Source organism: Chionomys nivalis, chromosome 17, assembly GCF_950005125.1.
Source record: "Chionomys nivalis chromosome 17, mChiNiv1.1, whole genome shotgun sequence".
Classification (NCBI taxonomy): domain Eukaryota; kingdom Metazoa; phylum Chordata; class Mammalia; order Rodentia; family Cricetidae; genus Chionomys; species Chionomys nivalis.
Genome location: NC_080102.1, coordinates 41,625,030 through 41,740,577, shown reverse-complemented (window position 1 = coordinate 41,740,577; position 115,548 = coordinate 41,625,030). Strand labels below are relative to the sequence as shown.

Below are 115,548 nucleotides of genomic sequence, written 5' to 3'. Positions count from 1 at the left end.
ACAGACCACCAAGCATGTTCACTATAGCCATGGATATAGTGCGATGCCTCTGCAGGGAGCACACGGTTTGGGGAGGGGCAGAGTTTAGTTTGCCTGTCCTGTCTCCACACTCCCCACCCTTCTGCCTCCTGAGCAACCTTCACACCCTTCTTCCCAGTCCCCAGATCTCTCCTATTCTCTAGCCCACCCCTCCCCCATACCAATGCTCCCCTAGGACAATCTCCATAGTCAGTAGGGACTTTGGAACAGATCCAGTGGGTGCCCTGCTCATGCAGCCCACGGGACTTACTAATGATGGTCCACGTTGAAACAGCTCACATGGCTCCTCTGGAATGGCTGTCCAGTGTTTACTCCAGGCTGCTCCCGCCTACCTGGCACCCCCATATGCTGGAGACCCCCCATCTACATCAGCCTCTGCTCTCTGCAGAGCTCCTTGGACAGCTGTCCCCTCAGTTCCTGTGTCTACACGGGAAGCCACCCCGAACTGACGTCACTAGAGGACGTCTTAGCTTCGGCATAGGCTCCTTCCCCAGCAGTTCACCAGGAGTCACCCCTGATCCCGGGACTTCCACACCCATCTCTGGTAAATCCATCAGTTGTGTCATAGAGACGAGTGGAATGGGACCTATCTCCCTTCTGCTCCAAGATCTCTGTCGCTTGGCCCTCAGCCCCCTGTCTTGTCCCCTAGATTGAGACCTCTGCTGCCACCATCTACCTGCTGCTTCCTACTCTGTAGTAACAGGTGTGCGTGGGGCAACCACTAACAAGTCTGTGCCCTGTGTGCTCAGCTAAAGTTCAAGTCCTTTAAAGTTAACCAGCCTTCCTTGCGGCATCCGCGGCCACAGGGCTCTCAGCCCCTGCTGGTCTCTTTCTGCTGCTCCCCACCATCTCCACCTCCTGCTCTGCCTCAGTTCACAAAGCGAGCTCCCACTGCAGACCCCTTGCACACACAGGGCCTCTGTTCTGCACACTCTTGCTCACTGCCTCCCCAGGTTGCTTCGAAACTTAACCTTGGCCATTGTCCTCCTCTCCCAGCAGCCCCGCTACCTGGCAGCAGCTTCAGCATGGCCTGCCCACCTCCACCTCTTCCTGTTAGTTCTTTAGACTTCACAGCCCATTTTATACTTCTCTGTCGGGAAGATGAGACTTTTATCGGTGTGTTAGGCAAAATGCTTGAACGAAACATGGATCATAGACTCTAGGGTTTGAGTCCATTCATGGTGGGTGGTGGGAGGCCTGGCTGGGCAAAGCAGTTCCCACCATAGTTGTCCAGGAAGAAGGGATATAGGGAGAAAAGATGCATGGAGAGAGAAACTAATACTATCTCTCCGGTCCCACCCTGTTTTAAAATTGTTTGGTTAATACTTGTTCATGCATTTATTAATTTACTTATTTTAAATTTAGTTATTTTATTGAGTGTGTATGTATGTGCTTAAGTGTATATATGTGCACCACATGCATTTTGGAGCCCTTGGAGATCGAAAGAGGTATCAGATCCCCTGGAAATGAAGTCACAGGCAGTTATGGGCCAACTTGTGGGTGCTGGGAACTGAATTTACCCCTATGATTTCCGCCCCTTCTTTTTCTTCATGAGACAGGGTCTTCTGTAGCCCAGACTGGCCTCTAAGTCACTATGTAGTTAAGGAGTCTGTTCTGTTTCGCCACTACTCCTGGTTTGTTTGGTGCTGTGATAAAACCTGTGGTTTTGTAAATGCTGGTCAAGCACTCTACCAACTGAGCTATAGACCCAACCATCATGAATTAAAAATATTTATTGCTGGGCCCTTTAATTCCAGTATGCAGGAAGCATAAGTGGATGGAACTGTCAGTTTGAGGCTAGCCTGGTCTACATCGTGTGTTCCAGGCCGACTAGAGCTGTATAATGGCACTCTTGTCTCAAGAATTAAAAATAAATACATATATATAACCCAAATCCTGTCTGCCAACTCTCTCCTCCTCCCTGCCTTGGCTATCTGTAACTGACAGTAACCAGGGACCATCTCTGACCAACATTACCTCCTGCCTATTGTAACAACTAACAGTTTTCCACCTCAGCACAAAAACAAATGGTATCCGGGCGGTGGTGGCGCACGCCTTTAATCCCAGCACTTGGGAGGCAGAGGCAGGCGGATCTCTGTGAGTTCGAGACCAGCCTGGTCTACAAGAGCTAGTTCCAGGACAGGCTCCAAAACCACAGAGAAACCCTGTCTCGAAAAAAAAAAAAAAATCAAAAAAAAAAAAACCACACACACACACAAAAAATGGTATCCGCAAGCTGCTTCTACCTTCCTCCTCTTCTTCCTTCCTTTCCTCCCTCCCTCCCTCCCTCCCTTCCTCCCTCCCTCCTTCCTTCCTTGCTTTCTGTCTGTCTGTCTGTCTGTCTGTCTGTCTGTCTGTCTGCCTGCCTGTGTTTCTATCTGTTTTGGTTTGGGGGACAAGACTCTCACTGTGTAGCTCTGGCTGGCTGGAACTCACTATTCAGTCAACCCACCTCTGCCTCCCAAGTGCTGCAAGATGCAAGGTGTGTGCCACCACCTCCTGCGGACCTCCCTCCTCATCTTTGTAGCCCTCACTTCTCTTGCCTCCTATAGCAATTGGATGTCTAATCCAACACGGAAAGAAAGAGGTGAGACCCGGCATCTTTTGTTTTGTTTCTCATTTAAGTGATAATATATATTTCTATAACTTCACCATAAGTGTTGTGGTAGTCAGGGTTCTCTAGAGGAATAGAATGCTCAGAACAGATGCATATTTAAAGGGGGTTTATTACATTAGCTTACACAGTACAGGCTGGGTAGTCACACAATGGCTGTCTCACACGGGACAGGTTAGGAACCGCCAGCAGTCTCAGTTCAGGGCCAAAGGCCTGGAGGATTCCCAGGGAGACACTGGTGTTCAATCTGGCCTGGAAGGCTGATGAAGCTGGCTTCAGATATCAGTAGAAGACAACATCAGCCCTCACCAGCAAGAGACCAAGACAGGCAAGAAACAAATGTCTTTCCCTTGTACATCCTTGCATCTGAGCCCCAGCCACTGGAAGGTGCCATCCATCCAGGAAGGGTCTTTCTACCTCCATTAATGTAAGAAGTCCCTCACAGGCATGCCCAGCCGATTCTAGATCACATCAAGTTGATAATATTATGATAGACGGAAAGTCTCTGCTAGTCTCGGTTTCCTTTGAGTTTTATATGTGTGTGTGTGTGTGTGTGTGTGTGTGTGTGCGCGTGTGTTCAGGATACATGTAGAGGCCAGAAGAAAGTGCCAGATTCAATGGCTGGAGTTATACGTAGTTATGAGCTGCCCAAGTGGGTTCTGGGGACCAAACTCCCATCTTCTGCAAGGGCCTCAAGCCCTCTCGCCAGCCCGAAGGTTTTTTTTTTTTTGTTTTTTTTTTTGGTTTTTCGAGACAGGGTTTCTCTGTAGCTTTGGTGCCGGTCCCGGAACTAGCTCTTGTAGACCAGGCTGGCCTCGAACTCCCAGAGATCCGCCTGCCTCTGCCTCCCGAGTGCTGGGATTAAAGGCGTGCCCGGCTGTTTGTTTGTTTTAAAATTGTGGTTGTTTTTTAAATTTTTTCCAAATGCATATACCATGATTTTAAAACCACGTGAGTATCCCCTGATTCAGTGAATGTGATATTTATATCAATTTTCTAACACTAAACCAAGTTTAAACTCTTGGAATAAACCCTCCTCGCTCATGGCTCAGCACCCCTTCCATGCTGCTCCATTTGACTTGCTGATAGGAGGTGTTCTGTTCCGATACTTCCGTGGGACGTTAAATTTCTGCTAGTCTTTTTGATGCCTCAGACACCTTTATACTAAATAAGTCAGAAACATGTCTGCTTGTTTCCCGGAAGTCTTTCTGTTCAAACGCACTAGCGGAGCCATCTGAAGCTAGAGCAGGAAGGTGGTACATTTCCACTTAACAGTTCGGTATCTTTCATACACGGGAGTGTTGGGATATTCTCTCCTGCTGTCAGTTTCAATCCGTTGAGTTATTCAAGGAATTATCACTTAGGCTGATGTTGGCATAAAATTGTTCTCGACGTTTTGATGATCATTTTGCTCTCCTCATGCTCTAAAGTGATAAGCACATTTTCTTTCTTAATTTGTGCTTCCTCTCAGCTTGATTTGTTGTCTACCAAGGGGTTCATGAATGCATGTATTTATGCGAAGAACTGACTTTTGGGTTTGTTTATATTCTCTGTCATCTGTTATTGATTTATTGGTTTTGTTTGCTTCGAGTATTGATGATAGAACCCAAGTCAAGGCAAAGGCACCCCAGCCCCAATTTCTTTTTTCTTTTTCCTTGTAGGGTTGAGACAAGTTCTCATTATATAGCCCGTGGTGACCCAGAACTCACAATCCTCCTGCCTCAGCCTGCTGAGGACTAAAATTACAAGTGTGTGCCACCATTATCCAGCTTTTGCTGGTTACTTTTTTTTTTTTAAAGATTTATTTATTTATTATGTATACAGTATTCTCAGTATTTGTCTGCATGTATGCCTGCAGGCCAGAAGAGGGCGCCAGATCTCATTACAGATGGCTATGAGCCACCATGTGGTTGCTGGGAATTGAACTCAGGACCTCTGGAAGAGCAGCCAGTGCTCTTAACCTCTGAGCCATCTCTCCAGCCCCCTGGTTACTTTTTTCTATTGGTCAACTGGAGTCGTCTGAAAAAGGGAACCTGGGTTGAGAAAACACCTGCAGATTGTTTGCAGGAAGTCTGTGGGGCATTTTCTTGACTAATGACTGATGTGGGAGGGCTCATCTCCCATTGGGCGGGGCCAGCCCTCCGCAGCTGGTCCTGAGTTCTACCAGAAAGCAAGCTGAAAGAGCCATGACAAACAAGTCAGTTAGCAGTGTTGTTCTCTGGTCTCTGCCGCCACGTTCGTGTCTTTTGACTTTCCTCGGTGATCAACTGTGACTGCGATGTGTAAGCCAAATAAACCCTTTCTTCCTCAAGGTGTTTTCTAGTCATGGGGTTTATCAGAGCAATAGAAAGCAAACCAAGGGCCAGGTGTGGTGGCTCGCACCTTTAATCCTAATATTGGAAGGCAGGGGCAGGCAGATCTCTGAGTCTGACGCCAGTCTGGTCTACATAGTGAGTTCCAGGACAGTCAAGGTTACTTATAGTAAGACTCTATGTCAAAAGAAAAATGAAAGAAAGAAAAGAAAGGGAAAAGAAAGGAAAGAAGGACGAGAGAGAGAGAGAGAGAGAGAGAGAGAGAGAGAGAGAGAAAATCTCTGTTACTTTTTATTTCCTTCCCTTGTCTCTTACGGCGAAGCACCAGCCACTGTTTTTAGATCATTTCTTTTGTTTTTTTTTCCCTACAAGCTTTATTTCTCCCTCGAGATCCTACTTTAATGCTTCATGAATGTTGATATGTTGTGACATTAGCATGTCTTTAGATTATTTTCAGTGTGAATTCAAATTATTTTCTTGGGAGCTGGGGGGGGATGGCTCAGTCAGCAAAGTATAAGCCTCAGAACTTGAACCCCAGAACACAAGCAAAAAAAAAAAAAAAAAAAAAAAAAGCCTTGTGGCACTTGCTTGTAATCCCATTAACGAGGAGGCAAACAGGCAGGACTCGGGCTTGCTGGCCAACCAGTGCAGCCTAATTGGCCAGTGAGAAACTGTCTTTAATAAAAAGGTGCGGCTGGAGATATGGCTCAGCAGCTGAGAGCACTTGCTTACTCCTCTTGCAGAGGATCCACATTCAGTTCCCAGCACCCATGTCAGGTGCTTCACAGAGCACCTACCTGAAACTTCATCTCTAGGTCGCCCAACACCCTTGCAGGCCTCTTCAGACACCTACACTCAGGCCCACACCCTGACACAGATCACGTGTGTACACATAATTCACAGCAAAAGATTTAAAACAACAACAAGCAAACAAAAGCCATGGGACTGGAGAGATGGCTCACAGTTAAAAGCACTGGCTGCTCTTGCAAATGGACCCAGGGTCAGTTCCCAGTCCCTATGTGTTGTCTCGCTACTATCTCTAACTCCAGGGGATCTGATGCCCTCTCCTGGCTGTCATGGTCACTGCATGCACATTATATACAGGCATGCGTGTTGCAAAACTCTCATACACGTAAAATAAAAATAAAATCATCCAGGCTTGGTGGCACATGCCTCTAGTCCTAGTACTCAGGATCTCTGTGAGTTTGAGGCCATCCTGATCTACATAACAAGTTTCAGGCCAGCCAAAAAAAAAAAAAATAAGTGAACCTGAGAAATAACACCCAAGGTTGTCCTCCAGCCTCCACATACACAGGGCACACTGAACCCCTCATGCATACATGTATTAGAAATTAATTTCTTGCCTACATCCTGACTTCTTCTTTAACACACTGACTTGTGTATTTCTTCTTTTTAAAGACATGTTTATATACTTGAAATTTTCCCCTCTAGATATCACTGATTTTTTTTTCAAGATTAATTTTATTCCATTGTATTCTTCATTTGATTTTAATTCCTTTAATTTACCCAGGCTTGTTTTAGGACCCTGACTCTGGTCTACATTGGTCTACATCAGTAGTTGAGTATGATGTTCTCTGTAAACACTGCATAGATCCAGGTGTTCAGCTTGCTTATGTCTTCACGCTTTGTGGCCCCCTCCCACCCCATCCCTTTCTCCCTCCATCTCAAACACTGAGGGGTGGGACACACGCTAGGCAAGTGCTCTACCACTAAGCCCCATTCTCTGCACCCCTCATTCAGTTTTTTTTCTGTTTAGTGTGTGTGTGCACATATGCGTGTATATGTGTGCACATGTGTGTGGGAACACGCATGCCATGGCGCGCATGTGGAGAAGTAGTTCTTTCCTTCCACCATGTTCCAGGAAGTGGACTCCAGTCACCAGGCTTGTATACAGGTAAGCACCTTTACCCACTGAGCCATCCCACGGCATCCAACATTCAGTCTTTTTTTAAATTTTTTTTTATTTTATGTGCATTAGTGTTTTGCTCGCATGTATGTCTGTGTGAGAGTGTCAGAACCCCTGCAACTGGAGTTACGAACAGTTGTGAGATACCATGTGGGTGCTGGGAATTGAACCGGGATCCTCTGGAAGAGTAGCCAATACTCTTAACCACTGAGCCATCTCTCCAGCCCCCCCCACCAGTTTTCAATAACTGCTTCAGCTTGTATATCATTCAACGTGCGTGAAATCATTCAGTGATGAGCATTTGTGGGCTTGCAGAGACTTCCTGCCAGTTTTGGGGTCACAGAGGTGTGACAAGCACAGATGGTCATCAGGAGAAACTCAGATGCAAATCGACACATCCGTCAGTTCTGGTCATGTTGGCTGTAGGACACTCTGCAGTCCCCGCACCTCAACTTACTGCTCTTCCTGCTGATGAAGGACAGGCTGACTGCATCGCCCTGCAGCAATGCTCTGGTCCCCCTCCCGGGTCATTCCTAGACACAGTCTGATTTCCCCAGCTCACTGAGTTGCTCTCCCAGCGTCTGCATCAGTCTGTGCCTCAGCCATCGATGAGTGACTTCTCTTTTCTGACTTCCATTTTTCCTGACATTTCCTGCCATGGTGAACCCCGGTGCATGTGGGTCTGGCTGGTGCCTGTGGTTCACTGTGAATGTCAGCCACAAGTTCTGGGCAGCCTGCTGAACCTCTGGAGTCATTGGAAATCTCTGTCGTTTCTGCAAAAGTGAATGTTTGACTAATTTATCCGGGGTGTCCTGGCGATGCTGACACCCTGGAGTCCTTGTCCAGGCATTGTTGGCATTGTTTTAAGCCGGGACATTTTGTGTGCTTCCCACATGTGATCGCAATAATCACTTTCTTTTGCTGTGGGAATGATCGGGAAATTGTGCCGAGACACAGGAAGGTGATGGGTCCACGCAGCGCTGGGCTGGGATTCTACAATTACCATTTGTGAAGAGAAACTGTTATCAAAGGACCCGCAGGAGACCATCTTGGGGCACCTCTCCAAGTCAGGAAATTTGAAACATATATTTCACAGACACGCATTTCCCTGTAAACCCCGCTGCATAATGCATGAGGCTTGATTTAATGTCATTGTTAATTCGGGACTCACAATGGCAGGCTCTTAAGGGAGCCATCATTTTTCTTTCTTTCTTTCTCCCTGGCAGCAGAACTCTGAGACCCTTCGGGGTTATTCAGCATTCTGTGAGCACAGACATCATGATGATGGGGGGGAGGGCCGGGTGCATGTGCGCATTCATGGTGGCCTTTCCAGAGGCTGTGGCGGGGACATGGTGGGTCGGCTGCCTCAGGTGCCATACTGAGCCTTGCTGGGAGCCCACTTTGTTTGACTGTTTGGGGTCAGAGAGGAAGGGTTGTTAGAAAGTAGAAAGGAAGGAGAGAGGGGGAGGAGGAAAGGGTGGGAGAGATGGGAGGGAAATATGAAGAAAGAAAAAGAGAAAGAAAGATATGCAGAAAGAAAGGAAGAATGAATAATAGAGGAGAAAGAACAAAGAGGGAGGAAAGAAAGGAAGGAAAGCAAAGAGGAAAAAAAGAAATGAAGAAACCAAGGTGAAAGAACAAAGGGAGAAAAAAAGGCTCTTAGGATAACAGAAAGAAAGAAGGAGAAGGGGAAGAAGAAACCACAATGAGTTTCATGAAGCCGAGGGGAATCCATGTGCCTCTGGGACTGGGAACGACAGAGCAGCAGAAAACACATGCCAGATCATGGTGGGCGGTCACCGGGTGGCCAACACATGTGACTGGAGCTTGGCTGGGGGCGACAGGAGGGGCTGTGGAGAAGAGAATCCAGGAGGTACGCACGAACGCCACCAGGGCTCCTCTCAACACCGGGGTCAGGCCGGGCTTCGGAGGCAGTGCAGGCCGGGCCGGAGCCCTCAGCAGCAGGCAGGGCATTTGGTGAAGGGTATGTCAGCTGAGGGCCACTTCAGGTGTGACATCTGTGTGACAGTGCTGACCAGCGGAGATGGACACCAGGAAGACAAAGCCATTTTAGTCTCAGCTATCTCTCAGGGTCCAGCCTTTCTGCGATGTGACAAGGTATCATCTACCACTCACCCTCAAGAACTGCGTGGTTGAGTTACCCCCGCCCCATCTCAATCCCCAGCAACTCTCAGGGTTTTAGCAGCTTATCCATTTTGGGTTGTGCTGTGTCCATAGCTAGGGCAGATCGTGTCTGAGACTCGGGTTAGACATGCTGAGCATTTTTGATACAGCCAGGGAATAATGTCGACATGATTGTTCAGTGGCAGATACAAATAAACAAACATCCACATTCGGGGGAGCATTTTGCTTTCTCAGTGCTCTGTGCCCAGACAGGAATCAGGCAGAGGAGATCAAGCATGCTGAGGCTAACAGACCAGGGCTGGGAACTGCAATTCTAGCTCAAGCCACCACAGAGCTAAACTTTCCAGAGACAGACGGGTGCATGTGGTATAAGCCCCCACTGTCCAGTAGGGAAGAGAAAGCCCAGAGCCTCCCTCAGCCTCACTTCTCCGTGAAAACCACAGAGCAGAAGCCCTCACAGGTTTGGGTACAGCTATACTGGTTAATTTCTGACACAAACTACGGTCATCTGGAAAGACAAATCTTAGTTGAGAATATTCTCCGTCAGATTGCCTGTAGGCAAGTCTATTTCATGACTGGTGATTGATGTATGATTGCCCAGCTCTCTAGAGACAGTGGCATCCATGGGCTGGTGCTCCCAGCCCAGAAAGCAGGCTGAGTGATCCATGAGGAGCAAGCCAGTAAGCAGTCTTCCATGGCCTCTGCCTCAGTTGCTTCCTCTACGTTCCTGCCTTGGGTTCCTGCCCTGCCCTCCCTTCATGGGCCCCTGTAACCTGTAAGATGAGGTTTTGGGCACCGTGTTTTCAACTCAATCTCTCTGTGTCTTCTGCATCTCTGGGGCAGAAGAGGGAACATTTCAATGACTGCTTATAAGAGAGAGAACTGCCCTGTAGGATCAGTCAAGTGGGTCCCCAGGAATCAGGTGTTTGCAGATCCACTCACCAGGTTAGCAGATCAGAATGATGTGTAGCAGGGTCCCGGTTCTCAGGCAGGTCTCCGTTCTCTGTGTCCTGTAGTGTTAGCCACCGAGTAAAGTCTGTGCCTTCAGGGATGTGGAATGTTCTCCACAGGGTCCTGTGTTTAAAACTCGGCCTTTAAACCATTTGTTTAAACAAATTGTTGTGACAATGTTCTGGAAGTTTCTGTAAACTTTAGGAGAGGAGGAAGTGGGTCACTCAGGGGTGAACTGTGAGGCTCATAGCCTGACCTAACTTCCTGCCTCGATTCTACTTCCTAGTCTCCCGTGAGAAGAAGGTCCCACAATGCAGCTCTTCCTTTAACACCATGTTGGACAGGCACTGGGGTCACCACACAGTTTGGGACAGCCCCCATGCAGGCCTGGAGGGACTGACGGCAGGTATCTGAGGTGTCCCCAGCATCCATCCCCTTCTGTCTGCAGCAGGAGCGTGAAGGAAGCTGACATACAGCTCTCCCTGTGGTGATTGTTAATTGTGGATGGTCTGGATCCCAGCGGGAAGCCTGTGACCCAGGCCTAGCCCTTCAGTGCATCTTCTGGCCACAGGGATTGGTCCCGGGTGAGCACGTGACCTAAGCTTGTGCAATACGGATAACGTATCGAACGCTTTGCTGGTGACTTTGCTGCACTGCATTTGATAACGCACAGGGTCCCTTCTACAACCCCGAGGGTACAGGTTGTCTGGAGACCACAGATGTGGAACCCTCTGGCAGACTGGCTGCCCAGCAGCAGCTCTTCTTGTGTGGAGTGCCTACCATGCTCCTCTCCCCACTGTGGCCAACCAGCTTGGCAGTGGACATGCTTCTCCATGGGGCCCTGAGCATTGCTGCCCTTGATGTCGAAGACCATCTTTCTACAGTGCCTCTGCCCAAGGCACCACGTGCCCCGTGTCACCTGCTGGAGGATAGGAGTAATGGTCAGACAGCTAAGTCTCCCAGCTGATAACCAACCCAGAAGGGGCATGCGAGAGTCCCCCATGAACCTTTGAACTGTCAGGTAACCCATAGATTGTGGCCAACCTACAGTGTGAGTCACTAGGTCGGATGGCCTGTCACATAGAGACTGCCCTGGGCCCTTGCCCACACATTCACATCCCCTTTAGGTCACATTGCACTATGGTTCAAAACAGCCACCCACCCTCACACATGTATTTCATTTCAGCCATAGGCCAGAACCATGATGGACCCAGCAATCAAAACCACAAAATTCTCACTAAAAAGTTCTGGGTTCATTTAATTCCTGTGTCTTCTTACAGACAATAAGTTCATAGGACAAACGGGGACACAGATGCAACACAGGTTGCAAGGCGGCATCTCCAACTTGAGGTGTCTCCCGCCAGTCAGGGGACGCGGAGGCGCGGCAAGTATGGTGAGGCCCGGGGCGTGCCTGTCGGCGTGAATCCTCTGGTGACAGGACCAGCCTGTTCTACTTCCACAGTGTTCTGCGTGTGCTCCCTGGGGGCCTCCTGGGCGCTGAAGACTTTGTCATAGTACTCAATCAGCAGCTCCGTGAAGAGGTTCAGAGGCACCAGGGCACTCAGGGAAGCCACCCCCTGAGACGGCCAGATCAAATTCAACCCGAACACACATGCCAGGTTTGAGCTGGTCATCTTGTTTGAAATGCTCTCCTGAGATACCTGAAAGAGGCCACAGAGGGAACCAAGAAATGAGTCCCCAGGCATCAGCAGCCTAGATTCTGTCCTCACCCCCAAAGAAGACTGGTGTGGTAGGGAGAGGTCTATATGATTCCGTCCTCACCCCGAGGGGCTAGTGTGGTGGAAAGAGCTCTGGAGGCAGAGGGAGTGGGCTGGAGAGATGGCTCAATTCGTCTCGCCACACCAGCCAGTTTGGTCCCCCCCACATAAACTAGTGCACGCCTGTAATCCCAGCACCAGGGAGGCAGTGACAGGTGGATCCCTGGGGCTCACTGGCCAGCCAGCCCAGCCTACTTGGTGAAGTCCAGGCCAGGGAGAGACCCTGCGTGTCTCAAGAAACAACAATAGAGCCAGTGAGATGGCTCAGTGGGTAACAATAGTCTGCAGAGCCTGGCAATATGAGTTCAATCCCTGGGGCCGACAGAGTTGTCTGAGAGAACCCGCTGCTCCCTGCAGACTGTCTTCCAACCCCCATGTGGTATGCATGCTGTAGCCTATGTACACATGTGTGTGCATGAACACACACACACATCATACACACACATAAATAAATAAATAATAAACATACAAAAGAGTTCTGGAATGGAGGGCCACAGGTAATATCAAAATCCAGTGGCCACTTCCCCCCTTGAGGCCTCAGTTTCTCAGTTTTTCCATCTGAAAGGTTCTGGCCTTGGTGCTGTGATGACCCTCTGACCTCCCCCCGGCCCACATTCTGACTTTCAGGATCTCATGAATGCCCTATCAACTCCCCTTCCACTTTGCATACTCAGGGAGGGGAGACCCAGCACTATAGATCTCAGCCAGGTACACTCTGACTTCTGTGATATGTTTTGATGAATTGAACTCAGACTTGTGGGTACGGTGGTGAAAACCAAGTGCTTTCTACCTGGGGGAAGGGCCTCCCATCCTTCTGACATGGCCACCTGGATAAGTAGGATTCAGTACTCCCCATTTTGTAGATGAGGAAACTGAGCCCAGAAGGCACAGAAGTCCTGCTTCTGAGCCCTTATGTAGGAACGACAGAACAAAGGCCAGCCCACACCAGTGCCCGAAGAAGAAGCCTAAGAAATCTGCTTTCCACTGAGAGGGTCTGAGCACATCCTCGCTTGAGTGAAAAGTCACCAGGCAACAGCGACAGAATTGCTTGTAGTGGATGTGGGGTAGGGTAGAGGGCAGGTAGGGAGGTGGCTCGGCAGCTGAAGTACTTGCCACGGGACCTGAGTTCAACTCCCAGCACCCACAAAAAAAAAAAAAAAAAAAAAGTGTGGTAGCCTATGCTTCCAATTCATGCCCTGGGGTATGGGAGTATAAGACAGGACATTCCCTGGATCGCACTGGCCAGCTAATAACTGGCTGAATAAATGTGCTCTAGGTAAGAGTCTGTCTCAAAACACAAGAGTGACCAACGAAGACCTCTAACATTGACATTTGTCTTCTGCACGTACATTCACACATATTCCTGCATGCGCACAGGCATGAACATGTACATGAATATATATCATACACGCAAAGCCAAGAATGTGACATCATATGACAGACTGTCCCCTCTGTCCCTCCTGGCTCCCATTCCTGGGCATCACATCAGAGTGTCAAGCTTCTCAGCGGAGCTTTGCTGGACCTTGAGTGACATCCTTTGGTGGTTAGAGTGGAGTGGGCAGGACTTTGAACCTGGGAAAAACAGCCTGGGTCTGTGCTGATGAGAAGCCCCAGGGCCAGTCCTGGGGCTGGGCTTCCTCATCCTGGGAGGCAGCTAACTCCACTTACCTCATGCAGGAAGCCCATGAGGTAGCGGAGGACGGTGTAGTTGTGCTCCGGCAGGCTCTGCAGGATCAGGCGACAGTGGGTCACACGCAGGCTGCTCTCCACACCTGCAATGGCATGAGGCTGCTAGCCTGGACAGTACAGTCCTAAGGCCAGTCTGGCCATGTAACTCGCTAACACCCTACTACTACTGCCAGGTTCCTTCCTCCTCTGTGTAATTGCCTCAGAAACGACTGATCGCTGGCAAGCAGAGCAGTGTGTCACTCTGCAAACAGGAAAAGGCTAGACCAGGGCCAGCAATTAACACAGAGACTGCAGCCCACATCTGGCCCAGCATGTTTCTTTGTCAATAAAGGTTTTATTTGTTCTCTCTTACCTCCCAAGTGTTGGCATGAGAGGCGTGTACCACCATGCCAGCGATCAGCAATGTTTTACTTGAACACAATGTAGCCGTGTGTTGACACATTGCCTGCGGCTTCTTGAGGCTTACAGCGAAGGGGCCAGCAGCTGCCATGGAGGCTGTGTGGCTGGGAAGGCTGAAACATTTACTCTCTGGCCTCCTCTAGAATAAATGCACCTTCCCATGAGTCTTAGTACACAGATCACCATGCTGTGCTGTTCTTCGGGAAAGCCCCACATTTGGGGGTGGAGACAGGGGGCTGGATCTATTTTCACACATAGACCCTCAGTTCCCACCATTGCCATTTGAGTTTTGTTTTGAGACAAAGCCAGGCTGGCTTCAAACTTGTCATATAGCTGAGGATACCCTTGAACTCCCGGTCCTCCTGCCTCCATTTCCCAGGTGCTAGGATTACAGGCGTATGCCACTATTCCTGGTTTATCTAGTGCTAGGGATGGAAGCCAGGTGCTCTACCAACCAATCTACACCATCAGACCCTCCACCCATAGACGTGTGCACAACCCTGTTCCTGAGACCCCAGCCTCTGACACACCACTGTCTCCCCTGCTAAACCTGTGCAGTGACTAGGAGACCCTGGAGCTGTATGAATGCTCCTGCCGGGACCCAGGATTCTCACCTATGAAAAGCCTGAAGGCTTTCTAATAAAAAAGGGAACCGAGCTGTGGTTGCTTAGTCATCTCGGTGGACAGTGGACAAGGAGTGTCCTTGCCATTCCCATTTCTAGGGAAACGAGTGGCCACCAGCTCCAAGCTGTGGATGACACTGTCTCAAGCCCCTCTTCAGAGAACGATGGCCTCATAGAGGACACGGGAGGCACACAAGCCACCGTGGCTATTATGGTGGTCCCCTTTACCCTTCCCAGGGAAGCAGGCAGAGCGGCAGAATGTCACAACAATGACTCAGTGACAGCGTCAGCTGAGCATATTCCTACTTGTTCTGAGCCAAGGGTGACCTTGAGGTCCTGATCTTCCTGCCTTTGCCTTCCAGGAGAGGAGTTACATCTACACAGCACCGTGCCTACTTTATTTGGCACTGGGGTGGGATCTGGGGCTTCCTGTACGCCAGGTGAGAGCTCTGTTCACTGAACTGCAACCCTACCACTTGCTGTGCTGTCAATCCTCAGAAGAGCCCCAGTGAACGCAGAGGGGCTGCATGGCTTCCCCAGGTCACACAACTGGTGACAGTCAGCTCTGGACAGGGGCGATGACTCTCCTGACTCCTGGGCCACCAGTGTTCTCCTTGTCTCTGGAGACTACGGCCGTCAGGAAGCTTCCACAGGGCTCCCAGGAAGGGCCTGCATACTTCACTTGAAGGAGAATTGTTGCTACCTGAGTAGGGCCATCAGGCAAGCTAGGGTCACTCTCCCCAACCCTAAGGACAATTTGACCCACTCGATGTCAGCAGCAGCCTACAGCCTCACTGAATAGAGGGGTGGCCCCAAGTTCCCCTCTGCTGATCCGCAGGGCGGGGCAGAAATGAGGCCAGGGTTGGGCAAACACTGCCTCAGCCGAGACAGAGGCCGGAGTTGGCTCAGGTACATACTGGTGATCCCGAGAATCTGCTCGTAAGCTTGGAAGGTCAGCAGTGGCTGGGGCAGCTCGCGCAGGAAGGTCTTCAGGATCACAGCTGGGACATGCATGTCTCCGTAGTCATCAAAGTTCACCGGCTTCCCTGAACACAGGAGGGCACAGCTGAGCAGCTCACTCAGCCCACGGCTTGCGAGCTGGAGGGGGAGGTCACAGCCGTGTGTCCCAGGGAGGCCTCCATCCCCACCTGGATATGGGGTTGCTGTTCCCACCAGCTTCCCCCTTCCTGCTCCTGCCTCCCTCTTCTAGAGTGCCCATCGGGCCAGCCATTGGTTCCCTCCAGGTAAGGTTTGGCTCTGCATGGAGACTGAAGCTCCAAGGTCAGGGCCATGGCTCTGGGGCTCTACACAGGACCAGGCCTGTGTGGAGCTAGTGTTTGATGACTGAATGTACAATTACAGGAACATGGTGGGCTCAAAGCAGGGCTAGGGGGCAAGTGTTCCTGGGAGCAAGATAGCTACTTGCTTAGTGATATTTTGGGGGTACCCCCAGCTCAGATGCCAGTTCTCTGCTTGCAGGGTCGGGGCTGCCTATGGAAAGTCATAATTTGATTTCCCTACCTTGAAGTGTTAGTTCAAACCATGTGACCACGTGGTATCAGTGGAGAAGGTACACAGGCCATAGGGGCTGGGGCAGCACCTTGCCTAGCAGGCTGGTGTCTGGACACAGGATCCCCTTGCTCTACAATGGGATGGTGGTTGGAATTGCCAGGCAGCGCCTTGCCCAGACCTGTCTCTAGGGTTAGGTGGGGTATGGAATTACCGAGAACTGGGGAGTGGCAGTCGAGAATCAGGCAGGAGGGAGGGGTCTGGGGCATCACCTTGATCGTACAGTCGCTGCACCTGGCGGACAGTCTGGGCGCTGGCTGATCTCCGGAACAGACCCTCCGTCCGCAGCCCTGCAGGAAGAAGAGACTGAGCACCTCAGTTCCCAGAACTCTGGCCTGACTGAGATTCTGTGAATCCCCTGTCTGCGGCATCAACCTCCCATGGCCACAGGTCAGGCTTTTCCAGCCACCGGATGTCCCACCTAAAGGTCCCCTCACCCTAAGAGAAAGGAGTGCAGAAACACATAAGCCTGAGCTCCAGTCGCCTCTGCCACCTAGCAGCTTGTGACCCTGATTCTTCACCACCAGGCTTCGGCTGGCTTCACAACCAGGAGAGAAAGTCAGGCCCGAGCCTGCTCTACATGGAGAGCAGCACCCTAGAACACACGAGAACACTACGCAGCAGCCTGGAGGCTAAAGTCCTTCTGGCCTCTCCTTCATCTCCTTCCTAGCTTTTCTACAGACCCACAGTGATGCACACATACCCAAGGTGGCCTCGCTGTACATGCAACGCTTCTTTCTGCCTTCAAGCCATGATCTCAGAAAGCTGTGAGGCCCAAGCTTTCCAAGTCAAAGGGTATACCCACCCATGGGCCATGGAGCCTGCAGACCCAGGCTCAGCCCAGTCAGTGAACCTACTGTTCACAGGGATGCACACACCCAAAACTCTGTGAGTCAGGCATTGGTATTAACCCTGCTGGACAGACCAGGGGATGGTGGCCCAGATAAGGTAAGCAGCTAGCTCAAGGTCACATAGCAAGCACACAAAAGACACACACACGCACACATATACACACAGGTATTTAAAGTCAGATCATTTAAGGCCACACCTGGGGCCACTGTGCCTCTAATGCTTGCTCAGGTCTCAGCTCCAGCAGCTTGTAGGGTATTCAGGATCTGAAACAAAGTCCTTCTAGAAAGGTGCTGTTGAGTGACCCGGCCAGAGCTAGCTCCTTACCTTTCTCCCTCAGGTACGTCACTGTCCACCGCAGCACAGGGGGGATGAGTTCACCTTGATTTTTGTCTTTGAGGCTGAGGAGGAAAAGGGTACTGGCTTATTCCAGACCTTGACGGCAGGCACGGCCAGCAGAAGGCCCTTGGATTCCCCTTTCTTTATTTTATTTATTTATTTATTTATTTATTTATTTTGGTTTTTCGAGACAGGGTTTCTCTGTGGTTTTGGAGCCTGTCCTGGAACTAGCTCTTGTAGACCAGGCTGGTCTCGAACTCACAGAGATCCACCTGCCTCTGCCTCCCAAGTGCTGGGATTAAAGGCGTGCGCCACTACCGCCCGGCATGGATTCCCCTTTCTGAGAAAATACAACATCAAGGAGTGTCCAGGGATAGACACAAGCTCAGACCCCACAAACAGACATGAGAGTCCAAACATTTGGAAGGACAACACAATGCTGTAACTCAACCCAGAATATACTGTGGAGAACCCTGGGGACTGGAGGCTTCCCGGGGGCTACTTCAAGGTGGAGGTTTTGAGAGATGAGTAGGAGCTTGCCAGGGGACAAAAGAGTGAAAGAAAAAAAAAGCATTACAGACAAGAAGACACACAGAGAGATACAAGAAAGTCTGACTGTGACTGTGAGCATGGACCTAGGAGACCATCAGGGAAGGCTTCCTGGTGGAGGAGATAGCGAAGGGACCATATTCGGCATGCTGTGTGGCAAGGCCCATGGTTACGAGGAGAGCAAAGGTTCATCTCTGGACTTGTCCTCTTTCCCAGACTCATGGCTACCCAGAGGGAACTCACATCTCTCTCCTCGGGAATGACAAGCCAGACTTTATATTTCTGCAGTGTCGGGGATGGAACCCACAGCTTTGCATGCTAGACAAGCCGCTCTGAGCCCTGGCTCAGCCTGAGTGAGACCTCTGACTCCCCGACTCTGCCTTCCTCTGTTGGCTTAAGCGGCTCATTCCAAGTGATGACTTTCTGTTGTGAACTTAAATCAGTAAATTAACATTGGCGAATAGGCTTTGGTTATGAATTTTAATGTCTTCCATTCATTCGCAGTCCAAACAAATTAGATATCTGGTACTTTATTTAATACGTTTATTGCCATTTTATTATAGTCATTGGCAATGAGACAACATAAAATATTAATTTAAAGGAGCAATCACACAGATTATCTCTTAAAGTGGCGTGCATGGAATGTATTCAAAGGCATCTGACGCTGCTTGCTGTTCCCTAAAGAGATAACGAAGTGGGCTTTTCTGCATGGTATTGGAGCAGATCGTGGTGGTAACACAGACTAGGCAAGCGCTCCACCACCAAGCTGCACCCCAGCTGTCTGTCTGATGGACCGATTGTCAAGAGCAGTAACTGGCCCTGGGACAGGAGAAGCTAGCAGTGTGACAGTCCTAGCTGTGTCCTGTGCACTGACTATGTGGGGACACCCTGCAGGTGCTCAGGGCGCAAGACCAAAGGTATCCCTGGTGACCTGGTTATGTAGTTGTTTGCTTAGGAATGAAACACCTCCTCCTGGAGAGGGGAGGAAGTGGGAAGAAGGAGGAAGGTTCCCAAGGCTCATGACATTCACCAGAAACTTACAAGTTTCTGTGGCTTGTATGAGGTTATGTAAACAGTGAACACGGCTGGGAAGGGGACACTCTTGAAGATTTCTACAAAATCCCCAGGCCCTCTAGGGATGTGGCCTGGGCCATCACCCATGCTGGCTGTAGGGCTTCTCAGGGATGCAGTCGTCTGAGTCACCTATGCTCCCATGAGTGATCCCATGGTCTGCAGACTAGACTTGGACAGAACCTCCCCTTTAGACTGTCAACATCTCCCATCTGAGATGAACAAAAACAGCCTCCTCCAGAGGTGGAGGGACGGCTCAGCAGTTATGGGCACTGCCCACTCTTCTAGAGCACCCAGCTTTAATTCCCATCACCCGTCTGCCATCTCGCAACCATCTGTAACCCTGGCTCCAGGGGAACCGATGCACTCTGCTGGTCTCCATGGAGACCAGGCACATACATGGTGCACACACACAGGCAAAACACACATACATGGTGTGCAAACACATGCTTACGGGAAAAACACCCCCCCCCACGCAACAAAACAAAAACCAAGTCTTCCCCCAGGAAGTGAGTCACACAGGAGAGCTGAGAGGCCGATGACAGCCACCAGCGGTTTCCTGTCCACGTCCTCAGATGCACATTGTACAAACCTGGCCATGATGCTTGTTTTTTTCAAGCGGTTGTGTGTGCACGTGTGTGCTTATGAGTGAGTGTGAGGTGCCGCTAAGGACAACCTGGGGTGTCATTTTTCACTGTACACACCAATTAGACTGGGCCAGCTGGCCAGTGAACTCCAGGTATGTCTCTGCCTCCACAGTGTTGGGATCACAAGCGCACAGCCCACCATGGTATATGGTGAAGTACAGTGTGCTCTGGCAACGGGGCAAGCGCTCCAGGCCCCAGTTTTTGTTTTTGTAGATGAGGTGACAGAGGTGGCTCTGCTGGAGCCTCTACACTACACTAAGGAACTCTGAGTGGCAGAGCCACTGGGGACAGCAGCAGCAGAACCACGGAGGAAGGATGGGAACAGAGAGGCCCCAGAAACAGATAGCCTGGGTCTCCCGGGATACGCTCTCACTAGCGACACCTAGAGGGACTCATGTTTGCTGCAAGTACCTGCCCTGCCCTGCCACTGGGATGGCAGCCAGAGGCGTCTGTAATGTGTGGACCACCAGGGAGCCGCAGCAGCATGCATTCACAATCCATGAACAGGAAAGCACTCTTCAGTGGTGAGTCTGTGCTCCAGTTTGAGGGCCAACTATTTCACCATTTTCTCTCTAAGAGCGTGTGTCTGTGTAGGGAGGCACTGTATGGTCCAGTAGGAGCCGTCACGGATGCTGTGTCTGTGTGAGGCACTGTATGGTCCAGTAGGAGCAGTCACGAATGCTATTTATACAGGATGTAGCCATGCATTCATTCAATTTGGAGTGGGTTCAGCAGATTGTGCCATCATGGCAGAAAGCCCCATCGGACAAAGCTGATCAGGGACACACACATAGGGAGTCACAATCCCTTGATAATATCCCAAGTCTTCTCCCCTGCAGGCTCGCCCTCTTCCATCCACTAGGGTCACCAGTGGCACCTCTGACTTGCTCAGGGAACACTGCTTCATCCTTGCTGACAGGTACAGAACCACGTTGACAGCCGCCCCCACCACCTCCTACTGCTTCCCAGTGGCTGTGAGGACTAATTACCTTAAAACGACCCTCTGAATTGCCTTACAGTTCAAGTCTAGAATAGGTGTGGGGCTGGTACCTGGAGTCTCCAGGGACACACTCTGCTTTTCCATAGCCTCTTGCTTATAGAATCCAAGGGCTATTCTAGGCTCACCAAGGTGGCCCAGAGAGCCCCCATCTCAAGTCTTTAATCACATCTGCAAAGCCCTTCTCAGAAGCCATGTACAGCCACTGGTTCTAGTGGTTAGGACGTGACATGCACTGGGCATACTTTGCCTTCCATGCATGCCCTCTGCATCATAGGCCAGGAGAGCATGCAGATGGGTCTTACCCCAGAGCCCATAGGAGGACATGAGGAACTCCATCCTGATGATTCAGGAAGGGTAGGGGCAAATTTAAACCCCACCAGACTTCCTTTCAACTCTTCCTAGGTTCCCAAGTCTGCATGGACCTTAAAGACAGCCAGTTTTAAGTAAAAAACCAAATCTCATGCGAGTTTCTGATGCAAAGCGATTGACCAAGTAGAACACACAGCAGGTCTCAGGCACCTGCAGTGCAGCAGGCCCAGTTCTTCCTGAGAGCACAGTGTGGGTGATCTGATCACCTGTAGGGGCTGGAGAGATGGCTCAGCGGTTAAGAGCACTGGCTGCTTTTCCAAAGGACATGGGTTCAATTCCCAGCACCCACACGGCAGCTCACAACTGTCTGTAACTCCAGTTCCAGGGGATCTGACACCTTCACAGACATACATGCAGGCAAAACCCCAATGTACAATAAATAAATACATTTTTTTAAAAAAAAAATTGCCTTAGGTTTTCATTGGCCAGGTCTACTAACAGGACAGGAGACCCAGAGTAGGACAAACTTCCAACCCAGAGGGTGAGGAACCTGGACTGGAGCTAGGCTAAGATGCCTGTGTGGTTGGGCACCAGGGAAAGCTTCTGGAGGAGGGGCCCCAGGTGAGTGGGAATGAAGCTGGCCTGGTAAACAGGTAAGGTAAGATGGTAGACTCACTAACAGTCAAAGTCCAGGAGCACATCTCACTTGGGAAGTGAGAGGAGGGGTCCTAGCCAGAGGCCTGAAGGGCAGGGAACCAGAACCGAAGGGTGACCAGAAAGCTCTGTCTTCTGCCTACACACACAGAGCAGTGGGCAGTCGGCCTCAGTGGGCACTTGGTTCAATCCATCCTGGAGAGTTAAGCTTAGCCACTGCAGGCAGAGGCCTGGGGCAACCTCCCAGGACACAGAGGGGTGCTAGTGTTCAAGGAAGCAGAGCAGCCTCCACCCTCCACCACTTACTATTGTAGGCTGACTCCAAACTGTTGGGTGGGCAGAGGTGGCCGAGGGGGCGGAGTCTTGGTGGGAGGGGGCAAATGGCCTTTGTGCAGGTTTTGCAGCTTCTCATCATACCTGTGGACACAACATAAGAATGTCACCTCACAAGGGGACAGCCTTTTGGCCATGGAAGCCATCTCCAAGTGCCATGTGTGGATCGGGCTTTGATCGATATTAAAGGGAAACCCACATATCCTATGTCTCTTATCTAAATTCAGACATCCTGGGCAGGGTGCCGCACCCTCCGAGAAGAGAAGGGCTCAGAGCCAGACCAAGCTCAGGAGCCCCGCTGGAGCGGCATGCCTGGCACAGGCCTGAAGCCAGGTCTGCTCTATCATTGAAACCCTGCTTGCCACAGACACTCAGTGAGACTTTCAGCACTAGCTGTCTTCCAGAGTCCCTACGCTTGCCACTCCTGGATCATTTCATTCTACACACGGCTCACCGGCTCACCAGGGAATCCCTTTCATATCCGGCTCAGAGGCAGAACTGCAAACCTGTGCCTTGACGTGTTTTTAATCAGTTTTGCAACGGCAGTGAGAAGAGCCTCCCACCCACATGAACCCCTCACGGCTTGGTCTCCTGCGCATGTGCGTGGATAGTAGACCCCAGAGCTGCGCCTGGGGATGGCAAGGCACTCACCGTACTACTTCTGGGGGGATGAGCAGTTGGTCGCACTGAAGGTGCTCTCGGAGCTCACGCAGGCTGCTGCAGTAGGTGACCTTTTTCCCAAACTTGTGACTAAGGAAAGAGAAACAATAAAAAAACAATAAAATAATGAGGTGAAGGAGAAAAGGCTGCAGGGGTTGGGGTGCCGCACAGGAGACAGGAGACAGGCCATGCGCCGAGACCCGGGAGGGGCCAAAGGTACCGGGGCCTCGCCTGTATAAAATGATTATGGGTCCTCATTTTGAACTGGCTGCGAATTTACATAGAGCACACAGCACAGGAGACCCTTTCTGTGTGGAGTGGATGGACACGTCTTAGTTTCTTTCCCTGTCATGTGATAAATACTCAGAAGCAGCTAAAGGGGAAGTTTCTGTTAGCTCAAAGTTCAAGGTCCAGCCCATCGCGGCAGTGAAGTCAACGCAGCAGGAGCTGGAGCAGCCGCTCACAGCACGTCCGGGCCAGAAGAGAATGCCACGCTTTTGTGTTACTGCCCAGTTCCCCCTCTCTCAGGATCCCCTGCCCAGGGAATGGTCCCATCCACAGGGGGCAGGTCATCCACATCAGTTAATAAGATAATCCCTCACAGGTGTGCCCAGAGGATGGATACCTTGCTCAGCCTAGATATAGTAGGGAGGGCCAAAGCAATGTGCCTTACTCTCTCTGAGGAGTGGATGGGAGCAGGTAGGGAGGGTAGGTGGAGGAAATGGGAGGAGGAGAGGGAGTGGGAACTGGGATTGGTATGTGAAATGAGAAAAGGTAGCTTTTAAAAATAAATAAAAGAAATTATTTTTTTTTTTAAAAAAAGGTTCTCCAACTTTCCACTGCCCAAACAAAACAAGACCTCAGGGATCGTAATTGATGGTCACCCTTGTGAGCAGAGTACAATTCTGGGTCCTGTGCCAACTCTAGCTTAAACCAGTTCCCACACCCCAAGGGAGGCCAAGGCCTGTGCACTGGCTCCCTCTCGTGGTGAAGAGTGGATTGGACCTGGAGGTCAGATTTCAGTCACAAGCAAGGTAGTTAGTTTCCCAGACTGCAAGGGTGCTATCAGGGACCCTTACCGTAGAAGAGAGCAGGCTCTGCACCCTGGGGAAGGGATTGGGGCAGGCCTGTGGGATGTCCTGACCTGTGCATCCAGATAGCAGACAACTCAGGGACAACCTGGCCTCTGCTCCGAGGACATTACAGGTTCCTCTGGGGTATGAAGTGTTGTAAATGCTTGCTGTGTGGACAAGAGGAGCCACTGATCTGACTATGGGCCTGGCTATCGTGTGGAATTGTCCAAACAGTGATGTCTGCTTCAGCACTGTGGGGTCCTCCCATGCCACTCCTGCCCACTTGGGAGCCGCACGCCACCTTTCTCTGTGTCATTGCCCAATGACTCCTACAAGGGAGTCACCCACTGGGCAAGTAGACACAACCCATCTGGCCTTCCACAGTGGTGGAAGGGCCTTGGGCAGCTCGGTCAGGAATCCCAGCACAGACACGGGCCAGGTTCCCATGAGAGACTTCAGCTTCCAGGAGAGACTAGTCAGGATGACTCTCAGGATCTAGCCTAAGCCTGTGTGGGTCCACCCCTCATCCTGTGTTACGGCTTCCCTCTGTTGTTGGATCCCAGTCCTGAGCCCTTTACTGGCTGTGTGACCCAGGGAAGCTGTATCACCTCTTCAGGCACTAACCTCCCGTTTCAAAGTAGAGAAGGCATGGCTGACAACGTAAGATGGTTTTGGTGTGTTACATAAGGTGAACAGATGATTCAACCCCAAAAGGATAGCTTAAACCGTTCTAGAATAAATCAGGCAGGGTAGTGCATGCCACATCCTGTAGAATACCAGGGCTGTGGAGAAGGAAGGCTGAGCTGCAGGGCAGCTGGAAGTGAGGGATGAGGCTTGAGGTAGGAAGTGCTACAGCTCTACCCAGGAGCCATTGGTGATGATGATGTGTGTATGTGTATGTGTGTATGTGTGTGTATGTGTGCGCATTTGTGTGTGCACAAATGGGCATGCACATGGGAGTGAGAATGCATGACATAAATATGTGTGTGCACACGCACACATAAGTGCAGGCAGACATTCAATAGCACATAGTAGTGGGCCCTGGGGCCCTCACATATAGGTGGGTGGTCCACAGACAGCTTTCAGGGACCCAGGGCAAATGAAGCAGCTTAAAATGGCTCCAGTGTACCCCCAACAGGTCCAGTCAGTGTGGAAGTCCAGCAGGGGTCGAAGCTGCAGCCCCTTGATTCTTCCAGTTCCTAGAGGTGTCTGAACTTCTTTCCCGACATTGCTGGGAAAGGCTGTCCGTTAAGGAGCCCAGAGACCACCCGGAGCCCAGGGGAACATCCCGAGTTGTTTTCTGTTTGCATCCCTTGCCTTAATCTCATCTACATAGCTCCTGTACCATGGAACGTGACATAGTTGACATGCTGGGACCCAAGTGCAGAGACCTCTAGGGTCATACATCAACCATGGAAAAGGGTCTGCAGGCCGCAAAGACTGATGCCAACCATGTCCTGAAGGCTGCCTGTGGTGACAGAGGCTCGAGGACACAGCAAGGTGAGATACACAGCTTGGGCCTCAAGGAGGTAGATAGGAGACGGGAATGCAGGAGAAATAGAACTTTCCATGTAGTCGGTGGGTTGGGCTGCCGTCCTGAAGTCAGAGGGGAAACGGGAACATAGAGAATGGATGCAATGCCTGACTCTCTCTGTCCTGCTCTCTCTCCTATACATGAGGCACAACGTGAACCTCCTGTGTGGCCGTGGACTTGAGAGAGTGAAGTGCGTTATTAGTAACAGGCCTCTGAGGCACTGTAGGGAGAACAGGTAGAAGGAGGTGACGGGGACATGATGGAGGAGGAGGAGGCTGCAAAGGATTTTGAGGGCTGTGTCCAGCAAAGGGTGACAATCCCTCATGTGTGTGCCCTCCCTGCACTAAAATGCTCCTTCTAAAACCCTCCTGAATCCTCCTGACTGACCAGGAAGGACACTGCCACCCCCATTCTGGATGTGCTACCTCACCTGAGTGTCCCAATCTGCCCCATGCAAATACTGAGCCCTCATAAATGAAGCTCACCCACTCACCATGCGACTGAGTGCAGCTTGTGCCTGATGCTTGCGACTAAATGGAGAAGGTGCCCATGGAGTCCTGTCAGAGCCAAGTCTTATGATCCCCTGGAACTCTTCCTAATACTGCCCAGAGAAATCATTGTCCAGAGAGAAAGAGTCCAGACATCCTGGAAAGAGCTAACAGAAGTTCCCAAATTTCTGGGCTGTTTGCCCAGGTACAGGCAGTAAAAAGCAAGCCTGTGGGCTTGGGGCACCTATCCTGAGCTTCCAGGAAAGTCTGTGCCTTCACCTGCTCCAGAGAGGAAGCCTGGAACATAGCCATGAGCCAAATCACAGAGTTCGTACCAGCAGACAATTGAGGCAGAACCTCATTGGGTGGTCTGTCTGTACCCAGAGGGAGTGGCAAGCGAGTCGCTGAGGCAAGTCATACCCAGAGCAAACGGAGACCGTCACTGAGGCCAGCTGTGGAGTGTCCACACCTACAGGACCAACCCTAAGAAAACATCTGGGCTTGGAACCCTAAGAAAACATCTGGGCACAGAACATGGCCATGATTCCTCTCCTGCTGCAGGGGACTGTCTATCCCAGATCATGTCCAAAAAACACAAGATGGAAGCCCTGTGCCTGTGTCCTAGGCTCTGCATCTACACAGTTACCCTGCTGTACACTGGAGCCCTTCCTGGACTTTGTGAACTTGATGGTGATCTTGGGGACCAAGATATAGAGGCAAAATGAGGGCATTCGGGTCATGGGGTATTTAATGTCATCATTAAGTGTGATATCAATGTCATGGGCCAGTGTTCCTGTCCGCAGCCTCAGAGAGTCCCAGTGCATGGCCTGGGTGGTCATGTGACCCCATGAGAACCCATGTATGCCTCAGAGACAGACCTGCATGGAGCCCTCCTCAGAGGTGTGCCTCAGAGATGGTGGCCCGAGAGTCTACCGGGAGCATGCTCACCTGATGAGGGGCTTGAAGATGTTCCACAGGGCTTTGATGAAGTTGGTGGGGTGCACGACATAGAGCGCCTTCAGGTTCTTCTTGTACCTGAGGAGGAAAAGGTGAGGTGACGTCAGTGTTCCCAACTCCAGCACATTCCACACTGAGTACCTGCATAGCAGGCCCAAACCTCAAAAACTCCATTCATCAACAGGCTCAGCTAAAGGATGTGGATTAAAACCCAGAAAGAACTGTGTGGGGGTGGGGTGGGGGTGGGTGCACGCCTTTAATTCCAGCACTTGAGAGGCAGAGGCAGGTGGAGCTCTGTGAGTTTGAGGCCAGCCTGGTCTATGTAGAGAGTTCCAGGCCATCCAGGGCTACACAGTGAGGCTGTCTCAAAAACAAAACAAAATCAGAGACCGGAAGAGGAAGGGACTGGAGAGATGGTTGGTTCAGTTGGTCAAATGCCTGGGAACCCCAGAACCCATGTAAGAAAAGTTGGGTGTGGTGGTAGGTGCTTTTAATCTCAGTGCTGGGGAGGCAGAGGCAGGAGGATCCTAGCCAGCCAGCCCAGCTACGGGGCAAGTTCTAAGCCAATGAGAGACCCCATCTCAACAACCAGGGTGGATGGTGCCTAAGAAAGAATGACAGCTGAGGTCAACCTCTGGCTTGCACACATGCACACACACATGTGCACGCACACATGTGCATGCACACACACACACACACACACACACACACATACCGTAGAAGGTATTTAAATTCAGAACACTGATCCCTCGGTCCAGGCCCACCCACTGCATAGTTAATCCTGCCTGTGTATGAAGGGATGTGTGTGGAGTAGAGGGGCCATGAATGCTCTCGCAGATGCTGGGTGGAGGGCATGGAGCATAGTCTTAACCAAGGATGACCTGGCTGCAGCGGTCAGAATTAAATCTGCCCAGAGGGCTCGCCAACAGTGACATCTTGTGGGTAGTATGCATAAGGTCATAGTGGGCGGGGGAGGATTTACTCCAGAGATCATTATGAGGGGTTGTTAAACTGCAACACCTCAGGAAGCCGGGACTGGCTGAGAGGTTGGGGGTGAGTGTGACTTAGGTCATTTGGAGTGGGGATCAAAGTTCAGACAAAGAAAGAATCTAAGCGGAGGGCTGAGGTGGCCTGGTACGGGATACCAGAACAGAGTGGGTAAGGACATCTGGAGGTAAGGGAGCCAGGTTTGAAGAGAGGCTGGACCAGGGAGAAGTAAGATGGAGAGAGTGTGCAGAGGAGAGGGTGCAGGGCTCCTGTGAACCCACACTGTCAACTCATGAGGCTGACCAGCAATGTGACAGCCCAAAGGAGCAAAGGCAACAGGGTCTCTAAAAACACAGACCTCAGAAAGGAGGCAGCATCCTGGGAGGAATACCAGGTTCCAGGGCTGAGGTCAAAGGGGGAAGGAAGCCTGGAAAATGTGAAGGGTGAGTCGGGACCCTTAGCTGAGGGGCAACAGTAAAGGCAAAATCGGTGTCGCGTGAGCAATAAATCCTAAAAGGAAGTCCCCACTCCAAACTGCGGTCATGAGACAGGCTTCAAGAAATCTGCTGTGGTGGAGTTCCAGAATGTGCTTCACCCCCTCTATGTGCCCTGGAGCTCAGAGGTCACAGAAACAGGTCACTTGACTCATCTTTCCCTGCAGCCAGGAGGGTCAGAAGGTCACAAAAACAGGCAATCCAACTGATCTCCTACCTCACAGTTTCGAGAAACAGCTTATCAGGAAAAAAAAAAAACAAAAAACAAAACCTGCAGTTTCTGGGACTTGAAAAGTCAGCCCCTACCCCCCACTCTCTACAAAAACTGATTTTCGAGAAACCCCGTCTCAAAACAAAACAAAACAAAAAGCAACTAATTCTCGGATCCCTTACAGTGCTGTCTCCTGTACTCTTGGAGACTAAGCCACAGGCCTGAGGACGCCGGCCTCTCAGACCAGCAAATCTGCTCTTGTCATTTCGAGGTCCAAGTGAGTCTGTTCTGTCATTTTCATCCCGCTGATGTTTTCTTACATGTACCCCACTAAATGACCCAAGTCGCATGTCCTGTTGACGTGAGAGGAGAGGAGGGAGCACATCCTGCACGTCAATGCAGACCGATGCTGCATCACCACCCAGTCCCTCGGCACAGAGGAGTGAAGGCAGCACAAAGATTTGATGCTACAGCCAATGGCCTCAGGGGATCAGCAAGGGCCTCTCATGGATCCTGTCTCAAAACTTCTGGCCGCAAGGTAGGGGAGCCTGGAGCTACCCCACACCCACTAAGGAGGCAGCTGCTCTTACTAGAAGCCTTGAACAGGACAAGCGGTCCAGGAATCAGGTTTGTAAGGAATGGACAGGTAGCAGGTGTGGCCTGGCCTGAGGGTGATACCCAAGAGGGGAAACAGGTAGGATTCCTCTAGGGTATAACAGAGGCGGCGTGAAGTCTCTCCCAGCACAAATCAGAGCTGGAGTCGCAGATGCAGGACAGAGGGCTCGCTACCCTCCACAAATCACTTTGTTTTATAGTTTTGGTGCCTCTTGTTTTGCCTCTATGGAGCCAACATAGACAATCCTATCCCTGCCCCCACCACCTTTTCCTAAAGAGTGGGAAAATCTTTGTCAATTTGTTTTGTTTGGGTCTTATTCTTAAAACATGGTCAAATGTAGCCCAGCTGGGCCTCAAACTCACATAGCCCAGGACAACCTTGAACTCTGGTCCTCCTACGGCTACCTCTAAGGGGTGGGATTACAAGCACACCCCGTATCCAGCTGAGAGTGGAAAAGAAAACACTAGAGTTCAGCTCCCCCAGTCGGAAGACCACAGCCGTATCTTCCATCCACCCCTACCTAGCGCTACTAACCCAGGCTAAAAGAGCAGGAAATGGGCAGTCGGCAAGGACTTTGTCCCTGCTGGTGCACAGTTATACTGTCTCTTGCCCTTCAGTGTGAGTGTGAATGTTTGTTCACATTGGACATTGGTGGCCTCCAGGCTCTATCTGCAGACGTCACCATTCCAAAACCACTGGCCTGCTAGGCATGGTGGCACATTCCTTTAATCCCAGCACTTGGGACACAGAGGCTTAGTCTACATAGAGCATTCCAGGCGGGGCTATCCAGTGAGAAGCCGCTTCGAAAAACAAACATAAATCACCACCGTTGGCTCAGATGCCAACCTCCCAGCTACATTATACACTTCTGCCTCGGGCAACAGGCCAGAAGTATTGCGATTCTGTAGCCTTCTCCCAGATGGGCTCTCTCCATGACTAAATGAGACACCAGCATCTGTCCCTGCCCACTGCAGAGCCCATGACCCTTCCACCATTCAGTCTCGTGTGCAGCCCACTCTGTGCCCCCTTCCCCTTCAAAGGTGCCTTGTACGCACTTGCGGTCAAACTCCTTGTAGGCGTTCTGGAGCCAGCCCAGGGATGGTTTGTTCTGGCTGCTGAGGCCGTAGTGAAAGTAGACAATGGTATAGTCATTCTCCACATGCTGGTCCAGCGTGTACTTCAGATATCTGAGGGGCACAAGATACAGGGTTCCTTTAGGACAGTCACTTGCTCTATACTGAGTTACTGAAGCCACGGTCAGTCAGCAGGTGCCAGGAGCAGGCCACACTCAGGTCACATCCAGAACCACATGGAAACTCTCTGTTTTTGTTCTTTGGGTGACACCTGAGGTTCAGAGGCGTGATCTCACTGACCCAAGATCATACAGCAAGGAGACAGGACATCGCCCCAAAGAAATCCACAGGAAAGCCTCAGAAACTGTGACCACCCCACATTTGGAAGAAAGGTACTTGTGGATGAATCTGGGGTGTTAAGAGATGGGTGGATGTTGGACCTGCTAGGAGGATGGCTTTCAGGAAAACTCTTAGAGGCAAATTCAGGCCTAGGTCTCTACATGGGTCCGTAGTGAAGGTCCTTGGAGAGACAACGCATGTGAAGATAGAGACAGAGCAGATGTGATGCAGCCCTCGCAGGAGGTTCAGGGATTTGCCTAGTGTTTGGAGCTAAAGGAGACTAACTGCCTGCTCTTCCCTGGGAGCACTAAGGGAGCATGCCCGGCACACACACCTCAGTTCTGGATAAAATGTCGTACTGTTGTTTGATGTCTCTAAATTCATGGTCATTTGTTAAGGAAGCCACGGCAAACTGTTCAAGGAGGGGCTGAGATTCGAACTCAGGGTCTTGTGACTTCTGACCTTGCCCTCGCCCCAGCACTATGGTTCTATCCACCTCAGATGTCTTGCTGTTGCTGATCTGTTGTTACCAGAAACATGCGTTCCTGCTCTCTAGACAGCCCACGTCCATCACGGATGAAAGACAAACCTCCATGCACCCATGACGGGGGACCATCCCCAGTCTCAGAGGTCAGTGCCCACAGCTCAGGTGGCTAAGCGTTGGAATCAAGCCAATGTCCACCATTCTACCGCTGCTGGTGAAGCCATGGTCATTGTGGTTGGGGGAAACCTCCCCAAATGGCTCTTGAGTGGATTCAGAAGACCCTGAGCTTAGCGTGTTTCCAAATCCACACAGGGAATTGAGACCAAGATGGCCACCCTGGAAGGCAGCCGCATGGGGCAGAGTGTAGGGAGCACTTACTCCAGCAGGCGCTGGTGGTTGAGCTGGTGCGAGGGTGGCAAGCAGCAGCAGCTGAACGTGAAGATGCGCCTCCCCTGGCGGTCATCCCCTGGAGGGACAGAGAGAGGTGTGAGCTAGGTGTTAGGATGCTTGAGGCTGGGGCTTGGCAGCTGACATCCAAGGGAGGTATGTGATGTGCCCATTTTCTGAGAAAACCTTCTGACCGTCCATCACTCCATTTATCAGATGGAGCACTGGGGTTGCCAGGTTACCTCATCAGTGCCAGGTCCCATCAGCTGGCAGCTTGTGGGTTTAACTTTAGCTTCATTTGACTCCAAGTACAGGATCTAGCTGCCTCCCCACTGTGCCCCTCAGTGTTTTCCTGGAACTCTGAGTCTTGGAGAAGGTCAGAGAGTACAGGGGACAGTTGCCTCTGGACAGGACAGGACCACACATCAGTACAGGGGCCCATGCTTGCTATTTCTTGCATCGTGAGGCCAAGTCACCCAGTGCTGTGGTCAGTTCTCCATACACAAGACAGCCATGAGGCCTCAAGGACAAATGCATTCTGAGAACTGGCAACGGCCACTGGATCTAGAGCTCCGGCCTCCTTGTACCCAGGACAGGGAACAGCCTTCAGCTTCAGAGAGATAGTACACACAGCTCTGTTTGCTAGGGAGGAAGAAAGCTGGTCCCAGCACACAAATGGTGCTGGTGGCAGTCATGGTAGCCTTGGTGACAGGAGCCTTCTCAGATGACTCTCAAGTGGACTTGAAGGCCAGTCCCTGAGCCCAGGCACAGGCCAGGCACATGGTAGCACTTGGTGATCACACAGGACAGGTAGCTGCTGGGGTCCCAAATTCTGTATCTGCTACTCCTCAGGCCACGGCTGGACCTTCCTTCTCTCTATATGGAACCCGGAGTGCACAGTAGAAGGCAGGATCGGGACTAGCAATATATTATACTGGGGAACAGCAGCCTGGAGCCACAGCCCCTGCCCACTGGATCCTCGAGGCTTTATCTACAGCTCTGCCTTAGAGACATAGGAAGAAAAGGATGGGCTGAGCCAGCTCTGGCCTGCACACTGTGTTCCAGGTAAGCACAGGACACAGGGTACAGGTGAGCACAACTGGGGCATGTGCCGAGGACAACATGCAACAGTTGGTTCTTTCCTTCCACTAATGTGAGACCCACAAACTCAGTCTTGATGCTAGGCATCTTGCCCCACTGAGCCATCTCAACAGTACCCACCCTCCCCTTGAAACGAGGCCTGAATATGTAGCCCAGGCTGGCCTGGAATGGGAGATCCTCCTGAGTGAGGATAAAAAGAAAAAAATAAAGGGGGACAGAGGAAGGGACAGATGACCTCAGCCTGGAATCCTGCTTGTTCTTCTTGATGACTCTTGGCTCAACACAGACACAAGGGCTGATCGTGCAAAGATGTGTTTTCTAAAGGCTTCTTAAAACACAGACTAGAAACCAATGGGCTGTGCTTGCTTAGGAAAGAAATGCTGTGGCCTTGAGTTTCGCTGAGTCAGCATTCCTCTCTCATCCCTAAACTTAAGCCATGCAACCCATAAATCTACCTCACAACAGCATTCACAAAAGAAATGAAAAGAAATAAGGTAACAAGGTTATTAAAACAAACCAAATTAGTTTATGTTATGTGTATGGGTGTTTGTCTGCATGTATGTCTGTATGTCATGTGTCACACAGGCCAGAAGAGGGCATCAGATGCCCTGGAACTGGAGTTACAAATGGTTGTGAGCTGCCATGTGTGTGCTGAGAATCAGACTCCCAACCTCTGCAGGAGTAGACAGTGCTCTTAACCACTGAGTGAGTCATCTTTCCAGGTCCTAAAATTTTACGTTTTAAAACTTCAATAGTTAAGCTTCCCATATCTTTGTGTGTGTTGTAGAGCGTGCACACAGTCTTGTGTGTATTGAAGAGTGCATACATATTCCTGTGTGTGTTGTAGAGTGTACATATTCTTCTCTGTGTGTGTTGTAGAGTGTATACATATTCCTGTGTGTGTGATGTAGAGTGTACATATTCTTCTCTGTGTGTGTGTGTGTGTGTGTGTGCGCGCACGCGTGTTGTAGAGCGGGTACATATTCCTGTGTGTGCAGTTAGAGGCTGAGTTGATGTCAGCATCTTCCTCAGTCTCCACCTTGTTTCTTGAGATGGGCTGTGTCACTAAGCCTGGAGCTCATTGATTCCACAGGAGCAGCTGGTCAGGAAGCCCCGGGGATCATTGTCTGCACCTGCCCAGTGCTGGGATTACAGAAGCGTGTCCTTCTGCCCGGCTTTTTACAGGGGCTCTGGGGGAAAGACCTCGGGTGCTCCAGCTTGTGTGGTAAGACATTTCCCATCTGAGTCCTCATCTCCCCAGCTCCTTTAACTTTGCCTCATCTTTCAACCTCATGTATGTGACATTGTTTGAACACTGTAGCTTCTAAAGGCACAGAATCATAAACATAACCACGGAACCTAGAGATATGGTTCAGCAGGTAGGAGTGCTTACTGCTCTTGTAGAGGACCCTGACTTGGTTCCCAGCACACAAATCAGGTAGCTCAAAACTGCCTGTATTTCCAGTTCCAGGATCCTGTGCCCTCTGGCTTCTGTGGGCACCACATACAGACAACCATTGTAAAGACGCATCAGTGACTCAGGTGTGTGCTGCCCCCTTCCTATGAGCCTTTCCCTACATGCTCAATAGACTCGCTACCTTGAGGGCTGGAGAGATGGCAGCTTCTGAAGGGGACCCAGGCTCGATTCCCAGCACCCACATAATGGCTCACAACCATCTATAACTCCAGTTCCAGAGGATCCAACACCATCTTCTGGCCTTCAAGGCACCAGGAAAGCATGTGGTGCACAGACATGCATGCAGACAAAACACCCACACACATAACACAAGACAAACAAAACCTTGCTAACTTGATTAATTCTGAATTGTTCTTTTTTGGGGGATGGGGAGGTTCAACATAAGTTTTCTCTGTGTAACAGCCCTGGTTGTCCTGGAACTCACTATGTAGACCAGTCTGGCCTTGAACTCACAGAGATTCACTTGCTTCTGTCTCCCGAGTGCTAGGATTAAAGAAAGGTATATGCCACCACAGCCTGGCTTGAATTGTTCTTAAATTTTTATTTTATTTTATTCTTTTTTTAAATTTACATCCTGAAATTCTTTTCTGCAGTGCAGTCAAGGACCCAGCTTTGCTGAATGTAGTGTTGGGTCCTTTAATCCCAGCACTTGGGAGGCAGAGGCAAGAGGATCTCTGAGTCTAAAACCAGCCTGATCTACAGAGTGAGTTCCAAGACAACCAGAACTACAAAGAGAGTCACTGTCTTGAGAAAACAAAACAAAACAAACAAACAAGACCAGCTTTACTCTAGCAGAGGTTCCAAAGAGAAGAAACCTGGCAGGGCTGAGCTGCATCTCTCCAGAACCGCTGACCCGACTTCAGTCTCCAAACACTAGAACTGCAGACATGGCCACCACATCTGACTTTCATTCCATAGAAGGCATCCTCCTGCCCCAGCCCTGGATGTCACCCCTCCTGATTCCCCCAACATCCAAACTCACCTTTCCTTTTAATCAAGCTGTTGCCCCCTGACCCCCACACTGTGCCCACATCTGTGAACACACCACCCATGCACACAGAGAGAAGACAGACTGTTGTAGTTATTATTTTAGTTGTGTTACATTTGCTTATGCTCCGGAACATTTGTTTAACAATGTAAAGATGCGTAGCTTTTGTCTGTGCTGCATTTGTTTAACTCTGTGAAGTTGTGATTCTTTGCCTGTCTAAAACACCTGATGGTCTAATTAATAAAGAGCTGACTGGCCAATAGCAAGGCAGGAGAAAGGGTAGGCGGGACTGCCAGCTGCCATGGGCATCCGGTACTCTTGGGTATTGGCCACACACGCTGTAGACTCAGTAGTGACACATGGTGAGAAGCAACCATCTTGGATTGGGTGGACACGGCATTTCCATCACACTGGGCAGTGCTGCCCTTGAGTGGACATTGGGGTAGACTTCAGGGAAAGTAGCTACGGAGGGAGCTTTGGGTTGAACACTGTTCCTTCCCTCCCAAAGCAGCTCGTGACTTCCTAGAGTCTCAAATGTGACCTTGTTTACAAATAGGGTCATCACAGATTTAATTAGGTTAAAGTTCAAGATAGGACCATTCCGGATTTAGAACAAAGAGGAGACACTGATCCAGGAAAAGACATGACCATGGACCACAGGAGGTGGAGAGTGCAGTGAGAGTCAAAGGTCAAGAGGTCAAAGGAATGCTGGAACCCCAGGTGCTGTGGAGACTGGGGTGAATTTTCCCAGAGCCTCCAGGAGTAACCAGGCCACCCACACCTAGGATTCTCGTTTCTGAACCCCAGAATTGTGAAGGCGAATGTCTGCTGTCTGAAACTCGGTTCCAGCAGCTCTACCGCTCTAGTGCCGTCGTTTGGATCCATAGCCTTACTTAGTTTCTCTGTATTCCAGAGAGTCTTAGGAAACAGAGCTTGGTGGAGGGAAATGGATTCATTTATAGTTTGCACAGGCCGTGGAGAGAAATAATACAATTTATTGCATCCGTGACCGTCTTCCAATGTATAGGAATCCATGGGATAGAGGCCAGAGCTATGCAAACAGAGCTATGACGAGGCTTAGCTGTCCTCTCCTGGGGGAAGCCACTGCCCCTTGAGCTGCCTCCATATCTGTTCTCAGAATGAAGGGCACACATGTCTCTATTTAGAACTGAGAAGGTCTCTTCTATCCCATAGCCTCTCTCATCTATAGCATGGCACAGGACAAAGGTAGTCCTTGCTGCTCACCAGACCTCAGCATCAGTCTGCATGTCTCACACACAAGCCTGGGTCCCACAGAACAGCTGGATCTGTGGCTCCTTTGCTTGCCTTATATGGGAGACCTGCTGCTCTTTCTCCTCTCTGCATCCCCATGCCCCCACCTGTGATGTCCAGGCTCCTCACCGCCACCTTTTTTCCTTGTTTATGGCCTCTTCTTCCTCCCACCTTTGCCTGGCCCCATCCCAGAGGCCTCTGGGGGCCCAGCAGGCTGGATGTCCACAGTCCTCATTCATCCCTGACAAGTCTGAAGAGACCCCTCCAGCACCCTTGAGGGATTCCGCCTTTTCTGCAGGTCCAATCATGGTTGACTTCTTGCCTAAAGACCGGGACCCAAAAGACAACAAGGCTCTCTTTGTCTTGACTCACTTGTGCTGTAAAGAAGTGTTTACAGCCATGCTCAGGGCTCCCTCCCCTGCTCCCCCAAACGTGATGCAGAGATGGAAGGATGCATGCCCGGAAAGGGAATGAACCGTGCGCTGACTGCATGGGCCTGGGTGGGCTCCTAATTCTCACCTCTGCAGCTGGGAAGCTGTTTGGTATGTACAACACCACACCATCCTTCCTCTGGGGAGCTCCAGAGTCTGGGATGTTTAAGATTCTAGAACAATCTGCTTGTAAATACAGCATCCATTCATCTTCCCATCCTTAAGAACTTTGGCCAGGCCGCTGCTTGTTCAGAGCTCTGTGTTCTAACCCACCACACAGTCCCCTCCCTTGTCCAGCAGGGGCTCTGGGCACACTACTAGAAAACAGTGAGGTTTCCAAACTGGGTCCTCTTGCCTGGGCCACTGGCTGCCAAAGGCAACTGCAGCCTGTGTGTGAGGACCACCAATCCCTCGAGTCACAGTACGGGTGCTCGAAAAGACACAGCGATTAAATGGTGAAAGAGAAAGTTAAGTTGGCCCAGCAAGGTCAGAAACCCAAGGGGCATTCCTCAAGTCTGAGTCAGACCAGATCCGCCAGGCCACAGCATCAGTCTGCAGGTCTCTCCACACACACAAAGTCTGGGTCCTACAGAAGAGCGGCCACCTGTGGCTCCCACCCTCCTCTGCTTCCCTCTGACCTCTCTGTCCTGCAGCCCCCATGCTATCCAGGATCCTCAGCACCATCTTCTTGTTTGTGGCCTCTTCCTCCTCCCCCCTTTGCCCCATCCAAAGATCAGTTAGCCACTGCTCACTGAGGGCTACAGCATCTCAGGGCAGAAGAAGCCAGGAGATTCCATTCCTGCAGGCAGGGGATGGGGCATCTCTTCCCGGCCCCAGCAGCCATAGAGGGCTGTCCCCCGCTGTTCCAAATGGGTCTCCACACTCCTCAGAAGGCAGGAGACACCCCAGAGCACACACACTGTCCTCCTCTCTTCCCTCCTTGCCTCTCTCTACCTCTTAAGCCATACACAGCCTTATGAGGCTGTTAGCGTCACATCTGCATTCATGACACCAGTCACTACGAGAAACGTCCCTTCCGACAACACAGACTGGAGCATCACACAGGCTTCAAAATGAGATCAGGGGCAGGAGATGAACACCGTGTACACATTCCACAGGCCTGAGACTCATCCCCTGCCGGCGGCTCCCCCCTCACCCCCCCCCCCGTTTATAACACAGCGTCACTAGCTGCCTCCCTGTCTCCAGGCCAGAGGAGCCCCATCAGGTGCCTACAGGAAGGTTTCCCAAAGTTGTCACCCATCATCTTGTCCAGTAAAACAAAGCAGAGGGGCTGAGGGCTCTACTCAAGGGGTATGGGAATTGGTTCATTTGGGGTTTTATATTTATCATTGCTAAGGGCTCCCTCAAAATTGGAGGGAGATGGGAAAACTTGCAAGAGTCCATCTGTCCTGCAGAAAAGCCCAGAAGGCTGTGGTGTGCCTGGTGGAATGATCGTGACACCTGTCGCCTCAGGTCTGGCATAGTCTTCTCTTCCCCTCCACGGCTCCAAGCCTCCTGCCTCCTTTCTCTGGTATTTAGGTCCAGAACCTTCAGTCTCCGTTCTGTTCCTCCCCACATGATCTCTACTGAGCCCCACCCCCTAGGCCACAGCCTCAGACCCCAAAACAGCACTCATTCCATTTGACCACTTAGTGTGCTGAAGTCCCCATGGCTTCTACAGTGCCTCAACTGACCAAAAGCACCCACTCAGGTGTCATGCCCTTCTTTACTTATTTTTAACAAATCTCCAGATTTGGCCATAGGGCCCTGGGAAGGCTGTACTATTCCTTGGAGAGGCAATATCTGGCTACACCTGGAGGATATAACTGACTCCTAAGGAGCCCTGGAGGGAAGATGGCCCCTGGCCCAGAACTGCCCTTCAGCCCACTGGAAACTCAGGAGTCAATACTGAATGCTGAATGAGGCCCTGGGAGGGGAAGAGGTGACTTCCTTTGTGGCAAGAATGACCCCAGTGGGAGACTGCCCACTGTGTCCTACACTAAGTGGTCACTGGAAACAGTCATGGTGGACTGAGAGGCCCACCACCCTGAGAGGCCTAGAAGACTGTACTACCCGATCCAGGGACCAGTCGGATGGTTCACGTACCTGCCACCTGCAGGATGTTGTGTCTGGCCACGTCATAGAATGGGTGATTCGTGCTCAGCGTCGGGTCCTGGCCAGCCATAGACACCACTGAGGGCCCTCCGGTGGCTCCCAGCGTGGCTGTTGCTTCCTTGTCTCTCTGTAGCTCCGCTGGGGATACAGGTTAAAGGGAGTCAGGAGGGAAGCTAGATTAGGGGGACCTATGGCTAAGCATTGACGAATCACTATTAGATGCTATTGAAACACCATTCATAGTCAGCCTTTAGTGTAACCACCCTTTTCCAGGGGTATTTTTGTTATAAACTGAGATGCGGAGAGTCAGATGGAAGCTGACTCCCTCGTCAATAGCTTTCAGATCCTTCCCTGGTACCCTTGCTGTTTTGAGTGAATGATTCTTCTCCAAGTAGCCAGCCACGCGTGGCTGCTCTGAACGCTGCACAGGGCCTCGAGGAAGCCCCATGGCAACCACAGCTGCTTGCCCTGGAAGCACAGTGCTGTCTCCTAACGCTCTGTTCAGCCACTCCCACTTCAACACCCGCCCTGGACTTCTGCCACAGTTTGGTCTCCTGAAGCTGTCTAGTCACACCCACTCCAACACCCAGCCATCAGCCGCCGTGCACTCTGCGTGACCCTGTGGCCATTTCTACCCAGATCTGAGGGAGACCCAGCAAAAGGCTGGGACTGGCAGAGTCCCTCATTTGAATGAAGGCCTACCACAGTTGTTAAAGATGCCCCAGCCATTGTTCCCGTCTCTCTATACGAGTAGGCTATGTGAATGCAGCCCTTTGTGAGTCAGAGGAAGGCAGTTTCCTGTGTTGCCCCCTGGGCCCATTAAAGGCTTCTCTCTGGAGTACATTTCTTGCTCATTTCTGACTACTTTTTCCTCTTCATTTTTATTAGTTCTTTCATACAGTGTGCTTTGGTCACGATTGCCCTCCCCCCAACTACTCCAAGATCCAATTCTGAGCCAGGCAGTCGTGGCGCACGCCTTTAATCCCAGCACTTGGGAGGCAGAGGCAGGTGAATCTCTGTGAGTTCGAGACCAGCCTGGTCTACAAGAGCTAGTTCCAGGACAGGCCCCAAAGCCACAGAGAAACCCTGTCTCGAAAACCAAAAAAAAACAAAAAAAAAAATCTTAAAAACAAACAAACAAACAAGATCCAATTTGCTTCTCTCCCCACCCAACTTGTGTCTCTAGTTACACCCCAAGAAGACTGTGAGGGGAGAAGTAGCCACATCCACTAGAGGCTAGCATCGGGCAGGTGAACCCTTGACATTCCCACAGACCTATAAACTGAGGCCAGTGTGTGTGGGTCTTAAGACACGTGTCTGAGAAACAGGGAGACTCAGAGTATTCTCTGTCTTCAGTTTATGCACATTGCCTGAAGAGACCCACCCTCTTAGAATTTCTGTTTTTAAGTATCTCTCCTAAATGATAAAGAAAGAGCTAAAAAGAAAATAGTAGGGTCCTTAGATGATTCAGGTAGCCATTAAGTCTGACAACCCCAGTTCCATCCCCAGAACCCACGGTGGAAGGACAGAACTTACAAGTTGTCCTCTGATCTCCACGTGCAGGTCGTGACATACCTGTGTGTGTTCCCACACACCCAAAAATATCTAAGTAAATAAATGTAATTAAAACTTTTATATACAATAATTTAAACCATTCTACAGGGTCTGGAAGGATTCCTCGGTGGTTAAGAGCACTGGCTGCTGTTGTAGAGGACCTGGGTTCAGTTCCAGCAGACACCTGTATGTAATTCCAGTTCCAGAGGCATCAGTGCCCTCTTCCATCATATAAGGGCACTAAATGCATATGGTACACATATATACATGCAGGCAAAATACTCATGTTTATGCAATTAAAATAAGTAATTTTTTCTTTATTTTACATTTCTTTGTTTTTGTTTTGTTGTTGTTTTGTTTTTGAGACAGGGATTCTCTATGTTGTCCTGGAACTCATTCTATAGACTAGCTGGCCTCGAACTCACAGTTATCTGCTTGCCTCTGCCTCCTGAGTGCTGGGGTTAAAGGTGTTCATCACCACTATACAGCTGTTTTAACAAGTCCCAGGCCACCCTTGCATCACAAAACTTCTGTCCTGTTTTTAAACTCTGTTTTTAACTCTGTTTTTAAAGCTCTGGTTGACACTTAGAACAATTAGTAAAAACCAAGCTTTAGGGATGACACAAGATAGTATTCCTATCTACACCAAAGAACTTCAGGGCTGAGGATATGGCTCAATGTATATTCATGAGGACCTGAGCTCCGATCCTCCAGAAGCCAAGTTTATTAGCAAAACACAGCAGAACACACCTGCGAGCCCAACAACCAGGGAGATGGTACAGGAGGGGCCCTGGGGCTCATTGGCCAGTCAGTCTAGTGGAATCAGCAAGATCTAAGTCTCAGAAAATATGGTGAAGAGTGACCAAGGAGGACACTGGACATTGACATCTGGCCTCCGCAGATACACAGACACACAAGGGGGCGGGGCGAGAAAGGGAGAGAATCAAACTTCAGTGCTGTGACTAAAACAGAGTAGAGTATACATCTTCAAATACAGATGGGAAACTAAAACCGTAACTAGGAGACATCACTACAGACACCACAGCAGCTCTGCATGCAGATAAGCAGGGGGATTAGACCTCTCTAGGCTAAGGTATGAAACGTGTTAGAACTCACGATACTGACCAGTAAGGGTGAGATCAGTGTGGGTTGCCCAGCAAGACTCTGCCTCAAAACAACGCCCCCCCCCCCCATGCACACATAATCTTCAGGCTACAGAAATATTTAAAAGCGGGAAGCAGAGACTGAGGGGAAGCACCCTTCTCAACCACAGTGCTCTGGGGAGAAGCTCTGTGTTGCTTCCGTGCAGACACCAGCCCAAGGTCATGCACAGGTCAGTGCCCAGGGCAGGAAGCCCAGACTCTTGGCTCTGTGCTTCTGCAAGTTCTCTACCAGGTGAGGAGATGTAAGTGAGCTCTCCCTGCTGAAGCCCCCCGCCTGGGTGTTGTTAAACTGGTCATCTTTAGCAGGAGAGTAGGCCATCAGGAGGAATTGCTGCAGCTTCTCTCTTGTCAACAGTGACATTTCTAGATTCCTTGTCCAGTTGCCACACACCCTTCCCCCTGCCCATGCTGTTCCTCTACCCTCTCTAAAATCCTCAGCCATCTGGGCCCCAGGTCAGGACTCTGCCGTTATGCTGCTATGTGGCTTTGGCCTGGAGCTTTGCTCCATCTAGGTGGGTGGGCTGATAGACAGGATGGTTGCTAACTTATTGCCAAGTCCCTAGGGCTGCCAGGGCAAGGCTGGCAGGAGATCCTGAAAGAAAGGCATCCATAATGGGGGAGGAACGGAGAGGGCAAAGGTCCCGGAGAGAGAGAGAGAGCCAGTGTATGATGCCCAGAGGAGACAAGCAGGGAGAGGTCTTGTGTCTCCCATGTATCCCTTCTACAGACCTGCAACAGACATAGAGACACATGAATTCTGATTAGAGAACACCTGTAATTCAGGCCACCTACCTCCATATCCTTCCCTGTGACATTCCTTCCTACACTAATGTGGACAGCTAAGACACCTCAGCCCTCCTATACTTCACACAAGAGACTTGACCTGTGGCCTCCCCACTGTCTCCCCAAGCCTGCACCGTGTCACCTAACACTGGATGCTGTGGCTCTAAGCTGGGGAGCCACTGGCCCAGGCCTCAGATGCATACTCAGGGTCAGGTTTACTTCCTGGCAAGGTGCAGGACATCAGTGCCAGGCTCCATCAGCTCACCTTCTCTCCAGCACTCCTCAGGTCTAAAATTATCCACACTGGAGAGCGGCTCACTGGGGACCTCGCTGGTATGGGATGTTACCCAGGCTGGGACCCTGCGTCCACAGCTAGCAAGGAAAACCTACTACAAAAGCCAGCAAAAGAACTTGGTCCTCAGAGCCCACAGCTCAGGACACATGTTGCCTGAGGCAGCTGGCCAGGAACCAGTAATGGCGGAGAGGCCAGCCCTCACACTATCCACGGGGTCAAGTAGCTGCACAGAGCCCACAGCCAAGGTCTCTGCAGCGATGATGGCTCACTTTTCCTCTGTCCTCTGCATTAGCCAACCATTATGTGGATCCTTTAGTCTTAACAAGAGCAAGCACTTGATCCCCTGGTAGAGCCGGGATGCTTTGTTCTAAAGTTTGCATGGTCAGCCCTGCTGCACCATTGGCAGGAAGGGGTTTGTGCCCCCTTCCTGCTGCAGCCATCGAGTAGGAATTAAACCAGGGCTCTTCCGGAATCCTGCACTGCTCTCAGCCTCGCCTGACTCTTGGTGCTGTGCACAGTGGGAGGGAGGACAGAAGAAGGAGTCTGAACAGACCCAAGAAGAAAGCTGGACCATACTGCCTCTGAGAGGTCTAGAAGGTTGTGAAGATACCCGTATCCTGTCCCCATCAGATACCACATGGCTATCTGGTTTTCTCCAAGCCTAGGAGTCACTGGTGATGCTAACTGATAGAGGTCCCTAAGGAGTGACTGTTCCAAGGTGAGGCTGTACACACAGGGCCATGACAGGGTCCCTTGCATGTGTCAACTGGTTGGGCCACCAGTGCCCTTGTGTCTGTTCAAACACTAGTCTCTGCTGTGAAGATATTTGTGGGTGATGTTGGCATCTAAGTCACATGACCCCCTTTAACATAGGCAGATGCTATCTAATCCGTAAGGACCCTAGGAGTGGCCCAACCCTCCAGCTCCAGCTCAGGCTGGTTCCTCAGGCCTAGGCTCCATTCTGAAGCTAGGCTGGAACTATTTTGAGTCACCTCATTAACATAAACTCATCTGTAGCTGAAAGAGCTCAGCACATATAGCAAATGATGCTCATTTTTACACACACACACACACACATCCAGTCCTAGCATATGCCAGGCAATTGCTCTTCCACTGAGTCACACTGCTTCCAATCTCCATACTCCATATATATCTGGCATGTGGTGCGTGTGTGTGTATGTGTGCACGTGCATGCACGACTGCATGTACGTGCAAACACAGAGGTCAGCGGAAGACATCAGGTATCCTACCAGTCTCTGCCTTATTCCCTAAGACACAGTCTCTCATTGAACCCAAAGCTAGGTTGGCAGTCAGCAAACCCCAGAGGTCCTCCTGTCTCTGGCCACCTGTGCAGGGCTGGGGTTACAGGTGCATGCCCACACCCAGCTTCTTACAAGGGTGCTGGCGATCTGGACGCAGAACTGCATGCTTGCCCTGCAAGCGCTCTTATTCACTGAGCCATCTCGGCTCACTCCCGCCAATGTACATCTTAAAGCTCCTGTCCCAGCCTGGCTGCAGGCACGGTCTGGCCGCTATCTACCATCCTCACTCTGGAGGGGAATTCTCCATTTCCCGGCAGGAGTGTCAACCCTCTTGGCAACAGCCCCCACATCACAGCAATCGCGCTAGGGATGATCAGAAACTCATAACTTTCTGGCTTTCTGGGTCTCCCTAGGTGGAGTAAAGTTTCCCAGGGACTCAAGACGCCCCACGTGCCCCATGCAGGACCAGCATAGTCAAAGCCCCTCATAAATGCCAGAGTGACAGGTCACACTGCAAACAGATCTTCTGCACTGCTCAGTGTTTCTGAGCCCCAGCCCTGTCCCCCAAGCCTGCCTGGCTCCGCCTGTGTCCACTGTCTCCACTTGTTCCCTTTGCAGCCCAGCAGACTCCAGGAGTCTCCCCCATGTGGGGCTTGTTCCTGGGGGAGCATTCGGCATCTGTGACGCTGGGAGAGCTTCGGCCCTCATTAGTGCCCAAGACCAGAACAGGCGATCCAGCGCAGGCGTGCTATGCAAAACAGGCTCCAAACCACCCAAGGGGTCTATTTATATTCACAGCAAAATGGTTTGTTGCTGTCAAAATGTGTTTGCATATTACACAAACAGACCCTCGTAGCAATTATCTTAATGCTATCGCTACAAATGAACACCTACTTACCTCAGGCAAATTAATGCCGGATTTACCTTAAACAGCACAGCCCATGGGGGGTGGGGCACACAGATAAAGAACTCGGCGGATGTGTCCACCTCCAGGGTCTATCAGAATTCAGGAGAGAGGCCCCACACCACCCTTCCTAACTCTCTAAAGCTCAGAAAAAAAGAGGCATGCGCTGGTCAGATCTGCCTCAGACACCACAGCAGAATCCGGCTTTCTGTCTCAGCCACACTAGTGGCCACAAGTCCTCCACCAAGGCCACGAGGTCCCTGGTGCTGGCAAGGGGCACACACACAGACCTTACTCACTTGTCCAGAGGGAGAGATAGGTGATCTAGGTGAGACACCAGGAGGTAGAAAGGGCAACAGTGGTGAAGTCCTTGTGGCTAACTGGTAGGAGGCTGGAGTTCAAAGCCCCTCCCATCTAGCCCACCCTCACAGCCTGGAGCCCCTCCTATCATCTGGGCACAGCTGGTACCTCAATCACAGTTTCCACCACCCACGCTCAGTGCTGGCCTGGGGCCCTGGCCTTCCACTCTCTCCAAAGGATGCTGCAGTATCAGTCCCAAACATCCCTGTCTCCGTTTGTTTTTCTGTTGCTGTGATTTAAAACAAAAACAAAAAACAACTTTGACCAAAAGCAACTTTGAGGAGGAAAGGGCTTATTTCATCCTACCCTTCCGGGTCCCAGTTGAGCACTGAGGGAAATAAGGCAGGACCCACGGAGGAATGCTCTTTACTGGTTTGCTCACTGGTCCAAGCTTGGTTAGTTTGCTAAACTATCCCAGGCCCACCCACCTATGGATGTGCTGCCCATAGTGGGCTAGACCGCCCCACATCAATCATCAATCATACCACACAAACATGACCACACAGGCCAATCTGAGCTGGGTGATTCCTCAATTGAGGTTCCCTCTTCCTAGGTAATTCTAGGCATGTTAAGAATAAAAAGCAAACCGAACACTCCCCAAACACTAGACATGACCATCTGATGCCTGCCCAGTGCCTAGCCAATGCCTCCTGTTTCAAGTCTCTTCCCAGCAGGAGCGTCCTGAAGTCCCCATTCCCACCCAAATGCTGCCCTCCAGGAAACAAGACTGGCCACTTCTACCCCATGCCTCTTGCTTTAGCCATATGGTCCTCAGGCGCTCTTCACACACCACACTGCGGCCACCTCAGAGCCTCTGCACACACTGTTCTTGCTACCTGGAACACACAACCCCACGCAAGACGAATGATCCATACAGCGCCAACTGCCGTCACTGGTTGAAGCCCAAGTCCTAGTCCAGTCTGGGTTCAACAATCCTACCTCGACCTTCCGTCCTTCCTCACAGGAGTTAAGAACAATCCACAGCCGGGCGGTGGTGGCGCACGCCTGTAATCCCAGCACTTGGGAGGCAGAGGCAGGCGGATCTCTGTGAGTTCGAGACCAGCCTGGTCTACAAGAGCTAGTTCCAGGACAGGCTCCGAAAACCACAGAGAAACCCTGTCTCGAAAAACCAAAAAAAAAAAAAAAAAAAAAGAACAATCCACAATACCAGATTCCCACAATACCAGATCCAGGGACTCTGACGCCCTCTTCTGGCCTCTGGGTCACTGCACACGCAGACATATATAAAGGCAAAACACCCATACACATAAAATAAAAATAAATAAGTAAGTAAATCTTGGGGTACAGAACGGGAGGAGAGGAGGGAGGGAAAATGTGATCAGTATGTAAAATAAATGAAAGAAATGTTATTTAAATAAAATAAAATACAAATAAGTAAATAAATCTTTAGCAGATGAAAAGGGGCTGGAGAGATAGTTCAGTAGTTAGGAACACTTACTGCTCTTCTAGAGGACTGAAGTCCAGTTCCCAGAGCAGTTCACAGCCATCTGTGACTCCAGTTCCAGGGGATCCAAACCCCCCTCTGGCCTCCCTGGGAGCCTGCACTCATACGCACACACCCATACAGACACACGGGCACACACATATATGCATAATGAAAAAAATAACTTTTGGCGAAATTAATAAATCGGTGGCTGGAGAGATGGTTCGGTAGTTGGGAGTTCCCACTTTTCCGGAGGTTCTGAGCTCTGTTCCCAGCACCCACATCAGATGGCTCACAGCTGCCTGGGACTCCAACACTAGGGATGGGATACCCTATTCTGGCCTCTGAGGGTACTGACCAACAGTTGCGTGCACGCGCGCGCGCACACACACACACACGCACACACACACCCCTGCGCAGCCTGAGAGGTGGGCGGGGCACAGCTGGGACTGCAGAGTTCGTATCTTCCACAGACCACAAGCCCGGGAAAACCCAGCCCAGGCATCCTGTCCCTGCTGCATTGACAGGGTAGAGTTTAATTTTAAGGCAGGTGGAGAAAAGGCAGTGGTGGCTCCTAGAAGTCTCCAGAATCCAGACCTGTCAAACCAGTTCCTTCTGAGAGTCCCTGGCTCCTGCTCCCTCCAAATGAAAGGTCAGTTTTTTTTTTGCTCCCAAGTTGGAGCTGGCTGGCCTTCAGCAGGGAAGGGACAGCGGCACACAAACAACACCTAGGCTTGCTCTGCAAGGCCACAGACAGACTAATGCTAACAAATGTGATCTCTCACGAAACTGTGGGGCCTCTTTGGGACACTGTGTGTAAATCAACTCAGTTTGACCCCTCCATAACTCTGGAGTTTGGAATTTCCCAGGAAAACAAGGCTAATAATTGACTGAAGGTCACACAGCCTGTGGCCCAGGTATGGGGACCCATCCCCAGGTGTTAACCGCTGCACAGCCTCCACTGAACACACACATTATCCTCCAAGCTTTAACCACCTTAGGATGCCTGTGAGAGAAGATGGGGACCCAAAGCAGTGGCTTAGGAAGAGCCGTTCACCCAACCCTGCTTCAAGGAACCCAGAAACTTGGACAAATGGGCTATTAGAAGTTGCACACGTACCCCAGATCCAAGTCTGTCCCCACCTGCGGGAGCCACTCAAGAAGATTCTAGATACCTGTGGAACATCTTTCACAGGCATCAAATTCAACCAAATCGTGGGGGAAGATAAGAGACAGAAAACTTCTTATTTCTATCCCTGTGCTAACGTCTGTGAAGCAGGATAGAAAGACATGGAAAATAATGGAGGCATGAAAAAGGAAAAGAGCCCTTGCCCACAAGTCTGCTTGAAGCTTCTCCCTAGATGAGAAGCAGAATTCTATCACATTCAACACCTCTGAAGGTCTTTCTCCATTCCTAGCTCTAAACCTGCAATTTTCTAGGACTTTCACCCAAAACCCCATTTACAGTAAAACACATCCTAAGACCCTTGTGCAATCTTAGAGGCTCTTGGTTTAACTTTATCAGACTATAACCTACCTCCAGAGCCATTCCGTTATTTTACCTAGCAAAGAGGGGGCAGGGAGAGGAGGTTCTTAGCAACCTTTTGAGATATAACTTGAAAGCCACGAAAATGGTCTATATGGCTGATGCTAAGACTCTTATTGGCTCTCCCGTGAGAAGCCCATAACCACACTTGGATATATCTTAACCTTTCCTTGAGTGCTGTTCTTTCTTTAAACTCCAGCGCTTAAAATTTATGTCAAGATATCTTTTAGTGGATAGTCATGGTGGCATGGTACACACCTTTAATCCCAGCATTCAGACAAAGACAGCAGGATCTCTGTGAGTTCAAGGTTAGCCTGGTCCACATAGTAAGTTCCAAGAGAGTCAGGGATACACAAGAGAGACCTTGTCTCAAAACAACAAAAGTCTTTTAGGGGCTGGAGAGATGGCTCAGCAGTTAAGAGCACGTACTGCAAGCCGGGCAGTGGTGGCGCACGCCTTTAATCCCAGCACTTGGGAGGCAGAGGCAGGCGGATCTCTGGGAGTTCCAGGCCAGCCTGGTCTACAAGAGCTAGTTCCGGGACAGGCTCCAAAGCTACAGAGAAACCCTGTCTCGAAAAACAAAAAAAAAAAAAAACAAACAAAAAAAAGAGCACGTACTGCTCTTGCAAAGGACTCAAGTTCAGTTCCCGGCACCCACATCAGGTAGCTCACAACTGCTAGCTCCAGGGGATCTGACACCCTCTATGGTCTCTGCAGGAACCTGCCCCCTTGTATGCAGATACCCACTCACTCCTCACACATAATTTAACATAATTTTTATTTTGAAAAGTCAGAAGAAGGTTTCGGATCCATTGGAACTGGAGTTCCAGGTGGTTGCAAGCCACTACATGGGTGCTGGACCATCTCTCCAGCACTTGAAAGTTCTTTTAATAAACCACGACTCTTCATTGTGAGGCCTAGTGTTTCTCTTTTCCTAAGCACCTTGCTTTCTGCTTTGATGTGGGAGTCTTCTGTTTTATGTTGATTTCATTGGTTAAATAAAGAAACTGCCTTGGCCCTTTAATAAGACAGAAAATTAGGTAGGCGGAGTTGACAGAACAGAATGCTGGGAGAAAGAAGCCGAGTCAAGCAGTTGTCATGATTCTCCCACTCCAGACAGACGCAGGTTAAGTTCTTTCCTGGTAAGCCAGCTCGTGGTGCTACACAGAATATTAGAAATGAGTTAGATCAATATGTAAGAGCTAGCCAATAAGAGGCTAGAACTAATGGGCCAAGCAGTGTTTAAAAGAATACAGTTTGTGTGTTGTTATTTTGGGGCTTAAGCTAGCCAGGCAGCCAGGAGCTAGGGCGGCAGGAACACAGCCCGCCGCTCCCACTACAACACTGCTTTTAACTAAACTTCAACTGCTTTGCACTGCCTATTCGTGAACTTCCGTTTTCCGTGGAAGCCAACAGGAGCTTCCTCAGATCATTGAGGGCCAAAGTATGGAGGTGCACATCTGCCTCTCACTGCAGACATCTGGAAGGGCAGGCACGTGCCAGAAGGGCTTCCAAAATCTCCAAATTACACCAGCCTGCTCCCACAGAGACAGATTCCAAGCCTGGCTTTCCAATTACCAGCCCTAAAGCCTATGATTCTCCTGCCTCAGTTTCCTCATCTGTAGAAGTGGGCAGTGCCACTACCATCTCAGGAGGCTGGTTTGAGTGAGGAATGAGGCCATCGGCAGGCAAGGATGACTTGATCTCTGCTGGGAGCTTTGCAGATGTCGAGGCTGCTCCCCACAGCGACGTGGCCAGCTCAAAATCCACTAGGTGTACTAGTTCATTTTTGTAATGTCAGCATGTGGAAGGTTGAGGCAGGAGGATTACCTCAAGTTTAAAGCCAGCCTGGGCTAAACAGTGAGACCTGTCTCCAAACAAAATAAAATAATCAAGCTCTCCCAAATCCTATTGAAGTTTTACCTGAATCATATGACCAGTGCCTCAGTTTCCCCATTAATGAAATGAGGGTGATTTAGGATTGGGATGGGTTTCTAGTGTGGTCAGGCACTTCCAGGTGACAGCTCTTAGCTATCCTATATTTTAGTTTATTATTAGACACAGGGTCTCACCCACCCAGGCTGGCTTCAAACTCAATATGTAGCCAAGGGTGGCTTTTTATCCTCACTTTGATAAGTGCTGAGATTACAACCTCAGGCCACCACACATCTGGTTCATGTGTCACAGGGAAGCAAACCCAGGATTAGTGTATGTTAGGCAGGAGTTCTATTAATTTAGCTACATCCCTAACCCTGCCGTCCTCTTTTTTTTCTTTTTTTTTAATATTTATTTATTTATTATGTATACAATGTTCTGTCTACACGTATGCCTGCAGGTCAGAAGAGGGCACCAGACCCCATTACAGATGGTTGTGAGCCACCACGTGGTTGCCGGGAATTGAACTTGGAAGGGCAGGTAATGCTCTTAACCACTGAGCCATCTCTCCAGCCTCCCCTGGCGTCCTCTTTAACTGAAGCCACCTCTCTGTTCATTATTGACAGGATACCCCAAACCTGCACTCATAAACACCAGGATTCACAGGGTGATTAGCCAGGGGAGCTCCCCAACTTTACAGAGCTCTCCGAAGTTGCGTTTTACAGTGAGCTGATCCAAGCACATAGCCTGGGCACGCTGGTCTCAACCTCTCCTGGACCTCCCAGCAACCTAAGAGCCACACCCCACCTACCTATCTCTCACTCATCTTCCAGTTCAATTGCAGCTACTCCAGGAAAGTATCCATACCCCCTGGCTTTGATCACGGAGAGCTGATTCTGGACTCCTGAGAGCTGGAGGCTGACCTGACCTCTGGGAGTAGCTGAGCTTAGACTTCCAGTCCCCTGCCCCCTCCCCCATCCCCGCGCTGACTGTGGGGAGGGTTTGTCAGGGCATTCCACAGGGAACTCCCAAGCATATCCTGAAACAACAGAGGACAATGAAGGTTGCTTATTTTCCAAACTGTTGAGTCGAACTGAGTTTTCACCTGGCCTCAAGTTCGCCCTGACTCTCGCTGACAGTGCGCCCAACTAAGCAGAATCTGTCTCAGAGCAGACCTGTCTGCAGCCTGGCACCGGCCAGGCCCTTTCCCCACCCCAGCAAACAGAACAGGACGAAGGAATGCCACCCCTCCCCCCTGGTGGCCTCCGCAGTTTCCCAGCAGAGCCCCAACGGCCAGCAACACTCTTGGGAGGCCTTTGCCAGATTTGGGAAAGCGAAAGGAGTCCGCGCAGGCTGCCCTGCCCCAGTGGGGACTTCCGAAGCTCGCAGCCTATAAAACTGGGAGTTGCACCCAGTGACAAGATGACCAGATAGACCCCAGCCGCGGGACCCCACGTGCATCCTCAGCACCCGCCCCGGCCTCAGTATTCCTGCGTGTGAAACGGGAATGATGCTACCATGATGCGCTCAGGTTTGGTGCGGGAGCCGACGGGTGCTGACCCCGGTGATCCAAAGGGGACCAAACCCGCGTCAGAAGGAAGCGAGGGACAGAGTGGGAAGTGGAGGGACAGCCGAAGGAAGGTGGAGTGGGAAGAGGCTGGGGTCAGAGGCACAGGAGTCGCGACTCCCCCACCCAAGCAGTTCTCCCAGGGGTACTCACCCGCCGACCACAGCGCTCTTCACTTGGTGTCTGTAACTCCAGCCGCTCACCTGGCCAGGCTCCGGCAGGTTCCTCCGCGACAGGCCCCGCCCAACGTCAGAAAGCGCGCAACCGGGAGACCTCAGGGTGGGCGGGACCAGGGCAGGTGGCTCCAGCTCGTTGCTGGAGAGAGCTGAGGGATACTGGCCCTCTGTCGCCTCCACACTCCCTGCCAGCCCGCAGATTTACCCTCATTCGTGATGCGCTGGATGAGACGGGAAATCGGAGATCTGTGCTGAGTTAGGAAACTGAGCCCGCATCCCAGATGGTCTGACCCGCAGTCCCAGGCCTGATGCAGGCTCTCTAGGCTCTCTGCTCGTTGCCTCGGCGGCTGTCTCTGCCCAAGGCCAGAGAAGCCGGGGCTGGAGACTCAGAACCACTCCCACACTCCTGTGACTTGCCTCTAGGCACAAGAAGTACTCGACGTCCTAAAGAGAGCAGTCCAGTGGAGGAGGGAGGCATGAAAGTGGCTTTACCAGAGAGTGTACTTCTGCCTCCGGGCTGCCGCTTCATCCACTTCCTGATGTCCTGCTGGGCCAGTGCGTCTTTCCACACACCCCTCATCTCTGGCATCCACTTGCTATCCACCAACCTACAACTCTGATGACCTCCAGTTCTCACCTCAATCCCAAGCTCAGGCCCCTAGCGACACGCTCGCCTCCCCAACTCCTCCCCATCCCATTTTCCCAATGGTGGGGTCCAAACTGTTGAGTCCTCACATCTTCTGTGTGGTCCACTCTCAAGCCCTGATGGCTCCTTCAACATATGTCACAGTACCACCGTTTCCCAGTAAGTCAAGTTACTGGTCTCCCGGCTCCTGTCTTTGCACCCTGTCCATCCGCCCCCACACAGGGTCCTGGGGGTCCCTTTCTGAGGATCCCCACGCAAACTTCACTTGAAGTTTCTCTTCTCCAATAGATAAGGCAGCTCCACAGACCAGCTGCCCTGCGTGGATGGGACATGGTCTTGAGGAACCTTGGTGGGGCAGCTAAAACAGGGCAGTATTGACACCACCCACCTCTAGAGGGTGTAGTGATCTCAGGGGGACAGTCAGTGGTTTAAGCCACTACCCCCTGTTTATAGAAGCGACTGGACCACAGGCCTTCATGGAGGGCAAACTCCTCCAGAGGATCTGTTGGAATTTGCTGGATGGTGGGAAAGAGAAAAATATGATTTGCTGTATCTACCACTGTGCCCTAGTAGGGAAGCTTGGCTCACTGCGGGTGTAGGGAGAGTCAAAACATCTCCGCCTTCCTTTGCTGAGCCCGTAACTGAAGCCCCTTTAACAGAAGACAGCCTAACAAGTGGGTAGCATGCATAATTATCTCATGGAAGAGTTTAATTTTTTTTACTTTTTTTTTAAAAAAAGATTTATTTATTAATTATGTACACAGTGTTCTGCTTGCATGTATCCCTGCCTGCCAGAAGAGGGCACCAGATCTCATTACAGATGGTTGTGAGCCATCATGTGGATGCTGGGAATTGAACTCAGGACCTCTTGAAGAACAGCCAGTGCTCTTAACCTCTGAGCCATCTCTCCACCCCAAGTTTAATTTTTTTAAATTTATTTTTATTTCACGTGTGTGGGTGTTTTGCCTTGATGCATATCTGTATACCACATGCATTAAGTGCCCATGGAGGCCAGAAGAGGGCATCAGATCCCCTGGAAATGGAGTTACCAGGGTTGTGAGCTGCCATGTGGACGATGGGAACTGAATCTAGGTCTCTCTGCACGAGCAGCCAATGTTCTTAACCAATGAGCCACCTCTCAGTCCTATTTCATGTAAGTTTTGCAAGACATGGAAAACTTCATAAAGAAAGGAAGACCTAGAGATATATGTGCATTGTGAATTTTCATACCTGGCTTTGAGGAAGGGTATTAGTCAGGGAGGAACAAGATTGGTGGGTAAAAGGTCATGGCCTAACGGTAGTAAACTGGGGGAAGTTAACCCCTCCACTGTGTCCCCATGTCTCTGGGTGTAATGAGGCACCTCTCATGGGATCTTGTGACCTGGTCAGGGGAGAAAGGAAAGGGGAGGTATAAACCTCATATCAGTTAGTCCTATGTCTTGTTGCTATGACACCATGCCCATGACAGAACCAGCTTAAGGCTCGAAGGGTTCATATTGGCTCACAGTGTATGGGGACAGCAGGGTAGCAGTGGTGAGAGACATACTGGTGCTTGTTCTCGTTCTTTTCTTTTATACTTAGTAAGTGTGTGTGTGTGTGCATGCATGTGTGTGTGTATGTGCATGTGTGTATAGAGGTACCCTCAGGGACCAAAAGAAGATGATAGATTCCTGGGAACTAGAGTTACAGCCAATGTAGGCCACCCAACCTTGGTCCTGGGAATGGGACTCAGGTCCTCTGCAAGAACAGGAAGCTCTCTTAAAGGCAGAGCCATCTCTCCTGTTCCTTGCTTCACTCTGGGACTCCAGCCCATGGGATTGTGACACCCACATCCAAGGTGGGTCCTCTCTCCTAAGTTTTTGGCATCATCCTCATAGTCATGTCCAGATGTGTCTCCTAGGTTGAACTTAATCCTTCTAAGCAACCTTCCCAAGAGCCATGTTTGGGGGATCATGTTCTGAACCCACATCACTAGCTGTCTGGTCACCAGGGTGGGATCTAGGCTTAGGATAAGGTAGACTTGGCAAGGACCTGGGTTTGTGGTAACACTGCACATTGCCTGGGTCAGGTCTGCCCCGAGGCCTTCTTACTTTAGCCCCATGCACCCACACCATCTATTAGTGTTTGAGCTCGAGTTTTTCATTCCACAGGAGTCAAAGCATCCTGACGGGTGTTAGGTTGGGAGCGTAGGCCCCAGTCCCTCGCATCTATCTCAGCCCCCAAGCCTGGTCTGGACTTCAAATCCCAGCAGGCCAGTTCCTGACTCCTCCCTAGAGGTGGGGTCAGGACCACTCCCCAGGGTACTTAAGTGATCCCCAAAAGAAGAACAGGTGGTCTCTCTCCCTCCCGGGGCTCGCGTTCCCGCGGCTTCCCGGGGTTTCCCCCTCGGGGCCACCCGAGAGCGCAGATCTCCCATTAAACCTGGATATTTCTTCATTTGGCTTGTTTTGATTTGGCTTGATTGGGAATTTTTGTGTCGTCAGAGAGCTTGCTTAGGAAATATTCCTAACAATGGGAAAGCAGACTTTTTGTTTTCTCCTGGCAATACGATGGATTGAACCTGGTATCTCGCACTTGCCAGGGTAGGTTTTCTGTCACTGCTCTGGCTTTTTATCCAAGTGGCTAAGTTGTCTCTTAGACAAAGCTAGCAGCAGGGGAAAAAATTATGCCAGGAGGGACCTCTAACCGGCTGAGTCGAAGAAACACTGTATTGGCGAGGGTTCTCTAGAGGAACAGAACTGATAGAATGTTTATATGCAAAGCGGATTTATTATTAGAGCAACTTACAGTCTGTGGCCCAGCCTGTCCAACAATGGCGGATACCAACAGAAGTTCCAAGAGTCCAGGAGTCGCTCAGTCCACCAGGCTGGTGTCTCAGATGGTCTTCAGTACACACTTGGAATCCCAAAGAAGCAGGCTCTAAAGCCAGTGAAGGAATGGACTTGCCAGCAAGAGCAAGCAGGCAAAGAGAGAAAGCTTTCTTCTGCCAGCAGAAGGTGAGGCCAAGATTGAAGGTGAATCTTCCCACCTCAAAAGATTCAGATTAAAAGTGGGTCTTTCCACTTCAATGGTTTAATTAAGAAAAAAAAAATCCCTCACAGGTGTGCCCAGCCATTTGGGTTTTAGGGTTTTTCTTTCTTTTTTTTTTTTTAATTTATTTATTTATTATGTATACAATATTCTGTCTGTATGTATGCCTGCAGGCCAGAAGAGGGCACCAGACCTCATTACAGATGGTTGTGAGCCACCAAGTGGTTGCTGGGAATTGAACTCAGGACCTTTGGAAGAGCAGGCAGTGCTCTTAACCTCTGAGCCATCTCTCCAGCCCTAGGGTTTTTCTTAATTCCAGATGTAGTCAAGTTGATAACCAAGAATAACAATCACACGCACCACACACACACACACCACACCACACACACACACACATCACACACACACACACACACACGCACGCACATGGGTCATAGAAGACTGGTCACTGGTTTTGCTGAAGACAACCATGAAATCACTGTGGTAGGAGGAAGGGACGACAGTGACCTGTCTAAGCAGAGGCCAGGGTGAGGTCATTTGCTCACTGCTCCAGCACATAGTAGGACTGCCTCTGCACAGTAGGGTGGCAGAGCAGTGGTCCCCACATTCCCTCAGTGCCCTCACAGCTGCTTCCTCCTGTGAAGACATTTCAATCATCCTGGCACATGGGCCCGTAAACCAACACAGCACAGCCTGGATACGATTACCTAACATCTTCCTCCCCGCAGAGGACACGAGGTAACAGGCAGCAAAGAACCTGGGTTGAATTCTTTCTACTTCTTATTATATTTATTAGTATATTTGGGGGTGAAACGGTGGCACACGTGTGCCAGGGCATGTGTGTAGAGGTCAGAGGACAACCTTTGGGAGTTAGTTCTCTACTTCTACCACGTGCGTTTACATACACACACAGACACACATACACGCACACACACACACACAAATTAAAACCCATACAGTAAACCAACCATCTATAGTGACTGTATGGCCAGGAGCACAGATATGCGTGTACAACCAGTGACGCAAAAGGGCAGATTTCCCAAAAGGAACTGCACACCAAACACCCTCCCTTTCTTTCTTCTGCGGTAATCGGGCAGTCGGGTTTTCCCTTCTGTTTCTACAACAATAACTTTGATTTCAAAGGCTCTGCAATAAAAAACAAAGGACGATAACACGGAATGAAGAGTTACCACAAAATGGTGTTACTGCCGGCTTTATTCAATTTGATCTTACACTTCTATGAAGTCGGAAGTCCCTTCTTTCCCAAGCGGCAGTTTCTAAGTTGATGAGCACGCTGGGGTGGAGCCCAGGAGACAGGAGGAAAAAAAACTGGGGCCACCAGCCTGGGTCCTAGATTTCCTGTTTGTACTCTCCCCAGTGGCTGGCCCAGCCAGCTGCGGGGAATTGCAATCTTCTTACAACCAGGAAACCTGTGTTTCCGTGCTGCTGACGCAAGGGGACAGGCAGGCAGAAAGGAATCTGGACGTCCTCCAGCCACTCCCTCTGCTGGCCAAGGCACTGGAACCCACAGGTTAGGGGCCTGCTTTCTGTTGGTAGCCGCGCACAGCTCTGCTGGTAGCCAAGGGCAGCGATGGTGCCATGCTCTGTTTCCCAGCAGAGACAAGTGCTGACGGCACAAGGGTCAGCCTTGGTGCACGCTCCATGGTGTTCTCCGGGACCCTGGGACCCAGGATGGAAACCCTTTACGTCCCCAGCCTAGCAGCCTCTGCTCTGGATACTCTAACTCCAAAAAACAGCTACTACCTCCAGGGGAAAGCGTGTTTACTCTAGAACCAAATACGAGTGATGCCATTGTGGTATGGTTGTATGATGTTCTTACAGCAACAGAACAAAGAAAGTCATAAATCAGTGCACTTTGCAAATACAATGGTGGGAGCATCGGGTAAGCAAGTTCCACAAAGCTGGGCCATCTCTGCTCGGACTTCAGACGCTGTCTGATGACCTTCTTAAGCTTTTGGGTTGAGGGGAGGATAAGGGTCCTGTTGTCAGCACATCCCCAAAGATCTCGCTCAAGGGACAGTCACAAGGACACAGAGGAGGACAATGAATGGCTGGCTATCAAGATAGTGTGAGATAATGTGGCTCTGAATCTGCAACATTCCAACCTCTCCACACAGGTGTTGTCTTCTCGGGATCTTCAGTTCATTCCTGTTTGACAGGGGTGTGGCCACTGGTATCCTAGGCTGCTACCCCAGCTCTTCAAAGGCCACTGTTATCAAAGGAGTCTCACCTCATAGGCCTCTGTCTTAGTTAAGCTTCTGTGATAAAGACCATGACCAAAAGCAACTTGGGGAGGCTTTGTTTCAGCATATATACCCTGACCACAGTCCATCAGGGAAACCAGGGCAGGGATTCGAGGCAGAAACTGAAGCAGAAGCCTTGGAGGAAACTGCTTACTGACTGGCTGGTTCCTCATGGCTTGCTCAGTTTGATTGTGATTGATTAATTGATTGGTGGTGATGGTGGTGAGTGTTCGAGACAGGGTTTCTCTGTGTAGCCCTGACTGCCCAGCTGTCCTAGAACTTGATCTGTTGACCAACCAGGCTGGCCTCAAACGCAGAGATCTGCCTACCTCTGCTCCTGGACCTCTGGAATGCTGCAATTAAAAATGTGCACCACCACTGCCGGCACAATTCACTTTGCTATGGCTCCCAGGATCACCTATCCAAAGATGGCACCACCCACAGTTGCCTGGGCCTCCCACACCTATCATCAATTAAGACAATGTCCCATAGATTTATCTACAGTTTGACCTAAAGGGGCATTTCCCAACTGAGGTTCCCTCTCCGATGACACCAGCTTATGTCAGTTGACATAAACTAACTAGACAGTCCCATTGATGGAAAGTGGCCTAACAATTAGTTAACCCAGGCCTCTTTGCCACCAGGGCATGGACAGTGACAGGCTCCACCATAACAAAGTACACTCTAAGGGAGGGGGCTGACTGGGAACACACTGTGTTACCAGGACCACTGCGTCCAGCCTAGGTGTGTGTGTGTGTGTGTAGCAGGCACGTAGGCCCTTGTGCTCACAGATAAACACTAAGGGGACCAGAAATGTTAAACACACACGGTTGTTTCTTCAAGGGGAGAGATGTACACCCTGTTTTCTGTCCAGAAGGCTGGGAGCAAACATGGTTAATAGCCTGGTGACCTTTGTGCTGTCTGTGTGGCCGAGCTTTCTTCCCCCAGACCCTTATCTTGAGCTGGTTTTCTCAGTTAATCTGGAAACCTATCTTTACAGAAGATGCCACTTTACAAAGAGTTTTGACGTAGTCATGTCTTAAACTTTGTTGTGCACACTGAGTTTATCATTACTAGGAAACTTTATTTATTTATTTATTATACAATATTCTGTCTGTGTGTATGCCTGAAGGCCAGAAGAGGGCGCCAGACCTCTTTACAGATGGTTGTGAGCCACCATGTGGTTGCTGGGAATTGAACTCAGGACCTTTGGAAGAATAGGCAATGCTCTTAACCACTGAGCCATCTCTCCAGCCCCTACTAGGAAACTTTTATCAAATTGTGTTGTACTGCCAGGCAGTGGTGGCACAGGCCTTTAATCCCAGCACTCGGGAGGCAGAGGCAGGCGATCTCTGTGAGTTTGGGGCCAACTTGGCCTACAGAGCTAGTTCCAGGACAGCCAGGGCTGTTGCACAGAGAAACCCAGTCTCAAAAAACAAACAATTTAACTCTGATTAAATATACCTAAAATAAACTACTCAAGGTCAGACAGTCAAAGCTTGAACCAACACCAGTTACTGAAGCATGTTGAACCCACTGCCTTCTTGCCTCTCTGCTGGCCGGGGTGTTTGCAGAGACCCCTGCAATGGGGTGGGGCCTTCTGGGTATGGCTACTGTGTCTATTGATTTTGGATCAGTGCAACTGGAGTCTCCTGTTGAATAGGATCCCCTGTGGAGTGTCATCTTCTGTGAGGTGGAGTCTCCTGTGGGGGTGGAGCCTCCTGTGGGGGTGGAGCCTCCTGTAGGGTGGAGTCTCATGTGGGCGGAGCCTCCTGTAGGGTGGGGTCTCCTGTGGGGTGGAGTCTCCTGTGGGTGGAGCCTCCTATAGGGTGGGGTCTCCTGTGGGTTGCTATACTAGTCACTGCTATGCCCTTAGGGCTACTGTCTACTGTGGGGTGGTGTTGGACACTGTTTCTGGAAGCAGTGTGTGGCTCCTCACTCCTGACAACTTGGGAAGCTCCTGCGACCAGGCAATCAGCATTGCCTCAGTAACGGGCTGCTGAGGTGGCTAACACGAGATCCTTTCCTGATCTGCATCCTCACGTTGCCTTCATCTCCACCAAACACAAGCTGAGGAGAGTTCCAGAGAGCCTCCCGAGGAGAGATTGTCTCTGCAGTAATGTGCCTTTTAATAGTCTTTTACAGCTGGTTAGGGCTGGTTTGCCCTCTCTACAAACGTAAACACCAATGAGGAAAAGGGTCCTGGGGCAAAGTCAGTGCTTTAGTATTGAGCCCTTACCTCCTTCAGGTCACAGCCTACTGAGGACCCATCTGCTGCTGAGTGCAGCCTTTTGTGCAGCGCCCCCAGTGGTGTGACTTTATAACCCTCCAGCTTTATGACCCTGCATGTGAGTCACGGGCACAGACAAGCAAAGTCACCACAACACCATGTCATTATCTGCAAAGACCCCTGCTTCAAATGAAGAAACTGAAGTTGTTCCGTCTGCCTGATAGCTCACACCCGCCATCTCGGACTCATGCTAGTGGTACTGGCTGTCTCCAGAAGGGGAGTGAGGGATACACAAATGGAATGTAGTATCCCCCATCAGCCTTCTCTTCAGCAGGAGAGACCCCATAAGCCTCAGGACTCCTGGAAGGAGACATGTGTACTCAGGTCACACTGAGTGATACCATATGCTAAAATGATAGCATCCCATCTCCCATCCCCAGCCCCCAGGCTTAGTGTCTTCCCCTAGTTTCGTGCACACCTCATGCAGGCCACACATCTGCATCCTACCTGGAGTGCTGCTGGTCTGAAAAGCGAGGGAGAGACAGCACACGTGGGTTTCCACCCAATGACTCGATGCTGCTCCAGGAGACTCCCCAATCTAAGCCCTGAGAGCTCTCTGGGTGGAGTCGGACCCATTACCATGCTAGACACAAGGAGTCTGCAAGATGTGGATGCACTCAGAAAGCGAACACAGAGGTCACTGGGAGATGCTCTGTGGCTTTTTGAGGCTCATTGTCAAGGTATGTGTCTGAGTTTCTGTGTAGGCTTCTCTACCCAGGACCCTACTCCTTTCTACGCCCTTAAGACATCACCAATTGGTCTGGAGAGATGGCTCAGAGGTTAAGAGTATTGCCTCTCTTCCTAGAGGTCCTGAGTTCAAACCCCAGCAACCACATGGTGGCTCACAACCATCTGTAATGGGGTCTGGTGTCCTCTTCTGGCCTGTAGGCTTACACACAGACAGAATATTGTATACATAATAAATAAATAAATAAATAAATAAATATTTTTTTTAAAAAGACATCACCAATTGACCAGTGGGACCTCTTGGAGCGCAGAGACCAAGTTCTCCTGCTGGAATGGGTATCCCTTCTCTTAGTCTTTAGCACCCAGACGTGCAAGGGTCACATTCCATATCCCATAGGAGACTAATATTTTTTTGAGTCTATCTCTTTATCTCCCTCCTTTACATGTCTTCAAGGTCAACCCAAGTCTTAGTATTGCATGAGTTCCCTTTCTTTGTTTTATTCTCATAAATTTATTTATTTTACATGTGTGAGAGTTTTGCCTGCATCACGAGTATGCCTGGTACCTGTGGCAGTCAGGAGAGGGCATCAGATCCACTGGAACTAGAATTGTAGATGGTTATGAGACACCATGTGGGTGCTGAGAACTGAACACAAGTCCTCAATCAGACCAGCAAGTGCTCTTAATTACTTTCTGAGCCATTTCTCCAGGCCCTTGAATTCAATTCTTTTCAGGCTGAGTAATATTTCAGCACACACATATGCCACATTTATTTAAAGGCTACACAGCTTAGTTACTGTTCTACTGCTGTAAAGAAACACCATGACCAAGGCGACTTATAGAAGGAAGCATTAAATTGGAGGCTGGCTTACAGATTCAGAGGGTTAATACATAAATACCATGGTGGAGAGCTTGGAGGAAGGCGGTCAGGCATGGTCCCGGAGCAGTAGCTGAGAGCTTATATCCTGCTCTGTAGGCAATAGGCAGAGACTGAGACTAGGCCTGGTGTAGACTTTGAAATCTCAAAACCTCCAGTGACACACCTCCTTCAACAAGGCCACACCTCCTAATTCTTCCCAAACCATTCTGCCAACTGAGGACCAAGCATTGAAATATGTGAGCCTATGGGGACATTCTCATTCAAACCAATATTAGGTCCGGCATAGTGGTCCAAGCCTTTAGCCTCAACATGTGGGAAGCAGGTGGCTCTTTGTGAGCTGGAGGCCAGTACCTACTCTCCATAGTGAGTTTGAGACCATAGATAGATAGATAGATAGATAGATAGATAGATAGATAGATAGATACAGATATAGATATATTGAGACTCTGTCCATAAACAAATGCAATCTGATAGAATGCATATAATTAAAATTTATCACTACAAGCTAAGTGTGGTGGCACATGCCTGTGACCCCAGTTACAGAAGCTCAGGGGCAGCCTGAGCTAAGTGAGACCTGTGTATGTGTGTGTGTGTGTGTGGGGGGGGTGTTAAGCTTGTAACCATTTTAAAGCATACAGTTCAGAGCAGAGGATGGTAGCATATACACACATTGTCACAGCTCTTTGGAGGCTGAAGCAGGAGTACGCGTTCAATCTGGGAAACACTGTGAATCCAGGGTATAGCTCAGCAGTGCTAAATATAGTCAGTGTCAGCTGGCGTCATTGTGTGTGACAGTCTACCTGGGTTACAGAGATCTGGGAGGGGCTCCTGCTGCTGTGTGCAACTCTATCTTGTGGGGTCTCTTCCTGTCTCTCTCATTCTGTCTCTGTCTCTCTCCCTCCCACCCCCAAACAAATGCTGTCCTTCAGAAAGGTCCACACTAACCACTAACTTGCAGGCCATGCCACTGTGAGGGTGAGGCTCATGACACCAGCTCCCCCTCCCCTTCTCTCTCTACCCCTTCTTCCGCACCACTTGGCCAGAGCTAAGAAACACGCCCTGCCACACTCCATCCCAGCCCCCTCAGTGCTCGCAGATTCTGGTCCATAGGGAGAGAAAGAATGACGCCAGGCGGTGGTAGCTCATCACTTTAATCCCAGTGCTTGGGAGGCAGAGGCAGGTGGATCTGTCTGAGTTCGAGGTCAGCCTGGTCTACAGAGGGAGTTCCTGGACAGCCAGGGTTACACAGAGAAACTGTCTTGAAAAACCAAAAGAAAAAAAGAGCCATAGTGGTGGCACATGCCTTTAATTAATCCCAGCACTCACTTGGGGAGGGAGAGACAGATGGATCTCTGTGGGTTCAAGGCCAGCCTGGTCTCCAGTACCAGGAAAGGCTCTAAAGCTACAGAGAAACGCTGTCTCAAAAAAATCAAACCAAACCAAAACAAAAATATACCAGTTGATCAGGTGCCCCAGTCTTTGTTCCTTTTGTGGCCTCCGATAGTGGTGCCCAGAAATGATGGGGTGTCCTGGGAAAATGGGGGTGAGGTGAAGAGTCAGAGACCCTCTGTACAGTTTTGCCTAGCTCTCCAGGCGAGGACCGGAAGGCCCCCTCTTCCTGGGTTGTGTGTACAGACAAGTGTGAACATGTACTGTGAGTGGATAAGTATACAAGCAGGCATGTGTAGGTGTAGGGTTATGTATTTGTATGTGTGTTTATGAACATGGGAGTGGAGACGTGAAGGGTGCTGAGACTTCAGCCAAGGTCTCAATGTCCTTGTGGAGAAGGGGACAGCGAGGCTTCCAGCAGAATGGGTGGGAAGAGCCCCGGAGCTTCAAGAAGCAGGTGCTAATGCCCCAGGTAGATCCGTGAAAGAAGTTTCAAAGGTTTTGAGAGTAATGGAAGGAGAGGGAGGGACCCAGTCCCACTCCCACCTTCTCCAACACCTCCCTCCCTGTGCTGTGGCACGGGTGCAGGGGAGCTTGGGAGTTCCGAGACTTGAGGACAGGTGGAGACTGTTCAATCCTGTGCTTTGTGAGCACATTTTGTGAAGGAGCTGGGGGGAAGGCCAGCGCACCTCTCTGTGAATGGAATGACCTTCACCAAGTCACCAGAGTGGCTTTTATCCCAAGGGCACAGAAGGGACATGGCAGAACTGGGGACAAAGCAGCACTGTGCCCTAATCCCTCTGTGTGTGCCATCTGTGCCAGGCTGCTGAGGGCTGAGTGCAGAAGTCACAGGTGACTGGACTTGGGACAGGGTGGGGACAGAGGAAGCAGCCAAAGCCAGGTACCAAGCCCTCTGACCTGCTAGGTCCTAGGTCCTGTGGGTGTGAGGGAGGGGCCAGGTGGGAAGCAGGATTCTCATATTAACAGTAAGGAGCTCCCAAGTGAGACCATAAAGCCCCTCAATTTCCCCTAAGCCTCCTTGAGACTCATGACCTGGTTTGCCTTTGTCTCCAAACAGCAGATAAAGGCGATAAAACCCTGGTGTCTGATAACTTGATGGAAGAGTGGTGGGTCTTTTAAAGACAGAGGTCCAGTGGGGGATGGTGGCACACACCTTTAATCTCAGAACTCAAGGGGCAAAGGCAAGGGATCTCTTAGTTAGAAGCCAGCCTGGTCTACATAGTGAGTTCCAGGCCAGCCAGGGCTACACAGTGAGACCTTGTCTCAAAACAGCAGAACATAAAAGACAGGGTTCCATGTAGCCCAGGCTGGCTCCAGACTCACTGTGTAGCTAAGGATCACTTGTCACCATGCAATTGAACCCAGGGCCTTGTGCCTATTAAGCCAGCACTCTGCCCACTGACCCATACCTTCAGCCTGAAGCAGTGGTGTCTTTGCATGAGTAAACCCCAGTGATGGGAACAGAGCCGAGGGCTTGACTTGCAGAGGGTGAAACCTACCCTGATTGAGTTCCCAGGGCTCGCTGACATCTCATCCGCCCCATCTAAGATCTGCTGGAGTGCCTGAAGAACCAAAGCTGCAGGATCTCCATGACACAGGCAACAACAGGACTTCTGAGAGGAGTCCCCGTGAGGATGGTATTGACAGTGTAGCAGACAGAGGCCTCGAACCCGTCCAATGACTCAACACAATGGACATTTGCAAACAAAACTACTGGGGCAAAAGAACTGCAAGATTTTTATCTTTATTTATTATTTTTATTTATTTTTGTTTTCTTTTATGGGGGTTGCAAGGGTGGAGGGTAGATATGAAAGGATGGGGAGATGAGTGGGATTGGGGTGCATGATATGAAATTCACAAAAAATATCAGTGAAAAGGTTTTTAAAAAAGAAAGATGGACACACATTCCAACATGCCAAGCTTTTAAAGGCCAAGACAGCATCCTCTCCATAGAGAGGTGCAGTGCTGTTTATTGTCCCAGAAGCCTTCGGGAGTTAGCACAGAACAAGGCAAGAGCCTCAGATGGGAGTGGAAGCCTCACCGAGCAGTGTCAGTTACCAGGAGTCACTCCAGTTGAAACATGCTTTCAATGTCATCTTATTATTGTTTTGGAACATTATTTTGTCATGTAACTCTAGCTGACTTAGAACTGGCTATATAGACCAGGCTGGCCTTGAACTCAGAGATCCATCTGCCTTGGCCTCCAAGTACTGGCATTAAAGGCAAATGCCATCATAGCCCACTCAACATTAAAAAAAAATAAAAATCCCCAAGAGCTGTTTGCTGTGCGCTCCCTACCCCCACACCTCCCCTCAGGAGAGTAAATTGAGGCTCGGAGAGGACGGTCAACAGGCAGGGCCTGGTGTCCCACCCCGTGACAGTCAGCAGTGCACAGCCCTTCTTCACGCTTTCCCTGTGTGTTGATCAATTGGTAGGGCTTGTCATTTGTGACAAACATCTGTTTCCCAGCCCATGGCGGGCAGAAACACACATGCATATCTTCAGGTGGGCCCAGGGAACCAATGGAAAACCAACCTAGGACACTGAGAGGCCTCCACTGGGACGTCCCTGGAGCCCCACGCTGATCCAGCAGTAACTAACCAGCAGTAGGACACGGGGCTGGCCTTAGGACAGATCTGGGAGCTCGGAGAAAGAGCAATAGAGCTTCCTGGAGTGGGGAGCCACAAACCATGAAACCATGACATTTCAGCCAGGAACTCGGGCTCCTGGCTCAGGGATCTCCCAGGGAGTGGGTGGGGCATCCTAGCCATAAATTCGTGTACGGTGCATCCTTGTGTGCCAATCTTTGCACACCTGGTCTGTTGTCAAGTTGATTACATCTGGAGTTAACTAACACATGAAGTTGGACCACCAGTGAGGGATTTTTTTTTCTTAATTAAATTATTATTATTATTATTATTTTTATTTTTTTTGGTTTTTCGAGACAGGGTTTCTCTGTGATTTTGGAGCCTGTCCTGGAACTAGCTTTGTAGACCAGGCTGGTCTCGAACTCAGAAGAGACCCGCCTGCCTCTGCCTCCCAAGTGCTGGGATTAAAGGTGTGCGCCACCACCGCCCGGCTTCTTAATTAAATTATTTGACTCACTTTTAGTATGGATCTTTGAGGTGGGAAGACCCACCACCTTCAATCTGGGCTACACTGACTGGTAGCAGCCTATATAACGATATGGAAGAAGGTTCGCTCTCTTTGGGCTGCTTGCTCTCACTCCTGCTGGCGAGCCCATCCCTTCACTGACATTAGAGCCTACTTTTTATATATAGTCTGTTGGTTCTGTCCTCTAGAGAATCCTAATACACCTGATTATCATTGCTCTGCTTACAATAGAACCCCTGTCCCTGCCCCCCCCCCAGTGGAAGCCCTCTGCCCATAATTCCACTTCTATCCTTCAAAGTGGGTGTTGAGGATTAAACTTTGCTGGTGTTGAGGGAGACAGGGTGGCTTAGCTTAGCCAGGTCATGGGCCTAACTCATTTCCCTGAGAGCCTGAAGCAATGCAGAGAGCTTCCAGCCAGGGAACTGAGCATTCTCTCCAGATTCTTTGAGGTGGGAAGCAGCCCACTGTGGGAGGGGGGCCACCCCTAGGCTGGTGGTCCTGGGTTCTATAAGCAAAGAGGAAATGGTTGCCCATGCCTCTAATCCTAGCCTAGCACCCAGGAGGTAGAGGCAGGTGGATCTCTGTGAGTTGGAGGCCAGCCTGGTCTACATAGTTCTGGGATAGCCAGGGCTATATAGAGAGACCCTGTCTCAAAATAAAAAAAAAAAAAAAAGAAGAAAGAAAGAAAAGAAAGAAAAGAAAAAGAAAAAAGAAAAGAGGCTGAACAAGTCACAAAAAGTGAGCAGGAATCCTCCATGGCCTCTGCATCGGCTCTCGACTCCAAGTTCATGCCTTGGCTTCCTGTAATGGACTGTGGGTCTGGGTTGTAAACCAAACAACCCCTCTCCTCCCCAAGCTGCTTCTGTGCCTGTCTCATCCCAGCAGTAGTGACACTGAGACCGCCTGTGAGTCCAGTGTGTGCCCTCACCACAGGCACAGAAACTCAAGCAGGCCACCCCTCGCTGGAACAGGCTGTGTCTCCCACCCTGGGGGGCAGGGGAGCCTTCATCCTAACATCTCCAGCAGATCCCCTGGACCCACAAGGCCTTGCAGCCCAAGAATGAGATAGCTGCTTCTTATCCTGTGTCCTGGCCAGATCTGGTCACCCTGCCCCTGGAGCTGCTATTCGCTTGTCATTCCCAGTGGACCATCAAGGCCTGAGTGTCTGGGGCAAGGGTCAGCATGTGATCAAAGAGGACCATATTCCCGCTGGCCTTCTAAGGAGGATCTCAACACAACAGAGGCCTACTCCAGGGATGGCACGTTGGGGTAAGCTGCTGGGCCGTACAAGCCTGCAGCCACCCTGCCAGCACTCAAGAACACTTACATCCATTTACCAGGTGGTAGAACCAGCTCATTTGAGGACCAGGGAGGTCCTAACTACCCTCAGACTCTGAGCAAACCTCTCTGGAGGCAAAGAACCACCCCTAGAGCAGCTGGGAAGGCTGGGCTGCCCGTACCACCAGGGTCTTCAGCAACCCCCTTCCCTCCCTGGCTGCAGTGGGTTCCTCCCAGCCAATGTCTGGGGCTGGAACCAGGGACCCACAGTAGGGCCTGTCTTATAGCATCTACTAAGGTGTCAGGCCTTCTTTATATGCTTTCTAGGTCCTTCCATCAAGAAGACATAGCGACACTGGACCTGAAAGCAAGAGGAGGAGTGGACAATGGGCAAGTGGCCATGCCCTCAATTTGGGAATGTGCCCCTGGCAGGAGGGAGCGGTCAATGAGGTGGGGGTCCCAGAAGGACACCAGGGGGAAGACAGGAGCCTGGAGTTGTAACTTTATTTCACACCTTCCTGTGGCCACCCAGGGCGGAGGGAGGCAGGTCTGGCTGTGGCTGGAGCCCCGTCACTGTGGGGCCAAGCTGGGCTGGCACAGGCAGAACCCACTGGTTTCACATTTTTCTGGGTAGGTGTGGGCACCAAGGGTGGGGCAGGCAGAAGGGCACATGGTGGCCCCATCCTCGAGGTGGTTCAGTGTGCATCTGGGTGGTGCCAACTGGACATCCCAATCAGACCTGGGGTGAGCATACAGTGACCAAGGCAGTGACAAGGGGGCTAGTGAGATTAGGAAAGAGTAACAAACAAGTCTCTCTCTCACACACACCCACAGACGCGCAAATACACAAGGGTCAGTAAAAACATGAACTAACCTCAGGCCATCACACAACACTCGGCCGGCTTCCGGTTGCACCAAAGTCAGACACACTGGAGCGACTACCCCGCCCAAAGTCAATGAATATTCCTTCGGAGTCTGAGTCCACGGACTCCAGGATCTGGTCCACCAGTGTCTCAGGGCTGGAGGTGGGTGGGGAGCCGTGGGCTGGGTCCTGCTCAGGGGAACGGGCAGGGGGGTACAGTCTGCTGGGGCAAGGCCCCGAGTGGGGCGTTGGAGAGGACCTGAAGGTCCCCGAAGGGCCCTGGCCAGGTGTGTCCACAAAGCCCTGGGGCTCAGGACAAGATGTCATCTCAGAGACGGAGTGCCTGCGGATGCTTGTACCACCAGCCGCTGTGCCTTCTGCTTCGTGCTCAGCCACGGGATTGAGCAGGGGCGTGTTGTAGCTTTTGGAGCGCACCACTGGGTTCTTGGCGAGGACGTCCCCAGAGCGGGAGCGGCGCAGGAGCCGTTTCTCTGCAGGAACAGACACAGTCACACACCAGGATGGCGGCTGCTGACCCACATGATCCCTATATGTCCCAAGTCCCACCTTTGGGTAGAGGCTTCGGGTCAAGTGTCTAACCCACCCAGTAAAAGGCTCAGTGGCCGCTAGTTCTGGATCAGCCTCACTAGCCCAGGATACAAGCCTCCTGCCAAGGCTGGAAAGAACTTTAACATTCCCAGCCTTGACCTGAACAGGCAGTGGGACCTCAGCTGCCCAGGTTCAAATCTCCAAGCTGCCAGTGACCTGTGAATGACCCCACGTCAGTCATACAGTCATGTCTCATCGTCCTCACCCACAGAAGCCTACGGATCTTAGGTACCAGTGCTTTCCTAGGTTAGACTGGGCTCCTATCTCACAGGCTGGCACCCAGGGGACAAACCTGCGTGGAGGAGCTGCAGGGTGGACAGTGCTACAAAGCAGTTTTTTACAGGCCTCCCTGGCTGTGCAGACACAGACTGACCATGTAGGAGAAAGGCTTCCATGCAGGACCCTGCAATGCCCCATAGTGACCATGAGGTGGCACTCCTGAGTACAGCAAGTTGTCAGGGAGCCTCTCTGGATCAGGAGGGGTTGCCTTTTTGACCACCAGGTATCCTGATGGTCCTTGAAGGTGCAAAGCTCTCGTTCTAACTTGCCTGAGCGGAGGCACACCCAAGTATTAAGACTTTACACCCTAGGTAGCGGCCCGGATGAAGGGGAGCCTTCCAAGTGAACCCATCTGGTCTGTTCCTATGATCTAGTTTGCATCTCCTCCTGCAGGCCAGTGGTCATCTCGGGGACTCACTAACACATTTCCCTGCTAGACCAGAACTGTGGAGGAGGGTGTGGCTTGGTCTCAGCTGGTACGCAGCAGGAGCCCAAATGACACTGCTGAATGAACAAGGGATGGCAAAGCTGGCTTCTGAGGGACCCACCAGGCTCTATATATAGGGCCTGCTTTTACCTCATCCCTCCCTAAGCCAGGACAGTTGTGACATCTAGGGAATGCAAGAGGCTCTCTGCATGGTGGGTCTTTGCGGGAGAGCCACACTGTTCTGGGGACTGCCTGCTACCCTCTAACATCCCCTCTCCACTGGGGGTCAAGGTCTGCACAGGGCAGAGCTAGGCAGGTGCATGGGACAGATTGGCTGGTAACTGTAGCTGGGCCCCTGCGGGATTCTGGTTTTGCCCACACCATTGCCCCAAGCAGTACCCACCGAGGATGCAGGAATGGGTGCAGGGCCCTTCGCTGGAGTAGAGGCCATAGGTGCCCAGGTATGGCGACACCACCTTCTGGATCAGTGTCTCCAGACGCAGGTAGTCTTCGGTTACACCCCGGGACTCATGTACCCCCTGCAAGAGAATGGAGGTCACCCCCTGGCCCAGCAGCAGCTTGTCTCTGCCCCATTTTCCCCAGGAGGGACCCCAGACAGGAAGATGCTGCTGCAGTCTCCTCCATGGCTGGGTGCCCTATAGTTGCATAAGGTGATTTACACCAAAGTTACGGGCACTGGTGTCCTGGGGGCCCTGGGTGGTCCTCTGAGACAGCTGGCCTTAGCCAGGAGCATCAAGTTCACCACAGGAGGTCCTGCTCTCACTGCTCACACCTGGGGGCTGGGGAGGGGGCGGACACAGGCAGGACCCCAGCCCATGATCTTTTTGAGATAAGGTCTCATGATGTGTCTTAGCTGCCTTGATTATGAGATTCTCTTGCTTCTGACTCCTGAGGGTTGGGATGGCAGGTGTGCACCACCACGCCCTGCCCACACACTTTTGAAATTTTATGAAGTCACATCTCCCCCTGCCTATGGTATAAATCTGACCCACACACGGTTGCTAGTGTGACTGGCACCCTACCACTCAGACTCCCAGCAGAAGTTGTGATCCTGGGTTGTGAGGCAGGGGACACAGAGTAGGCCCTCAATACACACTGACCAGCAACTGTGACCTCCAAACAACTCAAGACTTGAAACAGTGAGGGCCAGATTCACCTGGGGATGAACGTGAAGTCAGCAGACAAGTTCACAGCAACCTTAGGGTAAGGTCACTCAGTCTGGGGAGAGGCGGCAGGTGGGACAATGGAAGCCTCTGTGGCAGAGAGGCTATGCTGGGATGCAGACCATAGCGGGAAAGCTGCAGGAGGCACAGTAGCCAGCAGGTGGCAGCACTACCCTGAGCATTGGTTGCCTCCTTGGCCACAGCACCAGAGAGACCTGAACTAACTTCCATCTCTCAGCCACCCTGCTGAGCTGGATCCAGTCTATGAAAATCCCACCCAAAGGCTTGCACTTGGCTTCATTCCAAGGTGACCACAGCCCCCAACCCAGAGCAGGCCCTGGACCCTGCAGACCCTGAAAACTGCAGCCTGTTCCTTGCTCTAGGCCCCACCCCACAAACCCTAACTTTAAAAGGATTTCCACACATATGGGGGACTCATTACAAGGCTTTTTTTGATGCCTATGAGCATCCAAGTGAGGCCGCACACCCGTGAACAGTAAAATGTTTCCGTCAGTAAAACGGGGCAGGTGGTGGTACCTCTAAGGTCCTGTAAGGATTGCACGTTGTGAGAACTCAGTAAGGTGAGCTGGCCAACTGTAAGGGGATATGTCAGATGTAGGGCACATGAGCTGCTGGTGGCCCGACCCTTCTCTGTCCTGGGGCACGTCCCTTTACTCCAGCTAGCTGCCCCTGTCCCATCTCCAGAGCTAGTGTTGTTGATGAAGTTCATCTGTACCAAGTATCTGAAACCAGTGTGTGTGAGTGTGCCTGTCTGTCTGTCTGTCCATCTATATGGCCGGCTCCGGAAACCAGTGTGTGTGTGTTAGTGTGTGTGTGCATGTACACACGCGCACATGCCCTTGTCCAGCCCCGGTAACTGAACATACAAAAACCAGCTGCTGCCTTGAGTAAGTAATTCTGGTCTGGTCCACATCCTGGCCCGAAGGCCTTACTTGCCCACTTCCTACCCAGTTGGTCTCTATCATCTCCCAATCTTGGGGTCCTGGGTCCCCAAACCCTCGTCCCACCTGCAGTACCAGCAGCATCTGTGCGATGGCAGGGGGGACGCGTGCGTGGGAGCGGGCCAGTGCGTCCTCCAGCTTCACACTGAGGGTGATGGTGTTCCGGAAATGCAGCAGGGCAAGCTGGCGCACCGACGGCTCCTTGCCCTGTGGACACAGGCAGAGGCATGGTAGCCCCGTTTTTACCATGCAGTTTTATCCTATTTCCCAGGCCAGGGGTGGGATGAGGGAAGAGACCCTAGAGACACCCAGCCCTTCCCCCATTCTATCTCCCACACGAACCCTGCCACAAAGATGTAAGATGCAGGGCCCAGCTCTGCCACTAGGCTTCCCCTCTCCAGGCCAGGCTCCGCTGGGCTGTAAGGGACATCCCGGGTTAGTGCAGAGGAGAGGAGCATCAGGCCTGGAGTCCTTCTTCTTGGAGCTATCCCAGGTACCCGCAGTGTGTCCTGGACAACTGGGACTCCCCTAACGCCCATGCACCCAGCCATATACCTGTACAGGGTAGAAGATGGCCTGCAGCGTGGGCAGCACGTCACTGAAGAAGAAATCCCAGGTCTCCGCCAGCGAGTCTAGCAGTTTCTGTCCTGTGGATGAGAGGAGCCATTACAGCATGTCCTGAACACACGCGGACCCATCCAGGACAAGAAGCTAAGCAGGAGTGGGAAGTCTCTGAGGCCCTGCAGAGGCCTCACTAGCCCCCAGCATAGGACAGCTCTGTCGCCCTGAGCCCCTGTGAAGTGGGTACAGGCCAACGCCTACAATCTAGAGCAGATGGGACACAATGAGACTAACCCATGAAGGTGCTCAGCCCAGGGGACGGTGAAGGTTGGCACTCATTCCTGTCCTGAGTGTGCCTGCACAGGCGTTGGCACAAACCCTTCATCAGTTTCCCTCTTCCCCACCCATCCACTTGGAGAACCCCTAACTGGTACAGGCCCAATCTTGGGCACTGGGGACAGTCAAGCCCCGAGTGGCTCTGGATACCCCCTACTATGTGGCAGAGAAGCAGGATACAGAACAGCCATGGGGAGACAGTGGGTAAAGGGTAGAGCTTCCAGGGCCAGTGACCAGGGGTGCAATCTTTGGCTCCCTCTCTAGGGCCCAGGCCTACTTGTGGGAGAGGGGGCTGAGGACTGGCAGGGAGGGCTCCTTGGAGTTATCTGGCGTCTGAGCTGGCTTCTCAGATGGATACGTGTTGAGCATGTGACACCCTCCCCCTACCCTACCTTTTTCTCACTGGATAAGTTGCAGGGACTCAGCTGGCCTCTGGCAGAGTGGCACCGCCCGCCATTGGGGAATGGGGCAACTAACTGTGGTCACCAGGATAAAAGGCTGAGACAAATGGTCACTGGGACTATGAATGAACAGGTCCAGCATGTGTCCCATAGGCCTCTGCTGCCATGTGGGTCTGGGGGGGACGGGGTCCTTGCCTGCTGACCAGCCTGCCTGTCTCCAGGTTTCTATGAAGGAGGCCTGTGAAAGTCTTTGCCCAGCTTTCCAGTACTCGTGGAACTTTTCCTCATGGAAAGCCCCAAGTTCATACAGAGTGAAGACATGGGGACACAGAGAGCTGGCCTCAGGAGCAGGCTGGCCTCTGTGTGTGGCCGCTCAGGGCTGCCTACCGGCGGTCCCGGGTGGCCCACACCTGGCTCCATGGGCCAGGAGGCTGCAGGAATGCCCGGGGCAGGCGGATGCTCACAGCCCCTCGGAGCCCTGCCTGAACACAAAGTCTCTTCAGTTCCTGCCATCAGACAGGAAGAAAGACTGTTCAGTCCTGGCTGGCTGTGGGGTGGCCCTGGGCGCCGGCCAGGGCAGTGTGCCACCAAGTGAAGGTCGTCCTACAGCCCACAGGGCGGACACCCCACAGAAAGCAGATGTTGTAAGACACAGAATCCAGGCCCCAGCTGGAGCCATGTGCTGTCAGGGACCCGGAAGGATAGCCTGGTCCCTGGCTAGGCTCTTGCCTGGGACTGCGGACTGGGCTGTGTGCTGAGGAGTGGGGTCAGCAGAGACTAAAGTCAGACACAAAGGCTGATGCCTTGCTCTGTGGCTGTAGAGGAGCCCTGGAAAGTTCTTCCAACCAGACCTAGCGGCACTCTCTATGTAAGGTACAGGGTAAGTCCCTAGGGATCGACGACAAGGTACCCTGTGTTTGCTGCTGGCATGACACAGCCAGCCAATGTGTGTACCCTGCCTAGGCCCCAGTCAGAGATGGAGCAGAGAGCTTTGGGGAAGGGCCAGGCTGAGGATCCATGAAGGCTTTCACTGGGCAGTCAGTCTCCCCTTTATGTGGCCACAGGGTGGTAAGAACAGGAGAGAGGTAGGCGGATACAGCGCTAATTCACAGGCTTCAGGGATGGCAATGACCACAGGGAAATAATGGAGGTGGGGGCTAACGTTGTACAGCAGAGGCAGGGGCACAAGCAGGCAGGCAGCCAGGGAGAGAGGAGAGGCTGCTGGGTGTCAGACACATCAGCTGAGCTGAGGATGGCTTCTGGGTGAGAAGACACAGACCCCGGTCTCAGCAGCCCTGGACCTCTGTGGCCTCTTGGGTGTCGAGCTGGAAACCTTCTGTGAGGTGTTTGGCTATTCCCGTGCAGAAAGCACTCCCGTTCCATCTGGCTTCCTGGAACCACCTAAACTAGATGACGACGGAGGCCTCACAGGAGGCTGCAGAGAAGGGGGCAGATGCCCAGGCTTTGGACTGCCCTCTGGAGGCTACCACCTCCATGTGTCCCCTCCAGCAGCTATAGGCTGAGGGCACAGCTGGCTTCAGGGAACAGGGGATGAATTTCCTGAGGTGGAGAGGGGCTGGGATGGCTGACCCACGGGGCAGCAGTGTGGCTGTAAGGGACAGATAAACTCCTGAGCCGACCACACTTGGAGGCCGTTATCAGGAGCTGCTCCACAGCTCCACACAGCTCTCCCTGCTGCGAGGATGGAGTCACACTTCCTGCCCCGGAGTTTCCCTTCACCTGACATTCATCACACTGGCCTGTCAGCATCTGGTTTATGTCTCAGTCCTCCTAAGTCCCTGCAGGGCAGGGCCTGTATCTTTTCTATCTCCAGGTTGAGGGAGACTCCCCTGGAGCCCTGGCTTGAACACAGTTGGTTCTTTGCTACAGTAGTTAAGAAAGGGGCCCTGAGGGCAGGACGGCTGCAATATGTGACACCCAAGATGTATTCACAGACGCCTGGAGCTTGCAGCTTTCCCTGGGCCAAGGTGGACAGTGCTCGTCAGGGCAGCCTTTCCCCTTTCCCGGGGAAGTCCTGAGTCACAGTCATGAGGCTTCATGGGCCTCACAAAGCTGCCCTTCTCCCAGGACCTGGCTCCCCTGGGCTGCGTTGGTGGGAGGCACAGGCACCTCAAAGAATGTGCTGAGTCAGGCGGGTCAGGAGGGTGTGGGAGGTCTCTTCCTCAGGTGCCAAACATTCACCGTCTTAGGGCTTGGCTGCTGCCTCCTCCAGGAAGCCCCCTGGACCTTGGCTGCCCTGGGCCTCCTGCCCACACCCAGTTTTCAGGCTTTCTCATTCTTGCCTCAGCCTGCCTTAGCTGACACATAGAGGAAGATGTTGGGGAACGGGGGTCCCTTGGAATGAGGCAGGACTCCGAAGGGGACTGCCAGTCATTCGCCCAGGGCCCAGTCCGGCACTTGGAAGAGGAACCCTGAGCAGCGAGCAGCTTGAGTGGGCTGTAGTTATCCTTCTGCTCTGCTCCTGGGCTGCCATGTGTCGAGGGCGACCCCAGCAGGACTGAGTGCTTGTGGCTACTTCCCAGGGCTGCTGGGGCGCCCACCCAGTCAGCAGAAGCAAACCAACCAGGACATAACCAAGCGGAGCACACATCTGGTGTTTGGCCCATGGGAGGAACTCAACTAATGTTTACCACAGTCAGCGAGCAGCTAATCGCTTTTTTCTTTCTTTCTGTCTTTCTGTCTTCCTTCCTTCCTTCCTTCCTTCCTTCCTTCCTTCCTTCCTTCCTTCTTTCTTTCTTTCTTTCTTTCTCTCCTTCTTTCCTTCCTCCCCCCCACCAACCTCTGTCTTCTTTATTTTTCTGGGTTTTTTGATTGGTTTGGTTTCTGAGACAGGGTGTCTCTGGGTAGTCCTGGCTGGCCTGTAACTCACTATGTAGAACAGGTTGGCCTTGAACTCTACCTCAAGGCGTGCACCACCACGGACAGCAGGTACTTATGGAACAGAAGCACAGGTGCTAGTATACAGAAAGTGGTGCCTATAAAATGCTCGTGTCCTGAAGCCAGTACAGGACCTAGTACAGAGTAGGTGCTCACCAAATGTGCCCAGGGCCTGGCACACACAGGTACTTATCACATGCTCACAGGGCTGGGCACACAGCAGAAATTTGCAAAGGAGAATCTGTATATGCCAAGTCCTCTGGATACTAGCCTCACCATAGTGCCAAGCCCCTCCCAGGACCCCAAGACTATCAGTTGCCAGAAGCCTCAAGTGTTGTGACCAGGAAGTCAAAGTCCTCTGATGTGGGCCGAGCCAGGCAGGGAAATTGGCTGGGACTGTGAAGCCTGAGAAAGGACTAGTGGTGCCTGGTATCACACCAAGGCTCGAATTCTGCCTCGGCTTTCCCTGTATTGTGGGTATGAACAAATTGCCTTCTGTCTCTCATGTCCCTGTGTGGGAACAATGACCTGCCATAATCTAGTTCTCTGGTCTTTGGATATTCACAGACTCAACATGAGATCTCTCAAACAATGGATGGGGTTCCTGTTAGGATCTGGCTATAAGGTGGCCCCTGAAATAGCTTGTGTGTTGATGGTGTGGTCCACAGCCAGCAGCGCTGTGGAGGTGACTGGATCGCGAAGACACTGGCTCCATCACAGGATGGATCAGAGCTGAACGTGCTTTAGGAGGTGGGGCTTGGTGGGAGGAAGTGGGTTGAAGGTGTGATGGTTAACGCCATCAACGTGACAGGATTCTTAACAGGAGATCTATCTGCTCTGGGTGCGAGGGAGTCTCCAGGCTGGGTTAACCGAGGTGAGAAGACCTGCCCTGGGTGTAGATGCTGGGGTCCTGGACCGAGCAACACAGAGAACATGAGCTGAGCATTCATCTCTCTGCTTCTTGGATGTGGGTGCCATGTGACCTGTCTCCTGTTTCTGCCACCATGCTTTATCCATCATGATGGGCTGCAGGCTCCAACTGTGAGTGAAAAGTCCCCTTCCTTAAGCTGCTTTTGCCATGGCAACAAGAAACATAACATGCACTGTCGGAGGGCCTATGAAAGCTACACGTTGCCTCTGGTCTCTTCCTGGCCAGAAGTTGTTCCTGGACAATAGCTTTGCTCAGCCACATGCTCTCCCCATCAGGATATTAGCTTCATCCCGGGCTCAACGTGATGAGGTCTCGTGTCCTTGAACCTCTGTGAGACAAAATCAGCCCTGTCCCTTTGTGATGGTTAGCTGTGTCAACTTGACACAACCTACAATCACACAGCAAGAGATGCAATCATAAATTATCTAGATCAGGCTGGCTTCTGGGTATGTCTGTGTGGCACTGCCCGGATTGCTAGATGATATGAGAAGACCCAGCCTGCTGTGGGTGGCACCAATTCCTAGGCAGTGGATCCTAAACTGCGTAAGAGAGCTGAGCATGGCAGACAGCAGCACAAATGTGTTCATCTCTCTCTGATCTTGACTGTGACTGTGTGATGTCCCTGCTATGAGGGCCTAGTCCCTGGAGTTATAAGCTGAATAAACCCTTCCTCCTCTAAGTTGCTTTTGTGCAGGGTGTTCCACCACAGCAACAGAAACAAAACTAGGACAGGACACCCTGCTAAAGCGCTGGCTTTGTCACGGTGACGAAAAGCTGAGGGGCACAGTGAGACGAAGCAGAGGGCCTCTCCCTGGGGTTGTAGTCTTCCTGGGCTCCCAAGTGTGGGGGACAGACTCTCTCCAATGTCCCCTCTTAGTCCTGTTGCCCAAGAAACCACCTTTCTTTTCTTTCCTTTGCAGCCGTCTTAACCAGAGAGCCACCCTCCCTCCCAGCACCTGCCACACCACTGTTCCAGAACGTCAACCACAAGGGCCTCAGCCAGGCTGATTACCTCAGCCCTCAGACTCACCCTCGTAGAAGCGTATCTTGTCACGAAGGATCACCATGCCCTTTGTGAGCAGCTGGTTCTGAAAGTGAGCAGAGGCGCCATCACTGGCCTGCAGCTATTCCAGGGTGGTCTGGCCCACAGGACCCCCATGACTCCACCAATAAGCAGTTGAGACATGAGACCCCTCCTGCCACAGTCAAAACCCACCCACCCTGAGAGGCAAGCTGCTCGGGCTGTCACAGGTCATATGACATAAAGACATCCTTCGAGAGACAGACCAAACCTTCCTCCGTGGCAAGGCCCACACACCTGCAGGTACTCAGTGAAGAAGGACCCCAGCTCCGTCTTCAGCAGCTGCCTGTAGGGGAGGGGAGATGAGAATGAGTTGAGGCCATGCGGTGCTAGTAAGGGCTGGCAACATCCGGGCAGCCAGGGACCAACCTGCTCAGCACAGCAACGCAAGCGGCCCAAGAGAACATTTGCCCTCTGTGACCCACAGAATGGCTGGCTCACTATGCATCTCCCCTGTCCATCTTACAGAAGAGAAGCCTGAGGGTCCCAGAGGGACCATGGCGTCTTCTACTTCCTCAAACAGACACCTGCAGGCCTGACCCTGTTACACTAGACTCCATCCACTTTCTACCTGCTCGAATACCACAGGGGGCACAGAGCCCTCCTTTCCCAAGTGGCTTCTCCTTTATTCTGAGTAGTGAACTGAGTCTTTATAGAGCGGCAGGCAGGCACTAACTGAGGCTACCGTATACAGCTGAGGCAGGAGTAGCTCAGAAAGAGTCAACTACTGGCCTGGGGTCCACAACTCATGCCAGATTAACAAAGGAATCTCCATTTTGTGAACAGAGCTGCTCACGACTAGTGGAGTCATTTCCGCCCTGACCCTATGCTGAGAAAGCATGGCTACAGTGAGGGTTTAAATGAGACTGTCCCCTCCCATGGGCTAGGATCTTGAACACTAGGGTCCCCAGATGGTGCCACTGTTTGAGGCTGTGGAACCTTTTGGAGGTGGAGCCTTGACAGAGGAATTAAGTCACTGGGGCCGGACCCACTTCCTGTTTACTCTCTGCTTACCCTTAGGTTTGAAGATGTGAGCTCTCAGCATCCTGCTCCGGCCTCCAGGCCCACCCCTTGATGCTTCCCCACCATGATGGCTTCTTATCCTTCTAGAGTGCAAGTCAAGTAAACTCTTCCTTCTGGTAGCTGCTCTTGGTCACAGTATTTAATCACAGCACCAGAAAGGAAACGGACACAGCCCAACATCCACAGAGTCCTCACGTGCTGAGCCAAACCAAGTAGAAATCCTAACTTTTCTGGCTACTTGGGAGATATAACTTGTCCTGAATTACGGACAGCTCTCATCACACGGCTCTGGTACACACAAATCCTGGTTACTTGGGCTTGAACCCCCGCCCCTAGCACTCTGTCAGCTGCCACAGTGACTGACTACAGCGTAAGCTCCTCCCCATCCTGGCTGGTGGCCGAGCATGGTGTTTCCTTCAAAGCTGCTCTGTGATTGGTCTCCATCACCTGTCCTTCCGCTCACACTCAACCCAGCACGTGGCTCCATCCTCTCCTTGTCTCCTAGTAACAACCTGCACAAGATGCTTTATAAAAACAGACAAACCAGGTGCTGGCTCAGGGGTAGAGCACTTGCCTTGCATGTACAAGGCCCTGGGCTCCATACCCAGAACAGCAAACAACAGAAATAAGGACAAGCCGCACAGGAACTGGAAACACAGGAGGGCTGAAACTTCAAACACAAGCACAAAACCTAACAAAAAGAGGAAGTGACCAACAGAAGCAAAGCAAGCACAGCCAGGTGGACTGGGCGCTGTTTCCACACACGAACAGGAAGCTGAAAATGCCCACATCCAAAATACACCTACAAAACCGGGTTCAGAGGCATGCATGTCAGAACATCACAGTCATCCTTGGCTATATAGTGAGTTGTAGGCCAGCTTGGGCTACAAGAGATCCTGCATCTCAAAAAGCAAATAAATGCATGTACTCCATTTAATGAACACAACAGCATAGATGGACCCACCTTGGACATGTTCAGAACACACTCAGAATCCAGTTGGTCCAAACCTACACGAAGTGCTGACTCAGGCGATTGTACGAATCTTGTTCGGAGCATTGAAAAACAATGGCTGTGCTCCAAGTGGGAAGCTCTGAACAAGCCACACTGCAGAGCCGTCCCTGTATGGTTTGTTCATCTGCTGGTTTTAGACGAGGGTCTTGCTATGCAGCGCAGGCTGGCCTCCAGCTCACTACGGGACCTAGGCTGGTCTTAAACTCACGGTGACCAGCCATCAGAACGAGACAGTGAAATTCAGAAGTCACACAATGTGGGCAGAGTCAGGCCCCGGGACTCAAAGTTGCTCCCTAGTCTTGTGGATTAAAAATGTAACGGTCAGGCACATGGATGCCAGTTGTAATGAGAGCACTCAGGGCAGGCAGAGACAGGAGGATCGCTACAGAAACAAAAAGGAAGATGGAGAGGTAATCAGCTTTCCTCAATAGTAACTCCTCTGTGCTCTGAAGGAAGCCAATGAAGGTGAAGGGAAATGGGATGTGGAGGAAAGACTGAAGGTGGTGCCCAATGAGGGCTTAGACTTCACCAGAGGCATCCAGTCACTTGACAATGTGCCACGGGGGTTTCGTCATGAATGTGTTGAGCTGCACTCACAGCTATCCAGGGATGCGTGAGGCCTGAGGGCTGCTAATGTGGAATGTCCCTCTGTATGCTGTAAATGTGTTTATTATCACTGCTTAATAAAGAAGTTGCTTTGGCCTATGGCAGAGCAGAATATAGCTAGACAGGAAAGCCAAACTGAATACAAGGAGAAGAAGGTAGAGTTGAGGGAGATGCCAGCAACCACCAGGGAAGCAAGATGTGAAGTAATAAGCAACAAACCTTGTGGCAAAATATAAACTAACAGAAATGGGCTAATTTAAGTTGTAAGAGTTAGTAATAAGCCTGAGCCACTGGCCAAACTTTTATAATTAATATAAGCCTCTTAGTGAGGCCTATTCAGGAACAGGTGGGCAGGAGAGAAACCTCCATTTACAGGCTGCAGGCTGGATATACCTGGTAGACCAAGAAACACTGAAAAAATGGCCAACTCACAGTCAAGACAGCTCAGAGACATGTGGCCAAGGATACAAACTAATGCTTCTCCAAAGAAGATGCATGAACAGACAGCAAGCACACAAAAGATGCCCGATGCCATTAGAAATGCCGACCAAAGCCACAAGGAGCCACTGTGGCAGCCACAGTGCTGTGAGAATCTCAACCAGAAAGAAACGCAGTGAGAGGCGGGGACCAACCTCGCAGCTCACACTGCAGGCAGCAGGAGTTTCTCCAAACTGAAACCCTGGCACCTAGAAGATCCAGACAGATGCTAAGAGAAGCAAAACCACACATTCTCGTAGAATCTTGAACATAGAATCTGGGTACATACCTACAATCCTGACAGTCATGAGGCTGAAGGAGGAGAATCTCAAGTTCAATGTCAGCCTAGGTTATAGAAGTCACCAGATCCACTCTTTAAAACCGAAACCAAGCGGGCGGTGATTGCTCACACCTTTAATTGCAGCACTCGGGAGGCAGAGGCAGAAAGATCTCTGCAAGTTCGAAGTCAGGCTGGTCTACAGAGAGTTCCAGGACAGCCAGGGCTACGCAAAGAAACCCAGTCTCAAAAACATGAAGCAAAACAACAATAACAAAACAAAACATAGCCAGACGGCCCACATCCAGAACCCAGAGACAGGAGGATCTCCGTGAGTTCAAGGCTAGCTAGGGCTAAATGGACAGTTCCAGATCAGTCACTGATACATAATGAGACCTTGTCTCAAAAGAACAAATAGATAACAAAACAAAACCCAGACCTAAATGAAAACTCTCAAACCCTTTGTACAAGGATTCTCCCAGCAGCAGCACCCAGCACTCCGTCAGTCACAGGCCACACAGGTAATCAGATGGAGCAGAATCAGTGCAAATCCGGCTCCACCACAGCCAGACCTCAAAAGCACCAAGGGAACAGCCGCAGGCTGTCATGAAATGTCATTCATATAAAATGTCCAGAAGAGGGAGTCAACAGGGACAGGAAGTGGACATGTTTGTCGAGTGGGGTGAATAACGGGCTGTTGTTGCGTCACTCTTTTGGGGTGATGCAAAATGAACTGAAAGTTTGGTGACGATCATACAACCACACAGGCACACTCAACACTTACCAGGGCATTTTATGGGGAATTGTATGGTATATGAATTACATGTGAATGAAAGTTCACACAGCCAGTGCACAAGCGGCAGGTCCCTCATGGTGGCGGTGCAGGAGCATCGTGGGGCTGAAAATTCATTGAATGTGCCTGTACTTTCTCCATCACACACAGTACCGTGTCACAGTGTCTGAGTGTTCAGGACAGTGACCTGCTGGTGCCTGGGAGCACGGGGAAGGCTATACACTCTGCACCACAGGTGTGCAGCTGGATCAACAATCTAGGCTTATGAAGGCATACTCTGTGATTACCTCACATGGTGGAAGTGTCTGGGGATGCTGAGGTGTCCTGTGACCAAAACACATGAGGCTCTATATAAATGGGCATGCGTATGTGCGTGCATGCACATATACATATAAAGGGAGAAAGGTGTGATGCAAATGGCAGACTTCAACTGTGACTGTCCCTCCTAGGTATAGCGGACAGACCCCTGCTCACATCACTGACTAGCCCTTACAATAGTGGCGGGTAACTTTTGTATATAGCCATTAATGGCTCCATCCATAGACTCTCTTGCCGGACCAAAGCCAATGACCAGCTATGCATTGGAAGCACAATCAGCTGCAGTTAATTTTCATTTGAGGCAGGGTCAAGATACGTCAGGATGGCATTAAACCCGATATATAGCTGAGGATGCCCTTGACCTAGCTGATTTACTGCGGAGGAGAGCTAGAGTGGAAAGGGATAGTTCTGAACAGCCGTGGACCCTGGAGTCTACAGCCAGCACAGCAATAGGCTTGTCTACTGTCATTATGTAAGGATTTCTGGCATTTTGCTCTGCAATGAACCCAGCATCTCCCATCACCCTGACTTTTACCCACTTTCTAATCAGGAGCTGGGACACAGGGTGTCTTCTCTGAACCTTACCTCCCAATCCATCCTAGGGAGCAGGGTAACCCCTTAGAGCTGGAGGCTCTTAGAGAGGAGATGGCAGCCACAACTAAAGGGCCAAGAGTGCTGGGCCCCCCCTACTCTATGGATTTAAAGATGTCCTCTTTGCCCTCCGCATTCAGCACAGTCTTTCCCTGTGTGTAGTGCTGGTGACAGAACCAGGGCCTCACACATGCCAGGCAAGAGCTCTTCACGGGCCAACACCAGATCAACCAGCAGATTTGGCTAGATTTGTTATAAGAAACCTTTAGGAAAATGGGGACCCTGGGCTGGCCATATGCACTAGGGACACTGGGGTGCCACAAGTAAGTAATAAGCACAGGGCCTGGGGATGCACCTTGCTCCGTTCTCTATTTGACTCTGGCCAGCCCCCTTCGTGTCCGGGCCTCAGTTTACCCACACAAGGGCCCTTTCAGGTGGGTGTGGGGTTGTTGACCCCTGTGGGTTTATCCTCACACCCTGCCTTCATGACCGAGGGGAAGGTTCGCTGCCAACTGTCGCAGATGTACTTTGAGTCTAAGGACAGGATGCTCTGGGTCAGGGCTAGAGGTTAACAGCACAGAGTGGAAACACCTCACTGTGCCAGCTGCGTGGCTGTGGGGAGGCAGCATGGCTACCCTGGACTCTATGGCGGCTGCGAGCTCCCTCAAAGCCGCTGCAGCGAGCGCTCCTCTGTCCTCAGCTCCCTCACAGCTTGCTTCCCAGCTAGTCGCAGGAAATGAGGGGTGTTCGCGGCTGGACTGTTTCCTGAATGGCACTGGGTCATTAAGCAGGTGGGCCCTTCCTCTCCGACAGAGTAAATATCCTCTGGAAGGCACCAGGCAGCAGGGAATGTGAACATTATCTCAAGCCACTAAGTTCCACCCTGCTGGTCCTAGAAGGGTGTCTCCAGGAGGGTGGGGTGTGGGCCTTCCCTCCCCCACCCCCAGTTACACAGATGGGTTTCCCAGGCAGGACTGGCTTGCACTCACCGGACACCTTCGTTGAGGATGAAGAGCTCCTGGTCGGGCAGCCCCTTGCGCTGGAAGACAGCGATCACGCCGTTATGGATGCTGTGGGCAGACAGAAGAATGGTCACCCAGAGGCATGGGGCCTCTCGCTTCCCTCTGGGCCTGCCCCCTCCTGCCTTTCCGGTCCCATCCAGTCCTCCTCAGCCCCTCCTGAAATCATTGGTGTGCCCATGCCCTGCTAAGACTCCAGGTCTGGCTCACCGGAACTTGCCAGGCATCTTGCACGCCCTCAAGTCCAGCCTGGGTAGACCTTCCCTTCCTTCCTGCATGCTTTTAATCTTCCCAGCCACGACAGATATTGGGGTTCCTTTACATCTCTTCTCTCTCTGCTTTTCTTATGTCCTCCTAATTTGCCTCCACATCCCAAGACTTCCAGCCCCATGATGAAGCCCCCAAGAGTCACTGGGGTCCCAACCCCCAAGCCCTTTCTATTGTCAACAGTGAAACTGACCCTCTCCAGCCTGATGATTATAACTCTCTGAAGCAGGAAGCTGCAAACACTTTTCTCTAAAGGACCAGAGGGTCCCGCAGCTAGTCAGCTATCTGCTTCAAAACTGTGAAGTTGGGAATGTGGGACTGTATACCAATAAAACTTTATTATTCATACATCAGATGATGGATTGAGTTTGGCTCATGGGCTTGCTTCAGCAGCCCTGCATGAACGTCAGGAAAACCCTGAACTGAACCTACCTAGGAATTAACCTAGGCTTCCATGGCTGAGCCAACAGATCCCCCCAACACCCCTAACATAGCCAGCTGACCATTTCCTAGGCCAGTCCGGGTTGAGTCTCTGCTCAGCCACCCCACTTGGGCCCTTCACTAACTCCAGCCTGATGGACAGCCCGAGGGACAAGCCTGGGGTGAATCCTGCTCTAGGTTCCAGACCTTGGTGTTCCCTTCCATACAATGAACTGAGTGAACACAGCTGTCCACCTCCTGGGGGCCTACAAGGCCTTTTAGGGTGGGTACTCAGGATACCTTGGCCACATCCAACTTTGATGTTCTAAACACCAACAAGTGGTGGGGACAGTCAGACCACAATTAGAGAAGAAAACACTGAGGCTTAATGAAGTCAAGGGACACATCTTCTGTTCAGCAGGACCAGAATTGAGATGAACCGATGGCTCACAGTCCTCCCAATCCTATTTTTAGGGGTACACAGGTTAGAACCGGCTCCTCAGCTCTCCGAGGCTCTGTGGGCCCTTGTCAGTTTGGAGAGAGGGAGGATAGAGAGGGCCAGAGGACCCCATGTGATTTGCCACCCTGAAACACAGAAGCGAAACCCTTCCTATCTCAGTAACAGCCTCCTGGCCAGAGTGACAAGCCCAGTCAGGACATCTGCAGAGGCTCAGTCCCCAGGAAACCACAGGAACAGAGGGATTTCCGGGTGTGGACAGGGGAGGGCATCCTCAGGTGCAGATCCCCACCCCTCTCTAGCCTCCACTAAAAAACCAGGCTCTCAGTGCAGGTAGGCCAGGCTCTAGCCTTGGAGCCGGTATCACCCGGTGAACACAGGGAGAGACAGAAGCTCAGTCTCAGGCAGACTGCTACCGGAGGAGGACAGCCCAGTCCTGAGGCTCCAGGACACTCACCCATGGCTACCCTGGTTCCACTGAGGACTGTTACCAGGAGGCTGATTCCTGCAGGGAGGTGTGGGGTCACTATCTTTCCCAGATCCCAGCCTGCTCTGGACTCCTCGGAGGCATCTGGGGACACGGAAATGAGTGCTTGTTTCTTATTTGCCAGGGGCCCTCCTTAATGTACCAGGAAGCTGGATGACAGGAGGCCATGCCCCCCACCTCAGACCTGGTTCTTAACGCCCTGGCTCAAGTAGGGAAGAAGAGCCAAGAGTATCTCATGACTGCTAAAACCACTTAGTGGTCTACAGCAAGTCAGATCTGCTCTGACATCTGGGAGGCGGCGGACCCGTCACTCACCAGCACAACATGGCTACCTCCTAGGGAGGCTCCAGATGAAGTGCTCTACCTTGTCCAGCTTCTAGAAGCACTTGTGTCCCTTGGCTCTAGGTCCTTCCTCGTCTTCAAGAATGGCTAGGTAGGACTCTAGGTCTCAGCTCTCTGGTTACATCTCCTTCTCTGAGATGTCCCTCCCATCACAGAGTCTGCATAAAACCACCTAGACAGGCTGGGGGCCATCTCCTCAGGCTCAGCAACTGCAGTGTAACCACATCTGCTAAGCCTCCTAGCCACGTGAAAGCCCACACCCACAGGCTGAGAACTAGGGCGGGGACACTTTGGGGCGGCTGTTCAGTTGGCCACACCTACACTGGGGCCCGGGACAGAGTAAGGCAGGGTGAGTGAAGGCCCGGAGCCCTAGGACCCTTGCCTGGAAGCTCTGGCTCAGTCCTCTGGTCCTTAAGGGGCTCTGAATATTTCAGAGTCGAGCCTGGGTGGGATCTGGTCTCTGATCCCTCTTACACTTTGGGCCTATGTGGCCCCTGTAGTTCTCTTAATCCCAATTTTCTCATCTGTACATCAAGTATATTAACGCCCCTCCTAAGGTTCCCGACGGTCCTGCTCCTTGTCCCACCAGAGTTCCCTGGAAAGACAGCTCTATCTACTGCTTGCTTTACCCTGCCCCAGTGGAGACAGGAAGCATTCCTGGAGGCATCCCCGACACTGGGCTCCTGGGTGAGCCGGGTTCAGGTCCCAGACACTGACTCAGGGTATCTCATTCTCTTTACTGACAAGGACAGCCCCCTTGGGAGGAGGGCTGGGGGCAGGGACGCACACCTTGCTTGGTGGTGGTGGGGTGTCCCACACTTTGGGGTGTACTTCCTTCTGCTCCTGCCTGCCCAGGGCTTCCACTTCCTGGGGGACAGATGTGAGTGAGGCACTGGTTGAGTGATGGCTCAGAAGGCTAAGAGGAGACCCCCATGTGTTCCCCAAGCACTTTGGAACTACTGTGGATTTTTTAAAAAATTCTTTAATTTTTTAAATATTTTTAATTATTTATTCAACTTTATTTTGCCAGGTTCCTTGGAACTGGAGTAACTAGAGTTGTGAGCTGCCATGTGGGTGCTGGAAATTGAACCTGGGTCCTCTGGAAGAACAGAAGTGCTCTTAACTGCTGAGCCATCTCTCCAGCCCCCACTATTGTGGAGTCTTGACGTCTTTGGGGAGTTTTTCTGGAACCCCTGGGCTGCGAGGCTAGGGACAACAGGGCATATCCTTGGCAGGTGGGGAGGCCTGTTGTGGCCCTGAGCTCTGGGAAGGCAACAGCAGGTGCTTCGGAAACAGCTTCAAAATTCCAGGTGCTTGTGGGGGACAAGGCAGCATGCCATGCCTCTTTCCGAGAACGTCCCAAGCTCCTGCACACCCAACAGACACAGAGAGCAGGGGCAGGCGGCCTAATAGCCAGCAGTCCAGTGTCCCCTGTTCTATCCTCCAAGTGCTAAGTGCCACCAGTAATTACCTCCTGCTCTGGCAGCTCCTTTGTTTACTTTCTGACGGTCTAGGGTCTCCGGCCCTGAACAGGCTGTTTGCTGCTAAACCAAGATCTTAGCCTGGTCCAGCCAACACCGAGAAAATGAATGAATGAATGAATGAATGAATGAATACATGACTGAGTGCGTGGACTATCTTAGGACACAGCAACGACTTTGCAGGGAATTTGGGGGATGTACTCACTGTCACTATAGTGGGCTGGACACTGTCCCCAGGTGTTTGTGTATAGCTTAAGCCTCAAATCTGACAGGGAAAGAGGCTCTTTACAACTACAACGGGCTAAAACCTAGAGATGAAGTGGTCCTGGGTTGAGGTGGCCCGCAGTTGGTGGCTGGTGGCCTCATACACAAAAGAAACTTGGGTCAGGTGTGGTGGCACATGCCTGCAATCACAGCAACCTTAACTTTAGGAGAGGTGGAGGTCGGAGGACTAGAAGTTCAAGATCATCTTTGGCTACCTAGTGAATTCCAGGCCAGCCTGGGATATGTTGGGATCTGTCTCAAAACAAAACAAAAACCTAGGGAGCTGGAGAGGTGGCTCAGCAGCTGAGAAGTTGAGTGCACTGGGCTGCTCGTGCAGAGGACCTGGGTTCGCAGCACCTACCTGTAACTACAGTTCTAGGGACTCCAACACCTTTTTCTGTCCTCTGCAGACGCTAGTCACATACACACGGGGGCGGGGGGGCACCCATACACACGAAATCTCAAGAAACAGAAAAAAAAAAAAAAAAACAAAACAAAACACTCCCTCCAAAACTCAAAACTCGGAGACCTGGCTAAAAAAAGCTCTGAAGACAGAGACGGAACTAAAACAAATCTGCCATGAACCAAGGACAACAGAGCCAGCAGAGGCAAAGCCAGAACCCTCTCTGGAGTCCCCAGAGGGAGGCAGCCAGGTCACACCCCCACATCTAGCTGTGCCAGAACACACACACTCCTGTTATTTGGGGTGGTCCAGTGTGGCATGACTCTACAGTCCCAGGACACTAATGAGGTCACGGAGGTAAAAGGGGGTCATGCCTGGGCTCAGAATGAGGGCCACAGCTTGGAGGGCTAGCCAGGATCCGCAGGCTGATACTGCTGTTGTGACCCTGCTTGAGGCTGATGTCCTGGAGCCCTTGCAGACTGTACACTGGGAGAGGAGCAGGAAGACGGGCAGGGGCTGGGAGGGGACTCTGGGAGGGAACTCTGGGCACACTGTCTCAAGTCCATCACTACTTTGTGTCTGAGAGGACACCCATCTGGGAGTGGACCTGGAATCAAGTCATGCAATGGTGTGCAGCACGGGTCCTGGTGCTCTGGGTGACCCTGTGTCTCTCATCTGGGGTGGAGGGTAGAATTTTCCTTGTAGGCTAAGATCAAGACAAGGGTGAACTGGAGGCCCTGAAGGCTGGCACAGGCAGAGCCCCGCTGCCACAGGCAGGGGGAGCCTCCACCCTAAAGGATGGACATAGGAACTGTTCAGGTACCGTGGGAGCTCCAATCAAGCCTCTGCAGTCTGACAGGCCACCAAAGGAAAAGCCCGTGGGAGACTCGAGTGATCTCTCCTAGCAAGGCCCCCCAGAGCTCTGGCAAAAAGCAGATCCCCTCACAACCACACAAGGTGAGGAGCCATCTAAGTCCTCTGAGCTAGAGGCCCCCCAGGTGGGAGTGAAAGAGTCCCCACAAAGTCACTTTTATTTAAGTCCCCAGACATCACACTATAGGCATTCTCTCAATGTGCCCTGACCTGAGTTCTGAGTCACAGGGTTCCCACTGTGCCAGAAGCCATGTCCAGAGCCTTTATTACACATTTTTATAGTTAATCCAACAACAGCCACTCACCCATATCATTGATAAAGAAACTGAGGACCAGAGGTAGTAAGCAAACCACTTAAGGTCACCCAGCAGAGAAGTAAGAGTTGAAATCTGAGCCAAAGTTAGCATGGCTCCACTAAACCCTGGCCAGAGACAAGAAAGAGGGTGAAGACACCAGTGAGCAGCTCTGGGGCAACAGGAACCTTCCTTCTTACTGTTCCGCTACCTGCCCAGTGAGGAGAATTGTGCAGGCCTAAGATAGAGGGAAACCGAGGCAGGAAGGTAGTCTTGGCTCTCAAGCAATCTTCAGCTTAGTGGAGGGTGGAAGATAGGGTCCCAGTTGGCAGCCCTATCTTCCCCGGGCTGCTCACTAGATGAACAGAAGACGTGTGTCCAAGTGACAGCCGGGTCCCTGGTGGCAGACCACAGCGGGCGAAGCACCTGGCAGGATTTCACCGCCAGGTGGAGGGGTGGAGAGGAGAGCCAGCATCCATAGACCTCCCTCAACAGCCTGCCTCACACTCCCTCGATCTGTATTTTACTCTGGGTAGAAATATTTATTTTTAAAGGGGCCAAGAGGAGACCCATTGGGGAACTCGGCTAAAAGAACTATCTGTGACTCTGGCTCTGAAAGTACAGCTGGGGGAGGGGCTTCCCACGCCCGGCTGGTCGGGACGGGCCTCCGGAAGGGTCCGGTAAGGAATGTCTGGCAGCTGCCGCACCACCCCGGACAGCTGGGAGGCCCGGGGTCCAACTAGGGGGAAGCCACCGCCCACCCCGCGCCGAGAGCCCGACACGCATACAGGAAGTGCAGCGGCGCTCCGCTGGGGCCCCACGAAGCTCAAGTGCGCCCCTGCGAAGTGGGGGCGCAGAGGCAGCTTCTGCTCGGGGCCACCCGCCCCCGGGGCGCGATCGCGGGCTCGAGCCGCCGACACGTTGCACTCGCTTCCCTCCCCGCGCGCGGCCCGGCGGCGGGGCGAGCTGCGCGCAAAGTGGCGCGGTACCGTCTCCGGCCACGCCGCTCCGGGCTGCGCGCCTTACCTGTTCCAGGTGGCGTTGGCACAGGCCCGGCGCTGCTGCGTGCCCCGCTCGTCCGCACCCGCCGCGCCCGGCTCCCTCTTGCCCAGGTCACTGAGGCTGGGCGAACTCATGAACTTCAACCTGCGGAGAGTCCTCATGCTCACCCCGGCCCACGCGCGTCCCGCGTCCCCTACGACTATACTCGGCTGCTAGCGGCAAGCCCGGAGACCCCGTGGGGTCCCGCCCCGGCCCCGCGCCTCCGCCCGGGGCCGCGCGCCCAGCGCCGGGCCCTGTGAACCATCGCTCGCGGCGGCGCAGCGTGGAGCGCTCGGAGCGCAAAAGCAGGCCGGGGGCGGGGCCTCCCTCTGGGCGGGGCTGTTGTGGGCGTGGTCTCGCGTTGGGAGGGCGGGGCTGGCGTCTTGGAGCGCTCAACGGCCAAAGGGCCAGTTCTGGGGGCGCTCTCAGCCGCCTCCTTCCTTCCCTTCGGAAGCCACCACACAAGCCACACAGCAGTCCAACCCCATCTGCCCACCCGGCACCCAACACTATAGTCACACACATACACACACACACACCCCATGCACAGGGATCCATGGTCTCCCATCAATGTCTCCTGAAGTCACTCCCTCGCCAGTCATCCGTCCCAGGAGAAAAAGCTATGCCCACAGAGATCCATCCAGACCCCTTCACGTGGACACAAGCTCCTCCCACTGCGGATCAAAGCTTTAAGCCGGGTGCCTCAACCATCAGCCCCACCCCACCTGAGTCCAGCATGAACCAGGCTGTCCTAGACCCCTTTCTTAGGGGATGGGCCAGGGACTAGGGTCCTATCAGGCAGGGATCTTGGATGATTGACTGGCCAGAGGGGTTGCTGCAGTAGGAGCTGAAGGAATGGAGGACAGTGACACCCCCTGAATCCTAGGTTCCACTGTCTGGTAGAAGTCGGAGAGTATCCTAAATCCTTGTGCTTGGGTGATATGCTCCTGGGACATAATGCCAAAGCCTTGGGGGCACAAAGAGCAATTTAAATTCTACCTGTTGGGGATGTTGTGGCACCCAGGGCAAAAGAACCTCTCCAGGGTTCTGCCACTCAAATATGCCAAGATGAACCTAACCCAGGCCTCATGTGACACAGTGCCCAGTGCCTCACACAGGGGCTTCTGGGAGTCCCACTAGTTTTGCCTGCCATCTCCAAGCACAGGGGGACAGGCATGGCCCTGGGCAGCATTCAGGAGAGCACCAATCAGGTTCAACTACAACCAGCCAGCATTTCCTAAGCACCCACTGTATACTGGACACCCCCACATTCCTGTGATAAACAGACAATTCCTTGTTCACAAGAAATGTCACAGAGCCTAAGGCCCCTCAAACTACTGTGAAATGACTGACGGGGTTCATGCCAGTGAGGACCCCACTGGGAGGGGTGTCAACAGCAATGAGCTCACCAGCCCCCAAACAAGGGTGGAGGTGACAATGGCAGGGACCATTGATCCATGATCCATGTCAAGGAACCCAGGTCTGGACGGATGAGACATTCAGGTGTGTGTGTGTGGGGGGGGAGGTGTTCAGAGAGCTTCCACTCCTTCTCATCAAAGCAGGGGTGAAACTGCTCGCCCAGAGAGGTGTAAAGCGCCCAACCAACTATGGAGCGCTGGGCATACCGGCCAGGAGCTCTGTCTGCTCAAGGGAGCAGGAAAGAGCCAACTTGCACACTTTCCAGCCGTACTGACATGCGGAACACTGTCACAGCTGGACAAGGATTTCCCAACTTATTATTAAAAAAAACAAAAACAAAAACAAAACTTTGGTGAAAATCCCAAATGAATTACTGACCCATCAGCCCATGCTGGTGTGCAGTGGTGGCCAACATGGCTGGGGCAGAGAGCAGCAGCTGTCCTATAGCATTAGCCTTGAGAGAGCTGGGTGGGTGCTCTCTGCCCCTGGACTAGCTGGAGCCTTGGGGTAAGTCACTTCTCTAGGGTCTCGGCTTCCTGTGTGGAAAGTGAAGGTCACAAAATCTTGGCTTCACCCTGTCGCTCCACGACACGCAGGCCATGCCCTGAGGAATTTTCATCCTGTATCAGGGGTGTCCAATCTGCTGCCCATGAACCCTTTATTGGGGGATAGCTATGGATGCCGGACAACATCAACTCGCAACCCTAACCTTAAGACTGGTTCTCAGCACCTGCAGCTGGTAGCTCACAACTACCTGTAACTCCAGCTCTAGGAATCTGACACACTCAGGCACTGCATGCAAGTACACAAGTTCACACTCAGATACACACAGAGACATGTAATTAACATTTTAAATAATAAAAAATAGGTTGGAAACACTTACTAGACCCTTCTCTTGACCCTATCTGTCCCTCTCCTCCCTATCCCTAGTCCTTAGCATCTCTAGCCTGGACTACAGACCCCTCCCGACCATTCTCTCCAAGTCACACCTGTTGCCCTCATGAACAGTAGCTGGAGCTGCTCATGGCACACGCTGCCCTCCTGAGTTCCCACTGTGCCGAAGAGCAAGTCTGAGGCCACCAATCCATGAGATGCCTACAAGACTTCCATGTCTCCCTGATCTCCAGAACATCCTTCAGTGAACACCAAAGATCAAGGTCGTCTCCCCCTTCTGACCACCTCTGCCCTTGTTCAGACTTAGGATGGCTTTCTGGACATTTCCTATCAGAGCCAGGGGCTGTGACATGCTCATAACCCCATTCTCTATCCTTAGCACATAGTAGGTGCTCGATAGGAATGGCTAGATACACTCATCTCATATTTTAGGCCATATCGGTGGAAACTAAGACGCATAGACAGACGTGAGGCAGCCCTGACTCTACCGCTGATGTAACTGCTGAAGAACCCTGGGCTCTTCAGAGAAGCCTGACCTTGTACCCAGCACAGATGGGCAGGGTAAGGGGAAGGACTGACCTCTGGCTACCTGTCTGGAAGGAGTGGCTGGCTGAGAACAGGGAGGCAGTCTGGGCTGCTCTGGAAGAGCAACCAGAGGAAAAGAAGAGGTGAGGGGAGAGCACAGGGGCGCGGTGGGGGGGGAGGAGTGAGCTGCAGGGGCTCCTGAGGAAGAAGTTAGAGTACAGTCAGGGTCTAAGAGGACAAATAACATGCTGAATGGGGGTACACAGTTGTGAGAATTAGAAGACATATCTAGAGCCAAGGGTAGGGGTGCTCCTCTGTAATCTTGGTAGTTGGAAGGCTGAGACAGGAGAATTGCCTTGAGTTTGCAGCCAGTCTGGGCTCCATAGTGAATCACAGACTCTTAGGCGACAATGTCTCAAAGAAAGGAAAAGAAGAGAGAAAATATCTCCGGAGAGAGTGAAGAAATGAGCTGTCCCCGCCCCAGCAGACTTACACTGGTTACACCCACAGCCCAACACAGAAGTGTGACAGAGACGCGGGGGTGCAGTGCTGCCGGGTGTTGGGGCTGGTGGTAGGAAGCGTGGATGAGAGTTGGCGGTAGGCAGCAAAGGGCAAAGCTCTCTGGGCCCAGAAATCCAAGGCAGAGTCTAGGCGGAGATCAGGCTGTTACAGTTCCCTGGAAAAGACAACCGAGGAGTTTGGAGCAAGTGTGACCCCCAAAACTGTTCCTGTGGCCTTCAGTGTCATAAAATCTGAACAAACCCAACCCCTAAGAAGCCAGCTTTGGTAGGTCGGTAGGTCAAGGGTCAGAGAGCCCGTTTGGCAGAATTCCTAGACAGTTCTTGGTATAGCGATCACCCCTGTAAGTAGGTACAGGGACTTCATGTGCCCTGCTGGGTCCTCCAGGGACCGATGGGGACCTGTGGGCTTGGTCCCTGGATCAAGGATTGAGCTGTTGTTTTAGGAACAACCTTGACGAGAGTCACCTGTGTCTAAGGCTCATGGTTAAGGATGTGGGAGACAAGTGAACTCATTCACACGTCCCCTAAGATGCCAGTGTCCTCACCTCAGAACCACAGCCTCCTCTCATGGGATCCAAGCGTCATCCAACCTCCACCTGGCCAGCAAGGACCCTGAGACAGGATCCTGGCCACAAGGTGAGACTCTAAAAACATCAGGGCTGTCTTGCTGGGAGTGAGCCCCGAGTGAGAAGCCGGGGTTGGGGCCCATCTAACCTTGTTGCCAGGTCAGTTGACCTCTAGGGACTCAAGGAATCCATTTGGGAGATGGGCAGCTTCTCAGAATGTGAGGATCAAGGAAGAAACTGAAGCCCGTAGGGGTCCCGCACTCCCCACAGCCCTCTCCAACTCATGGGGTATGAAGGTACTGAGGGGCTGGCCCAGATGGTTCACACTCAGGGCGGGATCCTCTCCAATCCAGACCTCTGTCCACTAGGACAAGATCAAAGTGCACTTTCACCTGCTCGTGACAATGACAGGGGACAGAGAACTTATTTGAAGAAACCAGTTGAAGAGGGGTCCCTGCCAGGGGTGGGAAGGACAAGAGACAGGGCAGAGAGGCAGGACTTGAACACACTGTCCTACCTAGTACTCCAAAGGCTGTGCTGCTCTCTGGAGGTGAGGGGATCCCACGTCCCAAGAGAGAAATGGAGGCTTTGGGACACATGCGCAAAATCAGGGTGGCCAAAGAGGCATGGCTGAAGCTGGAGCCTGGCCTGGTGAGCAGGAGAGACACAGTCCCAGCTCAGTCATCATGGTTACCTACCCACTCCAAACGCACCCTCACTAGGTTCTCCTCCCGAGAGTCCCTAGAGGGAGCACTTGCCCCGTTGGCAAGGCCTGGCAGTTCCCCAAAGCTGACTGGTACCATGTCTCTAGCAGCCGTGGCAGAGTTGGCTCCTAACCCCGGGGTCCCAGATACCCAGGAGAGGACCAGTAGGTAGCTAAAGAGCCTGGCTCTGCCTTTCTGGCCTGTGCCCCCGGGGCCATGTCTCATCCTTTCCTTGGTGTGCAGAAGATGGTGAAACAGGAAAATCACAAGTTGTACGTCATACCAGGAGCTTGGAAACTCCTGTTAGAGAGGAACAATGGGAAGGGGCAGTGAGCCAGGGCTGCAGAAGTTCAGGAACCTGTCACCATAGGGTAAGACGAAGCTAGGCTCTTGGAGGCCCTTCTCTCTGTACCCCAAAGTCAGCTGACCAGTCAGCGTTCGAGACAGGACAGGCGTCCACTGGGCTTGTGAAAAGCAACAGACAGTGCTATTGCCTCCTCACTCCATGCTACCCTCCCTCAGGTCCTCCTGAAACCTCGCCTGGCTGGGCCTGGTCCTCTGTCCTAAATATGTCTTCCCTCCTGTGTTTCTGGCTGCTGTGGGATTCTGACCAGCAGAGATCCCTCGGATCTGACACCACCGTCACTATAACCATGTGACCCCAAGACACTCTCTGCCTCTAATTCTCAGTGAAGGTCTTGGATATCAGTTTCCAAACTTCTTTGGGGAGGGTGGTTTTGAACCCTGGTTCTGGTCCGTCCCTTAGCACCCTGAGGGAAGTGAGGTTCCCCATGGAGCTGAATCTGGAAGTGGCAGAAAGTTAAGGTTTGATTCCCTTAGGGAGAGCTGCTCCAGCCCTGCCAAACGCATCACAACCTTAGCCTTGGACAGAGCGACCCTGCTTCATGTGGGTGCTTGACTACGGGGCTTGTCCCCACTCCGAGGATGAAGGCCCCATGCCAGCAGTGGGGACCGGCAGGTTGCCAGCTTGCCTTCCTGCTCTGTGCTCTCCTAAAGGCATCTTCTTGCCAGTAGCTTTTTCTTAGAAGAATTCTTGGAAAGAATGAAAGTGACTTAGGCATTAGCTCCTGCTGGCGCTACCGGAGAGGAGTGCAGACACCGTATTCAGGCGCAGGCGTGGTAGGAGCTCTGGAGAAAGTCCGTTTCCTCTCTGTCTGTCTGAACCTTGTACCCAGCCCTGCAAGGTAGGAAGAGCTGCTCCCTGTCAGGGATCCAGATCCAACGTGGGCGATAGGAACAGGGAGAACCAACCCTTGGCCGGTATTCCTCACTTCCTGGTTGTAGCGCAGAGCCAACCTGGGGTTGTCTGGATGCCACCCGGGGCCTCCCAGGGGGAGGGTTCTGCTTTACAGAGTGGTATTCCCCAAGCCACCCACTCCTGGACTTCTACACCCAAGAAATGATTATCTGAGAAAAGCTCTTCTGATTAGAGGTCCCTGAGATGGGGGAGGGGTCATGTCACATGGTGGGGAGAGGCGGAGACAAACCCAGCAGTCAAAACTTGGGTCCTTCAAAATCTCCGTAAAGGAGAAAATCCCTGGAGAGTGGGATCCCCAGTGGATCTGGGCACTAAGGTCAAGAAAAGCAGTGATATTTACCCAGCTACCTGCCACACCCAGCCCCGGCCACTGAAGCCCATCTGAGGTTCCAAATCCCGAGGTCACTACGGGGTCACAAGCTGGTGAGAGGCGGGGTTAGGACTGATGCTGGAGTTCCTGTTGCCCGTTCTGTCCCCAACTTCCCTAATATCAGGCAGTGAGACCAGAACTCACTTGAGGACAGCTGGACACACCACTGATGCCTAAGCAATGTGGCTGGGGCTCTAGGGGTCCTGGCTCTCTGCTGCCCCCCAGAGCTTTTATAGGGACCAGCAGCCTCCGGCCTCAGGACTTCCTCTGCCACCAGTTTGAATCCCTGACCCCGCCCAGATGGGCCCTGCCCTGCCTAATCCTGAGATCAGGTCCCGTGCCTTCTCAGAAAACTCCAAATTCCAAAGCCTGGCAGTCAGGGCCCAGTATGCATTCTTTGGGTCCTGTTTCCTCCCCTGAACCCTCCAGTCCCTGTTCTCCATTCCTGCCGGGTCCTCAGAATCCTGCCTGCTTCCCACCCAGCACTGTCCAGGCTCTGCCCTGAAAAACAATTAAACATACACAGAATTGAGCAGTGGTCTCTCTTTGGCCCCACCTTTTATTGACTATGTTTTGGGGGGGTTTGTTTGTTTGTTTTTGAGACAATAATCATTAATGTTAGGGATGTATCCTTGCAACAGGCACCTGAGAGCTACTTTTGCTGACAAGCACACAGGCCTTCTCTGTCCACCAAGGCCACGGAAGGCAGAACGAAAGCACAGCATCTCTCGTTTCCTTTTGTCTGTCTCCTTCACTCAGGGTCACCTGCTCACTTCTCTGCATAGATACGCCAGTCACTCAAGGATTGCCTAAAAGCTGTACCCTTTCCCTTAGAAATCTTGCTTCAAGGCTAAAAGCACAAACAAAGGCAGATATAGTTAACTTTTACGATGTCCTGTTCCAGACCTTGAAAGGTACCCAAAGGTCTCCAATCGCTGCCCTAAACCTGCAGTCACCTTGAATCCCAACAATATTGAGAGACAACCATCGTTATGACAAGGTAGAGAAGCACCCCAACCAATGGCAAACTCAGAGCTTCAAGGGACAGGACACCCCTAAAGGAGAGCCTCTTCTAGTGTGGCCAGGTCACATACTGGACCAGGAGTGAATGTCTTATGGGAATCAGATCATTTCCCACATAACAGGAATAGTTTGGGACCACCTTGCAGAACAGAAGCTAGACAGCGATCACCCAGGCTACACTGTGATCAGGACTGCTTATTTATGTGTTTAAATGTATGTGTTGCAGGAGAGCTAGAGTGATGGCTCAGACGTTAAGAGCACTTGGTGCTCATGTAGAAGACAGTTCAATTCCCACTACCCACATGGTGAGGACACATAACCGCCTGTAAGTCTAGGGGCTCTGACGCCCTCTACTGGCCTCTGTGAGCACCTGCATGCGATGCTCATACACTAGTAAAAAATAAGGTAAAATCTTTAAAAAATGAAACATGATCTCGCACTGTAGTGCAGGCTAGGCTGGAACTCACTCGGTAGCCTTGGCTAGCAGAATTCAAACTCTCAGTGCTTCTCTTGCCTCAGAAAGTACCATATGCACGAGTCACGAGGTCTGGCATTTTTAATCCTGTGACTCCATGCTTCTGGTTCTGCCCAGTCCAGCAAGGCCTCACTGAAAAATTCTGGGATTCTGAGAAGGAAAGGACTCAGCCTGGGGTCAATGTGGTTGTGACTGAGTCTTGTCCTTAGCTCATCAGAGCACTTTCTCTCTCTCTCTCTTTTATTTATTTTTATTTTTTTGAGACAGGGTTTCTCTGTAGCTTTGGAGCCTGTCCTGGAACTCACTCTGTAGACCAGGCTGGCTTCGAACTCACAGAGATCATCCTAAGTTCTGGGATTAAAGGCATGTACCATGGCAGCCCAGCCAAAATACTTAATTTAAACATTTTTATTACATTTAATTATTTATTGTGTGTGTGCACACTCATACACCTTGACACACATGTAGAAGTCAGAGGCCAGCTTGTGGGAATACATTCTCTCTTTCCACCATGTGGATTCCAGGAATCGAACTAAGGTCACCACTTTTACGCACAGAATCACTTTGTTGGCTCTATACCTTTGATTTTTATGGACTGGGGTGTCATGGATTTGAGCACTGCAAAAAAATGCAGTGCAATTTGACTTTGACACCATTAATGCAGCTGGCCTGCCCACTTCCGCCATCTCTGGTTCCAGCTTGCCCAACTGCCAGGCTCTGTTTTGGCAGAAGCCCTCTGACTCCTTGACCCAATTCAGCCTTCTTTTCAGGCCTCCTCCCCCTTGGCTTTTTGAGGATCTTGGGCTGGGTGCCCCTGGAGCCAGGGCTCCTGTTTTCTGAGAAGGGAAGTAAATGGTCAAGGTCCACTCTGAACTACTACAGAGCAGGGCTTCCTCATGCTAGGCCCCTTCTCTTCTGGCTCTCATCTCTCCTCCTGGTCACTGGTCACATGATCTTCTTCCCTCTCCACTTCCCTCCCTCCATGGGATATGCTCTGCTCCCTGGCCCCAGACATCTTAGCCAGCACAACCTGCTCCTGCTCCTCTGACAAAATGTTCCAGAAAAGTTCCTATGCTTAGCCCCTACAGTGCTCCCTCTGAGGGTGGAGCACCACAGTGCTCCCTCTGAGGGTAGAACCCCAACAATAGTCCCTCTGAGAGTGGCGCCCCCACAGTGCTCCCTCTGAGGGTGGAGCTCCACAGTGCTCCCTCTGAGGATGGAGCCCCCACAGTGCTCCCTCTGAGGGTAGAACCCCAACAATAGTCCCTCTGAGAGTGGAGCCCCACAGTGCTCCCCCTGAAAGTGGAGCCCCCACGGTGTTCCATGAGGCCCAGTCCTCATTTCCCCACTCCGAGTACATTTCGCCAAGGTACACTCACTTGGGTATATCTGCTATCTAACAGATGCTGTGACAGCCCTGTAGCGCCACTCCTCATCACCCTACTGGAGTACTGAGGATGGATAAGTCAGCAGGCCAACAGGAGGAGCCAGGCTCCAGCTCCGAGGGTAAGCTCTAGATGGGCAGTGAGTGATACTCAGCGGGGCTCCTATGCTGCGTGGTGCTAGCCAGGTACTTCTGAGGCCCAGAGCTGCCAAGTGAAAAAAAACCTAACACCATCTGGACCAGATGGGGTTGCTCAGTAGCCATAGCAAAGTGGTCTGCGCTGGCCTCTGCCCTGACCCACTCCTCACAGTGTAGGTGTTTGTGTGTGTGTGTGTGGGGGGGGGGGGATTACACACCTTGCAATAGGCTGCCACCTACTGGCCAACCACCTGTATAGCCATTACACGCAAAGGCACAACTCAGTGCATTCCCAAGCCGTCCAGGGGTCCTCCCCTCTAGGCTTGATTGCTAAAGCAGGCTAGCTAAATCAGGCTCTCACCTTCCCAGGGCTGAGCAGAGCCTGCTGGTCTCTCCACGCAGGGAAAGAGCATCCCACACCTACTGTGCCTGTGTTCTGCAAAGCACAAGGCTCCTGGGGGCCTAACTGAGGAGAGCTGGCATCTGGAAGTGACAGGCACAGGTCCCTGATGTGGATGCTGGGATAAATGCCCAGTTCTGCGGGCGGAGCTGCTGCTCTAGGAATTCATCTGCAGGGCCACCTTGGCAAGCCACTAGGCTTTGTCAGACCATCAGTACCCCCTCCCGTCAGATTGGCTGGTGGTTAGCTTCTCCCATCAGGCTGCGTCTGGTGAACCTGACCTGACACCCTGATTTGCCAGCCTCTGCCATCAGATTGTGGTCAGGTTGTGTCCCCGAATGTCCTTGTGGCTACTGAATTCAGGGCTTGTCACAGGACTTTCAATACATCCAAAGTCACCGAAGGAACTCTAGGATATTTTTCAAAAGCAGAAGATGGAAGAGAAAGGAGCCACAAGAGAAAGCTTTGTCCCCACCAGGGCATTTTCTTGTCAAACTTTTCCACGCCAGGCTGTGCATATGTGTTAGTCACCACTAGGGGTGTGACAGGCCCAGCCTGCCCTTCCCCTGCCTGCTACTTAGAGGGGACAACACTGGCCCTGCCCACTGGACTTGGGGCAAGGTATCTTCTGCCCTAGGCCCCACCTGCCTTCCCAGGCCCAAATGCCCTTATTCTCAACCGTCACCAGCTTCCACCCTTGAAATCCAGGCTAACAGAGGCCATTTGCTGGGGCCTGTATAGACAGGCAGGGGTTCATTCTGCTCCACCATGCCTTCACTGCACACCTGCCACCCGCATTCCCTGTCTTCACCTAACAGACACTCTAGGAAACCCACACGGAGCGGAGCTACTAGGGCCAGCAGCTTTCACGCAGAGCCCCGTGTGGCACGGGAGGGCTGTAGTAATCACCTCTTGTAGCCAGGAGAAGGACCCCGTGGCTGGCGTGGGAGGGCACCGGGTCACGTGACTGGGCAGGGGGAGGTGGACAGCCAGGAGGGCCCCCTGGAGCAGGACAGCTTCCTGTAGAAGCTTGAAGACACGGTGCCCTTCTGGAAGAGGAACAGAAAGAAGCCGCAGCAGCAGAGGGAGGGCTACAAAGGGCAGCTGAGGAGGCGGGAATGGGGTTAGCAGGCACCACAGGGAGCCAGGGGCATGATGGCCTGGCCAGAGCTGGGGCGTGGTGCTGGCTTGGCAGCCCACAGGGTCCCCACTAGTGGCTGGTGTGGCCAGCTCCCTGTCTCATCCCCAGATACTGTGGCAGCAGCTCCAGGGACCACAGACTTTCCCTGGGGAACTTGACAACCTCGGAGACATTTCCATCCAGCCCAGCAAATTCTATCCTCAAGCCTCTGGTCTACTGCTTGGCAAACCTACCTCAGGCCTTGCCAGGGTCTTTCTGGCAAGTGGAGCCTTTCCAAAGGCCCACTGAGGACTATCCGGTCTCGGGGATATGAGGACATGAAGGAGATCCAGATGTATCCTCCAAAAGTCACAGATCTGAGACTGAGCCTCGGAGAGGCAGAGCAACCTATCCAAGGTCACACAGCCCAGTGTGCACACACGACACAAGCTAGCTGGCTGGCCCGGATGTGCAGACGGTTTTATGAATGGGTGAACAGAAGACTCGGCAGCCTGGGCGCGCTCCCACTCCTCACACCAGAGGGAAGGCACCATCTGCCGCTGTTTCTGTCGTTGCTGATCCCAAAGTAAAGTCCCAATACTGTCACATCAGGGTGGACAGAAACTGGTCCTTATCGGAGTCCGACTCCTCAGAGACAGACTTGGGGTCAGACAGAAAATGCCAAGTCTCCTCTGGTCACCAGGTCCTGAAAGATCCGACCCATCTGACCTGCACACGGCCTCAGTGTCCCCATACTACAGAGGCTAAGGACCTACCTTGCTCAGGAGTCAGAGGCTGCAGGGTGGACAAGGGATGGGGTGCCCGTAGCCTGTCTGCTTGTGACCTTGGCTGAGGCCTGCACAGTCCAGAGAGGCCTGAAGTTGGGTCAGCATTTTCACTGTGCTGGGTGCCCTGGTCATGGGGCTACCCAATGGCTTACATATTATGAAGAACCCATGTGGCACCAGGACAGCGAGCAGGAGGCTGGGCAGAGGGCTCCTGGGCTGTGACTCAGCGGAACTTGGGGAGGCTACAGGCAGCTTCGGTGGGAGCTGCCCATGGCAGTCTGTGCAGGGAAGCCCAGCTGCCTGCCTTCTGATAAATATTTTATCATGCTTATGGAAGAGGTCCCAGGCGGGCGACTACAGCCGTGGAGCCCATACTACACCCCTTCCTGTCCATCCAGGCCTGACGTCATGAGAGGCGGGTGCCAGGACGTGCAGCTGGACAGCTCCTTTCATTTCTAATCCAAGGTAACTTCAGGGCATCTTAGTGCAGCTCAGCATACAACCCCACCACTCCACTACCGGGCTGCACCCTGCTGATGCGAGGCCTAGCCACGCCCCTCACATAAAGTCCCCTTCTTCACTCTACCTAGAATACCAGCTAGACTCTGCCCTTCCGACCTGCTGGCTCCGTGCTAGCCACCTCCTTCAGGAAGCCTTCCTGGATGTCCCTTCCTGTCACGTAATCCTGGGGAGGCCTATCTTAGCACCTGGCTCTACAGTGGGGTTAATGTTCCCCACTCGTGGGGGACAAGATGAGGTTGCAGATTGCAGTGACTCTTGGACCTTTGTCCATACGGAGGTTCATTCAAGCGGGGAAACCACAGAACATCAAGGCAGGTGGGCTCAGAAAGTGAGACCTGGTCCCCTCTTGCAGGGACAACCACTTTTGTAAGAAGAAAGGCTAAAACAACAACTCAGCCATGGCAACCACAGGGATAGCAGCCACCATGTGATCCTTTGCAGTTTGCCAGATACCTTCCATCACACCCCATCAAAGGCTCACTCCTTCCAAGGCCACCAAGATACAGTGTTCTAGGTCTCATTTGACAGACGCAGAGGACTGTCACATCTCCGTGCCCTGAGAATCCTGCAAAGGGCTCTCTGCAGAAGAGGATGTGCACAGTGCAGGCTGTTGTACAGCTAAGAACTCAGGAGTGGTAGGAACTGGGCATTGCCTAGGAAATAGTGAAGAAGTTAGAGTGACATCCTATGAAAAAGCAGGACACATATTCATGTGCCACCTGGTGACATATTTAGGCTGGGGACTGTAGACACAACCCCATGATAGAATCTATTGGGGAAAAAAAAATGCCAAAAATGAAAACAGAAGCTGGGCATGGTGGTGGTCATCCTTAACCCCAGCACATGGGAGTCTGAGGCAGGGGAACTGCTGAGATGTTGAAGTCAGCCTGGACTATATAACAAGTTCCAGGCCAGCCTGGGTTACAGAGTAAGACCCCGTTTTGAGCCCAAACTCAAACTCTCAGAATAATGGCACAGGTCTGAGGGTATGGGTGCAGTGAGGCTGGAGTCTCCTTCCAGGCCTTGTACAGTTGGGCTGGTATCATGGGGGACACAGGACTGGCCCACCTGAGGGTCTTCTCTCCTCCCAGTCCCAGCGCTGGCTGAAGAGGGGCAGGACAAACACAGCTATGAACGATAAGTGGGGGCATCTCCCCTCTCTACAGGAGCCTTGCGGCCCCTCCTGTGAAGCAAGATCAAAACTCCGCTCTGTCTTCTCCTGGCACAGTTGAGACCACGCACCAGAGGCTGTGACCACCACAATCCAAGTCCTAGACTAACAGTCAGAGGGGCGTGAGCTTCCTCACATCTGGAAACATCAAGCAGAAGCCATATCTCCCAACCACGACATAGCCATGGCAAATGGCTTTCAGTCCATCTGAGTCAGACTGTCTTACAGCTGTGTGACCTGAGTCCTGGGTAATGACCTCACTGCCTCACCTGCATCTGGACAGTGGGGTCACCATAGTGCAACCTCACAGGGCCTACAGAGGGCAACACGGAAGCAGATCTGTGTGCCTGTGATTTGCCTTGCTAGAGCATGCCTAAGGCCAAGAGTGGCTATGCTGGCTCCCAGCGTTGCAGGCTGCCCATCACACTCTCTGCAGCTACACGGAGGAGAAAGCTTGTTTTATAGATGAGAAAACTAAAGCACAGGCAGTAACTCCTCAGACTCAAAGGGGGTGTCCAGCATAGAGGCAGGTCTAGAACTCGGATCTAGAGTTGAGGAGGGCTGTCTTCTAGGCTGGGTGTTCTCTTGTGTCTTCTTCCTGGACTGTCCCCTGGTTGCAGGTTTATTCATTCTGTTTGACAAAATGCTTTTATAATTTAATGATGGCCTCAATCTAGTAGGCAAACTTTGAGAACCTTTTAGAAAAATGCATGTGATTCATGCTGAGATCCAAGGAGCCCACAAGGTGGCCCCTGATGGCAAGGCTTCATGTCCTTATCTTTAAGCATATCAGTATGGCAAGTGTCACGCGGCTGGCTACAGAGATCTGGGTCTAAGCCCTGGCCCTTCTCCTTGTTGGCCCTGGGCCTCAGTTTGTCCATCTGCTAACTGGGCAGAGTCACAACAACCCCATGAACTGTTGGGGGAGCAGACAGAGGCCAGGGAAGCTCCCACGGAGCCTAGCTCAGAGCAGATGATCAAGACACAGGGACACCTGTTCATTTCAGGGTGAGTCAAGCTTTGGGGCAGAAGCAAATGGGACAAAGTCTCTGTATGCCTGCTGGACAATCTTCTAATAAAGGGCCTCCCCACATGCCTCACTGTGTAGTTGGAGAGTTTCATCTCTGGGAGACACCATTCATCTTTTAATAGAGGAGCAACAGACCCTCAGTCTTTTGGACTCCCTTGCAGCTACAGGGTACGTGTAGGTTACGTGATATCTGGACACACCAGCTTATTTCGAATTAGAAACCAGTGCTATAAAGAACGGAGGACTTTGCTGACATCCCGCATGGCTGCAGGTGGCAGCAGCCACCGTCCAGGGAACAGAGACAGGGACTGGTTTCTGGACAAGTCCTAGACTAACAATCACAGGGAAGAGAGCTCCCTCACACCTGGCAGAATCAAGCTGGAGCCACGTCTCTCCACCAAGAAGTGACCATGGCAGACGGCACAGAGCTGCGGAAGGTTCCTTGTACCTGTACTGCATGGATATGTGTTCCTTTCTCTCACCTACATCAACCTCAGCACCCATGTCAAGATCCACAATGACACTCCGACTTGGGCTGGGACTACCCTTTAGTTCTCGTGATGAACGTAAGGCATGTGGTGGCCATTTTCATCATTCGACAGACAAAACAGGAGGCAGCCAGAGGCTGGGAAATTTGCCAAGGCTGGGGCTAGTGAAGGTGTGCAGACTAGATCCTGACAGTTGGGTCTGAGCCTCCACTTAGTCCCAAAACCATCTAGTCCAGCTCTCTGCAGGAGAGGACCACAACTCGTGGGAATGGGGGGGGTGAGGGGGAGGCCAGGCAGTTTCCTGGGGCAGGTGACTCCATCCCCCCTTGCCCCTTTGGAGACAAGGTCAGGGTCTCAAACTCACTATAGAGCTCAAGACGACCTTAGAGTTCTGATCATTCTGCCCCCACCCCGACGCCCTAGTGCTGGGGTAACAGGTATGCACCATCATGCCTGATTTTGTGGTGTGGGGGCATTGAACCCAGGGCCTTGTCAATGCTAGGCAAGCACCCACTAATTGAGCCCCAGCTGAGATGCTGTCTCTTAGAAAGTCCCGCATCCAGATCCAGTTTTGAGACACGAAAGAGGAATGCGGTTAAGAGAGAGGAGCATCACGTTGTCATTATGGAGCCACTTCCTCATTCTAGACAAACTCTGACTTCCCATCTCCAGCCTCCGAATGGGGATGGGGAGTGATGGTCCCTGTGGCCACCCTGAGCTTCAGGGCAGGATTCCCTGACCCTGCTGCATAACCCAGGGGACCAGGGTTAGTCTCCTCTGAATCTCCAGCTCTGCATCCTTTTGTCTTGTGTGCCTCGCTCCCTCTGTAGGTCTCAGCCCCATCCCCCATCCCTCCAGCCACCTGCGGGGTTGGGGAAGGTCTTTAAGAACCGATCACTTTGCTAATGGAGGTCTCATGGGCATTCTGGAATGTGGGACGTCTAGAGGGGGCCCGGGGTTGACTCTCTGACTGGGTGGGGCGTCCTCTAGCCACTGTCAACCCTCGGGCCCAGCTTTACTCACAGTGGCTGGTATCACACTGAGCTCTTGCTCGGCTTCTCCAGGCATTTCCGGCCAGGCCAGCCCTGGCCTTTCAAGCTACCCATTAGAAACAAAAGCCATTCGCCAGCGAGCATCTGCACAAACACTTTCCCTGCTGCTGAGGAAATGCAACTGTCCCTAGTACCCTCCATTAACACAGTTATCCCGAAAACAATCACCACCCACCCGGTGGCTGGTACCTCCACGTTCTGGGCACATCAGTGGATCCTCCCGAGGGACCCAGTGTGGATAGAAACACTCCTTGTTTTCAGATGGAGACACTGAGGATCAGAGAAGCAGAGCGACTTGCCTAGAGCCACACGCTCACTCGGCAGTGGGCCTCAGAGTTTGCTCAGTTTCACCTGGTTTCATAGCAACCTGTGCCCCACAATTCAACAAAGAGTAGTGGATACTGAGTGCGGAGCACTCAGGAGGTCATAGCCCCTGACAACGGGACTTAAGTTCACAGAGAGCAATGGCCGGCTCAGGGACACAGCCGAGCCTTGGCCACTAACAGGGACCCTTCTTGAGACTGAGTCATTGTCCACCAAGCCTTCTCTCAACGAGGCTCACACCTCAATGTGCACCTGACCGGGGTTGAGGTGACTGTGTGGTAAATGCAGATTCCTAGGGCCCCAGCAACATCCCAGGATAACCCATGAGCTTGCAGCCTGTGGATCAAGCATCCTCAGAGAGGACCAGGGATGGCCAGAGACCTGACTAGCCTATCCTAGGAGGGCCACAGGGAGATGCTGGCCGGTCTGTATGCAGTCCAGGGAACAGGCCCAGGCCTTTGGGATCCTGGACACAGAGGCAGGTGAAGGCTCGCTCTCAGCCAAGCGTATCTCTAATCACCTAACTTTGAGATCAAGCCACAGTCTCCACACTCCCTTATAGTGTCACTCCTACCCATGCCCGACGGTGATCTGGAAGCTCAGGGGGCAGGATGAAGTGAGTCTGTTTCCTGGGGCTTGCAGGCCAGGGACTCTCCCACAGCCCTGCGCTTCTTGTTCACCCTGGCTCTGGCAAGGAAAATCTTGGAAAGCATTAGGGCCTGCTCATATGAGATGGCATGTAGGAATCATGTGATATTTGGTCACTGGCTCAGACCTTGGCCAGGCTGATCTGCCAGATGCCCCTACCTGCTGTCAATGGCCAGTGAGGGTGACAGACCCCCTAAGGGCTCCCACCCTGGGGCCTCTGCCTGTGTGGGATTATCTACTGCCCTTGTCCAGCTCCCTGCCAGGAGGTGGTTGGAGGCCCAGGCCAGAGACCAGAGGATTGGGGGGGGGGTGTCACAACCTGAGCCAGGAATAGCTTGGAAACAAGAGTCCCCCTCCCTCGACCATCTTTGTTTGCTCTACTAAGGGGGGCAATGGAGAGGAAGAGGCAAGCTGCGATAGGGAGGAGACACGCTCGGATGGAGGGAGGTTGATAGGATGGCTAGGCGTCTGGGCAGAGGGCTGTACAGACCCCAACGGGACCCACCCACACAGATGGAGAGAAACTCAAGATACCGAGAGAAGGGGGCGGGGCGGGGGCCTCTGAGAGACGAACGAGGAAGGTCCCAGGAGGTTAACGGGGAGGCTATACTTCTCCAGGGGCCGCTTCTGCCTAGAGGTCGCCCCCACCCCTATCCCACCTTCAGGCGCTCGGCGGGACTCTCACGCACACGCACACATGCACTCGCGGCGCCGCCCCGGCCTCGCTTTCTCCAACCGAGCGTGCCGCCCCCTCAGCCGGACCCGGGACCCTCCCTCCCTCCCGGCCTCGAGAACCGACCGCCGCTCACCTGGGTCCCCGAGCCGCCGCCGCAGCAGCCACCACCGCGCAGAGCCAGGACAGGCTGGGGGGCGGGTGGGGGGAGGAGGAACTGCAGAGACCACGCCCACCAGAGACCACGCCCGCGGATCCCGCGCCCCTGAGAGGCCCCGCCCAGCCGGCGAAGGCTCAGTCTCTAGCTAGAAGAATTGGGGCGCTCAAGGGGCTGCGGACACACCCATCATCCGGGCAGCGCGGGGGCAGCGCGGGCTCCTCCCTGTATACCACTACATTCATTGCGCAAGCTGTGTGTTCCATCCCCCCGGTAGGGGGCTTCCCGGGTCACCCTTGGGCCAGAACCCCCTAGAACCCATCCATTGATGGTACTTAAATGCCCTCGGAGAGCTCCCAGCTGTGAGCTGACAGTCCTTGTCCTGAGTCACGGGCATATTTGCAAATATCCCGGCTAAGGTTTTTAAAGCTTGTAGCGATCTGGGCGACACCAGTATCCTCTTGATTAGAAGAAAAACACAGATTGCCCTGTCTACCGGGGACCCAGCACAGTCGGCTCTGTGCCATTCCCATTTTGCAGTTCAACAATTGTTCTTGTGGGAATACCCAACACTCCACACCATTCCATGCCTTAACACGCCTCACCCTTTTGTCTCAGGTAATTTCTTTTATTTACCCCCACTCTCCCTTTGTGATGTGGTGATAGGAGATGAAGAGGTCACTCAGGATCAGAAATTCCCAGGCCAGAAAGCCTATCCAGGGTCCTGGCTTCCTAGTGCGAGACTCAGTGCAGACTGTCCCTGGTTATTGTATCTTCATGTGTAGATATGGTTGAAAGTTCTAGAACGCAGTTGTGCCTATCTGTGGCCTTCCTCAACATACACATTTCCTCTCCCATCATTTGCTCATTTGGAATGAAATCACCCAAACTTAGAAGTTAGTGTCCTCTGATACGGCTGAGGTACCAGCTCTCTTGGTGACTACACCCTAGGAGGGGTTGACCCAGACAAACCCTGAGTAGACTCAGGGGTCCACACAGCCCAGGAGTAAGGGAAGTTCCTGCAGGGCAGAGGAAGGTTCACTTGGCAGAGTCCAGGCTGGAGCAAAACCTGGGGCCTAAGTGTTTATGAGGTATCTAGCCTGAGTAGGCTGTGTTTAAAGGGGTTCTGAGGTGGGGTTGAGGTCCCCGAGGTGCTATAGGGACATGGGGGCAAAGGTTATGGTGATGCTGGACCTTAAGGCCATCCAGGTGCCCTCTAGGTGTGACACCACACACATTCACCACCTCTCTTTCAAATTAAACGTTCTTTTTACTTTACTTATGTAGCCCTGGCTTGCCCGGAACTGTCCAGCAACCCGGGCCACAAACTCACAGAGATTTGCCTGCCTTTGCCTCCACAGTGCAGGGATTAAAGGCATGTGCCACCATGCCTGGCTCATTTTGAGATTTTTGTAGATATAACATGAAGTTATAAGAAATAATGCAGGGGCCTAGAGAGATGGCTCCAAAGTTAAAAGCACTGGCTGCTCTTGCAGAAGATCCAGGCTCAGTCACTAGCACCCACATGGTGGATCACAACTGCCTGTAGTTTTGCTTCTCCAGGGGATCTGATATCCTCTTCTGGTCTCCACCAGGCACACACACGGTACACACACATATACGCACAGGCAAAACAGTCATACACATAAAGAATATCTTTTAAAAAAAATATTTATTTATTATGTATACAATATTCTGTCTACATGTATGCCTGCAGGTCAGAAGAGGGCACCAGACCTCATTACAGATGGTTGTGAGTCACCATGTGGTTGCTGGGAATTGAACTCAGGACCTTTGGAAGAGCAGGCAATGCTCTTAACCACTGAGCCATCTCTACAGCCCCATAAAGAATATCTTAAAAAAAAAAAAAAAGAATATAGAGCTGTCGCCGTGACTCAGCAGTGAACACACTTGCCTGTCGACCTTAGTCTGAGCCCCAAAACCTCCATGGTGGAAGAAGAGAACCAACTCCTGAGAGTTATTATTTTTTTTTTCGAGGCAGTTTCATTGTGTAACAACTTTGACTCTCCTGGAACTTGCTTTGTAGACCAGACTGGCCTCAAATTCACAGACATTCACTTGCCTCTGCTTCCTGAGTGCTAGGATTAAAGGCGTGTGCCACCACTGTCTGGCTGAAAATTATCTTTTTTTTTTTTTTTTTTTTTTTTTTTTGGTTTTTTGAGACAGGGTTTCTCTGTAGCTTTGGAGCCTGTCCTGGAACTAGCTCTGTAGACCAGGCTGGTCTCGAACTCACAGAGATCCGCCTGCCTCTGCCTCCCAAGTGCTGGGATTAAAGGCGTGCGCCACCACCGCCCGGCTGAAAATTATCTTTTGACTTACACACGGGCATCATGTCACATCCCTCATCTCCAATAAATAAATAAGTGTTAAAAAAAATGAACGGGGGGGGGGTGTGCTGGAGAGATGGCTCAGTGGTTAAGAGCATTGTCTGCCCTTCCAAAGGTCCTGAGTTCAATTCCCTGCAACCACATGGTGGCTCACAACCATCTGTAATGAGGTCTGGTGCCCTCTTCTGGCCTGCAGACATACACGCAGACAGAATATTGTATACATAATAAATAAATACTTTTAAAAAATGAACTGGGCATGTTGGTGCACACTTTGAGCACTTGGGAAGTAGAGGCAGAAGGAATAGGGATTAGATGACATGTAGCTGGACTCCATGAGACCCTGTTTAATAAAAATAAAGAAAAAGACAAGATACACAACGGAGAGCTCTCTTGGACCCATTTCCCCTGCTGGTCATAACCAGCACACAGACAAAAGCCACCATCAAGATAGAGGACATTCGGTCACTGCAAGAACACCCTGTGTTTCTTACGCCATTCTTTCCTTCCTCGTTCTCCACTTCTACAACTTGTCAGCTCAGAGAGGTCACATGTTAGCCCAGGGAGATGGCTCACAAGCACTTGTCCCACAAGCCTGAGACCTGAGTTCCATCCCCATGGAAGGCATCTGTAATCCCAGCAATCACAGAGCCAGCTAGCCTGGAGTCCTGTAGTCTGGAGGCAGAAATGAGAGAGATTCAGCTTTGCAGTAAAGCAGATGGAGAAAATCCACTTCCTAAGACGTTGGCCTCCACGCGTGGATCATGGACCAGCATGCCCTCTCCCATGACAATGTAAATAAAAATATAAAAGAAAATCACCCGTCCAACCGTTGTGAGATTATTTCAGAGTCAACGGCCCTCTTTGTGTTCCTTCAAATTGGGTTCAGGTGTCAAGAACCTGCCTCTTGTTTTGCTTTTGGAGTTGTCTTCCAGGGGATGGGCACACACCGTTTATTTAGCCAATCCCTGGCTAAAGGACAGCTGGATTGCTTCTAGTTTGGGGAAAGTGCAAAACAAAGCTGCTATAAACATTCGTATATAGGTTTTTGTGTGAACATATGTTTTCATTTGTCTGGGAAAGTGCCCAGGAGTGTGATTGCTGGGTTATGGTGTACGTATATGCTTAGGGTGTAAGGAACCGTCTGTGTTCCGGGTTGTTTTGCCACTTCTTCCCTTCCCCAGCATTTCATGGTGACACTGTATTTTCCCTTTTTTGTTTGTTTGTTTTTTGAGACAGGGTTTCTCTGTAGCTTTGGAGCCTGTCCTGGAACTAGCTCTGTAGACCAGGCTGGACTTGAACTCACAGAGATCTGCTTGCATCTGCCTCCCGAGTGCTGGGATTAAAGGTGTGCGCCACCACTGTCCAGCTTCTGTATTGTACTTTTTCTATTCTGTTCTGTTCTACTTTTTTTTGTTTACTATTTTGTTTTGTTTTTTAGAGACAGAATCTCACTATGTAGTCCAGACTGGCCTGGAACTTGCTGTGTAGTATACCTGGATGGTTTTAGACGTATAGAAATCCTCCTGCATCTCTCTTTCAAGTGCTGGAATGACAGGCCTGTCTGTGGCTATGTATTTGTTTTGTGAGACCATCTTCTGTATTCCAGGCTGGACTCAGCTCATTAAATAGCTGAGGGTGACCTTTGTCTTCCAGCTCTCCTGGCTCCATCTCCCCATTGCTGGGATTGTGGGTAGGCTGCCATACCAGTTTTATGCTGTTGGAGATAAATTGCAGGGAGGCCTCACACATGCTAGGCAAACACTCTACTCACTGACCGCATCACGGTCCATGACTGTTCTCTTTCCTCACGTTACTCTTCGTCTAAACAGCACATGGTTTAGGTTCTGCAGCCAGATTAAGGATCCATTCACTCTGATCCTCAGGCTTTGTCCCTTACAAGAGGCCAATTGCTCCTGTTGGTCACATGACTTTATTTTGTTTGGTTCACTGGCTGCCTGAGGATTGGAGGAATCTTTGAGTTTGCTCATTGCTTTTGTGTGAAGGATATACATTGTGAATCTCTGTGTGTGTGTGTGTGTATGTGTGTGTGTGTGTGTGAGAGAGAGAGAGAGAGAGAGAGAGCAAGAGGAAGAGAGAGAGAGAGAGAGAGAGAGAGAGAGAGAGAGAGAGAGAGAGAGAGAGACTATGCAGTCCTGACTGGCCTGGAACTCTCCATGTGGCTCATGCTGGCCTCAAATGTACAGCAATCCGCCTGCCTCTGCCTCATGACCATTGTGTGGTGTATCTTACCTCAAGTGCAAAGCTTCCTTCTCCTGACTTCCTCCACAGACTCTGAGGATCTACTAATACCCCATTGGCCAGCGGGACCTTTGGTCCTCTGAAAAGTGGACGGAAGCTGGTAGACTGACACCTCTGTGTGCTGGGGTCAGGGAGACAGGCCCACAGTAGGAGATCTGCCAGGGCCACACTCGGTGCTAGTATCTTTTCCCAGAGATGGTCCCATCTCAGTCCCTTTGACCTACCATGATCCTTACAACAGGAGAGACTTCGTGACTGTGCACAGGGATTTTGAGGTGGGACTCCTGGCCCAGATTATCACACTGGGATTGAAGCCATCACCAGGGCCCTCAAGAGAGGAGGACAACAGTCCAGTGACTGCACAACCGAGAGGAAGTGACATGATGGACAAGGGCTGCAGGTGTCTCTAGTAACTGACAAAGGAAATAAGCGCCAGAAAAGAAATGTGGCTGCTGATAGTCTCTGGAGAGTCTCCAAAATTGGAAGGTTTGAGCCCCAAAGTGTGGTCATTGGTAGGAGCAGCCAGAGAATCCTGGATACAGGACTCAAGCTGGACTAGACACTGCTGATCCTGAAGCCCAGTCATGTTGTGTCTGGGTCCCTGCCCCGTGGCCTCCCGTTGAGAACTCTGCATTGACGAGATCAGTTGGATCCCCTTCCCTTGGGGCTTACATGCTATTTAAAGGAGGAAAGTGATACAGGAGGAAGCATGGCTGACTTCCCAAGTGTTCCCGGTACCCAGTGGGAGGACTGGAACCCACTAGACCCATCATATGCTTCTCTCCGGGCAGAGCTCCTTCATCATCAGGGGGCAAATGTGACCACTGCAGCGCTCAACCTCGCTTCAGGTTTCCTGGTTTCCTTCCCGCTGCGGAGTCCCTCCTCTCCACTCAAGGGGTCTGAGATGAAAAGGCAGCTGCCGTGAAGCATGCTGGGACCCTAAGGCTCAGTGGATGAGGAAGGAGTGTCTGTGCAAATCTGCCTCCTCACTCTGCCTGACCTCTGCACTTGAACCTGTGAGTCTTGACCGTGGTCTCATTGGCTGGCTTTGGTTTTGCCTTTCTTTATGTGGAGGGGTTGAGGGGAAGGCCTGCCTCAGTCCTGGCTGTGCAGCCATGCTGTGAGTTCTGCAACATAATGAAGAGGAGTGGCTATTGAGATGCTCTCTTCTCTTCCTCCTCTCCTAGAATGGAAAGTCCTTGAAAGCAGACAGCCTGCTTTTCTGCTGTGTCTTGGTGGACTGCGTGGTAGATGCTTTGAAGGATGCTGCTGAATGATCCCACTCTGCAGTTTCGTGAAACACACAACTGGTGCTCATGTTGGAGCATAGCACCTGTGCCCTGCACCTGCCCTCCGCACCTGTGCCCTGCACCTGCCCTCCGCATCTGTGCATCATGCCTGCGCTCTGCACCTGTGCCCCACAGCTGTGCATCACACCAGGGTCCTGCAATTGTCCACCAGACCTGTGCCCTGCACCTGTGTTTCACATCTGCTCCTTACACCTGTGCTCCATGCCTGCGTCCTGTCCCTGTGCGTCACACATGTGTTCTGTGTAAATGCTTCATGCCCGTGCCTTGCAACTGTCCTTCACTCGTGTGGTCCACCCTTGCACATCTCACCTGTGTGCCAGATCCATGTTGGTGAGAGGAGTAGAAGGCCTGTGAGAACGAGAAGAATTCTGGAGTTCAGTCAGATCTGAGGACTCCATATTCTGCTTCCAGGCCAGGGCAGCCTCTGGCCATGTCTCTCTGAAAGTTTTGGGCTCATCCTTGGGTGCTGGAGGTACAGGCTTGCTGGACAACACCATCTTCTGAATAAAACAACTGTTATTTTCTTAGGAAGAGTTCTGTCTGTACAGACCATCACAGCTGGGCCTGCTGACTCTTGCTATTCTAGAAGGAGGGGGTAGGGAAGGACTTTGGAGCCTCCACCTAAGTATCAAGCTGCTTGTATGCAATTCTATTCTAATTGCATGTGCCCTTGGGATCTCAGGAAGGGGCTAGGATATGCAGGCTGTGGTGGAATAGGGTGCTGTGGTCTCTTGCTCACTGCAGCTGATTCTTCAGCCTGAGCTGATCATAAAACACATATTCTTTCTCTCACTTTGAAGATTTATATATTTCTGTTTTTATATGTATGTGTTTTGCCTGCATACATGTCTATGCACCACATGCATGTAATGTTCCCAGAAGCTAGAAAGGAGCATTGGATCCCCTGGAGTTATAGACCATTGTTAGCCACCATATGGGTGCTGAGCATTGAGCCTGGGTCCTCTGGGAGAGCAGCCAGTGACCTGAACCACTGAGCCATCTCTCCAGTACCAAAAGAACAGATTCTTAATTCAAGTATATCATATGATTGGCCCCAATAGAGTCTTTGAGGGATTCCCTTTACAGTCAGGCCTCTGCCATCGGCAATGCCCTCAGCATTCCTATCATTCAAGCTCCCACAGAACTTCCCGCCAAGTTTGGAGCACTCAATGGCTTTTCTAACCCAAAGTTCTAACCACTTCCACAGTTCTTCCCAAAACAACATGGTCAGGTTGGTCACAGCGGTACCCATGATTCTGGGACCAATTTTTGTCCTACTTAGGTTTCTATTGATGGGATAAATACCATAACTAAAAAAGCAAACTGGGGAGGAAAGGGTTTATTTTACCTTACTGTTGCAGTCCATCACGAAGGGAAGTCAGGGCAGGAACTCACGGCAGGAGAGCCAGGAGGCAGGAACCAAAGCAGAATCATGGAGGAAAGTTGTCTAGCTTGTTCCCCATGACTTGCCCAGCCTGCATTTTTTTTTTTTTTTTAATACAACACAGGGACCACTTGCCTGGGTGGCACCATCCACAGTTCTGGGCCCCTCCCTCATCAATCAATAAAATGCCTACAGACCTTCTTAATTGAAGTTCCCTCTTCCAAGACGACCCTAGTGTACATCAAGTTGACAAACAAAAAACAAAACAAACAAACAAACAAACAAAAAACAGCACACAGGTGGAAAGGTTTCCCTCCTCATAGACATAGAGGGCCACACCATCCATCATCCATGCTGGGTGTAGACCTCCCAGTGGGGCTGCGTTAAGGTCCGCTATGCTCCGTACTCCCATGATTTGTCATTGGGACCTGTGAGAAGGGGAAGATAGACACAATTCACATTCCTCCAGCGAAGGATTTTTAGTAGCATAGCTCTATCTTGGGGTGCAGTTGAATGAACCACACCTAGATGAGTTTGTACCAGGAGGTTTTTCCTTCTAACACAACCCACACCTCACATTTTGGGT

The 115,548-nt window shown here is 51.7% G+C and overlaps 2 protein-coding genes across 5 annotated transcripts; both read right to left on the bottom strand.

Moving 5' to 3' along the window:
* Positions 1–11,239: 11,239 nt before the first annotated feature.
* Positions 11,240–51,686, bottom strand: Arhgap8 (Rho GTPase activating protein 8). The gene is made up of 12 exons (XM_057792092.1): positions 51,391–51,686; positions 38,476–38,622; positions 31,092–31,179; positions 29,873–30,004; positions 26,501–26,587; positions 22,449–22,547; positions 21,771–21,881; positions 17,223–17,296; positions 16,259–16,336; positions 15,395–15,523; positions 13,435–13,538; positions 11,240–11,649 (listed from the first exon to the last, which is right to left on the bottom strand). Exons 2-12 carry the CDS (start codon positions 38,552–38,554, stop codon positions 11,353–11,355), a joined length of 1,278 nt encoding a protein of 425 aa, XP_057648075.1. The 5' UTR covers positions 38,555–38,622; positions 51,391–51,686; the 3' UTR covers positions 11,240–11,352.
* Positions 51,687–64,426: 12,740 nt separating this feature from the next.
* Prr5 (proline rich 5) lies at positions 64,427–107,676 on the bottom strand. 4 transcript variants are annotated; one of them, XM_057792095.1, is made up of 9 exons: positions 107,638–107,676; positions 89,973–90,092; positions 83,630–83,710; positions 77,781–77,829; positions 77,493–77,550; positions 71,891–71,982; positions 71,402–71,542; positions 69,593–69,728; positions 64,427–68,365 (listed from the first exon to the last, which is right to left on the bottom strand). In XM_057792095.1, exons 2-9 carry the CDS (start codon positions 90,080–90,082, stop codon positions 67,896–67,898), a joined length of 1,137 nt encoding a protein of 378 aa, XP_057648078.1. In that variant the 5' UTR covers positions 90,083–90,092; positions 107,638–107,676; the 3' UTR covers positions 64,427–67,895. The 4 variants fall into 4 exon arrangements, with proteins under 4 accessions (XP_057648078.1, XP_057648077.1, XP_057648076.1 ...); XM_057792094.1 differs by lacking the exon at positions 107,638–107,676 and having other exon boundaries at positions 64,427–67,751; positions 67,887–68,365; positions 89,973–90,270; XM_057792093.1 differs by lacking the exon at positions 107,638–107,676 and having other exon boundaries at positions 89,973–90,270.
* Between the last annotated feature and the right edge of the window lie 7,872 nt (positions 107,677–115,548).

Excerpts from the sequence above, each read along its gene's own strand:
- Arhgap8 (XM_057792092.1), bottom strand. The coding sequence starts at position 38,554 with ATGGCTGGCCAGGACCCGACGCTGAGCACGAATCACCCATTCTATGAC. Across the intron at positions 31,180-38,475 it reads CAACATCCTGCAGGTGGCAG|GGGATGACCGCCAGGGGAGG; the intron begins GTACGTGAACCA and ends CTGTCCCTCCAG. Across the intron at positions 16,337-17,222 it reads GACGTACCTGAGGGAGAAAG|GGCTGCGGACGGAGGGTCTG; the intron begins GTAAGGAGCTAG and ends TTCTTCCTGCAG.
- Prr5 (XM_057792093.1), bottom strand. The coding sequence starts at position 90,109 with ATGAGGACTCTCCGCAGGTTGAAGTTCATGAGTTCGCCCAGCCTCAGT. Across the intron at positions 71,983-77,492 it reads CAAGATACGCTTCTACGAGG|GACAGAAACTGCTAGACTCG; the intron begins GTGAGTCTGAGG and ends TCTCATCCACAG. Across the intron at positions 68,366-69,592 it reads CACCCATTCCTGCATCCTCG|AGAAACGGCTCCTGCGCCGC; the intron begins GTGGGTACTGCT and ends CTGTTCCTGCAG.